The sequence below is a fragment of the Anthonomus grandis genome, chromosome 12 (genome assembly GCF_022605725.1).
Source record: "Anthonomus grandis grandis chromosome 12, icAntGran1.3, whole genome shotgun sequence".
In the NCBI taxonomy this organism is placed as follows: Eukaryota; Metazoa; Arthropoda; class Insecta; order Coleoptera; family Curculionidae; genus Anthonomus; species Anthonomus grandis.
Window position 1 is genome coordinate 1,452,950 of NC_065557.1, and position 121,896 is coordinate 1,574,845.

The following is a 121,896-nucleotide window of genomic DNA, read 5'->3' on the forward strand; positions in this document are numbered from 1 at the left end:
TGACCAATTAAAAAAGTCACTTAGGTGATTTTCAGCTGCCTATCTTTACAAAAAGGGTTCATTCAAAGTAGATTTTGTAAAAATTCTAATTTATTGGAATTTCACGTAGAATTTAAAAATTTAATAAAAAGTTCTAACCAACTACTACCGGCATAACCGGAAGTGCCACTAGCCTAAAAACACATTTGGTTTAAAATCATTTTAATATTAAAAAAGAAATTAAAAAACGTTTGATAGTCACTAGAATTCACCATGTTCTCTCTCTTTTTAGCTTACAACAAATTGTCCTCGTGTAAATCGTCAAAGTGCAAACCAGTGCACGTCAACATTTTTTTTATTTATAAAATATTAGTAATTGCTTTACAAGGGAATAAAAAAATAATAATTATAAAAATAATATAATAATTTTTAACGAAAAATTTATGGCTTTAAAAGAAAAAAAAATATAGGAGCGCCTGTACTAAAAAAAATAATTTTTCTCATATAAGAGTGACGATTTTTGAGTGTGATTCTTGAAACAATAACTGTAATAGACCCTTTAATTTTCAAGGATTTTTTTTTAGAAATTCACCTTCTACAGCATCCTATATATTATTACATATATGAATCCTAGGTTAAAGAAACTTGGTGGGTCACTTACTATATTTTGGCCAGTTGAAAATAGTGAAAAGATCAATTTTCAACTGTTGATATCTCAAAAACGACTTGACCAAAGTACGAGCCATTAAATTTAATAGAATTATACACGAAAAAATCTAAAAATGGCATAACATTTAGGTCTTCCAGGATTCACCGTTTTCAAGGATTTTGAAAAAAAAATACTCCCAATACTTCGAATTCGTTTAATCATTCATTAATTGACATAGTTCGAAATCATTTGCTTACTAGAACTATTACTACTAACGGATGATTCTTCCAAGATCGTACTGAAGGGAGGCGTGTAATCGTTCTCGATTTCCACATACTCTCCAGGAGAAAATGCGTATCCGTGACTCTGGAAATCCTTGTTGCTTCCGTCCACGTCCAAGTTGAACGCGATGGCCGATTCGATGCTCTTTCTGGATATCGCCAGCACCTTTTGAACCTTTTTATTAATTTCTTCACTTTCCAGGTTTTTCGGTTTGGCATCGGCTGAGTTCAGCACAAACACGTTCACCTACAAATATAAATCTAATTCAAATTCATTCCCTTTATTGATACTACCTGTAGGTTTGACAGTCGTCTCTGTTTACACCTGCAGATGTTCTTCAAAGCGTTACAAAATGCCGGGCAAAAGGTGTAATAAAAAATGAAATTCGTGTTCACATCTATGGCACTTAAAATCGTGCACACTTGCCGGATATTTTCCAGAGTTACGGCGTTATTGGCCGCGGTATGATTCCCATTGAAAAGTAAATTTATGGCAGTCGCCCTGGATACAAGACTCTCAGGCAAGTTGGTTATCAAGAACATTATTATGATCATCACAAGGGTTATGGTCAGATTGGTATGGTCCTAAAATAACACTCTCCTGATGGTTTTTTGCGAGGAATGTAAGTTGTTACTCACTCTTCTTTTGCACCTACTGGTGCGACATTTGTTAGACCTCTTATTGATGATTTTCGCCTTACGTAAGGACATTATTAGGAATCCGTTGCCTAGTAGTAAAATTATTGTGGGAATCACTGCGAAAGCGAACAGTGTAAACCAGTTAAAGGCCTTATAAAACCTGAAAATAAACGATCAAATAAATGGATTGAATTAGTTTTTTAATACCCACCTGGAATCAAAAAACGGGGTGGTTTCCAAACTTCCATTATCGCCCCATTTATAAACGAAACAATAAGGTAAGCTGGACAATAGGGCGACAAAAAGGCAAAAAATCATATTTCTCCTAGCCGCTCTCGGTTTGCAAAATTTCGGCTTGGTGCATTGCACCGGGTTCCATAAATAAATCACTCGATCTGAAAAAATCAAAAATTAATTCTCCATATTAAAGTTAATATTAAAGACTTACCGATGGTAAGTGTTACTATAGCGAGCTGCCCCAAGGTGCTTACCGCCGAGCCCAACGATATTCCCAATATGGCATCGTAATTGTTCCACCCGTATTTCCACATTACGCCCCTACTGATTCCACCGAATAGGAGAATTATTGACATTGTCAAGTCCACGCATGCCAAAACTATTTAAAAAAAAAAAAAGACTTTCCTTACCAAAAAGCATCAAAACGTTGAAAATTTGTATGCAAAACGCTTGGACTACAAAATAAAATACGTGGCGTATATTCCTCTCGCTCGCACTCATGGTTGGCTTTGTCTAGCGTTGCCTTAGTCTAGGCGTTTTTAACAAAAATGAATATGGTTTTAAATAAAAGAATGGTAGTGTAATTTTTTATTGTTTATTATTAAAAAAAAACATTAAACAAGAAATCTGATAAGAAGTTAAGAGAAAAACTAGATGCGATTAAAAAAAACTACATTAAACTCCTGGCCTATAAAACGAGAGAGATGGCACTGGTGCCTCGCTCTCTTTATGTCAGTGGCACCCATTGAAAGTTAATGGGTCAATCAAAAAGAAATATGAAATGAAAAAAGATAGCACTGGTGCATCGTTATTTCCTTTTCACTCACACTTACTGCAAGCTAATAGGTCGACGTCGGTGATGTTATCTTAGTCCAAGCATTTTTCTATATTTATTACGTTTTTTTTATAAATAATCTGATCAAGGTTGTTTTTTTTTATTAAAGGTTGCAAAAAAGCCGTAATTTAAACATTTAGACAAAAAAAAAATGAGATAAAAAATGTACATTAAACACCCGAACTATAAAATGAGAGAGATAGTATTAAGGCATCGCTATTTCTGTCTCAGTCGCATCTATAGCAAGTTAATGGGTCGACGTTAGTGATGTTACGTTAATTTTTTATTAAATTTTAAATAAATTACTTAAAAGAGAGAAAAACATGATTTAAATATGTGGACAAAAAAGAGAGAAAAATAATGAAATTAAAAAAATTTACAGTTTAGACGCTTGGACTATAAAATGAAAGAATTTCCATTGGTGCATCGCTATTTCTGTCTCACTCGCACTTATTTCAAGCTACGAGTCGAAGTTGGCTGTGTTACCTTAGTCCAGGCGTTTTTTATATATCATCTGATTTTTTATTAATTTTTAAGTAAATTGTAAGAAAAAATAAAAAACATAATTTAAATATGTTAAAATGTACATTAGACGCCTGGACTAGAAAATGAAAGAGTTTTCACTGGTGCATCGCTATTTCTGCCTCACTCGCACCCATTTGAAGCTGCGGGTCGAAGTTGGTTGTGTTATGTTATGTTGTCCAGGCGTTGTTCATAAATAATTTTTAAGTGAATTACAAAAAAGAAAGAAAAAATATGATTTAAACATGTGGACAAAAAAGAGAGAAAAATAATGAAATTAAAAAAATGTACATCAGACGCTTGGACTATAAAATGAGAGAGTTTTCATTGGTGCATTGCTATTTTTGTCTCACTCGCACCCATTTCAAGCTACGGGTCGAAGTTGGCTGTGTTATCTTAGTCCGGGCATTTTTCATAAATAATCTGATCAAAGTTAACTTTTTACCAATTAAAAAAAAAAAACAAAATTTAAATATGTGGGCAAAAAAGAGATAAAAATAATGAAATTTAAAAAATTTACATTAGACGCTTGGACTATGAGAGAGTTTTCATTGGTGCATTGCTATTTATGTCTCAGTCGCACCCATTTCAAGTTCAGGAGTCAGCGTTAACGATGTTACCTTAGTCCAAGCGTTTTTTATAAATAATCTGACTTTTTATTAATTTTTAGGTAATTTGCAAAGAAAAACATAATTGAAATATGGGGACAAAAAGAGAGAAAACTAATTAGATGAAAAAATTTACATTAAACGCCCGGACTATAAAATAAAAGTGTTTCCTTTAGTGCATTTCTTTTTCTGTCTCACTCGCACGCATTTTAAACTGCGGGTCGAAGTTGGCTTTGTTATCTTAGTCCGGGCGTTTTTCCAAAATAATCTGATTAATAATTGAAAAGTTTATTTTTTATTAATATTCAAATAAAATAATTGAACTACAAATAAATTGTACTAAAATATAGACTAAGGAAGTAGGATTAATTGTTGAAATGCAAGGAGAAAAAATATTTATATTAAACGCCTGGACTATAAGATAATAAAGACGGTAATGGTGTCTTAATATATCTGTTTCACTCGCACTTATTATAAGTTAAGGCTCAACGTTGACTTTGTTGTTTTAGTCCAGGCGCTTTTCATAAATAAATTAATTTTCTTACTAATTTTTAAATAAATTACGCAAAAAATTAAAAATCAGAGTATAAACATATGGACAAAAAAAAGTTTGCATTTAACTCTGAACAATAAAGTAAGAGAAATGGCATTGAAGTATCGCTATTTTTGTCTCACTCGAACACACTGCAAGCTAAATATCAATGTGGACTCGGTTTTCTTAGTCCAGGTGTTTTTTATAAGTTTTCAAAATGATTACATAAAAAGAGATGAAAAAAATGTACGTTAAAGGCCCGGACTAAAAAACGAGAGACACTGGTGCGTCGCTATCTCTGTCTCACTCGCACCCATTGCAAGCTAAATGCCGACGTTGGCTCTGTTTTTTAGTCCAGGCACTTTTCATAAATGATTTAATTAAAGTTAAATTCTTATAAGGTTTCAAATAAATTACAAAAAAAATGACAAAACGTAATTAAGGCATGTGGACAAAAAAGAGATGGCACTGCTGTCTCAGTCGCACTCATTGCAAGTTAAGGGTGGATGTTAGTGATCTTTTTTTAGTCCAGGCCTTTATCATAAATAATATAGTTATTAGATGCATATTTGTTTTTTTATTAATTTAATTAAAATATGTGGATAAAAAAAAGAAGAAACAAGACTAAATAATGCACTGAAGAAAATTGACAATTAACGCCCGGACTATAAAATGAGAGAGATGGCACTGGTGCGTCGCTATCTCTGTCTCACTCGCACCCATTGTGGCGACGTTAGCTCTATTTTTTAGTCCAGGCGTTTTTCATAAATAATTTAATCAAAGTTGAACTTTTATATAAAGTTTCAAATAAATTACAAGAAAATTGAAAAAACGTAATTTAAGCATGTGGACAAAAAAGAGAAAATAATGCGATGAAAAAATTTCTAGTAAACTTAAATAACATAGTGCATTACTATCTCTGTCTCAGTCACACTCATTGCAAGTTAAGGTTAGTGTTGATTTCTTAGTCCAAGCGTTTCTCATACTTAATCGGACTAAAATGGATTTTTATGATCAAATAAATTATAATAAAAAAAACATGATTTAAATACATGGACAATAAAATTAGTCACATGGAAAAAATGTACAATAAACAGATGAACTATGAAATCTCGTCTCACTCGCACCCATTGCAAGTTAATGGGTCGACTTGGCTCTGATTTCTTAGTCCAGGCGTTTGCCATAAATAATTTGGTTCTTCAGATTAAAAATTGTAATCGACTAGTTTTGAAATAAATTCTGAAAAAATTAGATTTAAATACGTGGTCAAGAATATTTCGATAAAAAAATGTACATTAAACGCCTGGACTATAAAACGAGAGTTGACACTGCGTGCGTCGCTAGTTCTCTTTCACTCGCACCCATTGCAAATTAATGAGTCACTATAATATATTAGTCCGGGCGTTTTTAATAAAAAAAATTGGTTATCTATAGAGAATAACTTCCACTTACTTGCCAAATATGTATAAACCGACCCAACCAGTTCCTTCCTCTTTAAAACCATCAAGGAAACGACGTTGCCGAATATACCGAAACAACACAAAATAGGTGTAACCACGGAGTACAAAATCTTCCCTGTAATATTTTGTTGAAAAATGTAATTTACAAAAAAAAAGCGGTTTTTTCTTACCTCTTGGTGTGGGACTGTCGGACCACACGTCAGCTTCGCCCCTAAACGTAGCCGCTGACGTGAAGAAGTAAAAACTCATATCGAAAAAACCCTAAATACTAAGAGAGATGATCCTGGAATGTCATCAAGTAATAACAACCGCACGTATCAAAAAATCAATGGCGCTTACCACACTCTTGTTATTTGTTTAATTTGAAAAAGCTCTCTGTTGGTTTTTGTATTAATAACGTTTCGTTGCATGTAAGTACTTCAGGTACTCGATACATTTATGGGTAATCCGTGTAGTTGTGATAAATCGGGGCTTGTTTGGTTAGAATTAGAGGAAACGAACGTCATTTAGAACGATTAATAGCTGGATCTACGTAATTTTCTCCCATATTCTATTTTATAAAATGTTAAAAAGTTGATTAGATAGGTATAGTTTTGAAAATTTGTACAAATATGCTGCTTTGGACAATTTGACTGGATACATATTCCAGTATTTCTTAAAATATGTCTGTGTTTAGGGAAATTTTTTTTTTGGGAAATAAATGTTTATTTTTAATTGTACAAAATGATCAAATCTCAAAAATGTGTACAATTTGACTAAACACCTATTTCAACGCTTCTTAAAAAACACATTGGATGCTGAAAAAACAATATTTTTACTTAATTTTTGAATTTAAAGCACAGACGAGAATTAAAGGTAAACACAATTTTTGACACCAGATAACTCAAAAACCTGATGCCTTAGCTAAAAAATACTTCGAATAAAACTTTTAGAAAACCTTACAAGGATTCATTTTTATTTAGGAATTTTTTCGCTGTGAAGCCTCGTTTTTGAGTTACAAGCAAAAAACTCCTAAAAATTGAGATCCACATGTTGGGCGCCAAAATTCAACATACTAATAGGCATTTAACAATAATTCTATGGTATGAATTTTTTGAAAACAATAAACGCTCTAAATTATGCAATAATTAGTCGTATAGTATAAGTGTAGGCCTCGAACTGGCACACCTGCCTGCTTATTAGGAAAAATTAATAAGGAAAACCCTATTTTTGATAGCGGATAACTCAAAAACCGTATGCCCTAGAATAAAACTTTTAGAAAATCTTATATAAGAATATTTATAACATTTTTTATTTACATTTTTATTCAAGAATTTGAGACAGTAACAAGCAAAAAATTCAAAAGTTGTTGGGCGCCAAAATTCCATGTTATAATAGAGATTTTACAATTCTAGTATTCTCATCAACAATTATTTAAACTGCCTGGAATAAAATATATAATTATACCAAATACCTGGAAATTGATGAACTGTTTCAGCGTTTCTTATATAATGATGTACACGAGTTTTTATTTTATTCATTGCTTTTATGCATTCGAAATATTATCTTAAGCCCTAAGGTAATTTGTTTATTTCCGGAATTTGAAATAATTATTCAGTTTTTTACACTCTCCAGGTATTAAAAATAATTTTCCAAACTTGCAACATTTAAAGAAAAATATTTTCCAGGATTATGGAGCTCTATATTACATATCTTCCAGGCTTTTGAGATAATTTCCTGTTTTCAAGGACATTGGAATTTTCTCCAGATATTTCCCTTAAATTAGAACTTTCTTTAAATTCCTGTAATATAATAATTATTAGACCAAATGCCTGAAAATTACTTTAAAAGGTCAGTTCTTCCAAGAGTGTGACCCCCTTTAAAAAATGATTTCAATACCTGGAAAATATGATCAATTAAATGTAAAACATTTAAAAAATTAGTGCATAAATCTGGAAAGCTTGGTAAATATAATAGATCCCTGAAAAACATTTTTTATTTATATCATTAGAGTAATTTTATATGCATTACATTTAGGTCTTCCAGGGTTATAAAATAAATATTACGGGTCCCTGGTACATTCAGTATTTTAATTTTTCTTTATGACAGATTTATGTAGTGGAAAATTATTAAACTTTTTATTTTATTATCAGAAAAAAAAGGCTTGGTGCTATATTTTATGACTTATCAAAGGCATTTGATAGTACTCAAAATGATTTTCTCTTTTATCCAATATTTATTCCAGAAATGTGAAAAATTATTTTTTTTTACAAAAATGTGGCTTTTAAAAAAAAATCTCAACTGGTAATTGTACAAAATGTTCATATCTCAAGAAATTGATCAAATACAGTTTTGAAAATTTGTACAAATATTTTTTGGACAATTTCACTGAATACCTATTTCAGCGTTTCTTAAAATATGTACAGCATTTTAAGAAAAACATTATTTTTGAAGAAAAAGTTTTTTTCTTAATTGTACTTAAATGTATTAAATGTATCTTAATTGTACTAAATTTTATTTCAAAAATTTGGATAATTTGACTAAACACCTATTTCAGCGTTTTTTAAAATACACATTGTATCTGGAAAAAAAAACGATCTTTTTGTTTCATTTTTGAATTAAAAGCAGAACACAAAAACAATTTTTGACTGCAGGTAACTGAAAAACCGTATGCATTAGCTAAGAAATACCTGGAATAAGACTTTTAGGAAATCTAATAAGGATTAATTTTTATTTAGGAATTTTTTCGCAAGTTTCGAGTTACAAGCAAAAAACTCAAAAAAATTAACCCTACGTGTTGGGCGCCAAAATTGCACATACCAATAGAGATTTAACATTTCATGTGATTCTATCGGTATCATTTTATTAAAATTAATTTTTAGTGCTTGGAATACAACTTTCCAGATTATTCCAGATGTCTTGAAATTTAAAAACTAATAGGAAAAAATATTCCAGGCAGTTGAAGTGTGTTTTAAGTGAAAAAATCTGAAAAATTTTCAGCAAATCTGTGTTCAAGAACTAAAAAGGCTCTCTTTAAACTTCTTGTACGATATAAAAAATTATTTCAACTGCCTGGAAGTGAATATAGAATTATTTGAAATACCTGGATATTTACGAATTGTTTGGATAATAATTGAAAAACATTCCAGGCAGTTGAGGTGTGTTTTAAGTAAGAGCAAATGAGTTTTTCAGGAAATTTAAAAACTTATTTAGTTACAATTTTGAAAATTCGTAAAAATATGCTTTGGACAATTCGATCGTTTTCGATTTACAAGCAAAAAACTTAAAATTTAAGCCCCACGTGTTGGGCGCCAAAATTGCACATACTAATAGAGACGTAACAATTCTATCATTTCATGTGATTCTATTAATATCATTTTATTAAAATTAATTTTTAGTGGCTGAAGTACAACTTAGAATTATTCCAGATGTCTAGAAATGTAGGAACTAATAGAAAAAAATATTCCAGGCAGTTAAAGTATGTTTAAGAATTAAAAAGGCTCTTTTTAAACTTCTTGTATGAAATAAAATATGATTTCAACTGCCTGGAAGTAAATAGTAGAATTATTAGAAATACCTGGATATTTACGAACTATTAAATATAATAATAATAATAATAATAAGAATAATAATAATAATAAATGTCTTTTATTATTCAAATTCATTACAAACTTTATACAAAAAAAAAAACAAAGTACCTGAACCTGGCGCAGTCTAGCTTTATATAGCTACTCCACTGAACCAGATCAAAGTGTATTCGAAGTATATATAACAACATCTTATATGTAAACAAATATTCCCAATTATAATGTAACACAAAAAAGTTTTCTTCTTCTATAAAAAATAGCAAATTTGATACATATTAAACAGTAAGAGAATTGTTTTGAATATTCATAAGAACAATTTTATATTTCCTCCTAAATTTATCTGCACGAAGGTCAACAAATTCTGCAGGTATTTTATTGTAGCACTGAACAGCATTGTAAGAAAACGATCGTTGAAACATAGCACTCCCATGGATTGGCATGGTTAACTTATTTCTAGCTCTAACATTTACCCCGTGTACATTTGCTCTAAACAACAACAATCGATTCCTTATAGTCGCAGGTGCCTTTGGGCTGCTAATGATTTTTATCAAAAAATATTGCGAAATATGATCATACTTACGTAAGCCATAAACCAATCTGATACAGGCATTTTGAATTTTTTTTATGCGCATTTTACAATCATTATCTAAGCAAAAACCATAAACATAATCACAGTAGTTAAAATAAGAGGGCACCATGGCCTCACATCTAGAATATCTCTATTACTATATAAGAGTTTTAAAGCTGCAAACGATTTTTGAACAATTTTTTTAACATGCTCCCTGAATCTCAACTTACTGTCCATCACAATGCCCAAATTTTTGGCAGTTTCAACAACCGAAAGCTTAGAGCCCTCCACATGAACATTTATTACACTTGTATTTCCAAAAACCATAAAACAAGACTTTGAGGAATTTAATTTTAAATTATGTTTTTTAGATAATGGGCTTGTTGCCGACTTTTTTTTTCGCAATTTTGTTCATAGAATTCAACAACACTTAACATCCTAAATAAACTGTAAAAATTTCAGCTTTCTATGTATATCCAATCTTTAGATATTCGACGTTAAATATTGAATATCCGTAAAAGCCGCTCCCTCCATTTTTGACGTCATGCCGCAGCAGCTCTCTGCGGGCGGCCGATTTTTGATGTTATTATTTGTTATTATCTAGTTCGCCGCTATAAAAAAGGGTCTATTATGTTTGATGCCTAAATGTAATAAAACATTATTATTATTAGTTAAACTATTGTTTTGATTAGTGGAGTTTTGTGCAATGTTTTCAGTCGCAAGAGGCTTCATAAAGGCAGATTCTGGGAATTTGCCAGAAGTAGATATGTTCATGGTGCTGGATTATTTTAATAAAAATAAATACTTTATAAGTTCAGAAATGCGTGGAATAAAATTGATAAGGTAAGTAGTCAAGTTATAGGTATAATATACCACTATAGTAATAGGTAAAAATAATAGAGTAAAGAGTGATAGGTACCGGGCGTCTCATTTTAAGTAAGATAACAAAATAACTTGGAAAGTTTGGCGCTGGCGACTATACTGCGCTTTTTTCACATAAATACTAGTATTAATGTGAAAAAAGAGTGGGTTGCTCGATATATGAAAAAAAAAATATGGCACAAAGCGCCCCACGCTTTTTTCACGCTTTTTTACTAGTATTTTCCGTTTATTATTGTTTTCAGCTTATATAAAAAATTATTTTTTACTTTTTAGTTTGATATGCTCTAAAAGCGTGTTTTTTTAAACTATATTTATTTATTGTTATTATTATAATTATTTCTTTTTGGATAATTTATTAAATTGCTATCTACGTATTTAAAATAATTTATTTTGTAATAAGTGTATTGGGTTAGGTAGATTAGCTTTGGCTAGACTTCGCCTATGTACATTTTTGGTACTAATAAAGACAATAATATTTATTTATTTATTTATTTAAAATAAATCTTCCGATTTGATAGGAAAACCATTAATTTCAGGTCTGGTAGAAAAGACTATGGTGATAATGCCATTGGATATGTACAAGTCAAACAGCAAGGAGTACTTTGTGAACTAAAAGCTAAAATTACGCCAGAACATAAAATAAAGTCAAAAAATTACGACGTGTTCTGTGTTATTAACACTAATGAAAAAGAAGTAATGGAAGCAAAATGTCAGGGCTGTGCAGCGTCAGAAGGAGGATGTAAACATGAAGTAGCATTTTTGATGTGGTTGCATCGACGTAGTGAAGAACCTTCTCCAACAGAAAAAGTATGTTATTGGAAAAAGTCAAAGTTATCATCTGCTCCGATAACAAAAAAATTTATTTCATCATCTGATTTTGGAAAAGAAATTAAAGCGGTGTATAATGATTCGGTACTACAAGAATATATATATACAGCTAAAAGGCAGAAAATTGAAAATACCTTAATGCGATATGAAAACATTGATAAATATTCGGATCGTTCAATCCATAGCTTAGCAATTTCATACAAAAATTCATTACAAGCAGAAATAAGCTCAACATGCTTTGTTGAATTTATTAAAACAAAAATGAAAAATCAGTTAATTTTAGATGTAGAAAAAGATACTAGAAAACAGAGTGAGAGCAATATTTGGCAAGAAATGAGATATGGGCGAATTACTGCATCAAAGGCTTATGCTGTGACCAGATGTCGAGTTTTAGATGGATGTTTAGTCGAAAGCATTTTAGGGGCAAAACTTTTTCAAACAAAAGCAATGAAGAGGGGATTAAATCTGGAAACTGACATTTTAAAAGTATTGGAAAACCAAATGGGGCAAAAATTCTCGAAAGCAGGTATATTTCTTTCTCAAGAAAATCCTCTAATAGGTGCCTCTCCTGATGCTATAAATAGTACATCTGTAGTTGAAATTAAAAGTCCAACAACCGAAAAATCATGTTTAAATTACATAGATTCCGACGGAAATATTAAGAAAAAATACTTGTATCAAATTCAGATACAAATGTATCTTAGTAATAGAGCGCATGGAATTTTTGTCATCTCACATCCCGATTTTGAAAAATCAAAAAAAATTACACTAAAACATTGTGATTTTGATGAAAAACTTGTGAAATCTGTAATAAAATTTTGGTTGGAAAACATTTTTAATAAAATAATGTAAAATATTACTCTGTGTACTTATTTCACTAAATAATCTTGTAAATTAATAATTCCACAAACTATTTGCACTATTAAATCAAAATATTTAACTAAACTTAAATGAACACTAGCATGAGGTTGAAGAATGGAAAATTCCCTTATTCGAGAAATCACTCGTTCAACATGTATTCTTAAGCTTGCAATTCTTTTTGATTCTGTAACTTCATTCTTCGAACTTTTTTGACTTGATGAAACAGATGGTGGTCTAACCAGTTGATTATTATTGGCTAAAAGTTGATTTTCGAGATGCTTAAACCCTCTGTCGGCCATTACTTGAGCCCCTGGATCTAATTTTGCCAAAAAAGTTGATTCTTCAACTATCATTTTATCAGTAGTTCTACCACCAAAGCCACTAGAAATGTAAGAAATAAAACCATTTGGTGTACATGCTATTAAATATTTCATAGTGTTACAACCTTTATATTCTGACCATGAAAGAGACTGTAGTATTGGGTTGCTTGGTTTTTGTATCGGTATTTCAAAACAGTCAATAATACATTGAACATTTTTATATCTATGCCTAAAGGGAATAGGAAGTTTTTCTTGGACATCATTGCACAAATGGATAAAGGTAACCTGCTAATAAAGGTATAGTTTTTTGAATAATATTACATACCCTAGCAACTTGTATGCCAAAATCGTCAGCTAATATTCTATAGGATAAATTTAGTTTTATCTTTTTGAAAGTTAAAAAAATATCTAATCTATCTAATTTACATTTTTGCGCTAGAATATTTACAATAAACAATGAATGGCTAGGAATACCTATATAAAGTTTTGGATTTCTTTCTATTAAAACCGTAGATCTTTTTCGTATTTCTTCTAAAAAGTCCATATTCTCCATATATTGCGTATTGTCAGAATCCGACATACTTAGCTGTGACAAGCTAAATGTGGACGTAGAGCCGCTAGTGGAAATAGAGATAGAATTATTTTTTTCAGCAAACCGCATTATCTTCGAATCATTTTGCTTAAATGCACATTTTCTTTTTTTCTTCTCTTTTTCCACTGGCACCAAATCATCTGGCATACATTGAATTCCCTTGCTGCGACTTTCTACCTTAAATAAAACTTGAATGCCTACATCTTTTTGAGTCGGTTCTGTTTCGCTTGTCACGTTATCTTCTTGCTCAACATCCTCGATTTCAGCAGAAGTCCCAGGAAGTAGTAAACTATGAATCAAAGACCGCTGTTCTTTATTTTGTAAAAACTTCGACTGTTTCGCTTTATGTGCTGTTACTCGACTTTTTTGGCAATCAAAAAATCTCGGTACTACATTTGGCTTAATAAGAATATTACCTTTTTTCATAGTTTTTAAATAAATATAATTTTCTATGTCTTCTTTTACCTAAAAGAGGTTGAAGATATAAAATATTTTTTATTCTGCGTTATCATCGCAAACTTTAACTTACATCAAAATGATCCTCACAACAATAAACGTGTGATTTACTAGAAACAAAAACTTCTCGACGCATAGCTTTTTGCCAAACCTTCCTAGCTGTAGGATCAGAAGGCACGTTTATAAATAGTTTCTCAGGGGCATTTTTTGAGGTATTAGGACACTCAGGTACAATACAATATTTCCTCGTAGTTTTTTTGTCACTCATGGTACACCAGAAATTAAATTAAAAAAAGTTACAGAACAGAAAACACCACACGAATACTCGCAACAGACTAAACAAACACGTTTTTTAATTCGATTTCCACTGTTTCTGGACATCACCCGAAGCTCCGCCCCGTTTTCGCGTGGACCAACTTTGTTAATTTTTTTAAGAGGTTAAAAGTAGGAATAAAAATCTAAAAATTTGGGAATTTACTTTATAGGTGTTTTTCTTTCGATTTGTAAAATAAAAAAAAATCGAGAACGATTTAATATATTTAAGTCATTGTTTATACCAGTCTCCGCTTCTTTAAAATTTTCAGGTTTGAAAGTTTTATATATCTGCGTATTATCAGCAAACGCTTGCACCTTACAAACTTTTAAGGACTTAAGAATGTCTGCTGTATATACAAGGAAAAGCAGTGGTCCCAGGACAGAACCCTGGGGCACTCCAGACAAAATGTGAGCCTGATTAGAATAAGAATTATTTGTAAATATTGTCTGAAATCTATTATTCAAATAAGACTCAATTAACTGTATAGGCTCCATTGAAAAGCCATAATATTTAAGCTTAGCTAGTAAAAGCAAAACAGCAACAAGTAGCAGAATAGAAATCTGTTGCTTATCAATAGCGTCCATTATATCATCCAGTACGTTTAGAGGTACCAAAGTTCTCCCTAAAGCCACATTGCGTAGCCGGAATAATGTCATTATCAATAAAATAACAAACCATCTGATGATAAAGTACCTTTTCAAATATTTTTGAAAGTACTGGAAGTATACTTATAACGCGCCTTAGTCGTTATAATTTTCTGGGCTATCAACTTTTGATAAGGGTTTACCAATCGAAATTTTCCATTGATCGGGGAAATAGTGAGCTTCTATACAACAATTTATTACTTATCAATAAAGGGGCTATAATACCTTAACATTTTTGGTGAAATCTGATCCACACCAGTCGCATTAGACTTAATACTATTTAAAATTCTACTTACATCTTCAACAGTTGCAAGATTAAGTGTGAAATGCAGGCTATTATCAAATACACCATTATTATAACACTGAATTTGTTCATCACAATCTGTAGAATTTTGAAGAAATTGAGAAAAAAAGATGTTAATTTGATTTGAATCAGACAGGTGTTCCGGAATATTGGTATTATTTTTATCTCTACAAATGTTAAATGACTAGCTTACTATCGATATTATTTTGATATAAAATGCTATCCCATGGTATTAAATATAAATCCTGCAAAGAAAGTTGGTTATTAAAATTTTTAAAGCACCTGTACTCAATTAGTTTAGGAACTATGGGTACCCTGTTTAAATTTAGTTCACAGAAAACCAAGTTGTGATCTGAGACGTTGTCTGCGCAAATGACCCCTTAATTATGTATCAGAGACACATTAGACACAAATATTGCATCAAGAAGAGTGCTGCAAGTAGCCGAGACTCTGGTTGAGTCTTCAAATATTTGAGTGAGATTATAATTTTCAAATAATGATGTAAGGGGATTACTTACATTTAAATGATTAATATTAAAATTCCCTAAACAGAAAACTTCGTCAACACACGGGTATATAAAAGAAAATATATTATCAAAATCAGATCTTAGGCTATTAAAGTTAAGAGTAGGGGGGCTTATATAAACCACCAAAAGCATAATTTTTATTTTTAAGGAAAAAAGTTCCAATTGAGCATTAATATTAAAGTCAAATGAAACAATATTAATCTCTCTTACATAAGCCGCCACGCCCCCGCCTCTACCCTGACCATTCTTCTTAAAAAATTGGTATCCCGGAATTTGGGACAACAATGAGTCATCGATATTGGAGAGCCATGTTTCAGATAAAAAGATAATGTCTAAATTTTGATATTCTACTAGGAATCTAAATTCATTGAACCTTATATGCAATGATCTTACGTTTAAATGTGCAATTCTCATTTACTTATAAAATAAATAACACCCCACTATAACAGACACTATAATATACCTTATTATACCAAAAAGAGAAAAAATAATAAAAAAATAATATACAAATAAAAATTATTTAACATAAAAAAAAGTAAATGGTTAGAGGTTAAGAACCACAGATGAATGATGAATGAGTCGCTCTTATTCCCATTTCTAATACCTAAGACAAGTTTTTACCAAAGAAACAATTATAAAAACTAAACGAAAAGAAGTACAAATTCTACCATTTTATCGTTATAAACAAAAAGCGTACACACGCATGAAATTATAAATAATATATGTAGCCATATACTTATATAAAAGTACAGTAAACCAAATGACCAATTTTAATTTTTAAATGTACGTGATTAACAACGTCAATTTTTAATTGAATGAATATCCATCTCTGAGTTAATGCGGTGCACTGTACCATTTTATTTGGATAATAATTGAAAAAACATTCCAGGCAGTTGAAGTCTGTTTTAAGTGAAAGAAAATGAGTTTTTCAGTAAATTTTGAATCAAGCATAAAAAAGATACTGTTCCAACTGTCATAACTTATAATTTTGACAATTCGTAAAAATATGCTTTGGACAATTCGACTTACTAGCATATAGCGTTTTTTAAGATACATAAAGAATGTTGTATTAAAAAATACCTAAAATCATAAATTTTTTTGTTATGATGCCTCGTTTTCGATTTACAAGCAAAAAACTCAAAAAATTGAGACTCACGTGTTGGGCGCCAAAATTCCGCATAGCAATAGACATTTAACAATTCTTTTTAAAAACAATAAACTCTTTAAATTGCGCAATAATTAGTCGTCTAGTATAAGTGTTGTAGGCCTCGAACTGGCACACCTGCCTGCTACAAAAGATGAATTACTTTAACCAGTTATAGAAGTTACACGCATAAATGTCAAATTTTATGGAAGACGGAAGGCGAGACACACGTTACCTAAATAAATACGCGAGATTTCGCAATAACCGACCCAGTTATTCACGAAGAGATCGAGGATTATAATAGAGAAACACGTTTGTTACAAAATCGGATCATTTTTTTATTAGTCCTTAAAGTAGATCAGAGACGACGTAAAATTAAACGACATTCAAAACGATTTTTCTTGAAAAATACTAAAGTGATTTTAGTGGAACTAATTGCAACGAAATCAGAATTGAATTTCCTAAAAATTATATGCAGTACTTTTCCACTTATCAAGGCTTAAACCAGATGCATCAAGAAGTCATAGCAATTAATTTGTAACTAAATTCTCTAAAATCATACTAAGAACGCAAAGTATTTTAATTCAAGTTATACTGAACTGAAGCGAAATAATTTCTAATTATTTAGATCCTACTATAGGACTTTTTTAGTTACCTAGGTATATAATCTGAAAAATGCAATAAAATCAACTTAAAAAGTGTTTGTAAATAAAGCATTTGAGCGTCATATAATTTGCGCTAAAACGTTACGAAATATATGAACGACCGTAGAGAGATACATCAAAGAACTCGTTGGGCGTAACCCAAATTCAATTCACAAACCGAGCGAACAAGATCGTATCGTGTAAATTAACGAAAGCGAACAAACGATTAAAAATTATCATTCTTAGTGCAAAGCGCACTTTTTCGCCAGAAAATTGTTCAAAAACTTGTTCGATCGCTTTTGCACGTGCTTCTTAGAGACAATGGAGGTCGTATGTACGTACCTTATGCAACCATTCGGGTTTTGTGTCGGATTTACGTAATGGCTCATATTTTTCTTGTGGCCAGATGTTAGACCTTCTTCCATTCAAAATCGTAACACACGAAAACTATTCAAGGTGTCATAATCTGACGCTTTGCAGATGTTTTTTTTTTGTGTTCGATAATTGGGTTAATGTTAAACGATATACGAGAGATTTGAGTGTAAATTTGAAGGAAAATGTATATTTTATGCTATTTTAATGTTAACCGGTTTAATGGAATTTATTTTATAGGCTTCTGAAGATTTTTTTTTTAAATCAGACAATTTATGCTCATTGACAACGAATTTTTTTAAAAAGTACTAAAGCGACCTCAATGAAAAGATGTTCAGTAGAGGTAGAATTTAATTCCCTAAAAATAATACTTAAGGTTCAAAAGTCTTCAATTAATACATCATGACTTATTTAGATTTAAACCGGATAATGAACCGGAAAGTTATGTACTTTTTTATCGGAGTTATCATCACTCATACTCGATTTTCTTAAGTGATACTAGAGCAATTTCAGTGAAATTAATTGCATTGAACATGAAATTGAATTCCCTAAAAGCGATGTTAACAGTTTAATAGGCTTAGACCAATACTTTTCTAATTATCCAGAACTAAACTAAATGATGACCCGTGAAGTCATATGTATTTTTATTGAAGTCACTGCTGTTCAAACCGGATTTTCTCAAAAACTGCTAAAGCGATCTTAATGAAACCAATTGCAATGAATTTGAAAATAAATTTTCTAAAAATGGTGTTCGTAGTCTAGAAGTCTTAGATCAATATTTTTCCAGTTATCCAGATTTAAACGAGTTAATGACCCATGACGTGACCAGCTTTTTACAAAAGTCACTCAAAATATATTAAAGCTATCGCAGTGAAATTAATTGCAATAAATTTAGAATTGAATTGTCTAAAATTAATGGTTATAGTCTAAAACTCTCAGACCAATACTTTTTAAGTCATTCAGGTCTGAACTAAATGATGACCTATGACGTCACTTGCGTTTTTACCAAAGTCACTGTCAATCAATGTCGATTTTCTCAAAAACTATTAAAGCGATCTTTATTAAATTAATTGCAATGTATTAAGAATTTAATTTTCTAAAACTGATCTTAAAGGTCCAAAAGTCTCAGACCAATACTTTTAGAGTTATCCAGACTTAAACGAGATGATGACCCATGACGTCACCTGCCCTTTTACCGAAGTCACTGTCATTCAAAGTAGATTTTCTCAAAAACTACTAAAACGATTTGAACGAAACCAAATGCAATGAATTTAGAATTAAATTGTCTAAAGTTAATGTTTATAGTCTAAAAGTCTCAGACCAATACTTTTAGAGTTATCCAGACTTAAACGAGATGATAACCCATGACGTCACCTGCCCTTTTACCGAAGTAACTGTCATTCAATGTAGATTTTCTCAAAAACCACTAAAACGATTTGAATGAAACTAATTGCAATGAATTTAGAATTAAATTGTCTAAAATTAATGTTCATAGTCTAAAAGTCTAAGACCAATACTTTTTCAGTCATCAAGACCTCAACTAAATGATGACTTATGACGTCACTTGCGTTTTTTCCGAAGTCACTGTCATTCAATGTCGATTTTCTCAAAAACTACTAAAGCGATCTTAATGAAACTTAATGCAATGAATTTGGAATTAAATTTTCTAAAAACAATGTATATAGTCTAAATGTCTCAGAATAATATTTTTCTAGTCATTAAGACTTAAACTAAATGATGACCTTTGTCTTTTTACCGAAGTTTCTGTTATTCAAAGTAGATTTTCTCAAAAACTATTGAAGCGATCTTAATTAAATTAATTGCAATATATTTAGAATTTAATTCTCTAAAACTGATCTTAAAGGTGCAAAAGTCTCAGACCAATACTTAAACAGTTATCCAAACTTAAACGAGGTAATGACCCATGACGTTACCTGCTTTTTTACCGAAGTCACTGCCATTAAAAGTAGATTTTCTGAAAAACCACTAAAACAATCTTAATGAAACCAAATGCAATGAATTAAGAATTTAATTATCTAAAAATGATATTAAAGGTCCAAAGGTCTCAGACCAATACTTTTACAGCTATCCAGACTTAAACGAGATGATGACCCGTGACGTCACTTGATCTTTTACCGAAGTCACTGTCATTCAAAGTAGATTTTCTCAAAAACCACTGAAACGATTTGAACGAAACTAGCTTCAATGAATTAATAATTCAATTTTCTAGAAATAATGTCTACGGTACAAAAGTCTTAGATCTATACTTTTCCAATCATCCATATTTAAATCAGATTAGAACCCTTGACGTCACTTGTTTTTTTACCGAAGTCACTATCAGTCAAAGTAGATTTTCGCAATAACTACTAAAGCAATCTTAATGAAACCAAATGCAATAAATTTAGAAATAAATTGTCTAAAATTAAAGTTTATAGTCTAAAAGCCTAAGACTAATACTTCTTGAGTCATCCAGACTTAACTAAATGATGACCTATGACGTCACTTGCGTTTTTACCGAAGTCACTATCATTCAATGTCGATTTTCTCAAAAACTGCTTAAGCGATTTTAATGAAATTAATTGCAATGAATTTAGAATTAAATTCCCTAAAAATGATATTAAAAGTCCAAAAGTGTCAGAACAATATTTTTACAGTTATTCAGACTTAAACCAAAGAACCCATGACGTCACTTCTCTTTTTACCGAAGTCACTATGATTCAAAGTGGATTTTCTGAAAAACTGCTAAAATAATCTTAATGAAATAAAATGCAGTGAATTTAGAATGAAATTTTCTAAAAATAATGTAAATAGTCTAAATGTCTCAGAATAATATTTTTCCAGATATTCAGACTTAAACTAAATGATGACCTATGAAGTCACTATGCGTTTTTTCTGAAGTCACTGTCATTTAATGTCGATTTTCTCAAAAACTATTAAGGCGAACTTAATGAAACTTTATGCAATGAATTTGGAATTAAATTTTCTAAAAATAATGTATATAGTCTAAATGTCTCAGAATAATATTTTTCTAGTCATTAAGACTTAAACTAAATGATGACCTTTATCTTTTTACCGAAGTTTCTGTTATTTAAAGTAGATTTTCTCAAAAACTATCGGAGCGATCTTAATTAAATTAATTGCAATAAATTTAGAATTTAATTCTCTAAAAATGATATTTAAGGTTCACAAGTCTCAGACCAATACTTTTACAGTTATCCAGACTTAAACGATATGATGATCCATGACGTCACCTGCCCTTTTACCGAAGTCACTGTCATTCTAAGTAGATTTTCTCAAAAACCACTAAAACGATTTGAACGAAACCACCTTCAATGAATTAATAATTAAATTTTCTAGAAATAATGTCCACGGTACAAAAGTCTTAAATCCATACTTTTCCAGTCATCCAGACTTAAATCAGATAAGAACCCTTGACTTCACTTGTCTTTTTACCGAAGTCACTATCAATCAAAGTAGATTTTCTCAATAACTACTAAAGCAATCTTAATGAAACCAAATGCAATAAATTTAGAATTAAATTGTCTAAAATTAATGTTTATAGTCTAAAAGTCTAAGGTCAATACTTTTTCAGTCATCCAGACTTAAACTAAATGATGACCTATGACGTCACTTGCGTTTTTACCAAAGTCACTATCATTCAATGTCGATTTTCTCAAAAACTGCTTAAGCGATATTAATGAAATTAATTGCAATGAATTTAGAATTAAATTCCCTAAGAATGATATTAAAAGTCCAAAAGTGTCAGAACAATATTTTTACAGTTATTCAGACTTAAACCAAAGAACCCATGACGTCACTTCTCTTTTTACCGAAGTCACTATGATTCAAAGTGGATTTTCTGAAAAACTGCTAAAACAATCTTAATGAAATAAAATGCAGTGAATTTAGAATGAAATTTTCTAAAAATAATGTATATAGTCTAAATATCTCAGAATAATATTTTTCCAGTCATTCAGACTTAAACTAAATGATGAACTTTATCTTTTCACCGACGTCTCTATTATTCAAAGTAGATTTTCTCAAAAACTGCTAAGGCGATCTTAATTAAAATAATTGCATTGAATTTAAAATTGAATTCCCTAAAAATTATGTTAAAAGTCCAAAAGTCTCAGACCAATACTTTTAGAGTTATCCAGACTTAAACGAGATGATGACCCATGACGTCACCTGCCCTTTTACCGAAGTAACTGTCATTCAATGTAGATTTTCTCAAAAACCACTAAAACGATTTGAATGAAACCAATTGCAATGAATTTAGAATTAAATTGTCTAAAATTAATGTTCATAGTCTAAAAGTCTAAGACCAATACTTTTTCAGTCATCAAGACCTCAACTAAATGATGCATAGGTCATCATCGTCACATCAACGTCACTTGCGTTTTTTCCGAAGTCACTATCATTCAATGTCGATTTTCTCAAAAACTATTAAAGCGATCTTAATTAAATTAATTGCAATGTATTAAGAATTCAATTTTCTAAAACTGATCTTAAAGGTCCAAAAGTCTCAGACTAATACTTTTAGAGTTATTCAGACTTAAACGAGATGATGACCCATGACGTCACCTGCCCTTTTCTCGAAGTCACTGTCATTCAATGTAAATTTTCTCAAAAACCACTTAAACGATTTGAATGAAACTAGTTGCAATGAATTTAGAATTAAATTGTCTAAAATTAATGGTTATAGTCTAAAACTCTCAGACCAATACTTTTTAAGTCATTCAGGCTTAAACTAAATGATGACCTATGACGTCACTTGCGTTTTTACCAAAGTCACTATCAATCAAAGTAAATTTTCTAAATAACTACTAAAGCAATCTTAATGAAACCAAATGCAATGAATTTAGAATTAAATTGTCTAAAATTAATGTTTATAGTCTAAAAGTCTAAGGCCAATACTTTTTCAGTCATCCAGACTTAAACTAAATGATGACCTATGACGTCACTTGCGTTTTTACCAAAGTCACTATCATTCAATGTCGATTTTCTCAAAAACTGCTTAAGCGATTTTAATGAAATTAATTGCAATGAATTTAGAATTAAATTCCCTAAGAATGATATTAAAAGTCCAAAAGTGTCAGAACAATATTCTTACAGTTATTCAGACTTAAACCAAAGAACCCATGACGTCACTTCTCTTTTTTACCGAAGTCACTATGATTCAAAGTGGATTTTCTGAAAAACTGCTAAAACAATCTTAATGAAATAAAATGCAGTGAATTTAGAATGAAATTTTCTAAAAATAATGTAAATAGTCTAAATGTCTCAGAATAATATTTTTCCAGATATTCAGACTTAAACTAAATGATGACCCATGACGTCACTTGCGTTTTTACCGAACTCACTGTCATTCAATGTCGTTTTTCTCAAAAACTACTTAAGTGATCTTAATAAAACTAATTTCATTGAATTTAAAATTAAATTTTCTAAAAACAATGTATATAGTCTAAATATCTCAGAATAATATGTTTTCAGTCATTCAGACTTAAACTAAATGATGAACTTTATCTTTTCACCGACGTCTCTGTTATTCAAAGTAGATTTTCTCAAAAACTGCTAAGGCGATCTTAATTAAAATAATTGCATTGAATTTAAAATTGAATTCCCTAAAAATTATGTTAAAAGTCCAAAAGTCTCAGACCAATACTTTTAGAGTTATCCAGACTTAAACGAGATGATGACCCATGACGTCACCTGCCCTTTTACCGAAGTCACTGTCATTCAAAGTAGATTTTCTCAAAAACTACTAAAACGATTTGAACGAAACCAAATGCAATGAATTTAGAATTAAATTGTCTAAAATTAATGTTTATAGTCTAAAAGTCTCAGACCAATACTTTTCCAGTCATCCAGACTTAAATCAGATAAGGACCCATGACGTAACTTGTCTTTTTACCGAAGTCACTATCATTCAAAGTAGATTTTCTCAAAAACTACTTAAGCGATCTTAATGAAATCAACTCCAATGAATTAACAATTAAATTTCCTGAAAACAGTATTCAAGAGGCAACTATCTCGGACCAATACTTTTCCAGTTATTCGAACCCAAACCATCGCCTTTTTACCCAACTCATCCTCATTAAAACTGGATTTACTCAAACACTACTGAAGCGATCTCAATGAAACAAACTCCATTAGATCGCAAATTAAATTCTTCAAATTTGTTGGCACGCTACTGGTTAGTGAAGGGAATCGAGTCGCACTGAATGAACGAACGACTTTACGCCTTATTATCATAGTGTTCGCGAGATTACCTCACATCCGATTCAACTGGATCGGATTCAAATTAAAACATATTATATACTTATAAAAGTTAATCGCTTTATGTTTATTCATAAGTGGGTTAGGCGATGAGACCGATTTTTTGCGGGTAACATCTTTGACATAATGGGGTTTATGTAATAATGATAAATTTGCAGTTTTTTTTTCTCGGCATTAATTTGGGACGGTAAGGGGTTTATAGTTTTTCCACTTTTTAGTGACTTATGAAAATTGTTCTGATCAACATCAGATTTAAACTCAAAGGTTTTAATTATCACCTTGGTGTTCATCCATTAAGAGTTTTAGACTTGTAATGGGTTGAAATATTAGAGCAGAAAAATTAAATGAATAAACTACAGGAAAAGAAAGAGAACAATGCTAAACAAGAAAATTGAGAAATGATGACAAATTCATATGAAATTGGTAATAAGTGCGTGAATAATGATCGTAAAAGGACGCTTTTTATGATTTCTGGTTTATTCGGAGATTTAGTTTTTTTTTTTCATTTCCATGGGTAATTTATATATTTTAATAAAATTTTGGAAAAAATGCTAAGGTACCTGTGCAGTAATTTTTTTAGAGGAACTTATATTCGAATTTTCAGACTTGTAGTTGCATTAAGTTCAGAGATATGAGCTCTTTGTCCCTATAAAGTTGAATTTTTAAAAACATTTTTTTCATAGTTTTATATTTAATTTCTCAATTTTAGTAATATATTGAGAAAAATGCTAAAATACGTATTCAATAATTTCATTAGAGGAACCTAAGTTCCAATTTTCAAACCTGTAGCTTTACTTAATCCAGAGATATGAGCATTTATTCCTGGAGAAAGAAAAGATGAATTTTTTGGATTTTTTAAAATATTTTCTGTATTTAATTTCTAAATTTTAATACCATTTCGAGAAAAATCCTAAAATACGTGTTCAATAATTTCATTAGAGGAACTTAAGTTCCAATTTTTAGACCTGCAGCTCTATTTAGTCCAAAGATATGAGCATTTTGTCCTCGAAAAGTTGATTTTTTTTTCCATAATTTCTATATTTAATTTCTCAATTTTAATTCTATATTAAGAAAAATGCTGAAATACGTGTCTAATAATTTCATTAGGAGAACCTAAGTTCCAATTTTTAGACCTGTAGCTCTATTAAATCCAGAGATATGAGCATTTTGTCCCTGGAAAGTTCAAATTTCTTTCATAGCTTCCACAGACATTCAATTTTACCAATATTTAGGCAAAAAGCTGAAATAGTTACATAATTATTTTATTATAGGAGCTTCTACATCAATATTCGAACCTGTAACTCCATTGAGTGCAAATATATGACCAGTTTGTCCCTCAAACAATCAATTAAAGACATACAGTTTCTAAAGCTTAATTTCACCATTAAAAAAAAAATCCAAATCACGGATTTCTATCTCCATTAGCTTCAGAGATATGAGCATTTTGTTTCTTGAACATGGAAGAATCCTTAAGTTAAAATGCCTTGCAGAAAATATCCTGAAATGCCTGGAATTAACTTTACTGTTAAAAAAGGCACAAGAAGTGTCCCAAGAATTCAAATCTTCATTTTGTCCTTGTCTGTCTTCCCAAGCAATTTAATTAAGTGCAATTAATCTAACAAAGTATTTCTCAACGTCCACATATCGAGAAAAATGAACATACCATGTAAAGGAAAACTAATAAACCAGATCAACCAAACAACGTTCGTCCGTTGGCTAATCAACGTTCACATAAAAATTCTTCTTTTTTTCTGGCGCATTTTCTTGACCCACTTATTCCATCCCCAGGATACATTTTACTGCTGCATTAGTCAGAGTCATTCTTAATTAATTATGACCCACATAGCCGCACCATAAATAAAAAAAATCGATATATACATTATATTTGGATAAAATAAATCCTTGGCCACGCCACTGACCATGGTACCGATACTCGAGCGAGTAATTTTTATTTTGAACGTCTTTTGCCGTAATATGTCATACATAGAAAAGTGGTGTAGTCGTACCACCACCATTTTTGACAATTTTAATTATAAATAGTCGATGGTGGTTCGTTTTTCGTATCAGTTGGTTCGTTTAACTATTTACTACAATATGAAGTTCTTGGTGAGTAGTACCTAGGGACAATTTTTCAAAGGTTTTTAATACTTAAATCATTATTTTAACCTTTTTTATCTTTAACTGTCTTCTTCATTTTGTATCGCTTTTTATGTTTTCAAGATTTATTGCTTCTTCTTTTTCCTATTTATCGTATTCTATATTCAATAAATTTTATTAGTTCAGATTTAAATTTCACATTGTCTTGCTTTAAAATTTTAATTCTGAGTTAGCACCATCTCTTTATATTCTTTTACATTATTATCTCTCTCTACGTTAATGATTTATATTGTTTGCTGATGATCTCTAGTTCTATTGCAAAATTTTAAATTCGAGTGACTACCTTAAAGTGCAGCATGATCTCGACTGGTTTGTTGCATGGTGTAAAATTAACAGTTAGTCAGGTCCATAATCCACATTAATTTTTCCTCTATTTTTATGTCAATTGTCTCCACAAGACTGTATGACTGATGCTGTTATAAATGTTCTTGCATACATTGAAGCTGTACTGTATTTAAGCATAAGAGAAATTATGCAATTTTCGATGCTTCAAAATTTTGAAAGGATTTACACTTGACGTAAAGTTATTATCTTAAAATAGGTGAAATAAAACACACATGTCGAGTATTCAGCACAGACTACTATTATATTTCTATATTGACATATGACGTACACACACTGACATTGACAGTATTGACACATGACATTATGAGTAATGAGTATAAAGGTGGTATACAGTGTTACGATATTTCAATACTCATAACATATTAGACATTCAACATTGCACCCGAGAGCCTGGAAGAATGGCAGAATTAATTTTTTTCCAATTTCTAAAAGACGTGAAAGTTACCTCGAAATCCTGGAAAACGAAAAACCGTATTTCCTATTCCTGGAAGACCAAGAGAAATTAGGTCACATGTAAAGCAAAAATTCCCTCAAAAGCCTGGAAGAGTTGATTTTTTTTGTTTCTAACTTATGTTTACATCGAAAGTGCGTCAAACGGGATTAAATGCTTTGCAATTTCTGGAATAAATAAAAAAGTTCTCCCTGGAATAATAGATTTTCCGTCTAATTTCTGACGTAAGAATTAGGTTAAGGGCCTGGAAGAATCCTTTTTTTCAATCCTGGAGAATATAAAAATTCCATAAATCGTGTGTCAAAATAGGAAAAATTTCCGATTTAAAAAAAATTATTGAATACGTGTTTTACCATGTTTTTCAATTTTTTTTTTAAATTCGGAAATTAATTATGTGAAAAAAAATTGAACTTCCCAGTGACTAAATGCTCATATCTCTGGATTAAATCGAGTTACAGGTCTAAAAATTGGAACTTAGGTCCCTCTAATGAAATTATTGGACACGTATTTTAGCATTTTTCTCGATATATTATTAAAATTGAAAAATTAAATATGGAAGCTATGAAAAAAAAATCAATTTCTCAAGGACAAAACGTTCATATCTCTGAATTAAATAGAGCTACAAGTTTAAAAATGGAAAGTTAGATTCCTCTAATAAATTCGAGTGACTGGTCTCGACTGGTTTGTCGCATGGTGTAAAATTAACTGTATGGACCTAAATGTCATTTATGACATTTAGGTCCATACAGTCAGTCAGGTCCATAATCCACATTAATTTTTCCTCTATTTTTATGTCAATTGTCTCCACAAGACTGTATGACTGTTGCTGTTATAAATGTTCTTGCATACATTGAAGCTGTACTGCATTTAAGCATAAGAGAAATGTCGCTTCATTTAAGAATTATGCAATTTTCGATGCTTCAAAATTTTGAAAGGATTTACACTTGACGTAAAGTTATTATGTTAAAATAGGTGAAATAAAACACACATGTCGAGTATTCAGCACAGACTACTATTATATTTCTATATTGACATATGACGTGTACACACTGACATTGACACATCTTGAGGCATGACACATGACATTATGAGTAATGAGCATAAAGGTGGTATACAGTGTTGCGATATTTCGATACTCATAACATATTAGACATTCAACATTGCACCCGAGAGCCTGGAAGAACGGCAGAATTAATTTTTTTCCAATTTCTGAAAGACGTGAAAGTTACCTCGAAATCCTGGAAAACGAAAAACCGTATTTCCTATTCCTGGAAGACCAAGAGAAATTAGGTCACATGTAAAGCAAAAATTCCCTCAAAAGCCTGGAAGAGTTTATTTTTTTTGTTTCTAATTTATGTTTACATCGAAAGTGCGTCAAACAGGATTAAATGCTTTGCAATTTCTGGAATAAATAAAAAAAGTTCTCCCTGGAATAATAGATTTTCCGTCTAATTTCTGACGTAAGAATTAGGTTAAGGGCCTGGAAGAATCCTTTTTTTCAATCCTGGAGAATATAAAAATTCCATAAATCGTGTGTCAAAATAGGAAAAATTTCCGATTTAAAAAAAATTATTGAATACGTGTTTTACCATGTTTTTCAATTTTTTTTTTAAATTCGGAAATTAATTATGTGAAAAAAAATTGAACTTCCCAGTGACTATATGCTCATATCTCTGGATTAAATCGAGTTACAGGTCTAAAGATTGGAACTTAGGTCCCTCTAATGAAATTATTGGACACGTATTTTAGCATTTTTCTCGATATATTATTAAAATTGAAAAATTAAATATGGAAGCTATGAAAAAAAAATCAATTTCTCAAGGACAAAACGTTCATATCTCTGAATTAAATAGAGCTACAAGTTTAAAAATTTAAAGTTAGATTCCTCTAATAAATTCGAATGACTGGTCTCGACTGGTTTGTCGCATGGTGTAAAATTAACTGTATGGACCTAAATGTCATTTATGACATTTAGGTCCATACAGTCAGTCAGGTCCATAATCCACATTAATTTTTCCTCTATTTTTATGTCAATTGTCTCCACAAGACTGTATGACTGTTGCTGTTATAAATGTTCTTGCATACATTGAAGCTGTACTGCATTTAAGCATAAGAGAAATGTCGCTTTATTTAAGAATTATGCAATTTTCGATGCTTCAAAATTTTGAAAGGATTTACACTTGACGCAAAGTTATTATGTTAAAATAAGTGAAATAAAACACACATGTCGAGTATTCAGCACAGACTACTATTATATTTCTATGTTGACATATGACGTGTACACACTGACATTGACACATCTTGAGGCATGACACATGACATTATGAGTAATGAGCATAAAGGTGGTATACAGTGTTGCGATATTTCGATACTCATAACATATTAGACATTCAACATTGCACCCGAGAGCCTGGAAGAATGGCAGAATTATTTTTTTTCCAATTTCTGACAGACCTGAATGTTATCTCGAAATCCTGGAAAACGAAAAACCGTATTTCCTATTCCTGGAAGACCAAGAGAAATTAGGTCACATGTAAAGCAAAAATTCCCTCAAAAGCCTGGAAGAGTTGATTTTTTTTTTGTTTCTAATTTATGTTTACATCGAAAGTGCGTCAAACGGACTTTGCAATTTCTGGAATAAATAAAAAAGTTCTCCCTGGAATAATAGATTTTCCGTCTAATTTCTGACGTAAGAATTAGGTTAAGGGCCTGGAACAATCCTTTTTTTCAATCCTGGAGAATATAAAAAATACCGTAAATCGTGTGTCAAAATAGGAAAAATTTTCAATTTAAAAAAAATTATTGAATACGTGTTTTACCATGTTTTTCAATTTTTTTTTTAAAATTCGGAAATTAATTATGTGCAAAAAAATTGAACTTTTCCAGTTACTAAATGCTCATATCTCTGGACTAAATAGAGTTACAGCTCTAAAAATTGGAACTTAGGTCCCTCTAATAAAATTATTGGACACGTATTTTCGCATTTTTCTCGATATATTATTAAAATTGAAAAATTAAATATGGAAGCTATGAAAAAAAATCAATTTCTCAAGGACAAAATGTTCATATCTCTGAATTAAATAGAGCTACAAGTTTAAAAATTGAAAGTTAGGTTCCTCTAATAAAATTAATATAGACGTATTTGAGCATTTTTCTCAATATATTATTAAAATTAATTATGGAAACCATGAAAAAAAAATCAACTTTTTAGGGACAAAATGCTCATATATCTGGAATCAATAGAGCTATGTGTCTAAAAATTGGAACTTAGGTTCCTGTAATAAAATTATTGGACACGTATTTTAGCATTAAAGTCGAAAAATTAAATATGGAAACTGTGAACAAAAAAATTTTCAAAAAATTTAACTTTTCAAGGAATTAATGCTCATATCTCTGGATTAAATAGAGCTACAGGTTTAAAAATTGAAAGTTAGGTTCCTCTAATAAAACTATTGCATACTTATTTGAGCATTTTCCTCGATAAATTATTAAAATTGAGAAATCAAATATAAAAATTATGAAAAAAAACCAAAATATTCAATTTTTCAAGGAAAAAATCTAAAAATTACGTCAAAAGTGAGGCAAACGGGAAAAATAATTTTCAATTTCTAGAACATACAAAAAAAAATTCTCCCTGGAATAATACATTGTCCTTCTAATTTCTGACGTAAGAATTAGGTTAAGGACCTGGAAGAATTCTTTTTTCCAATCCTGGATAACACAAAAAAAAAGTCGTCTGTCAAAATACGAAAAATTTCTATAAAAAACTTGGCAAAAAACGGGAAATAACGTCGTATATAAGAAATAGTTGCTCTAAGATCATGGAAGGAATAAAAAAGAGATTGATTTTTTAGAAGTACTGAAAAAGACTGTAAAACGAGAAAAACAAATTCAATTTTTGGAAACATACAAAATTACGTTAAAAATCGAGAAGAATCGGAAGAATTTCCCGAAAAAACTTGGAATAAAAGTAACATACTTTTCCTCACTTGGGTTTAATAAGATGATGTTTTTTGGGCATAATTATACACGTTATTGGAGAAAAACACTATTTCCAGGCTAAGGCTAAGGCTACTTAAACTTAACCCTATTAAATAATAAATAAATTTCTGGGGTAATCTAATAAAAATAATAGTTTTCTAAACAAATACAACCTAAATCCAGACTTAAACTTAGTTAAATTATGAAGTAGTAAATCATTGTTTGGCAAGGAGTTACATGTTTTTAATCTCATTATAAGTAAAAGACTTCTTGCATTATGTCGAGGAATAATATATTTAAATTTATTTTTTAGAGATTTAGATATGAATTTTGAATTAGTAATTAAACCATGCATAAAAACACCCAAATGTTGAGTTCTACGGTTTGACATATTTAAACAGTTCAACTCATTAATTTTATGTGACACGTGATGTGATTTTTTTAAATTAAAAATTAGACGAATACAAGTATTTTGCACCTTGTGAATACGATATTATTCCGCTTGACGAAGACAAGGGATATAAATAAAATCAGCATAGTTAAAGTGGGAAAGTACAAGGGTTTCACGTAACATTGCCATTAACTTGGTACTTTACTAGTTGTTTAAGCGATATATATGACCTTTGTAGAAGTTGCTTAACTTGATCGGAAAAATTAAGCTGACAATCAAGTATAACACCCAGATTACGAGCAGAATTATAAAATGGTAATATTTAATCATTTATTTTGATTTTAATATTCGTTTTGATTTCTTTTGCCAAACAGCATAAGTTTTGTTTTTGATTCATTAAGTTAAAAGCGGTGTTTTTTAGAGACTTTACTTCTCAAAGGTAAATGGAATTCCACTGAATTACCCAAAATTATTATCTATAGTAAGTCAACTCTTAAAGCCTAGACATTTCGACTTGTTTTGGTCCGATACTGAATATCCACTGAAGATTGTATGCTGCCTGGAAATTAATACTTTGAAATTTTCATCCTTTCAGATTGTCTTCGTTGCCGCCCTGGCCCTCACCGCCGCCAAAAACGACGAACCGAAATCCTCCGTCACCGAAGAGAAAAAACAAACCAAACGCGGCCTCTTGGGACTCGGCTACGGTGCTCACGACACCCTCCTCGCCGAACCCTCATTAGCACTCGACTCGCACCTCGAACTCGCTCCAGCTCCGGTTCTCAAATCCGTCTACGCCCCGGCACCGATCCTGAAAAGCTATGCCGCCCCAGCTCTATCGCTGGACCACGCCCCCCTCAGCTACGCTTACGCTGCTCCCGCTCCGATTTTAAAGAGCTACGCACCCGCCCCCATTATTAAGAGCTATGCCGCCCCCGCAATCAGTTACGCGGCTCCCTTGACCGTTTCCAAGTTAGCTTACGCCGCCCCCGCACCGATTATCAAGAGCTACGCCGCCCCGGCTATCAGTTATGCCGCCCCCGCACCGATTTTAAAGAGTTATGCCGCCCCGGCTATTAGCTATGCCGCCTCCGCACCGATTATCAAGAGTTATGCCGCCCCGGCTATCAGTTATGCCGCCCCCGCACCTATTTATAAAAGCTATGGTGCCCCCTTGAATTTGGGATGGAACGAACCCAAGTTGTGGTAAATCTGGAGTTTGGAGGCATTCGATGTTACTATATATTGTTTATTTATTTTTTTGTGATACTAAATAAATGTACATTTTTTTTTAAATAATAGTTTGTGGTATTACTTTTTCAGAGGGCCGATAAAACAGTACTTGGACACATTCAGCTAGTTTAGTGTATCTAAGTTTTCCTGCAAAAAGGTCCGATTCCCTCGACAGTAAATTATTTTCATAATTTAAAAATTAAAACAAAGCCGTTCTGAAAGGATCTAAATACAGGGTGTCATTGAAATGGTGTAAAAAAATTGGGGGGGTGATAGTACTCCTAAAAATTTTAAAAAAAGTTCCTATAACTATAGGGCGGAAAATGCATATTAAGGGAGTTAGGGGCACTGAAAGGGTAAATTTAAAAAACGGTTTTTTGAAATTGTAGGCTTAAAAAACGAGATAAAATTTCGAAAAAAAATCCTCTGCCATAAATTTTGACCCAAAATCAAATGGTGATACTGAAAAATAATTTGGAAAATCGGAAAGGGTAGTTTTTGCAAGGGTAGGGGGTTAATTCGTGAATAACTTTTTTTAGGTTATTTTTTTCGCAACGTGGGTTCATTTTTTAAAAACTACATACTTTTTCCTACAAAAAAGGTACTCTTGTTGCACATCGCCCAGAACGATGGTTTTCGAGAAAATTGAAGGCAAAAAGTTTGCTCTGATGGGTTGCTAACTGGTTAAACAACATAAACCTATGAAAGTTATGGGGTTTCAAAAGTAAACACGTAGTTATTAAATAATTAATTGAAAAATCTAAACTTTATGATTTTTAAAATATCTTATTGCTTTAAAAAACGAAATAAACCAATTACCAAAATTCCTTATTAAAATAATGCATTTCTTAATTCATTCATAGTAAATGTTCAAAGTGACCACCATTCATTTCAATGCAGACATCCGCTCTTCTTCTCCATGATCTGCGTACCCTGTGGAATATCCCTGGGGTTGTACGAATTTGATTGGAACAGTCGATAATGCGTTGACGTAGTTGCTCTTCAGTATTAATCGGCACTGAGTAAACCAAAGTTTCCAAGTGGCCCCAGAAGTAGAAATCTAATGGATTAAGATCTGGTGATCAAAGTCACAATTTGGAATAATTTACGTGTAAACTTGTCAACTCGCGCACGTTGAGTTTGAGAATAGGGGATTGGGTCCGCGTATTGAATATTTGGTACTCGCGGTGTAAACTAGGCTAATGAATCAAATAAGTAAATGCATACTTAAGTTAATTAATAAGGAATTTTGGTAATTGGTTTATTTCGTTTTTTTAAAGCAATACGATGTTTTAAAAATCATGAAATTTAGATTTTTCAATTAATTATTTAATAACTACTTGTTTACTTTTGAAACCCCATAACTTTCATAAGTTTATGTTGTTTAACCAGTTAGCAGCCCATCAGAGCAAACTTTTTGCCTTCAATTTTCTCGAAAACCATCGTTCTGGGCGATGTGCAACAAGAGTACCTTTTTTGTAGGAAAAAGTATGTAGTTTTTAAAAAATGAACCCACGTTGCGAAAAAAATAACCTAAAAAAAGTTATTCACGAATTAACCCCCTACCCTTGCAAAAACTACCCTTTCCGATTTTCCAAATTATTTTTCAGTATCACCATTTGATTTTGGGTCAAAATTTATGGCAGAGGATTTTTTTTCGAAATTTTATCTCGTTTTTTAAGCCTACAATTTCAAAAAACCGTTTTTTAAATTTACCCTTTCAGTGCCCCTAACTCCCTTAATATGCATTTTCCACCCTATAGTTATAGGAACTTTTTTTAAAATTTTTAGGAGTACTATCACCCCCCGAATTTTTTTACACCATTTCAATGACACCCTGTATAAAATAAGTAAATAAATTGATAGAAATTGGAATACAATTTTGCTTTTGAGGTCACATTTTTACCTTCCAAGAGTAGCCACCCTAGACAGCACAAAATGTGTCCTATAAACATCCAAAGTTTTTCTTTTTAGAAATATAAGGTCCAATGGATATCCAGTAAGTTCTTCAAAAAATCCAATGGATTTCCCTAGGATGATACAAATGTCCCAAAAGTAGACCCTCATCCATTGAATAAAATTGCCAACTGGACGAATTATTTTTAAATTAATAGCAAAGGCTTTCTTGATAAAGTCATTCAATAGATGAGTCAAACTTTGTCCCTTTGATAATAGATGTATTTTGTACATAATTATGAAGAAAATATATTTTTTGAGATAAGCAGAGAGATGCCTTTAAAAAGTCTTAAAAACACCTTATTTATGATATGAATATCTTAAGCAATAAAAAAATTCAGTATTGAGGTGACAGATTTTAATATTTTGCGATTTTTATTGTTTATACAAAAAAATTAGGAAACATGATTCTTGTAACTCCAACAAATACGTATAATTAGACAATATAAGACTGTTCCCAAGCAAGACACGATAATTAAATAAACATTAATTTTTGGTTTACACTAGGTGAACTTTTTGGTTCAACCTCAACTATAAATATCGAATAAAATGTTCACACACGCTTTACTATTTTTTTAAGACAAACTTTTTTACTTTTTCTCTAACAAAAAGTAAGAAAAGTTTTTTAAATGAATTTATATTCTAAACGTCTTACTTCTCCAATTTAATAAATATATCTTTAGCTGGTTTTATGAATATGGATTCATAAAAATATATATTAAATATTGAATTTAATACCATTGTTTATTTAAATGTAATATAATTTTATATATTTAGTTTAAAAAGAGCGTTATTAGGTTGGTTAATATGGACGAAATCCAATGATTTTTCGGAAGAATTGCATAAAATATTTGATCAAGTTTAAAAACTAGATAATATGTAAATCCCGCTTCAATATTTTTAAATGCTCTCCTTTTTGTAATCAGAATACTATATAATATATATATATTCTACAGTTTAATAAATATATATTTAACATGTGTTGCTTGGACAGTACTCACATTCGTGGGAATGTCAATGGTGAACTTTCGCACTGCATTATCAGGATTTGAAGCGGGTTCTCCGGGTCCCCAGTACTGGTTCTTATCAAATGTTGGCACAGGACCTGAACTAGTTAGCTTATACAATAAAGTTCCTATAATAACACTGACGATAGCAATTATATAAAGTTTCAGTAGAGCCATGACAAGGTGATGTAGCAAAATTCAAATTCATTCTGTTTAATAACTACTTATCGTGATTTATCTGAAAAATAGATAACTCAAGGCTTTTTATCAGTCATTAAGACCCGTATTATCTTCGGGTTCAAAACTTCAAACTCATTTTGTGGTCGACTTTTACTTTTATACACGAATCGGCCGCGATCCGATTGTTGTCGATAAATCTGTTGATTTTGCAACAATTACCCGCAGTTAGCAAGTGCGGCACTTCATCATTTATTTTTCCCTCGGCATTAACCATAATTGAGATCAACAATCGTTCAGGTACTAATTATGAGTTAGATTCGTTACTATTATCGCTTATTTTATATGGCGGCAAAAGCCTGTTTGAACAAGTGAAATTCCTTGAGAAATTCCCTTAATGCCGTTTGTTTATATATTTCTTTATATGTGTAGCATTCTTTGCTTTATGTGAATTACGAACCTTAAACGACTTTTCAAGAAGTACAGGTTAGACACTAAGAATCTATACAAAGTTGTACATCATAGTCTTAAAATTAAAGGTTTATATAAAAAAAATATGATGACTATACTAATTATCGGCACTTATATACAAAATGGAATTTGTTTACTCCATTTCTGGTTCTCAAAAAATGACTGTGAAATGACTTCTTCTTCTGAATAGCCACTAATATTACAATAATTGTTAAAATGATGGTGATCACTGCTATATTCAGATGGAGTTTCTTCAATTGGATGTAATCGGTTTGCTAGTCATCTTAATTGGTATAAGCCTTAAAGATTATTATGACTTATCCTAGGGATATTGTAAGGTCTTGACTTTTATAGGTCATAATCTTTGATAAAATTCTTGGATAATATCAAGGGTTATCCTTCTATTAGTTGGATATTGTTAGAATAGATTTTGTCGTTTACTTTAATTTCACAATTTATAGGTAAGTGAATTAGAGTTGGTTCTTGTAGAGTTTGAGTTTTCCTTTCGTGAATATTTAAGTACTTATTTTTTTATGAGTAGTATTAGAAGTTTTCCAATAATGAGTTGAACGTAGCATAAATAATAGTTTAAAGTATCCAATTTTATTACTTCAGGACATTTTCTTATTCTAGGCAGTTAAGCATGAATTTTTTTTTCTTTTCAGAATTTTATAGGCATATTTAGATTATACATAATTTCGATATTCTAGCCACAGAATCATGATTTTTTTAGCAATGAGCATGATGATGCAATGGCTTTTAAAAATCATTGTCTGAAATAAGAAAATTATACTTTCAGCTTTGGTGGAAAGCCTGGACTAGAGAAATCATGTAAATGAAATCCCTGCTTAATTGCTTCATCTATGCTCAATTTCCTTGTATAAAAATCATGATTTTATGCTTAACTACCTGGAAAAAGCCTAAAATTTATCATTTGTCGTCTAAAAATAATGATATGATTAAATGCTTGGAATAAAAAAATTATGAACCTATGCTCAACATCTGATGTTGATTACTATGTAGCTTATGGGTGAACGTTTATTCAATAATTCAATACTATAACTGCCTTGAGGGTGGTATCTGCACTAATTCTATGAAATAAACATTTATTTATTTGCATTACGTGTACTAAATAATTATTTATACACTTTCCTTGCTATATTAAATAGCCCTCTTCTAGCTCTATCATTAGGTTCAAGGTTTAATAAATTTATCTTATAGATTTTTTAACATTGCAGGTACTTTCATTAAAATTGCGCTTTAACTAGCTCCACTTATGCAGGCAATTGTACTAGGGATTTTTTAAAATTTAATTATATTAATTCAAACTGTACTCCAACTTCTGCACTATTAAATTTGTATTTGTATTTGTCAAGAATGAAGTTTAAATTAAATTATTTTATCATTCCAGGCAGTTGAGCCATAGTACAACCATAGTTTCAGGCATTTTAATTAAAATTGCATCTTAACTGCCTGGATTAATTAATTTAGTTAATATAACCTCAACTGCCTGGACTATTAAATCTATTAATTAATTATGTTCAAATTAAATTATTTTAAAATTCCAGGAAGTTGTGCCATAGATTTTTTAACATTTTAGGCACTTTACTTAAAATTCTACCTTAACTGCCTAGATTAATTAATAAACTTATTAATGACATATAAATTAGAATTATTTTAAAATTTCTTCCAAGTTAACCATAGTTTTTTAAAATTTAGAAATTTTAATTAAAATTGCACTTTAACTGCCTGGACTATTAAATTTATTTAATAATAAAGTTTAAATTAAATTATTTTATTATTCTAGGCAGTTGAGCCACAGTACAACAATAGTTTCAGTCATTTTAATTAAAATTGCATATTAACTGCCTGGGTTAATTAATTTAGTTAATATAACCTCAACTGCCTGGACTATTAAATTTATTAATTAATTAAGTTCAAATTAAATTATTTTAAAATTCCGGGCAGTTGTGCCATAGATCTTTTAACATTTTAGGCACTTTACTTAAAACTCTACCTTAACTGCCTAGACTAATTAATAAACTTATTAATGACATATAAATTAGAATTATTTTACAATTTCCTCCAAGTAAACCATGATTTTTCAAAATTTTAAATATTTTAATTAAAATTGCACTTCAACTGCCTGGACTATTAAATTTATTTATTAATTAAGTTCAAATTAAATAATTTTAAAATTCCAGGCAATTGTGCCGTAGATTTTTTAACATTTCAGGTACTTTCATTAAAATTGCGCTTCAACTAGCTCCACTAATGCAGGCAATTGTACTAGGGATTTTTTTTTAATGAAACATATTAATTCAAACTGTACTCCAACTTCTGCACTATTAAATTTGTATTTGTATTTGTCAAGAATGAAGTTTAAATTAAATTATTTTATTATTCCAGGCAGTTGAGCTACAGTACAACCATAGTTTCAGGCATTTTAATTAAAATTGCATTTTAACTGCCTGGATTATTAAATCTATTAATTAATTAAGTTCCAATTAAATTATTCTAAAATTCCAGGAAGTTGTGCCATAGATTTTTTAACATTTCAAGCACTTTACTCAAAATTTTACCTTAACTGCTCAGACTAATTAATAAATTTATTAATGACATATAAATTACAATTATTTTACAATTTCTTCCAAGTAAACCATAGTTTTTTAAAATTTTAAACATTTTAATTAAAATTGCACTTCAACAGCCTGGACTATTAAATTTATTTATTAATTAAGTTCAAGTTAAATTATTTTAAAATTCCAGGCAATTGTACTATGGATTATATAAAATTTAAACATATCAATTCAAACTGTACTCCAATTTCTGCACTATTATATTTATTCAATAATGAAGTTTTAATTAAATTATTTTATCATTCCAGGCAGTTGAGCCACAGTACAACCATAGTTTCAGGCATTTTAATTAAAATTGCAACTGCCTGGGTTAATTAATTCAGTTAATATAACCTTAACTTAAGAGTTTTAGATTAAATCTGCTCTTAGTGGATAATTATGGGTAAGACCTGATGAAATTTATAGGGTTTAAAGATTTTTCTTTATTAACATGTTTTGTAATAATTATGCATACGTAATGAAGAATAGTGTGCTTAGTATATATTGTTTAGAAAGGTGGCTTAGTCAAAATTGAAGCGTCGACATAACGAAAACACCGGATTAAAACAAAATCGATCAGAACTAAAGAATTGAGAGCACTTTGAAAAATCGGAAAAAAGTCATTCTTCAATTCGTTTTTGAGCCCAAAAATGGGCCCTAAAAATGCGATATCTCGGCTAATATAAGAGCTACGACCTTGCCGAAGGTCTCGTTGGATTCAGAAAGACAAAACTAAAACAAAACCGTTGGAATTTTCCCGATAGTGTCCATAGAAGCCTAAATATTGACCTCCAAAGTTTGGGATTTTTCATTTTTCGGGTATACCCCCCCGTATCGAATTTTTTCACCAAAAATTGATTTTTTTCGAAATCAAACTAATTATACCAGCGTCTTATTTGGGTCACCTAGATTACGAAAACACCGGGTCATAACAGGATCCGAGCAGAACTAAGGGAATGAGAGCACTTTGAAAATCCTGAAAAAGTCGTTTTCGACGTCCGTTTTTGAGGCCAAAAATGGGCATCAAAAATGCCATATCTCGGCTATCGTAAAAGCTACGACCTTGCGGATGGTCTTGTTGGATTCAAAAAGACAAAACTAAAACAAAACCGTTGGAATTTTCCCGATAGGACCCATAGAAGCTGAGATATCGACCTCCAAAGTTTGGGATTTTTCATTTTTCGGGACATAACTCGCCGTATCGAATTTTTCCCACAAAAAATTGATTTTTTTCGAAATTAAACTAAATATACCAGCGTCTTATTCTGATTATCTAGATTATAAAAACACTGGATTATAACAGGATTCGAGCAGAACTAAAGGAATGAGAGCACTTTAAAAATTCAGAAAAGGTCATTTTTCGATCTCGTGTTTGAGCCCTAAAATGGGCTCTAAAAATGCGATATCTCGGCTAATATAAGAGCTACGACCTTGCGGAAGGCCTCGTTAGATTCAAAAAGACAAAACTAAGACAAAACTAAGTTGGAATTTTCCCGATAGGACCCATAGAAGCTGAGATATCGACCTCCAAAGTTTGGGATTTTTCATTTTTCGGGTATACCTCCCCGTATCAAATTTTTTCACAAAAAACTATTTTTTTTCAAAATTGATCTAAGTATACCAGCGTCTTATTCTAATCACCTAGATTACGAAAACACCGGGTTATAACAGGATTCGATAGAAACTAAAGGAATGAGAGCACTTTAAAAATTCAGAAAAAGTCATTTTTCGATCTCGTGTTTGAGCCCTAAAATGGGCTCTAAAAATGCGATATCTCGGCTAATATAAGAGCTACGACCTTGCGGAAGGCCTCGTTGGATTTAGAAAGACAAAACTAAGACAAAACCGTTGGAATTTTCCTAATAGTGTTCATAGAAGCCTAGCTATTGACCTCCAAAGTTTGGGATTTTTCATTTTTCAGGTATACCTCCCCGTATCAAATTTTTTCACAAAAAACTATTTTTTTTCAAAATTGATCTAAGTATACCAGCGTCTTATTCTAATCACCTAGATTACGAAAACACCGGGTTATAACAGGATTCGATAGAAACTAAAGGAATGAGAGCACTTTAAAAATTCAGAAAAAGTCATTTTTCGATCTCGTGTTTGAGCCCTAAAATGGGCTCTAAAAATGCGATATCTCGGCTAATATAAGAGCTACGACCTTGCGGAAGGCCTCGTTGGATTCAAAAAGACAAAACTAAGACAAAACCGTTGGAACTTTCTAGACAGTGCCCATATAAGCCGAGATATCGACCTCCAAAGTTATCGACCTCCAGATCTCTATAATCCGAAAAGTATTAAAGCATCATTATTAGTTGAATTCATTATCATTCGCATTCTTATGTATAAAGTCTTCATAACGATTATTAAATTTATTTAATTTATTACAGTCACCATCATAACTCTTTATTATTAAATATACAATTTATACTAAGGGTTTAATGTAAATTATAAAAACTGTGCTAATTTTGCTATAAAGAGTTTCTCACGGATATAACTCACGTAAAGAGGTAAAAAAAGCACATATCTTGACACTGATTTTTATTGATTGTTGAACGCACCAAGAGCTCAAAAAATGACTCATTAGGTCCACAAATCGTTACTAATTGACGATTCTCGTCTGCTATTTGAAAACTTCCTTTAACCCATTTTGAGTCAATAAACCCCATCTTACGATATTTGTTTCTGTTCATTATAAATTGCATCACAAAGTAAACGTCCATAAGAATCTCAACGGGGCGCACCCAAGTAACAGCTTAAAAACCAACATAACGCAATAAATAAGATCTAAACGCGATTTTATGCCGTAAAAATATGATTTAATTTATTTCAAGTTAACGCACATTCCGCATAATAGCCGAGATGTTGGATGAAGATAACGACGTTGTTCCCTTTTTAGTTAAAGAATGTGACGTTCAATAGGGGCAAATAATTGAGATCTTGCTATGTGGTAATACGTGCGTTGCGTGCGTATCGTTTAAATGGGAAAAATATTATTAATACATACATATGTGTCGAATGATAGATGAGTAAAATAGCATGAGTTACCTTATCGATGGTACCTTTCTGTTAAAACTGCAAGTTGGTTCTTTTCTAAAATATAGTCTATATATATCTTCGCAGCAACCCTTATCCTCATTTATACAAATTCTTTTCTAAAATCATTTATACATGTTGTTAGTTCTTAGATACAGAAATGATTACAATTGGTTCAGGTACTTACCAATTTTCCTTTTTATTTGTTTGGTGCAAAATTAAACAAAATATAGTCTTATACCAATCACCTGAAGATGTTTATAAGTACAAAACTTTAAGCGTCTTAAGAAATCCAGCAGTGAAATAAAATTTATCAATTGAGTTCTACTGCTTCAAATCAAATTTTATTAAGCGATGTTTCACATTTTGGTGATTATCTGCTAAATTAGCTGAAAAATTAGTGCCACGTCGATGGATTTATCTTAATTTTTAAGAAAATTTTGTTGAGTTCTAGGAGAACCCTTGATGGTACCAAAAAAATGATTTTACCATAAAATTCGTCAAGAAAAGCTTAGCTAATAAAGAGTACCATTTCAATCTATTTATTTTGATTTATTTTATATTTCACAGTTTTTAAGGAACCATAGATCATACCACAAAACTCATTTTTTGATTGAATTTTTCCTACAAGGAAAACAGTGTCATGTTGACAGATTTCAGAAGAACGATTGATGGTACAAAAAAAATTATTTTAGAATTAAATTCGTCAAGAAAAATTACCTGAAACAGAGTACTTTTTCCATTGGTTAATTTTTATTTATTTTATATTTTACAGTTTTTAAAGAACCATAGACGGTAGCACAGAACTAATTTTTTATTGAATTTTTCATGATCATCTTGATAAATTTCTAAGATCTTGGAATTCCGGAAGAACCATTGATGGTACCGAAAACATGATTTCACCATTAAATTAATCAGGTAAAATAAGCTGAAAATGAGTATCACGTCGACGTGTTTATTTTGAGTTATTTTTAATTTTACGGTTATTACAGATTTATTTATAGTACCAAAAAATTGAATTTTTCATTAAATTTTACTTGAAAAATTAGCAAGCAAAGAGTATCATATTCATGCAATTATCTTGATTTTTAAGGTAATTTTCTGTCTATAGGGGAACCATTGAGGGTACTAAAAAAATTGACTAAAAACTGGATTTTTTTATCACCTATAATTTTCTTAGAAAGCATTTTTTTTCAGGTAATTATTTTATGCAAAAAAAAACGCTTTTCATTAATCCTACCCTTAGCCCCCCGCCCACCCCACACAGCTTACCAGTAAGAAATTGTTTTTAAAAATCATTGTTTTCCAAAATAATAAGCATGAATAACGGCTGGTTTCTTCGTTAATATTTAATCAAATGACACAATTTGTTTATTTAAATCTGATAATTATATATATGTATATTAATAAATATTTAATACAAAAACAGTGCTATTAGATTGGATATTATGGACGAAAAACGGTGATTTTTCAAAAGAATTTCTTACTGCGCAAACTTTTGGGGTTGGTGGGGGGGGTAAAGGTTCTGTTGATGAAAAACAATGTTTTTGCAGAAAATATATGTTCAATAATTAATTTAATAATTCGTTTTATTTAAACTTGATATAATTTTATATATAAATAGTTAGTATAAAAACAGTGTTATTAGATTGGATAATATGGACAAAAAACGGTGATTTTTCCAATATTTTTTATGTACATACTTTATTATTGGGAAAAAATATTTACATTACTTTAGACATATTAGAATAATTATTTATTTTGTTCGAGTTGTAATTTTTAATGCTTAATTGTATTTAACTTACCATTGAAAACTGGTGCCAAAAATCTGATTTGATCATTAAATTAATCAAGAAAAATCTGCTAATAAAGTGTCTCCTGTCTATAACATCGATATCCATTACATCTTTGATTAAACTTTTTTGTTTGAAGCCATTACATAATGTTACAAACAGTTGCATTTTATACAATTTTCCTCCTACAATCTAGAAAAAGGCAAATTATAAAACTCTTCTAAACGAATTTAAAGAGTTCATACGTAAAAGTATATTGTCATTAGTATCTTTAAATTTTGGAAGAAAATTATTCACCAACGAATTTGGGCATATTGGGCTGTATCTAGTAAAGTTCAATTTCTGATCTATTGCTTTTGTCTTTACATGTTACATGACATTTGTGTGTAAAACACTTAACATTAGGGCAATATGCGGTTAATTTCCAACTGTATCCTTCTTTTTCACCCGAAAATCTTTCTATAGGTTAATTTCGGTTTAATTAGGATTTAAAAAAAATTGATTACTTTTTACTGGATGACACAAATCTCAATCGGATTGTATTCGGAGCTCCTTTTCTCGTATATGTTCCCTATATTTTTTTTCCAGGTTTTCTTGATTCTAATAAAGGGGATCAAACTGATGCAATTAGTCCTAATCTTATTTAAGCGAGTTATCGTATTCAACTTCTTTCAATGATATTTTTATTTATTTTACAAAAATTACACTTTAATTACTATGAATAACGTTCCTAATAATAATATGTCATGTAAGTCAGCAATAGTCTTATATCAGGTTTCCTTTTTAACACAAAAGTAACCCTATCCCTATAATAATCTTAAGCAAAACCTCTAGCAAAAAGAATGACTTTAATTGTCAAGTTAGTATGTAAGGACATTATAATTTTAATGCAAAATCTAAAAATATAATTCAGCTGTTACCCGGAGCTAAGAGAACATAATATGGAGCAGTACTTTTTATTCAGTTTGTAAAATGTCAAAGTTGGTTTAAATACTAGGTTTTTGAATTTAGATTCTGTTTTTAAATTTAGAATAAACTGCATCTTTAAGTCAATATTCAGGTTCAAAATAAGAGTCGAATTTCAAATAAAAAATGTAGATACTCTATCTAATGAGTTGAGCTGATACTATGAACATAATTTTTGGAGAAATGCATTATCCACGCTGCACATTATATATTATAATCGTTAGATATATGTTTATTCAACGATTTTTTCGTTAACTTTTGGTATATTTGTTAATCATATATGGTCAAGGTATATTTAATAAACTGTAGAATATAATACTATCGGGTTTACAAAAGGAACAACATTTCGGCATTTAAAAAATGAACACGGATCTAGTTTTTAACCTCGATTACTATAAGTCAAATATTTGATGAAATTCTTTTGAAAAATCACTGTTTTTCGTCCATATTATCTAATCTTATAACGCTATTTTTATACTAAATATTTATATAAAGAATTATATCAAAATTAAATAAACAGTGTTATTAAATTAAATATTGAATATATATTTTTTGCAAAATATATTTTCTGTTTTTCATCAACATAACCCTTACCCCCCACCCACCCCATAACATTTGTCCAGTGAGATATTCTTTTAAAAAATCACTGTTTTTCGTCTATAATATCCAATTTAATAGCACGGTTTTTGTATTAAATGTTTATTAAAATACATATATGAAATTATATAAAATTTAAGTAAATAAACTGTGTTATTAGATTAGATATTAACCGCGAAACCAACTGTTATTCATGCGTATTATTTTGGAAAACAATAATTTTTGAAAATAATTTCTTACTGGTAAGTTGTGTAGGGTGGGTGGGGGGCTAAGTGTTGCCTTAGTGAAAAACGTTTTTTTTTGCAAAAAAAATTGTCTGAAAAAAAATGCTTTTTAAGAAAATTATAGGTGTAAAAAAATCTATAGTTTTTGTATCTATACGTTTCTCACATAGCCTTAAGGTTTTCGAGTAAAACGTGAAAAAACGTTGTTATATTTTTCGGACAGAAGGCGTATCGCTATGAAAATTGCACTCAATCCAATAATGATACTGGGTTGTGAGAAAAATAAACTGCTGAGGTTTCTGTAGTAGTAGACATTTACTAAAATGAGGTCAAAAATTTGGGCGTGTATTTTGACAGTGGTGTATACTATTTACCATTTAATATTAAATAATATTTAGGTATTTTTTACTGATTACTCTATCCAAAATTGCTTTACGCGTTTTGCATTAAAAATACCATTGAGAAATTCTTTTACTTTCTATTTAAATAGCAATTCTATTTTGAATTTAAAAAATCGTAGAATCTATACCTGTATTTACAATATTTGAAAAACTGGAGAGCCTTTATCTCTTTGAGACTTCAAATTTAAGAAAAATCTTATACATTTTCTATAGTCCATTTCTTAATCCGTAGGAGCACACGAAAGGGTCGATAGCCATAAAACGGTCGTAAACCATTGGCGTCCCACTTTTCAAGTACATTAAGACCTGAATGTTTTCATTTGTTGGGTTTACTTAATAGTGCAAGAAATAGGCCAATTTTAGCCATAAATTCTTTGAATTACTTAAGTACCTAATGAACAAGTTCTTTTTAACCCTTATAAGTAGATATTGTCTAGGTAGGTAAATATGGAGGTATAAGTATTATAGGTACCTAAATTGTGCAATCTTAAATGCAAACAGGTAGTTATATTTTATGGTATATAATGTAGATATATCCTAAAAACTTAATTTATTTTTCAGTATTGTTGCGCATTTGTTGTAAGAATGTTAAAGTTTAGCCCCGTAGTGTGTAAAGGTATTTTAGATTTTATAGTAAACGTACATGATGCACTTGTGCATCAAATGCCTCTAAGTACTGTTAGAAATCTAGTTTCTACATGTGCCAATATGACAGGCATAAGTAAAGCAACAATTTACAGACTTCTTAGTGACAGAAAAAGTGAAAACTGTGAGAACTTGCCTAAGAAGAGTGTAAAGAAAACTGCAAAGCAGATCATTAGGACAGTACATTCATTTTATTTAAAGAATGAAATCCCAACTATCGACAAAATTTTGACACTTATAAAAGAAGACGAAATGTACCAGAAATGGGAAGAAAAAAATTATGGAAAATTTTACACGAATTACAATTTTCTTGGCAAAAGCAAAATAGAAAATCTATTTTAATAGATAAAGAAGAAATAGTCTGTTGGAGAAGAAAGTATTTAAGGCAAATTAAGGAGTATCGAAAGGAAGGAAGAAACATTTATTATTTGGATGAAACCTGGCTTAACGAAGGCTACACAGTGAGCAAGTGCTGGCAGGATAAAAATGTTGGAAGCTCCCGCCAGGCTTTTTTAGAAGGTTTATCGACTGGCTTCAAGTCTCCTTCTGGTAAGAGCCACAGATTAATAATTACACATATTGGGAGCTATAAAGGATTTTTAAATGACGGTCTGTTTGAATTCAAATCGAAGTCAACTATGGATTACCACGAAGAAATGAACGCTGATGTTTTTGAAGATTATTTTTCCGAAATGATCAAGTCAATTCCCGAAAATTCAATTATTGTTATGGACAATGCCAGCTACCATTCAAGATTAATAGAAAAATTACCATCATCCTGCTGGCGAAAAGGGGAAATAACAAACTGGCTTACCGAAAAAGAAATACCTTTTGGAGATGACGCGGTAAAAGCAGAGCTTCTGATAATAGTTACAGAAAATAAATCAAAATATAAAAGACACGTTGTTGACGAAATGGCAAAACAACACAATATAACTGTACTTCGTTTGCCACCTTGAGTTAATTTGGGCTCAAGTAAAAGGATTTGTGGCTAGAAATAATAAAACCTTTAAATTGAAAGATGTGAGAGAACTTCTGAAAGCAGCAGTGGATAACGTTACCCAAGAAAACTGGAGCAATGCTGTGAATCATGCTATAAAAGAAGAAGAAAAGATGTCGACCCTCGATATTCCTCTAGAAGAAACTGTCGAACCCTTAGTTATAACAGTGAGAATGTTTGATTCGGATGAAAGCGATGAGAGTAATGAAATGTGTGATTCCTAAATATTTTTATTGTAATATATGTAAATATGGTTAATAAATTAAAAGATCCTTATATTTATGTACCTTTCTTATAAATGACAAGATATGTTTGGAGAATTGCATTTTTTATTGGTTGGTATTAAAAAATTGAAATTTTACAACAATTTTTTAAACATTTAAAAAACAATCAAATTGCGGTATTAATCAAATTTTTATATTTCATTTTATTTGCCATAGTTTTATAATGAGGCTTTTCCGCTTTTAAGAAATGTTTCTTGTTAATTTAATAAATATAGGTTATACCTACCAACCATACTTTTTCTAAAAGATAATAGATAAAATCCAACATTATTTATAAATTTTTCATAACAGATAATATTACATAATTTAACTTAAAAATTAAAATCAATATCCATAGTCGGGACGACACTGGCAACCCGTTTGTCATAAAAATGAACTCGAAACCATTGTTCCGAATTTTACGACCTATTGTATTTGAGACTATACAGGACTTGTCCACTTAAAATTGGTAAAAACAGCCTGGTTTATCATTTTGTTACATGTAGAAAAATGGAAGACTCACCCTATATTTATGCGACTTCTGCATAAATAATAAGGCATTGTGCCCTCACCAAAAAGGAAATAGAGTATAAGACATTTTTTATCCTTAAATCTACTCCTGTTAGTTAGCTTCTATTAATTAATGCATATTTAGGGACAAAAAGCAATGTTTTTTTTGTCATCAAATAACCTGAAACTATATATGGACCCTTGTACTATTAAAACTAATAATGCACTACATCAAAACCGTCATCTCATACCCGCGAAGCGGCTAATCCAGTTCCGAATGCAGCATACCGGCATTTTGCACTATGAAAAAAAATTCTTCTATATTACTATATAGTAGAACCGTTTAACAAAGAACTGGTCTCTCACCCTACCGCCACTTTAACTGTATATAAGTGAGCAAAAACCAATAGTAAAATCACATTAACTGAATTGTTATTGTACAATAGTTATTCCAGTTTCTTCGCGTGCCATTTTAATAATGAGGAGTTTTGTAAGTAATTGTTTTATTAAAAATTAAAGCCACTGGGCCAGTGGGGTTTTCATAAACTAACACTCTATTTTTTTCTCATTTAACTTTAATTAAAGGAGATACTGTTTGACCTATTTTAATGAAATAAACTGTATTGCATTCAAAATATGTTCCCTATAGTTCCTTAATAACCTTAACCAAAACTCTCTAAGTTACTCAGTCAAGTTGAAGTCAATAATTTTCTCAAAAACTATATCTATGATACTAACGGCATTAAATACTTTTAGAAAAAAACTATGACTCAATATAGAATACCAACTTGTGGATTTACGACCATTTACAAAATAACACCACAAAACACACTCGCATTTTCCAAATAAGGATTCTTGCGGTAACTAAAAGAAATTTCCCGTAGAGACTTGGTAATCAATTTTCATTAGCACGCGACTTTGTTTGACAACATCATATTTCATGCATATTTCGACAGATTTTAAAACTCGTTTTACGTGGATTTTAATTGACAAGTTTATCTGTACCAACAATTGCTTTAATAGTAGACAGATGAATTAACGTTAGCACGTAACCGTAGACGTAATAAACCCTGTAAATGCGTCGTGTTTTAAAAAAGAGTGGAGGTACTTTTTTTTACGTTAACGTTAAGTAATAGAGAGAAAAAATCTATTAGGCTGCATCTATAACTGTAACTCTTTTTTAGGAAAAATAGGCGAAATCTTAATACTTTGCTAAAAATTAATGATCCATATGAAAAGCCTAAAAAACAACATTTTGATGGATAACTTTTGATTAACTCAAAAAATTTTTTGGATTCTATTTCTTACGAAAACTACTCAATTTAAAGAAAAATTGCCAAAACGTTGTCTACAATTACTACCTGTGTTTGTCACTGTACATCAATAATTGCTCAAGATAGAGGACGCTAAAGACTCTAAAAGTTCATTTCAAATTTTAATAGTAGCACAATGATATTTTTCTTAAAAAACATTGTTTCTTAGATAATTATTGTCTGCAAAAAACTATTTTCCATTAACCTTACCCTTACCTTATTTTTGTAAACAATTGTTTACAATTGCTTGTGTGTTTTTAATGCAAATAATCCAAAACATTTGAAATGTTCTAAATTAACGTGGTCAGATAGATGTGATTTATTATACAGATTTCCTAAAAGCATTCGATTCATTTACAATGTGTGAAAAGTATGGACTGCATAATAACTTAATTTTTGAAAGTCATATCCCTGAGATCGTCAGCATAGCATGAAACCCCTTACAAGTAAATATTTTGCCTTTAAACCTACATCTGAAAAACCTCAAGGATCTTTTGTTCTTACCTATACTAGAAAGCCATCTTCAATAACTTATCCCTAGTCTATGCAAAATAGTAACTTCTGGCAGTAATATTTGATGCCCAATTGACATTTAAAGCTCATATAGAAGATGTACCAAGTAGAGGCTTTAAGTTTAAATTTTATTATGCAAAATACTAGGGACTTCACAATCCCTCATTGTTTAAGGCAACTTTATTTTTCATTTCTAAGAAACATCTTAGAATATGCAAATGTCATTTGGTATTCTTATTATGAGTGCTTTAAACATCAGATTGAAAGAAATATCTAAAATAAATAGGGCCTTTTTGACTTTGAGCATAACAGACATAATATGGAGACCTTGAAAAGTGCAAAATGATTTCTTCAATACCTCTACATGTTTATCTAAATTAGCTTTGAAATCCCTAGTTATATCTCCATAAATATAGTTACTTTCAATATTTTCAATTTGGCTAGCAACAACCGTCAACTAGAATCACCCCTTCATATATACTATTAATAGATTAGATAGTCAAATTCAAAATAATGTTGATATACGGTTCTAGTTCAATTATACTACACTCATAGTTGCCTATAACTGTTACGATAGAGCTTTTATATATATTGTACATTCTTGGCATCATAATATCTCTATTATAAAACTGAACTGCATATTTTAGATCGTTTTGAGTGCTTTAATAGCCCTCGCCACAGCCCAACCGGCAGAAAAACAAAAACGTGGACTCCTGGAACTGGAGCACGCGCCCGCCCTCGTCCATGCCGCCCCATTATACGACAAGAGCTACGCCACCCCCATAATCCATGGGGGTCCAGTGGTGACCAAAGTGTTCGAAGCACCCCCTGTGCCCCTGGTGAGGAGTTACGGCGCTCCCATTATCACCGGACCGTTAATAACTAAGGGAATCGGACCGCATATTATCGGAGCGAAACCGATCCTGCACGCTCCCATAATCAAAGCCGCCGCGCCCATTTATGCCGCTCACGCTCCCATTATCAGTTATGCTCCCAAGATTGCTCCCATCGCGTTGGGGCATCATTTGTGGTAGAGACGGATCGGCTTGTAAATAGTCTTTTTTTAGTTATAATAATGTGATGATCTTAGGGAAATAAATAGGAAAATGAAGAAATTGGTGTTTTTTTTTTCAAACTGTTAAACGAGGAAATGTCGATCGAATATTTATGTCGATTTAGTGGTCAAATGTCAATTTTTTCACATTCTACCGCATCTCACCTTCCAGGAACATTCTGGATCAACTGGAATTGTTACTTTTCCAACGTGTTTAATCCAAATACAGATGAGAGGCATAATTTCATAGCGATCGTAAATGATTTCTGGATGTCATATAAACATATATGTCGATTTAAGGGTTAAAAGTCCACTTTTTCAATTTCTACCGCATCTCACCTTCCAAGAACATTCTGGATTGCCTGGAAATGTTTATTTTCCAACGTATTTAATCCAAGTACAGACGAGAGGCGTAATTTCATAGCGATCGTAGATGATTTCTGGATGTCAGGTAGACATTTATACCGATTTAGAGGTTAAAGGCCACTTTTTCACTTTCTACCGCATCTCACCTTCCAGGAACATTCTGGATCAACTGGAATTGTTACTTTTCCAACGTGTTTAATCCAAATACAGACGAGAGGCATAATTTCATAGCGATCGTAAATGATTTCTGGATGTCATATAAACATATATGTCGATTTAAGGGTTAAAAGTCCACTTTTTCACTTTCTACCGCATCTCACTTTCCAAAAACATTCAGGATCGTCTGGAAATATTACGTTTTCAACGTATTTAATCCAAATTCAAACGAAAGGCATATTTTTATAGCGATCGTAACTGATTTCTGGATGTCAGATAAACATTTATGCCGATTTAGGGGTTAAAAGTCCACTTTTTCACTTTCTACCGCATCTCACCTTCCAGGAACATTCTGGATCATCTGGAATTGTTACTTTTCCAACGTGTTTAATCCAAATACAGACGAGAGGCATAATTTCATAGCGATCGTAGATGAATTCTGGATGTCAGATAGACATTTATACCGATTTAGAGGTTAAAAGTCCACTTTTTCACTTTCTACCGCATCTCACCGTCCAGGAACATTCTGGATCATCTGGAATTGTTACTTTTCCAACGTGTTTAATCCAAATACAGACGAGAGGCATAATTTTATAGCGATCGTAGATGAATTCTGGATGTCAGATAGACATTTATACCGATTTAGAGGTTAAAAGTCCACTTTTTCACTTTCTACCGCATCTCACCTTCCAGGAGCATTCTGGATCATCCGGAAATATAACTTTTCCAACGTGTTTAATCCAAATACAGACGAGAAGCATAATTTCATAGCGATCGTAGATGAATTCTGGATGTCAGATAGACATTTATACCGATTTAGAGGTTAAAAGTCCACTTTTTCACTTTCTACCGCATCTCACCTTCCAGGAGCATTCTGGATCATCCGGAAATGTTACTTTTCCACCGTGTTTAATCCAAATACAGACGAGAGGCATAATTTCATAGCGATCGTAGATGAATTCTGGATGTCAGATAAACATTTATGTCGATTTAAGGGTTAAAAGTCCACTTTTTCACATTCTACCGCATCTCACCTTCCAGGAACATTCTGGATTGCCTGGAAATGTTACTTTTCCAACGTATTTAATCCAAGTACAGACGAGAGGCATAATTTCAAAGCGATCGTAAATGATTTCTGGATGTCATATAAACATATATGTCGATTTAAGGGTTAAAAGTCCACTTTTTCAATTTCTACCGCATCTCACCTTCCAGGAGCATTCTGGATCATCTGGAATTGTTACTTTTCCATCGTGTTTAATCCAAATACAGACGAGAGGCATAATTTCATAGCGATCGTAGATGAATTCTGGATGTCAGATAGACATTTATACCGATTTAGAGGTTAAAAGTCCACTTTTTCACTTTCTACCGCATCTCACCTTCCAGGAGCATTCTGGATCATCCGGAAATATTACTTTTCCAACGTGTTTAATCCAAATACAGACGAGAAGCATAATTTCATAGCAATCGTAGATGAATTCTGGATGTCAGATAGACATTTATACCGATTTAGAGATTAAAAGTCCACTTTTTCACTTTCTACCGCATCTCACCTTCCAGGAGCATTCTGGATCATCCGGAAATATTACTTTTCCAACGTGTTTAATCCAAATACAGACGAGAAGCATAATTTCATAGCGATCGTAGATGAATTCTGGATGTCAGATAGACATTTATACCGATTTAGAGGTTAAAAGTCCACTTTTTCACTTTCTACCGCATCTCACCTTCCAGGAACATTCTGGATTATCTCGAATTGTTACTTTTCCAACGTCTTTAATCCAAATCCAGACAAGAGGCATAATTTCATAGCGATCGTAGATGATTTATGGATGATTTAGAGGTCAAAACTCTCCTCTATTATTTTTTATTTAGCTAGTATCCTTAAATCCACCTTAAACTTTTCAAAACTTGAAAGAACTCGTCCATTACCCTAAAGAGACCGGCGTAAGTAAAAAAAATAAAAATTCCAAGCCTCGGTCTCAAAACATCTCATATATATGTCACGAAGTTTACATGTTTCGCTAATAAAGCATCATCAGACCTTATAAACTAGAGACGACCTGCTTAGTGCTGACCAAAACTTGAAAAATAATAACACTTAAAAAAAACATTCAATACAGTGGCACAGTCTAAAAATATTCCTCATATATTCTATTCACAAATACACTAAATATAGCAACTGATCATCACGATTGTCGTAACAATTGACACGCGAACGCTAACTTATTTAAATAATTATTGATCATCCCACGTCACAATAAAACCCATTAAACTCTATCCTCTCAACAGCTCGTCACGAACACCCTTTATAGCAAAAAAAAAACAGAAAATAATTTAATCGCGCAATTTATTTAACGAATATCAAATATTTATTCTCTTCAAACTCGCAATCTAATCAGATCATAGAAATTCACACAAGCAAGTCGAAATATCGGATCATAGTTGGTGCGTGTGAGTGAAATGTGAAGAAGATCCCGTCATCACGATGGACAGAAGGGACGAGTTGGGATTCGTGATCTTGTTGATGGTGGTGATCACGTTGGCGGTACTGATCAGGCAGTACGTGAGGAGGAAGAGGGACCAAATGATGAGGTTGGCTCGGGTTAATGCACATAGTAAGTCACTCTCGATTCTTTCAATGTTAATAGTAGTAAAGGAGGAACAGAATTATTCTTTTTTTGCTTAAGTAGTAAATGGTTTAGTGTAATACCGACCTCTTTGTTGTAAGAGTTAAATTACGATCGCATTAGGTAGTGGCTTAAGGTACAAAATTGAAAAAGTACCTCATCTACTAATTCTAATAAAAAAATTATCATATTTGTCAAAGTTATATTTTTTTAAAGCAGACATCATGTAGATCGATCGCAATATGTCGATAGGAAAAATTGCGTAGTACAATTTTTTAAAAAGTACAAAATTTAATTAACTTATTTCACTCTTCAGGGGCTTTTTTTCGTAAAAAAATCAAGAGTAGCTAGATCCGATTCGTGGCAGGACCAATGTTTAATGGGAAAGAAGGTGGTAGTAGGTATATTTGACACGAAGCACCGATTACCTTTTTTTATTATGTATACGGATCTTCTTTAAAAAGCATATAGAGCACTAAGGCACTTAGTGCTGAAAATTCCAAGTGATTCGAGGGTTTTAGTGTTAAGAAGTGATCGTCAAGGTGAGTGTGCAGACTCACTTAATTTCTGGGAGAAATTTCTATAAAAATTCCAGGGTTTCCTGCCCAATTCTTTGCACAAATATGCCAGTCAAAGAGACAAAAATCCCATTTTTACATCCAACAGTTGTTCCAAATTTTTTTAAAATTAACGGAAATATTGAAAATTTTCTGTGAGCATTGTATTCATAATGAAAAATGAATACAAAGTCACAAAATAAAAGAGTTATGAAAGATTTTTGAAAAAAAATATTTTTCCTTGGAAATTAATAAGTTAGTCCAAAAGCTTTAAAAGAGTCTTATAATTTTTTTAAATTACCAAAAAAAAGTTATACTTAATTTTCCCAAAAATCCAAAGAGGTGCGAAGGATGAGACTACGAGATTGTGAAAAAAAAATGTTTCTACTTTTTTCGCGAAACAGCAGTTTGCGGAAAACTGACTGAGCCAAATTTTCTGAAACTCATTGACGTCAAAGGCCTCTATAGGAGGCTGCTCCTAAAGGGCGCTTTTTAAGATAAACCCTTGAGAAGTGGAATTTTTTCTGTGAATTAAATTTGAACTTTTTGCGCGGTACCTCGCGGACTTAAATTATAATGTTTTAGATAATGCGGACAAAACAGCGCTTTTCTACATAAACGTAGCTTTCTTCTTTATTTAAACTATTCTTTTCAGAAAGAGACTGCTTCTGAGATAAACGAGTTTCAATTTTTTTTCCGAAAAAAAAGTGAATTTTTAGAGAAATGTTTTTTTTCTACTACAATTTTTTTTTTTAATATTTTTTTTGTTTACACCGTTTGAAAGTTTAATCCTTTAGGATTAAATAGAGGTATTACTCTTGTCGCTAGGTAATATACAGGGTGAGCAGTGTTAACAAATATGAACGCATTTTTGAGCCGTTTTTTGACCGATTTTTTCTATTTTCCCTTCTACGTAGAATAGTTTTTTCTCTACACCTTTTTTTGTTTTTCACGCTTAATACCGGCATACTTATGACTTCTACGAAAACCATTTTTTTCCTGAGACAACCGGAAACTATCTGGCTACAATCCACTAAAAACCCTTTTTCTTCAAATATTACCATTTTTCCGCAACACGCTGTTATTTACGAAAAACCCCAAAAAATAAGCCGCTACAACGAAGCAATCTTACCGTCAACACCCCGGTAAGAGTCCTCATGGTCGAATAAGTAAGTGGTCCAGCATCCAATGTAAAAGTATAGGGAGTGCGCGTCTCCATAGCAACGAAAACGGCGATCTTCGCCGAAAAAAAGAACCTTTTAATAATCGAAATTTAACTACTAAAACCGATTGGAATCGGTCCAGAATTGATGTTAATCTGTTCCTAAGGCTTTATACTATTTTTCCATGTACAAATCATAAGGTAAAAACCTTTTTTTATACCCTAAAACATCGTTTGAAAATGGTCGATTTTGACGTCTACGCGCGATTTTAATGGCGACTTTTACGGCGGTTTTGACAACATGGCGTCAAAGTGGACGAATCGGCTCGGACTTGCTTCTTAATTTCATTGATTAAATGCTTAAAATAGCTCAGAACTTTCTGAAATTGGTATGAAATTATTTAAGAGACTCTGAAGAATCCGAATATATGCATATCGTTTACCAAATCGTCTTCTTTTAACCGTGATAATTCGTCAAAGTTTTGAAGTTTTAGAATTTACCGATTATCATATTCATGCGACACAGTGGTCTATACAAGGCATTTTGCTAGACAAAAATTACAATACAGTGGGTCCTAATGATAAAAAAAATCTAATGGGGATTTAATATGTATTATTATTTTATGTGGAATTTTTTTTTTAACTTTTTCGTTACTTGTGCTTCTTACACGTACCATCGAAAAATGTCCATAATCTTATTTTTTTTCTAGAAAACTACTGAATGGAGAAAAGAATTGATAAAACAAAAGTTGTTTGGAATATCAGTGGGCAATAGATGCAATAGAAATGTCTTTTTTAAATTTTACATTTTTTCAGCAAATTGGGAAAAGAGTTTTTTCTAGTTTTCTCTAAAACTATTGGAAATATGGAAAATTTGCTTCTTCTAGCAGTGGAATCCTAATCAAAAATAGAACAAATGATAAGCACTAATATTTATTTAGAAATCTCAAAATAAAGAAGTTATGAAGGGTTTTTGAAAAAATGGAAAATTTTTAGGAAAATTTTGTAAAAAAATATTGAGAATTTTTTTTTAATTAATCGCTCCAAAAACTTCAAAAGAGTCTCATCAAAGATTTTTGAAAAAGGTTCACTTAAAACCCAATTTTCCTAAAAAGTTTTACTCAAAAAACCCATGCTAAAATGTTCATAATATTAATTTTTATTTTTTTTCTGAAAAACTATTGGTTGGTGAAAAAAAAATTTAAAATAAATATTAATTGGAATGTTCATGCGCATCAGATGCAACAGATAAATAATTTTTAAGTCTAACTGTGTTCCAGAAAATTGAGAAAAACCTTTTATGGAAGTTGAAGGTTCAACCTGGTACAATCAACAATAATTTCCTAAACAATTAGCACACTTCTCTTGACTCCTTAGTGATAGAAATCTTGAACAGTTGACAGCAATGGTTCATTGTGCTGCCTACAAGGCTACGCCACATTCTTAATCCTCTTTACTTGTTTTACACTAATCTTATTACTTAGCCTGAATCCACATTGATTCGTAATTACGGATCCGTTGGGACCACGTGATTGCTATCAGCCAATAAGAAACCCAAAATCGAGTCTGTTATTGGCTGATATCAATCACGTATTAATGTGGATTCAGGCTTGGGAAGGCATCTGAACAGCACACTAAACCGCGCCGTTGCCATGACATATTTTTTATGGTCACTAAATTTTATTAAATCAAACTTACAAATAGGCGCATTTTTAATAATAATACAAAAACTTTGAAGTTGCTTAAGGTATTTTTTTTGCTTATGAAATTTTGATTGGCAACAACCGCGGTTCGATGTGCTGCCTGCATGTCAATTACTCTTCCCTTCTTGTCATCAATTTGCTAAGAACATGTTAATTTCCTTGTCTATTAAAGAATAGGCCATATCTCAAGTCCCGTTATTCCAAATGTTAAAATTTGTGATTTTTAGGACTGTTTGAAGATTTTCCCGCAGAAATTTTGAAAATCATTCCAACTAAGCCTGCTCTCTTAGACTAGGGAATAATTCAAGTCCCAGTAGTCCAAATTTTTGATAATTATTGAAGATATTTGGAAAATCCTTTCGGCAACAGTGAAAAAATTCCGTCAGGATTGCCTTTGTATTGTAGACAAAAAATAAAGAGAAACTTTGGTAAGATCAGAACTCAGAGAAACTGTCAAAAATACGAGTAGAATAAATCAAATCTGAATTCTGTATTAAAATGTTTGATCTATGTACCCTGGCCATTTTATTAGAGGCCTATACCTTTTTTCAATATTTTGAAATGCTGATAATTAAGACTTTTTAATAAAATTCCTACTCCGAGTTAAGAAGACTACCTCCTATTGATCGATAGGTATCTTAAAATTATACACAAATCTTCAATTCGCAATATTTCATTTTTTGTTAATAGATAAACCTGTATTTTGTATAGCATTTAAAAAAAAAACTTCATTCCTCGATTATATGTATATTTTACTGGAGTGATATAATTTTAACTCTCTAGATTACTATACGCTCTTTAAACAAATTTTGCATCTTATTTCTCTGAGAATTTTTTAACTATTCCAGGCACTTTGAACTTATTGAGGAGTGCATTAGATTACATGACAGAGAGAGAAGAGAGTAAAAAATTCTAACTCATTTGCCTAAGATTTTTTGTTACTATTTCAGGCAATTGAGTGTATTTAATTCTCTAAGAGAGAGAAAGAGTAAGAAACTCCAACTTATCTTTACAACTTATCTTTACAGGCCGTCAAAGATGATGGTAACAATTTCCCAGTTTTTTTGGACTTTCAGTACAAGAATATTTATAACGTCGTCAAAAATTGTTAGAATTTACGCAAAGTTTAATCAAACCATTGAGAAAACTTCACTCTTTATTAAAAAATATATTTCAAGTTAATGGTACAACTGGACAACTTTTTATAGGCCCTCAAAGATGATGGTAACAATTTCTCCGTTTTTTTGGACCTTCGGTACAAGAATATTTATAACTTCGTCAAAAATTGTTAGAATTTACGCAAAGTTTAATCAAACCGTTAAGAAAACTTCACTTTTTATTAAAAAATATATTTTAAGTTGATGGTACAACTGGAGAACTTTTTACAGGCCGTCAAAGATGATGGTAACAATTTCCCAGTTTTTTTGGACTTTCAGTACAAGAATATTTATAACTTCGTCAAAAATTGTTAGAATTTACGCAAAGTTTAATGAAACCATTAAGAAAACTTCACTTTTTATTAAAAAATATATTTTAAGTTAATGATACAACTGAAGAACTTTTTACAGGCTGTCAAAGATGATGGTAACAATTTCCCAGTTTTTTTAGACCTTTGGTACAAAAATATTTACAACTTCGTCAAAAATTGTTAGAATTTACGCAAAGTTTAATGAAACCATTGAGAAAACTTCACTTTTTAATAAAAAATATATTTTAAGTTAATGATACAACTGAAGAACTTTTTACAGGCTGTCAAAGATGATGGTAACAATTTCCCAGTTTTTTTGGACCTTCGGTACAAGATTATTTATAACTTCGTCAAAAATTGTTAGAATTTACTCAAAGTTTCACCGAACCGTTAAGAAAACTTCACTTTTTATTAAAAAATATATTTCAAGTTGATGGTATAATTGGAGAACTTTTTACAGGCCGTCAAAGACGATGGTAACAATTTCCCAGTTTTTTTGGACTTTCAGTACAAGAATATTTATAACTTCGTCAAAAATTGTTAGAATTTACGCAAAGTTTAATGAAACCATTAAGAAAACTTCACTTTTTATTAAAAAATATATTTTAAGTTAATGATACAACTGAAGAACTTTTTACAGGCTGTCAAAGATGATGGTAACAATTTCCCAGTTTTTTTAGACCTTTGGTACAAAAATATTTACAACTTCGTCAAAAATTGTTAGAATTTACGCAAAGTTTAATGAAACCATTGAGAAAACTTCACTTTTTAATAAAAAATATATTTTAAGTTAATGATACAACTGAAGAACTTTTTACAGGCTGTCAAAGATGATGGTAACAATTTCCCAGTTTTTTTGGACCTTCGGTACAAGATTATTTATAACTTCGTCAAAAATTGTTAGAATTTACTCAAAGTTTCACCGAACCGTTAAGAAAACTTCACTTTTTATTAAAAAATATATTTCAAGTTGATGGTATAATTGGAGAACTTTTTACAGGCCGTCAAAGACGATGGTAACAATTTCCCAGTTTTTTTGGACTTTCAGTACAAGAATATTTATAACTTCGTCAAAAATTGTTAGAATTTACGCAAAGTTTAATGAAACCATTAAGAAAACTTCACTTTTTATTAAAAAATATATTTTAAGTTAATGATACAACTGAAGAACTTTTTACAGGCTGTCAAAGATGATGGTAACAATTTCCCAGTTTTTTTAGACCTTTGGTACAAAAATATTTACAACTTCGTCAAAAATTGTTAGAATTTACGCAAAGTTTAATGAAACCATTGAGAAAACTTCACTTTTTAATAAAAAATATATTTTAAGTTAATGATACAACTGAAGAACTTTTTACAGGCTGTCAAAGATGATGGTAACAATTTCCCAGTTTTTTTGGACCTTCGGTACAAGATTATTTATAACTTCGTCAAAAATTGTTAGAATTTACTCAAAGTTTCACCGAACCGTTAAGAAAACTTCACTTTTTATTAAAAAATATATTTCAAGTTGATGGTATAATTGGAGAACTTTTTACAGGCCGTCAAAGACGATGATAACAATTTCCCAGTTTTTTTGGACTTTCAGTACAAGAATATTTAAAACTTCGTCAAAAATTGTTAGAGTTTACGCAATGTTTAATCAAACCATTAAGAAAACTTCACTTTTTGTTAAAAAATTAATTTTAAGTTAATGGTAAAACTGGAGAACTTTTTACAGGCCGTCAAAGATGATGGTAACAATTTCCCAGTTTTTTTGGACTTTCAGTACAAGAATATTTATAACTTCGTCAAAAATTGTTAGAATTTGCGCAAAGTTTAATAAAACCATTAAGAAAACTTCACTTTTTATTAAAAAATATATTTTAAATTAATGATACAACTAAAGAACCTTTTACAGGCCGTCAAAGATGATGGCAACAATTTCTCAGTTTTTTTGGACCTTCGGTACAAGAATATTTATAACTTCGTCAAAAATTGTTAGAATTTACTCAAAGTTTCACCAAACCGTTAAGAAAACTTCACTTTTTATTAAAAAATATATTTCAAGTTGATGGTATAATTGGAGAACTTTTTACAGGCCGTCAAAGATGATGGTAACAATTTCCCAGTTTTTTTGGACCTTCGGTACAAGAATATTTATAACTTCGTCAAAAATTGTTAAAATTTACGCAAAGTTTCAACAAATCGATAAGAAAACTTCACTTTTCATTAAAAAATATATTCAAGTTGACTGTTGAAATAAGTGCATTTAATTCTCTAAGAGAAAGCGAGACAGAAAGTAAGAAACTCCAAGTCAACTGCCTGGAAGAATTTTTAATTTTCTTCAGGGACCATCTCATAGAAAGAAAGAGGGTTCAACTTAATTCATTTGCCTGGAAGAAGCTTTTTTTTTAGTCTCGATAATTAATTAAGTGCATTTGATCACATAAGAGAGAGAGACAGAAAATGAGAAAAAAGTAAGTTAATTTCCTGAAACAATCTTTTTGTTTACCCCAGGCAGTTAAATGCATTTAATCATCTGAGAAATGGATAAACAAAGAATAAGAGAGTACAACTTAATTGCCTGGAAGAATCTATTAGTTAATTTCAGGCACTTGAGTACATTAGACTACTGTATCTCGGCTTACTATAGCTATTTCACAGAAGAGTATAAAAAATAATACAAAACCTTTTTCTTCTTATTTCTGTCTAAACTATACAAAACTCGGATAGGTAGTTCTTATGAAGTTACCTTTATTTCTCCCAAGGGACTTAAAATATTCACGGGATTTCCTATTTAAAATTTCGGTGTTCAAGTCGGTGTAGCATTCTTTGATAAAAACTCAAATAATTTAAAAATTCACTTAAAACGAAAGAAAATGTTTTTTTTTTATGAAAGTTACATAGTACATCAGAGCGACTGTTTACAAAACACTGAACCATCCTGTCTCATAATTGAGAAATTTCAAGCACAAATATTTTTAAAAAATTCCCATCCAAGTTCAGTAATTCGCACCGTCATAAATTCTTTTGCACACGAGATTAAAACGCTTAAAAACCGACTGAATTTATCTTATCGATTCGTATAAAATGTTAATAAACAAATCGAATTTTAATAGAAATAACCGAAATGTTTGCTCCGGGTGACAATTGGGTTTCTTTTACTCTCATTGTATCGGTATGTTACTTTGGAGTAGTGCTATTGTGCGTATTGACGTGTAGAAAGAAACAAAGTGACAACAATCGTAAGTAAGCCAAATGATTAATAGTAGATTTTTAGGAATAATTTTGAAATCCGGCAACACTGACAAGTAGAAACTCGCCCAATTACACGTACAATTTTGCCAGCAGCAAACAGTGTTGCCAGAGTAAAATTTTGTCTAGAAAATTCATGAATTTTATGCACGCATATTTTTTTCAGATTTTATTTATTTTTCCAAAAAACATAATATTAGCAACTGTTTAGTTAAGTTATAAGTTAAATTTCTTCTGAAAAATTGTAGTATATCTATGTAGCTATATTTTCCAGATTTTATGAACTACCCCAAAAAAATAACACATTACTAATTCATTCGAATTTGCAAGATGTACCAACGTTGCTTTTTTATGGGTTTATCTGAACCGTTTAACCAACCACCTCATACAGCGTTGCCAGTTTTAAATCCAAATATGTCCTTTTAATTGTAGGTCATAATATACAAATTTCATTAAAAATCAAATAAAAGCCACGAAGATTAACGCAATGTTAGTTATACCTAAATTATCATGTTTAATTAATTTAAAATTCTTATTTATAAAAGTATAAAGTCCACTATTGGGGGTTATTTAACTACAAACTGGAGCCCAAATAATTAATTCGTCATGAATTTTAACACTAAATAAACCAATAAAAATTATCTTATCGTAAAGCAAACGGATCCCAATAAATTTACCCTTTTTTCCTCGTGAATGTCGGTACGAATTCACTAGTTAAAATTCTCGGTGAAAATGTTCGACGACGACCTGTACATGTACTTCGTCTCTTTTATTTTTTACGTGATGACGTTTTGTGGGATACTGCTCATCGTCAGACTGATGATGTTGATTTATAGCGTGTTGAGCGCCAAGAGTCACCAACGTAGTAAGTGTTGAAGAATTATAATTAAGTAAATTATTTGTTTATTTATGTAAATTTATTGCACACTAATATCAATATATTAAATCATAAACTGCGAAAAGTTAGGTACTAAACGTATACCAAGCATTGATTAGTCTCGTGTTTAAAGGAAAGTTTTTATCTCAACATTCATATTTTAAAACAACAATGGTAGAATTAATGGTGGGTCCACTTTTTAACTTTCTACCGCATCTCACCTTCCAGGAACATTCTGGATCATCTGAAATTGACACTTTTCCAACGTATTTAATCCGAATACAGACGAAAGGCATAATTTCATAGTGATCGTAAATGATTTCTGAATGTCAGATAAACATATATGTCGATTTAAGGGTTAAAAGTCCACTTTTTCACTTTCTACCGCATCTCACCTTCCAGGAACATTCTGGATCATCTGGAATTGACACTTTTCCAACGTATTTAATCCAAATACAGACGAGAGGCATAATTTCATAGCGATCGTAAATGATTTCTGGATGTCAGATGAACATATATGTCGATTTAAGGGTTAAAAGTCCACTTTTTCACATTCTACCGCATCTCACCTTCCAGGAACATCCTGGATCGTCTGGAAATGTCACTTTTCCAACTTATTTAATCCAAATACACACGAGAGGCATAATTTTATAGCGATCGTAAATGATTTCTGGATGTCAGATGAACATATATGTCGATTTAAGGGTTAAAAGTCCACTTTTTCACTTTCTACCGCATCTCACCTTCCAGGAACATTCTGGATCATCTGAAATTGATACTTTTCCAACGTATTTAATCCAAATACAGACGAAAGGCATAATTTCATAGCGATCGTAAATGATTTCTGGATGTCAGATGAACATATATGTCGATTTAAGGGTTAAAAGTCCACTTTTTCACTTTCTACCGCATCTCACCTTACAGGAACATTCTGGATCATCTGGAATTGACACTTTTCCAACGTATTTAACCCGAATACAGACGAGAGGCATGATTTCATAGCGATCGTAAATGATTTCTGGATGTCAGATAAACATATATGTCGATTTAAGGGTTAAAAGTCCACTTTTTCACTTTCTACCGCATCTCACCTTCCAGGAACATTCTGGATCATCTGGAATTGACACTTTTCCAACGTATTTAATCCAAATACACACGAGAAGCATAATTTTATAGCGATCGTAAATGATTTTTGGATGTCAGATAAACATATATGTCGATTTAAGGGTTAAAAGTCCACTTTTTCACTTTCTACCGCATCTCACCTTCCAGGAACATCCTGGATCGTCTGGAAATGTCACTTTTCCAACTTATTTAATCCAAATACACACGAGAAGCATAATTTTATAGCGATCGTAAATGATTTTTGGATGTCAGATAAACATATATGTCGATTTAAGGGTTAAAAGTCCACTTTTTCACTTTCTACCGCATCTCACCTTCCAGGAACATCCTGGATCGTCTGGAAATGTCACTTTTCCAACTTATTTAATCCAAATACACACGAGAAGCATAATTTTATAGCGATCGTAAATGATTTTTGGATGTCAGATAAACATATATGTCGATTTAAGGGTTAAAAGTCCACTTTTTCACTTTCTACCGCATTTCACCTTCCAGGAACATTCTGGATCATCTGGAATTGACACTTTTCCAACGTATTTAATCTAAATACAGACGAGAGGCATAATTTCATAGCGATCGTAAATGATTTCTGGATGTCAGATGAACATATATGTCGATTTAAGGGTTAAAAGTCCACTTTTTCACTTTCTACCGCATCTCACCTTCCAGGAACATTCTGGATCGTCTGGAAATGTCACTTTTCCAACTTATTTAATCCAAATACACACGAAAGGCATAATTTTATAGCGATCGTAAATGATTTTTGGATGTCAGATAAACATATATGTCGATTTAAGGGTTAAAAGTCCACTTTTTCACTTTCTACCGCATCTCACCTTCCAGGAACATTCTGGATCATCTGAAATTGATACTTTTCCAACGTATTTAATCCAAATACAGACGAAAGGCATAATTTCATAGCGATCGTAAATGATTTCTGGATGTCAGATGAACATATATGTCGATTTAAGGGTTAAAAGTCCACTTTTTCACTTTCTACCGCATCTCACCTTCCAGGAACATTCTGGATCGTCTGGAAATGTCACTTTTCCAACTTATTTAATCCAAATACACACGAAAGGCATAATTTTATAGCGATCGTAAATGATTTTTGGATGTCAGATAAACATATATGTCGATTTAAGGGTTAAAAGTCCACTTTTTCACTTTCTACCGCATCTCACCTTCTAGGAACATCCTGGATCGTCTGAAAATGTCACTTTTCCAACGTATTTAATCCGAATACAGACGAGAGGCATAATTTCATAGCGATCGTAAATGATTTCTGGATGTCAGTTAAACATATATGTCGATTTAAGGGTTAAAAGTCCACTTTTTCACTTTCTACCGCATCTTACCTTCCAGGAACATCCTGTATCGTCTGGAAATGTCACTTTTCCAACGTATTTAACCCGAATACAGACGAGAGGCATGATTTCATAGCGATCGTAAATGATTTCTGGATGTCAGATAAACATATATGTCGATTTAAGGGTTAAAAGTCCACTTTTACACTTTCTACCGCATCTCACCTTACAGGAACATTCTGGATCATCTGGAATTGACACTTTTCCAACGTATTTAATCCAAATACAGACGAGAGGCATAATTTCATAGCGATCGTAAATGATTTCTGGATGTCAGATGAACATATATGTCGATTTAAGCGTTAAAAGTCCACTTTTACACTTTCTACCGCATCTCACCTTCCAGGAACATTCTGGATCATCTGGAATTGACACTTTTCCAACGTATTTAATCCAAATACAGACGAGAGGCATAATTTCATAGCGATCGTAAATGATTTCTGGATGTCAGATAAACATATATGTCGATTTAAGGGTTAAAAGTCCACTTTTACACTTTCTACCGCATCTCACCTTCCAGGAACATTCTGGATCATCTGGAATTGACACTTTTCCAACGTATTTAATCCAAATACAGACGAGAGGCATAATTTCATAGCGATCGTAAATGATTTCTGGATGTCAGATAAACATATATGTCGATTTAAGGGTTAAAAGTCCACTTTTTCACTTTCTACGGCATATCACCTTCTAGGAGCATCCTGGATCATCTGGAATTGTTACTTTTCCAACATATTTAATCCAAATACAGACGAGAGGCATAATTTCATAGCGATCGTAAATGATTTCTGGATGTCAGATAAACATATATGTCGATTTAAGGGTTAAAAGTCCACTTTTACACTTTCTACCGCATCTCACCTTCCAGGAACATTCTGGATCATCTGGAATTGACACTTTTCCAACGTATTTAATCCAAATACAGACGAGAGGCATAATTTCATAGCGATCGTAAATGATTTCTGGATGTCAGATAAACATATATGTCGATTTAAGGGTTAAAAGTCCACTTTTACACTTTCTACCGCATCTCACCTTCCAGGAACATTCTGGATCATCTGGAATTGACACTTTTCCAACGTATTTAATCCAAATACAGACGAGAGGCATAATTTCATAGCGATCGTAAATGATTTCTGGATGTCAGATAAACATATATGTCGATTTAAGGGTTAAAAGTCCACTTTTTCACTTTCTACCGCATCTTACCTTCCAGGAACATCCTGTATCGTCTGGAAATGTCACTTTTCCAACGTATTTAATCCAAATACAGACGAGAGGCATAATTCCATAGCGATCGTAAATGATTTCTGGATGTCAGATAAACATATATGTCGATTTAAGGGTTAAAAGTCCACTTTTTCACTTTCTACGGCATATCACCTTCTAGGAGCATCCTGGATCGTCTGGAAATGTCACTTTTCCAACGTATTTAATCCAAATACAGACGAGAGGCATAATTTCATAGCGATCGTAAATGATTTCTGGATGTCAGATAAACATATATGTCGATTTAAGGGTTAAAAGTCCACTTTTTCACTTTCTACCGCATCTTACCTTCCAGGAACATCCTGTATCGTCTGGAAATGTCACTTTTCCAACGTATTTAATCCAAATACAGACGAGAGGCATAATTCCATAGCGATCGTAAATGATTTCTGGATGTCAGATAAACATATATGTCGATTTAAGGGTTAAAAGTCCACTTTTTCACTTTCTACGGCATATCACCTTCTAGGAGCATCCTGGATCGTCTGGAAATGTCACTTTTCCAACGTATTTAATCCAAATACAGACGAGAGGCATAATTTCATAGCGATCGTAAATGATTTCTGGATGTCAGTTAAACATATATGTCGATTTAAGGGTTAAAAGTCCACTTTTTCACTTTCTACCGCATCTTACCTTCCAGGAACATCCTGTATCGTCTGGAAATGTCACTTTTCCAACGTATTTAACCCGAATACAGACGAGAGGCATGATTTCATAGCGATCGTAAATGATTTCTGGATGTCAGATAAACATATATGTCGATTTAAGGGTTAAAAGTCCACTTTTACACTTTCTACCGCATCTCACCTTACAGGAACATTCTGGATCATCTGGAATTGACACTTTTCCAACGTATTTAATCCAAATACAGACGAGAGGCATAATTTCATAGCGATCGTAAATGATTTCTGGATGTCAGATGAACATATATGTCGATTTAAGCGTTAAAAGTCCACTTTTACACTTTCTACCGCATCTCACCTTCCAGGAACATTCTGGATCATCTGGAATTGACACTTTTCCAACGTATTTAATCCAAATACAGACGAGAGGCATAATTTCATAGCGATCGTAAATGATTTCTGGATGTCAGATAAACATATATGTCGATTTAAGGGTTAAAAGTCCACTTTTACACTTTCTACCGCATCTCACCTTCCAGGAACATTCTGGATCATCTGGAATTGACACTTTTCCAACGTATTTAATCCAAATACAGACGAGAGGCATAATTTCATAGCGATCGTAAATGATTTCTGGATGTCAGATAAACATATATGTCGATTTAAGGGTTAAAAGTCCACTTTTTCACTTTCTACCGCATCTTACCTTCCAGGAACATCCTGTATCGTCTGGAAATGTCACTTTTCCAACGTATTTAACCCGAATACAGACGAGAGGCATGATTTCATAGCGATCGTAAATGATTTCTGGATGTCAGATAAACATATATGTCGATTTAAGGGTTAAAAGTCCACTTTTACACTTTCTACCGCATCTCACCTTACAGGAACATTCTGGATCATCTGGAATTGACACTTTTCCAACGTATTTAATCCAAATACAGACGAGAGGCATAATTTCATAGCGATCGTAAATGATTTCTGGATGTCAGATGAACATATATGTCGATTTAAGCGTTAAAAGTCCACTTTTACACTTTCTACCGCATCTCACCTTCCAGGAACATTCTGGATCATCTGGAATTGACACTTTTCCAACGTATTTAATCCAAATACAGACGAGAGGCATAATTTCATAGCGATCGTAAATGATTTCTGGATGTCAGATAAACATATATGTCGATTTAAGGGTTAAAAGTCCACTTTTACACTTTCTACCGCATCTCACCTTCCAGGAACATTCTGGATCATCTGGAATTGACACTTTTCCAACGTATTTAATCCAAATACAGACGAGAGGCATAATTTCATAGCGATCGTAAATGATTTCTGGATGTCAGATAAACATATATGTCGATTTAAGGGTTAAAAGTCCACTTTTTCACTTTCTACGGCATATCACCTTCTAGGAGCATCCTGGATCATCTGGAATTGTTACTTTTCCAACATATTTAATCCAAATACAGACGAGAGGCATAATTTCATAGCGATCGTAAATGATTTCTGGATGTCAGATAAACATATATGTCGATTTAAGGGTTAAAAGTCCACTTTTACACTTTCTACCGCATCTCACCTTCCAGGAACATTCTGGATCATCTGGAATTGACACTTTTCCAACGTATTTAATCCAAATACAGACGAGAGGCATAATTTCATAGCGATCGTAAATGATTTCTGGATGTCAGATGAACATATATGTCGATTTAAGCGTTAAAAGTCCACTTTTTCACTTTCTACCGCATCTCACCTTTCAGGAACATTCTGGATCATCTGGAATTGTTACTTTTCCAACGTATTTAATCCAAATACAGACGAGAGGCATAATTTCATAGCGATCGTAAATGATTTCTGGATGTCAGATAAACATATATGTCGATTTAAGGTTTAAAAGTCCACTTTTTCACTTTCTACCGCATCTTACCTTCCAGGAACATCCTGTATCGTCTGGAAATGTCACTTTTCCAACGTATTTAACCCGAATACAGACGAGAGGCATGATTTCATAGCGATCGTAAATGATTTCTGGATGTCAGATAAACATATATGTCGATTTAAGGGTTAAAAGTCCACTTTTTCACTTTCTACCGCATCTCACCTTTCAGGAACATTCTGGATCATCTGGAATTGTTACTTTTCCAACATATTTAATCCAAATACAGACGAGAGGCATAATTTCATAGCGATCGTAAATGATTTCTGGATGTCAGATAAACATATATGTCGATTTAAGGGTTAAAAGTCCACTTTTTCACTTTCTACCGCATCTCACCTTCCAGGAACATCCTGGATCGTCTGGAAATGTCACTTTTCCAACGTATTTAACCCGAATACAGACGAGAGGCATAATTTCATAGCGATCGTAAATGATTTCTGGATGTCAGATAAACATATATGTCGATTTAAGGGTTAAAAGTCCACTTTTACACTTTCTACCGCATCTCACCTTCCAGGAACATTCTGGATCATCTGGAATTGACACTTTTCCAACGTATTTAATCCAAATACAGACGAGAGGCATAATTTCATAGCGATCGTAAATGATTTCTGGATGTCAGATAAACATATATGTCGATTTAAGGGTTAAAAGTCCACTTTTTCACTTTCTACGGCATATCACCTTCTAGGAGCATCCTGGATCATCTGGAATTGTTACTTTTCCAACATATTTAATCCAAATACAGACGAGAGGCATAATTTCATAGCGATCGTAAATGATTTCTGGATGTCAGATAAACATATATGTCGATTTAAGGGTTAAAAGTCCACTTTTACACTTTCTACCGCATCTCACCTTCCAGGAACATTCTGGATCATCTGGAATTGACACTTTTCCAACGTATTTAATCCAAATACAGACGAGAGGCATAATTTCATAGCGATCGTAAATGATTTCTGGATGTCAGATGAACATATATGTCGATTTAAGCGTTAAAAGTCCACTTTTTCACTTTCTACCGCATCTCACCTTTCAGGAACATTCTGGATCATCTGGAATTGTTACTTTTCCAACGTATTTAATCCAAATACAGACGAGAGGCATAATTTCATAGCGATCGTAAATGATTTCTGGATGTCAGATAAACATATATGTCGATTTAAGCGTTAAAAGTCCACTTTTACACTTTCTACCGCATCTTACCTTCCAGGAACATCCTGTATCGTCTGGAAATGTCACTTTTCCAACGTATTTAACCCGAATACAGACGAGAGGCATAATTTCATAGCGATCGTAAATGATTTCTGGATGTCAGATAAACATATATGTCGATTTAAGGGTTAAAAGTCCACTTTTTCACTTTCTACCGCATCTCACCTTCCAGGAACATCCTGGATCGTCTGGAAATGTCACTTTTCCAACGTATTTAACCCGAATACAGACGAGAGGCATAATTTCATAGCGATCGTAAATGATTTCTGGATGTCAGATAAACATATATGTCGATTTAAGGGTTAAAAGTCCACTTTTTCACTTTCTACCGCATCTTACCTTCCAGGAACATCCTGTATCGTCTGGAAATGTCACTTTTCCAACGTATTTAACCCGAATACAGACGAGAGGCATGATTTCATAGCGATCGTAAATGATTTCTGGATGTCAGATAAACATATATGTCGATTTAAGGGTTAAAAGTCCACTTTTTCACTTTCTACCGCATCTCACCTTCCAGGAACATTCTGGATCATCTGGAATTGACACTTTTCCAACGTATTTAATCCAAATACAGACGAGAGGCATAATTTCATAGCGATCGTAAATGATTTCTGGATGTCAGATGAACATATATGTCGATTTAAGGGTTAAAAGTCCACTTTTTCACTTTCTACCGCATCTCACCTTCCAGGAACATTCTGGATCATCTGGAATTGACACTTTTCCAACGTATTTAATCCAAATACAGACGAGAGGCATAATTTCATAGCGATCGTAAATGATTTCTGGATGTCAGATAAACATATATGTCGATTTAAGCGTTAAAAGTCCACTTTTACACTTTCTACCGCATTTCACCTTCCAGGAACATTCTGGATCGTCTGGAATTGATACTTTTCCAACGTATTTAATCCAAATACAGACGAGAGGCATAATTTCATAGCGATCGTAAATGATTTCTGGATGTCAGATAAACATATATGTCGATTTAAGCGTTAAAAGTCCACTTTTACACTTTCTACCGCATCTTACCTTCCAGGAACATTCTGGATCATCTGGAATTGACACTTTTCCAACGTATTTAATCCAAATACAGACGAGAGGCATAATTTCATAGCGATCGTAAATGATTTCTGGATGTCAGATAAACATATATGTCGATTTAAGCGTTAAAAGTCCACTTTTACACTTTCTACCGCATCTTACCTTCCAGGAACATCCTGTATCGTCTGGAAATGTCACTTTTCCAACGTATTTAATCCAAATACAGACGAGAGGCATAATTTCATAGCGATCGTAAATGATTTCTGGATGTCAGATAAACATATATGTCGATTTAAGGGTTAAAAGTCCACTTTTTCACTTTCTACCGCATCTCACCTTCCAGGAACATTCTGGATCATCTGGAATTGACACTTTTCCAACGTATTTAATCCAAATACAGACGAGAGGCATAATTTCATAGCGATCGTAAATGATTTCTGGATGTCAGATAAACATATATGTCGATTTAAGCGTTAAAAGTCCACTTTTACACTTTCTACCGCATCTTACCTTCCAGGAACATTCTGGATCATCTGGAATTGACACTTTTCCAACGTATTTAATCCAAATACAGACGAGAGGCATAATTTCATAGCGATCGTAAATGATTTCTGGATGTCAGATAAACATATATGTCGATTTAAGCGTTAAAAGTCCACTTTTACACTTTCTACCGCATCTTACCTTCCAGGAACATCCTGTATCGTCTGGAAATGTCACTTTTCCAACGTATTTAATCCAAATACAGACGAGAGGCATAATTTCATAGCGATCGTAAATGATTTCTGGATGTCAGATAAACATATATGTCGATTTAAGGGTTAAAAGTCCACTTTTTCACTTTCTACCGCATCTCACCTTCCAGGAACATTCTGGATCATCTGGAATTGACACTTTTCCAACGTATTTAATCCAAATACAGACGAGAGGCATAATTTCATAGCGATCGTAAATGATTTCTGGATGTCAGATAAACATATATGTCGATTTAAGCGTTAAAAGTCCACTTTTACACTTTCTACCGCATTTCACCTTCCAGGAACATTCTGGATCGTCTGGAATTGATACTTTTCCAACGTATTTAATCCAAATACAGACGAGAGGCATGATTTCATAGCGATCGTAAATGATTTCTGGATGTCAGATAAACATATATGTCGATTTAAGCGTTAAAAGTCCACTTTTACACTTTCTACCGCATCTCACCTTCCAGAAACATTCTGGATCATCTGGAATTGACACTTTTCCAACGTATTTAATCCAAATACAGACGAGAGGCATAATTTCATAGCGATCGTAAATGATTTCTGGATGTCAGATAAACATATATGTCGATTTAAGCGTTAAAAGTCCACTTTTACACTTTCTACCGCATCTTACCTTCCAGGAACATCCTGTATCGTCTGGAAATGTCACTTTTCCAACGTATTTAACCCGAATACAGACGAGAGGCATGATTTCATAGCGATCGTAAATGATTTCTGGATGTCAGATAAACATATATGTCGATTTAAGGGTTAAAAGTCCACTTTTTCACTTTCTACCGCATCTCACCTTCCAGGAACATTCTGGATCATCTGGAATTGACACTTTTCCAACGTATTTAATCCAAATACAGACGAGAGGCATAATTTCATAGCGATCGTAAATGATTTCTGGATGTCAGATAAACATATATGTCGATTTAAGGGTTAAAAGTCCACTTTTTCACTTTCTACCACATCTCACCTTCCAGGAACATTCTGGATCATCTGGAATTGATACTTTTCCAACGTATTTAACCCGAATACAGACGAAAGGCATAATTTCATAGCGATCGTAAATGATTTCTGGATGTCAGATAAACATATATGTCGATTTAAGCGTTAAAAGTCCACTTTTACACTTTCTACCGCATTTCACCTTCCAGGAACATTCTGGATCGTCTGGAATTGATACTTTTCCAACGTATTTAATCCAAATACAGACGAGAGGCATAATTTCATAGCGATCGTAAATGATTTCTGGATGTCAGATAAACATATATGTCGATTTAAGCGTTAAAAGTCCACTTTTACACTTTCTACCGCATCTCACCTTCCAGAAACATTCTGGATCATCTGGAATTGACACTTTTCCAACGTATTTAATCCAAATACAGACGAGAGGCATAATTTCATAGCGATCGTAAATGATTTCTGGATGTCAGATAAACATATATGTCGATTTAAGCGTTAAAAGTCCACTTTTACACTTTCTACCGCATTTCACCTTCCAGGAACATTCTGGATCGTCTGGAATTGATACTTTTCCAACGTATTTAATCCAAATACAGACGAGAGGCATAATTTCATAGCGATCGTAAATGATTTCTGGATGTCAGATAAACATATATGTCGATTTAAGCGTTAAAAGTCCACTTTTACACTTTCTACCGCATCTTACCTTCCAGGAACATCCTGTATCGTCTGGAAATGTCACTTTTCCAACGTATTTAACCCGAATACAGACGAGAGGCATAATTTCATAGCGATCGTAAATGATTTCTGGATGTCAGATGAACATATATGTCGATTTAAGGGTTAAAAGTCCACTTTTTCACTTTCTACCGCATCTCACCTTCCAGGAACATTCTGGATCATCTGGAATTGATACTTTTCCAACGTATTTAACCCGAATACAGACGAGAGGCATAATTTCATAGCGATCGTAAATGATTTCTGGATGTCAGATGAACATATATGTCGATTTAAGGGTTAAAAGTCCACTTTTTCACTTTCTACCACATCTCACCTTCCAGGAACATTCTGGATCATCTGGAATTGATACTTTTCCAACGTATTTAACCCGAATACAGACGAGAGGCATAATTTCATAGCGATCGTAAATGATTTCTGGATGTCAGATGAACATATATGTCGATTTAAGGGTTAAAAGTCCACTTTTTCACTTTCTACCACATCTCACCTTCCAGGAACATTCTGGATCATCTGGAATTGATACTTTTCCAACGTATTTAACCCGAATACAGACGAGAGGCATAATTTCATAGCGATCGTAAATGATTTCTGGATGTCAGATGAACATATATGTCGATTTAAGGGTTAAAAGTCCACTTTTTCACTTTCTACCACATCTCACCTTCCAGGAACATTCTGGATCATCTGGAATTGATACTTTTCCAACGTATTTAACCCGAATACAGACGAGAGGCATAATTTCATAGCGATCGTAAATGATTTCTGGATGTCAGATGAACATATATGTCGATTTAAGGGTTAAAAGTCCACTTTTTCACTTTCTACCGCATCTCACCTTCCAGGAACATTCTGGATCATCTGGAATTGACACTTTTCCAACGTATTTAATCCAAATACAGACGAGAGGCATAATTTCATAGCGATCGTAAATGATTTCTGGATGTCAGATGAACATATATGTCGATTTAAGGGTTAAAAGTCCACTTTTTCACTTTCTACCGCATCTCACCTTCCAGGAACATTCTGGATCATCTGGAATTGACACTTTTCCAACGTATTTAATCCAAATACAGACGAGAGGCATAATTTCATAGCGATCGTAAATGATTTCTGGATGTCAGATGAACATATATGTCGATTTAAGGGTTAAAAGTCCACTTTTTCACTTTCTACCACATCTCACCTTCCAGGAACATTCTGGATCATCTGGAATTGATACTTTTCCAACGTATTTAACCCGAATACAGACGAGAGGCATAATTTCATAGCGATCGTAAATGATTTCTGGATGTCAGATGAACATATATGTCGATTTAAGGGTTAAAAGTCCACTTTTTCACTTTCTACCACATCTCACCTTCCAGGAACATTCTGGATCATCTGGAATTGATACTTTTCCAACGTATTTAACCCGAATACAGACGAGAGGCATAATTTCATAGCGATCGTAAATGATTTCTGGATGTCAGATGAACATATATGTCGATTTAAGGGTTAAAAGTCCACTTTTTCACTTTCTACCACATCTCACCTTCCAGGAACATTCTGGATCATCTGGAATTGACACTTTTCCAACGTATTTAATCCAAATACAGACGAGAGGCATAATTTCATAGCGATCGTAAATGATTTCTGGATGTCAGATGAACATATATGTCGATTTAAGGGTTAAAAGTCCACTTTTACACTTTCTACCACATCTCACCTTCCAGGAACATTCTGGATCATCTGGAATTGATACTTTTCCAACGTATTTAACCCGAATACAGACGAGAGGCATAATTTCATAGCGATCGTAAATGATTTCTGGATGTCAGATGAACATATATGTCGATTTAAGGGTTAAAAGTCCACTTTTACACTTTCTACCACATCTCACCTTCCAGGAACATTCTGGATCATCTGGAATTGATACTTTTCCAACGTATTTAACCCGAATACAGACGAGAGGCATAATTTCATAGCGATCGTAAATGATTTCTGGATGTCAGATGAACATATATGTCGATTTAAGGGTTAAAAGTCCACTTTTACACTTTCTACCGCATCTCACCTTCCAGGAACATTCTGGATCATCTGGAATTGACACTTTTCCAACGTATTTAATCCAAATACAGACGAGAGGCATAATTTCATAGCGATCGTAAATGATTTCTGGATGTCAGATAAACATATATGTCGATTTAAGCGTTAAAAGTCCACTTTTACACTTTCTACCGCATCTCACCTTCCAGGAACATTCTGGATCGTCTGGAATTGATACTTTTCCAACGTATTTAATCCAAATACAGACGAAAGGCATAATTTCATAGCGATCGTAAATGATTTCTGGATGTCAGATGAACATATATGTCGATTTAAGGGTTAAAAGTCCACTTTTTCACTTTCTACCGCATCTCACCTTCCAGGAACATTCTGGATCATCTGGAATTGTTACTTTTCGAACGTATTTAATCCAAATACAGACGAAAGGCATAATTTCATAGCGATCGTAAATGATTTCTGGATGTCAGATGAACATATATGTCGATTTAAGGGTTAAAAGTCCACTTTTTCACTTTCTACCGCATCTCACCTTCCAGGAACATTCTGGATCATCTGGAATTGTTACTTTTCGAACGTATTTAATCCAAATACAGACGAGAGGCATGATTTCATAGCGATCGTAAATGATTTCTGGATGTCAGATGAACATATATGTCGATTTAAGGGTTAAAAGTCCACTTTTACACTTTCTACCGCATCTCACCTTCCAGGAACATTCTGGATCATCTGAAATTGACACTTTTCCAACGTATTTAATCCGAATACAGACGAAAGGCATAATTTCATAGTGATCGTAAATGATTTCTGAATGTCAGATAAACATATATGTCGATTTAAGGGTTAAAAGTCCACTTTTTCACTTTCTACCGCATCTCACCTTCCAGGAACATTCTGGATCGTCTGGAATTGATACTTTTCCAACGTATTTAATCCAAATACAGACGAGAGGCATGATTTCATAGCGATCGTAAATGATTTCTGGATGTCAGATGAACATATATGTCGATTTAAGGGTTAAAAGTCCACTTTCTCACTTTCTACCGCATCTCACCTTCCAGGAACATTCTGGATCATCTGGAATTGACACTTTTTCAACGTATTTAATCCAAATACAGACGAGAGGCATAATTTCATAGTGATCGTAAATGATTTCTGGATGCCAGTTAAACATATATGTCGATTTAAGGGTTAAAAGTCCACTTTCTCACTTTCTACCGCATCTCACTTTCCAGGAACATTCTGGATCATCTGGAATTGTTACTTTTCCAACGTATTTAATCCAAATACAGACGAGATGCATAATTTCATAGCGATCGTAAATGATTTCTGGATGTCAGATAAACATATATGTCGATTTAAGGGTTAAAAGTCCACTTTCTCACTTTCTACCGCATCTCACCTTCCAGGAACATTCTGGATCATCTGAAATTGTTACTTTTCCAACGTATGTAATCCAAATACAGACGAGATGCATAATTTCATAGCGATCGTAAATGATTACTGGATGTCAGATAGACATATATGTCGATTTAAGGGTTAAAAGTCCACTTTCTCACTTTCTACCGCATCTCACCTTCCAGGAACATTCTGGATCATCTGAAATTGTTACTTTTCCAACGTATGTAATCCAAATACAGACGAGATGCATAATTTCATAGCGATCGTAAATGATTACTGGATGTCAGATAGACATATATGTCGATTTAAGGGTTAAAAGTCCACTTTCTCACTTTCTACCGCATCTCACCTTCCAGGAACATTCTGGATCATCTGAAATTGTTACTTTTCCAACGTATGTAATCCAAATACAGACGAGATGCATAATTTCATAGCGATCGTAAATGATTACTGGATGTCAGATAGACATATATGTCGATTTAAGGGTTAAAAGTCCACTTTTTCACTTTCTACCGCATCTCACCTTCCAGGAACATCCTGGATCGTCTGGAAATGTCACTTTTCCAACGTATTTAATCCGAATACAGACGAGAGGCATAATTTTGTAGCGATCGAAAATGATTTCTGGATGCCAGTTAAACATATATGTCGATTTAAGGGTTAAAAGTCCACTTTCTCACTTTCTACCGCATCTCACCTTCCAGGAACATTCTGGATCATCTGAAATTGTTACTTTTCCAACGTATGTAATCCAAATACAGACGAGATGCATAATTTCATAGCGATCGTAAATGATTACTGGATGTCAGATAGACATATATGTCGATTTAAGGGTTAAAAGTCCACTTTCTCACTTTCTACCGCATCTCACCTTCCAGGAACATTCTGGATCATCTGAAATTGTTACTTTTCCAACGTATGTAATCCAAATACAGACGAGATGCATAATTTCATAGCGATCGTAAATGATTTCTGGATGCCAGTTAAACATATATGTCGATTTAAGGGTTAAAAGTCCACTTTTTCACTTTCTACCGCATCTCACCTTCCAGGAACATCCTGGATCGTCTGGAATTGTTACTTTTCCAACATCTTTAATATAACTACAGACGAGAGACATAATTTTATAGTGATCGTAAATGATTTCTGGATGTCAGATAAACACATATGTCGATTTAAGGGTTAAAAGTCCACTTTTTCACTTTCTACCGCATCTCACCTTCCAGGAACATCCTGGATCGTCTGGAATTGTTACTTTTCCACCGTCTTTAATATAACTACAGACGAGAGACATAATTTTATAGCGATCGAAAATGATTTCTGGATGTCAGATAAACACATATGTCGATTTAAGGGTTAAAAGTCCACTTTTTCACTTTCTACCGCATCTCACCTTCCAGGAACATCCTGGATCGTCTGGAATTGTTACTTTTCCACCGTCTTTAATATAACTACAGACGAGAGACATAATTTTATAGCGATCGAAAATGATTTCTGGATGTCAGATAAACATATATGTCGATTTAAGGGTTAAAAGTCCACTTTTTCACATTCTACCGCATCTCACCTTCCAGGAACATTCTGGATTGTCTGGAATTGATACTTTTCCAACGTATTTAATCCAAATACAGACGAGAGGCATAATTTCACAGCGATCGTAAATGATTTCTGGATGTCAGATAAACATTTATGCCAATTTAGGGGTTTAAAGTACATACTCTTTCTAATATCAAATTTTCAAATCAAATTTATTTACAATAATTTACAATAATTTTACAAAACTCACAAAAGTATAAATAGATGTACACCTAGATTAGAATCTGTGTGTGTACAAAACAAAAGTAATTAAGAAGATAATATATATAATTCACAATTCACTTGAAGTTATATACTATATACCAAATATACCAATATACTATATACTATATTATACTATATACTAACTATATTAAAACCAAAGAATAAACCAAAATAATGATTAAATGAACTAATGATTTAAATCGCCCTAGTCAGAATAACAGACCTTAACCACAAATATACTGATAAAGCTGCATATACCCTATATTTAATTTGCAAACAAATAATTATCTACGCAACACCGTAGCAAAAACTTCAAAGTTTTCATGAAGCAACCTATTTATTTCTCTACTAAACATATGAATATTTCGAACTTCTCTAATACTACTTGGAAGAAGGTTAAAAAATTTTGGGCCAAGGTATGTTAAAAACCTTTGAGTAGTCGCTCTTGTCAGAAAAGGCACACTAACAGAATGCACTGCTTGGCTTCTAGTATAGCAACCCAAGTTCTCTATCGGTCGCCGCAAATCAGGATATTTATAGACAAACATTAGCACTGACTTAGCATACATTTGCTGTATTGTAAAAACGCGCGCTTCTTGGTATAAACGGTTTGAGGAGTATCTGGGATGTTTTCTTAAAATTACTCGTAAAAGGTATTTTTGAGTAATGTTTAAAATATTTATGGTACTGGCAAATGATCCTCCCCATATTGATATTCCATATCTAATGACTGATTCAGCCAAGGATGTATATAACATTTTTAAAATGTGGAGAGGCATACAATTTCTAAGATGATAAAATTTAAAAATTAGTTTACGAATTTTTATATTAATACTTTCTATATGTTTTTCCCATTTAATATTTTGATCGATAAAAATACCCAAATACTTTATACATGGAGTCCTACTTAAGGTTTCCATGCAAGCACATGGCTTCTCCTTTAATATGCACTGATATGTGTGTATTTTTAGTACATCTGTATTAATTTGATGGTTATCGAGAATGCTAAAACTCATAAATTTTGTTTTTTCAATATTTACTGCTAAACGATTTTCTTCCAGCCACCGACGAACCATTGCAAAATCTGAAGTTGCTCTCTCCACAGCATTCGCCCAGTTATCACCCTTTACCAACAAAACAGTGTCGTCCGCGTATGATACAAGTTTTCCAGATGTACTAAGAAAAAGAAGTTCATTGATGTAGAGGGTGAATAGAAGAGGCCCCAGTACAGTACCTTGTGGAACACCACAATTTATTGTTTCAAAAACACTATACTCATCCTCCACCCTAACACATTGCTTTCTTTCAGTAAGATAATTTTTTATAAGAGTCCAGCTTAATCCCCTTATCCCGTAGTCGTCTAATTTATCAAGTAGAATATCGTGTGATACCGAGTCGAAGGCTTTAGCCAAATCTAAAAATATAGCTAACGGTTTTTGATTTTTTTCAATAGTTTTACAAATATGATTTGTTACCTCAAATAGTGCCTCTTCAGTTGACTTACCCTCTCTAAAACCATATTGGTTGGGAGATAAAATGTTGTTTTTCTGTAAGTGTTTTGAAAACCTAATGCGTATACAAGCTTCAAGTATTTTTGCTATATTACTAATAAGTGATATTGGGCGATAGTTGCCTGGAGAACACACGTCATTTCCCTTATATATCGGAACAACCACTGACTTCTTCAATTCATTCGGAATTATTCCTGTTAAAATAATACAATTAAAAACATGGGTCAAGGGTTTTGCAATATTATTCCGTATTTGCTTAAGTAAGGTACTCTTTAATCCATCTAACCCCGGTGCAGAATAGTTTTTTAGAGCATTTATATTTTTTAGAACTTCATCCTCAGTAATAGGCGTTAAAAACATAGTGGTACAATTTAAGCGGGAAAACTTATTTTTTTTATTACAATTTAATTTACTTGACATTGTTTTTCCTACGTTTATAAAAAATGTATTAAAAATATTTGCTACATCTTTTTTATCAGATTGAATCGTGTTATTTTCACATCTAAGTGATATTTTGTTTTTATTCATATTTTGATTAGTATTCAGTTCCTCATTTATAATTTTCCACATTTTTTTAGGATTTTGTTTAGTTTCATTAAACTTTTTTTGAAAGTACGAGTTTTTTGTTTGTTTTATTAGCATATTTAAAATATTACGGTAACTCTTATACTCATTCAACAGAGTTATATTATTTTTATTTTTTAGATAAGATATTTTTAATTTGTCTCGGTGTCGGATGGAATTAATTAAACCAGATGTGATCCAGGGTTTTAGTTTTTTATTTTTTGATGTAAAATTTACCTTTGTACTTGCCAATTGTATAGCATTTTTTATTATATTTTGAAAAAGTTCATATGTCTCCTCGCTTTGGTCTTTATCGTAAACAACTTCCCAGTTTGCCTCTTCCAGAGTTTTATTTAATTTATTATAGTCTATAGATATAACAAAAGTTTTATCGCATGATTTTTTTGAATTGTTATCAATTTTTTGTAGTTTCAGTGCAATAGGAAAATGATCCGTTACATCACTCTTTAGTATAAATGGTAAAAAGGTCAATTTATTTTTTATTTTGTTGGGACAGTAGATAAAAAAGTGGTCAATACAGGATTCACAATCTGATGTTACTCTAGTAGGTCTATTTATATAACTAAGAAAACCATTTTCAGTTAAAATATTTTTATAGTTATTTATTGTTACATTTTCGCTAAGCAAATTTAAGTTTATATCTCCCCCAAAAATACAAATGGCTTCATTATTTTTGTATTGCAATAATAAATGGTTTAGGTCATTTAAAAAAGCAGTGGTATCCGATGCAGGTGATTTATATAGAGCAAATATTTGATATTTGTTTTCCTTAAATTTAAAATTAAGATGTGTAAAGGTTACTTCATTATATTTGATATTAACAACATTTTCCACCAATATACCCTTTCTGACATAGACAAGCACTCCATCGTTTTGATTAAACCTTCCTTCAGAATAAAATACCTCATAATTTAAAATTTTAAAAATATCCAAGCAGGTAATTTTCCAAGTTTCGGTTAATAAAATGATATCAAAGGTGCAACCCAGGCTTTCAACAAATACCAAAAACTCTTCAAAGTTTCTACCAGCGCTGCGAATGTTTATATGAATGAAGTTCAGTAGATCATTTTCATCAGAATAATACTCAATCGGACTAATATCTGAGGTTATAACATTGGCATAATTGCTCAGTTCGTTATGATAGTATATAGATATGATAGTAATATAGACAGCATACCAATTTTTTGAGTTTATTTATCGTTTTATCAAGGGGTCACCTCTACTAACCTCACTGCCACGCGCAATATTTTCATAAAAACCATTTTGCAACGAAAATATTTAACAAGAGCAAACATGACAGTCATTTTATGATTTTAATCAACGATATCAGACTTTCGTCATTGTCGTCGTGGCGAGACGTGTGACTTGCGGTGGCGTGATTATATTTTATCCAAATTTTTTTTCTTGGAAATTCCAAGCAATGGATCCGGATTATTGGAAATTTTTAAGTTTTAATTTGTCGGTAATTGTTTTGTTTTTTTCCATTTTCGTTGCTTTAGCCTTGTTCGGTAGCATTCGTGGTTGCAGTGTTCTTACTAATAGACAACACAAAGGTAGGAGTATATTTTTTTTTATGTATACATATATAAGCTTATGTTATTACACTTCAAGAGTTCTTGGTACGCCTATGGTGACTCCGCCTCCACTTGTTTCTAATTGGTCCGCTTAGGAACTTTATCATAGCAATGGGTGTGTTCGAGGCATCCAGTGGCGTATTTGGAAAAAAAATAATTGTAGGTTTATTTCCTTAGTTTACATTACACCACAAACGGTTATAAAAATACAATTTTTTTAACCAATTATCTTGATTTCTTATCATTTTTTTATATAAGGCAAATCCTTCATACTTCAAGTGCCTAAATCTCAACAAACAATGACAACCGGAAAACGACGTTTTGTGTTTTTTTTTTCCCACTGCTTTTTTTGGCTAATTTTTAACATACTCATCGCTCCATTTAAAACAACTTTTTAATCCTCAAAACGCTCCCATATCATAATGTTTAAATCCGCCATAAACAATAACGTTAAGCCCCCCTGGCACATCGGGTTTATCTGATCTTTATTGCAAATCGATCGATCCTCGGTTATTATCTTATCGAGTTTAGTCATTGGCGGTTTTCGGGTGAGTCTCTCTTGGTGGTTGGATAAAATGGAGGTGGCCGCCTACGTGTATTTGTCCACAGTGTTTATGATCTTGCTGGGGTTGGCAGTTATTATAAGGATGACCTGTAAGGAAGAAAAGATGGGGAGGAGGAGGAGGAGCTCCAGAAGACAAAGAACTAGCAATACCGGCAATCAGAGGAGGGAAGTCGAGTTTGTTGATTATTGTAAGTTTTTCATATTTCTGGACATTTTAGCTTGATTTTAGTCGATCAATTGCAAGTTGTGGATTAATTCTATGTGAAATTTAATGGGTCGCATGCTACGGTTCAAGAGTTGAAATCGACATATTTAACTGCTGTATATCTTGAAGGAAAGTATATCTTATGATCAATCAGGTAACTTAAAATTCCAGGTTCTCTTTCCCTCTTTAATTATTCCAATGACGTTGCAGCTGACTCTTTCTTTCTTCCAGGAAGTTAAAAAGTATTTCTCTGTTTATTCTACGCAGTCGAAGTCTGCTTCTCTGTCTTTCTCTCAAGCACTAAAACAGTAATTTTCTCCTTGTTCTAGGCAGTTGAAAAGTCATTGTCTTTCGCTTAGAGTATATATTATTACACTTTTAGATTCTTGATAAAATTCCAAGAATTATGAAGGGTCACATGTTATACTTTCAAAAAACAACTTTCGAGATATCAACAGTTGAAAATCTCCGCCTATTGAATCAAAACTACTGAACGCAGAGGAAAACGGTTTTCACTTTCCTATACTAGTTTTTTAAGGCCTATTTGATGATAAAAATTTAAATAAAAAAATCTTGATATTTTTTTTGAAAATAGTCAAAACTTCGTTATCTTAAATGGGACACCCTATATATTATTACACATTTGAATTCTACATAAAATTCCAAGAAATATGATAGGTCACATGACATACTTTGCTTCAACTGTTTTCAAGATATGAACAGTTGAATATCAGCCCTTTTCTTAATTTAACGGATCATAGCATCTAAGCTATTAGACGTAGAGGAAAATGGTTTTCAGTTTCCTATACTAGTTTTTTAAGGTCTATTTGATGACAAAAATTTAAATAAAAAATCTTGATATTTTTTTTGAAAATAATCAAAACTCCGGTATCTTAAATGGGACACCCTATATATTATTACATATTTGAAGTCTACATAAAATTCCAAGAAATATGATAGGTCACATGACCTACTTTACTTCAACTGTTCTGAAGATATGAACAGTTGAATATCACCCCTTTTCTTACTTTAAGGGATCATAGCATCAAAACTATTGGACGTAGAGGAAAACGGTTTTCACTTTCCTATACTAGTTTCTTAAGGCCTATTTGATGACAAAAATTTAAATAAAAAAATCTTGATATTTTTTTTGAAAATAATCAAAACTCCGGTATCTTAAATGGGACACCCTATATATTATTACATATTTGAATTCTACATAAAATTCCAAGAAATATGATAGGTCACATGACCTACTTTGCTTCAACTGTTCTGAAGATATGAACAGTTGAATATCAGCCCTTTTCTTACTTTAAGGGATCATAGCATCAAAACTATTGGACATAGAGAAAAACGATTTTCAGTTTCCTATACTAGTTTTTTAAGACCTATTTGATGACAAAAATTTAATTGTAAAAATCTTGATATTTTTTTTGAAAATAATCAAAACTCCGGTATCTTAAATGTGACACCCTATATATTATTACATATTTGAATTCTACATAAAATTCCAAGAAATATGATAGGTCACATGACCTACTTTGCTTCAACTGTTCTGAAGATATGAACAGTTGAATATCAGCCCTTTTCTTACTTTAAGGGATCATAGCATCAAAACTATTGGACATAGAGAAAAACGATTTTCAGTTTCCTATACTAGTTTTTTAAGACCTATTTGATGACAAAAATTTAATTGTAAAAATCTTGATATTTTTTTTGAAAATAATCAAAACTCCGGTATCTTAAATGTGACACCCTATATATTATTACATATTTGAATTCTACATAAAATTCCAAGAAATATGATAGGTCACATGACCTACTTTGCTTCAACTGTTCTGAAGATATGAACAGTTGAATATCAGCCCTTTTCTTACTTTAAGGGATCATAGCATCAAAACTATTGGACATAGAGAAAAACGGTTTTCAGTTTCCTATACTAGTTTCTTAAGGCCTATTTGATGACAAAAATTTAAATAAAAAAATCTTGATATTTTTTTTGAAAATAATCAAAACTCCGGTATCTTAAATGGGACACCCTATATATTATTACATATTTGAATTCTACATAAAATTCCAAGAAATATGATAGGTCACATGACCTACTTTGCTTCAACTGTTTTCAAGATATGAACAGTTGAATATCTCCCCTTTTCTAAATTTAAAGGATCATAGCATCCAAAATTATTGGACGTAAAAGAAAACTTTGCAAGATATAAACAGTTGAACATTCATTATCTTCTAACATATACCCACCTCTGTTGCACCAAACAAACAATTAAAAAAAAAAACAACAATAATTTATGAGCGGGATAAAAATATTGTGACTTTTATTGTCGTTTGTGTAAATGATCTTTTTATTGTTTAATTAATTTGTTATTATCGATATAAATGATCAGTTTATTGCATCGATGGATCTACCTAATAAAACACACACTTTTATTGTGTGTATTTAAATGTCGTGGTCAAAAATGGACGCCATCTTGGATAACAATTAAAATGTGACGTCACAAAATCAAAATGGCGGCCATTTAATTGCGTTGAAGAGTCATTTGTTTGGCACGTTATCAAACAGTCTAGACTGAACAATGAGTTCAATAAAATAACATCCAAAGGAAATTTTCACCATTGAAGGTGACATTTTTCAACTTTTATCGCTGCTAGACCATAAAACCGCACTAAGAATTATCACAAAAATTGCTATTTTATCTTATCGTGGTTACTATTATATAGGACCGCTTTAGTATAATGCTTTCGCGAAAATTCAAGTATGTAGAACATCGTCCAACATGGAGGTGTTCGTGTTCCTGCCCGGCCTAATAATTTTCATTTTCCTGTTTTGTTATTTTATTAAAAAGTGCCACGAGACCCGGAAATATTGTTACAAGAAGGTCGGGATCAGTTTCGAGTTACAGTCAAGGTGTAAGTTTTGATTATGGTATACTCACTATCAAATAAATTAAATCAAGTGCAATTTATGACGAAATGCACATAAACTACTTGTGAATTATTAAAGAAAATCACTAGTTAATTCGATGCATAATCAAACATTAGGGAATCACCTTGATGGGTATTTAACCTATGACGGTGTTGTCAAGTTTCTATAAGATTTCCTCGGAGAACTAATATTGACAACACGGTATTTTGTTTAATGAAATAGATGTCTAATTAATTAGTGATTTTTTTTTCAAATTTTATAATTTTTGGTTATACCCTGTATATTAATTAAAATACGTTGAAACAGCGGTCGAATGAAATTAGTCAAGGAATTTGTTTCTTGGGACTGGGTGATGATTTTTCATTTTTTCTCAATATTTTGTACATTAACAGAAAAACCCTGAAATAGGTGTCTAATGAAATTAATTGGAGAATTTATATGTTAATTTTCAAATTTGTATCTTTTTTGGCTTTTGAGTTATGGGCACTTGGTGATGATTTTGGAAAAAAAAAATATTTTTTTTCCAATTTTTTATTTTTTCTCAATATCTTGTACATTAACAGAAAAACCCTGAAATAGGTGTCTAATAAAATTGATTGGAGAATTTATATTCCAATTTTCAAATTTGTAACTTTTTTGGTTTTTGAGTTATGGGCACTTGGTGATGATTTTGGAAAAAAAATATTTTTTTTCCAATTTTTTATTTTTTCTCAATATTTTGTACACTAACAGAAAAACCCTGAAATAGGTGTCTAATAAAATTGATTGGAGAATTTACGTGTTAATTTTCAAATTTGTATCTTTTTTGATTTTTGAGTTATGAACATTTGGTGATGATGTTGGAAAAAAAAAATTTTTTTGTCCAATTTTTTATTTTTTCTCAATATTTTGTACATTAACAGAAAAACCCTGAAATAGGTGTCTAATGAAATTAATTGGAGAATTTATATGCCAATTTTCAAATTTGTATTTTTTTTGGTTTTTGAGTTATGGGCACTTGGTGATGATTTTGGAAAAAAATTTTTTTTTTTGCAATTTTTTATTTTTTCTCAATATTTTGTACACTAACAGAAAAACCCTGAAATAGGTGTCTAATAAAATTAATTGGAGAATTTATGTGTTAATTTTCAAATTTGTATCTTTTTTGGTTTTTGAGTTATGGGCATTTGGTCATGATTTTGAAAAAAAACAATTTTTTTTCAAATTTTTAATTTTTTCTCAATATTCTGTACATTAACAGAAAAACCCTGAAATAGGTGTCTAATAAAATTAATTGGAGAATTTGTGTGTTAATTTTCAAATTTGTATCTTTTTTGGTTTTTGAGTTATGGGCATTTGGTGATGGTTTTGGAAAAAAAAATATTTTTTATTCAATTTTTTATTTTTTCTCAATATTTTGTACATTAACAGAAAAAACCTGAAATAGGTGTCTAATAAAATTAATTGGAGAATTTATGTGTTAATTTTCAAATTTGTATCTTTTTTGGTTTTTGAGTTATGGGCATTTGGTCATGATTTTGAAAAAAAAAATATTTTTTTTCAATTTTTTATTTTTTCTCAATATTTTGTACACTAACAGAAAAACCCTGAAATAGGTGTCTAATAAAATTAATTGGAGAATTTGTGTGTTAATTTTCAAATTTGTATCTTTTTTGGTTTTTGAGTTATGGGCATTTGGTGATGGTTTTGGAAAAAAAAATATTTTTTATTCAATTTTTTATTTTTTCTCAATATTTTGTACATTAACAGAAAAAACCTGAAATAGGTGTCTAATAAAATTAATTGGAGAATTTATGTGTTAATTTTCAAATTTGTATCTTTTTTGGTTTTTGAGTTATGGGCATTTGGTCATGATTTTGAAAAAAAAAATTTTTTTTTTCAATTTTTTATTTTTTCTCAATATTTTGTACACTAACAGAAAAACCCTGAAATAGGTGTCTAATAAAATTAATTGGAGAATTTATGTGTTAATTTTCAAATTTGTATCTTTTTTGGTTTTTGAGTTATGGGCATTTGGTGATGATTTTGGAAAAAAAAAAATTTTTTATTCAATTTTTTATTTTTTCTCAATATTTTGTACATTAAGAGAAAAACCCTGAAATAGGTGTCTAATGAAATTAGTTGGAGAATTTATGTGTTAATTTTCAAATTTGTATCTTTTTTGGTTTTTGAGTTATGGGCATTTGGTGATGATTTTGGAAAAAAAAAATATTTTTTTTCCAATTTTTTATTTTTTCTCAATATTTTGTACACTAACAGAAAAACCCTGAAATAGGTGTCTAATAAAATTAGTTGGAGAATTTATGTGTTAATTTTCAAATTTGTATCTTTTTTGGTTTTTGAGTTATGGGCATTTGGTGATGATTTTGGAAAAAAAAAATTTTTTTTTCAATTTTTTATTTTTTCTCAATATTTTGTACATTAACAGAAAAACCCTGAAATAGGTGTCTAATAGAATTAATTGGAGAATTTACGTGTTAATTTTCAAATTTGTATCTTTTTTGGTTTTTGAGTTATGGGCACTTGGTGATGATTTTGGAAAAAAATTTTTTTTTTTTTCCAATTTTTTATTTTTTCTTAATATTTTGTACACTAACAGAAAAACCCTGAAATAGGTGTCTACTAAAATTGATTGGAGAATTTATGTGTTAATTTTCAAATTTGTATCTTTTTTGGTTTTTGAGTTATGGGCTCTTGGTGATGATTTTGGAAAAAAAAACTTTTTTTTTTCAATTTTTTATTTTTTCTCAATATCTTGTACATTAACAGAAAAACCCTGAAATAGGTATCTAATGAAATTAATTGGAAAATTTATATGCCAATTTTCAAATTTGTATCTTTTTTGGTTTTTGAGTTATGGGCACTTGGTGATGATTTTGGAAAAAAAAAATATTTTTTTTCCAATTTTTTATTTTTTCTCAATATCTTGTACATTAACAGAAAAACCCTGAAATAGGTATCTAATGAAATTAATTGGAAAATTTATATGCCAATTTTCAAATTTGTATCTTTTTTGGTTTTTGAGTTATGGGCACTTTGTGATGATTTTGGAAAAAAAAATATTTTTTTTCCAATTTTTTATTTTTTCTCAATATTTTGTACATTAACAGAAAAACCCTGAAATAGGAGTCTAATAAAATTGATTGGAGAATTTATGTGTTAATTTTCAAATTTGTATCTTTTTTGGTTTTTGAGTTATGGGCACTTGGTGATGATTTTAGAAAAAAAAATATTTTTTTTCCAATTTTTTATTTTTTCTCAATATTTTGTACATTAACAGAAAAACCCTGAAATAGGTGTCTAATAAAATTAATTGGAGAATTTACGTGTTAATTTTCAAATTTGTATCTTTTTTGGTTTTTGAGTTATGGGCATTTGGTGATGATTTTGGAAAAAAAAATATTTTTTTTCCAATTTTTTATTTTTTCTCAATATCTTGTACATTAACAGAAAAACCCTGAAATAGGTATCTAATGAAATTAATTGGAAAATTTATATGCCAATTTTCAAATTTGTATCTTTTTTGGTTTTTGAGTTATGGGCACTTGGCGATGATTTTGGAAAAAAAATATTTTTTTTTCAATTTTTTATTTTTTCTCAATATTTTGTACACTAACAGAAAAACCCTGAAATAGGTGTCTAATAAAATTAGTTGGAGAATTTATGTGTTAATTTTCAAATTTGTATCTTTTTTGGTTTTTGAGTTATGGGCATTTGGTGATGATTTTGGAAAAAAAAAAATTTTTTATTCAATTTTTTATTTTTTCTCAATATTTTGTACATTAAGAGAAAAACCCTGAAATAGGTGTCTAATGAAATTAGTTGGAGAATTTATGTGTTAATTTTCAAATTTGTATCTTTTTTGGTTTTTGAGTTATGGGCATTTGGTGATGATTTTGGAAAAAAAAAATTTTTTTTTCAATTTTTTATTTTTTCTCAATATTTTGTACATTAACAGAAAAACCCTGAAATAGGTGTCTAATAGAATTAATTGGAGAATTTACGTGTTAATTTTCAAATTTGTATCTTTTTTGGTTTTTGAGTTATGGGCACTTGGTGATGATTTTGGAAAAAAATTTTTTTTTTTTTCCAATTTTTTATTTTTTCTTAATATTTTGTACACTAACAGAAAAACCCTGAAATAGGTGTCTACTAAAATTGATTGGAGAATTTATGTGTTAATTTTCAAATTTGTATCTTTTTTGGTTTTTGAGTTATGGGCACTTGGTGATGATTTTGGAAAAAAAAAATATTTTTTTTCCAATTTTTTATTTTTTCTCAATATCTTGTACATTAACAGAAAAACCCTGAAATAGGTATCTAATGAAATTAATTGGAAAATTTATATGCCAATTTTCAAATTTGTATCTTTTTTGGTTTTTGAGTTATGGGCACTTGGTGATGATTTTGGAAAAAAAAAATATTTTTTTTCCAATTTTTTATTTTTTCTCAATATCTTGTACATTGACAGAAAAACCCTGAAATTGGTGTCTAATAAAATTAATTGGAGAATTTATGTGTTAATTTTCAAATTTGTATCTTTTTTGGTTTCTGAGTTATGGGCACTTGGTGATGATTTTAGAAAAAAAAATATTTTTTTTCCAATTTTTTATTTTTTCTCAATATTTTTTACATTAACAGAAAAACCCTGAAATAGGTGTCTAATGAAATTAATTGGAGAATTTATGTGTTAATTTTCAAATTTGTATCTTTTTTGGTTTTTGAGTTATGGGCACTTGGTGATGATTTTTGAAAAAAAAATATTTTTTTTTCAATTTTTTATTTTTTCTCAATATTTTGTACACTAACAGAAAAACCCTGAAATAGGTGTCTAATAAAATTGATTGGAGAATTTATGTGTTAATTTTCAAATTTGTATCTTTTTTGGTTTTTGAGTTATGGGCATTTGGTGATGATTTTGGAAAAAAAAATATTTTTTTTCCAATTTTTTATTTTTTCTCAATATTTTGTACATTAACATAAAAACCCTGATATAGGTGTCTAATGAAATTAACCAGAGAATATTTATACAAATTTTCAAATTTGTAACTCTTTTGGTTTATGAGTTATAGATACTTTGTCAATTTTTCAATTTTCTAAATTTCTTATCAGGTCTATTCTAACAGGTCTCCAATAAAATTAATTAAAAAAACTACTATAAAAAGCAAAAATGCCAAACTACACCTTGTATATATATAAACCAGACAACATTTGTCCCAAACAAACTCGTACTGCACAACGTTATCACTATCGCCGCTTGACAATAACAAACATTAATTAGCAATACAAAAATAACTACTTTAATATACTATATAACAAAAATAAAAAAAATGAGTTTATTTATTGTTTACGATAAGGGCAACACTGTATGTAAGTAAACACATAAAATTATTATTAAAACGTTTTAAAGCTGCTTTAGTCGTCGGTCACCCACCATTCATTCAATTAAAGTGAATTAAGTGAAAATAGTGATGTCGACCGCAGCAGAAATGTTCCTGATCTTCTGGTTCTTTATCATCATCATGCTGGTGCTTTATGGATATTTCCAGAAAAGGGTGCGACTGCAAGAAGACATGCTCAGCAATCACCATTTGACTGGGATAAGTGTTTTGGTGCAAAATCGGATGTTTAGGGGGTACAGTTTCGGTAAGTTCCTTGGATACTATATAGAGTCTATAGTGATGATGGAATTTCTTTCAAGAACTACTTGAGCTCCTCTTATGAAATTATTATTAAAATGTAAAGGAAGGTTTTCACTATACAGTTTCTATAAGGTTGAAAATGATCAAGGGGATATTGGAGATTGTGGTGAAGTGGTCCCATTCAGTCTCGAAGCTCGTTGCTGGTTAGGTTTATAGTAAAATATCTCATAAATGGTTTGTGCCTCCTAAGTGAAATAGATGCCAGAAAACAGGTTGTTAATCAAGGAATCTGTGGTGAAATTTTTGAATTTGTCTCTATTTTAGTTTATGAGTTATGAGGGTGTTTGGGTGATGAAATAGAAATCAAATATTTTGGTTCTTCTCCGGTTAGTGTATATTAATGGATAATCGCTGAAATGGGTGTCAAATGAAATTATTTGGAGAATATTTGTACAAATTTTCAAGTTTGTATCTTTTTTGGTTTTTGAGTTATGAGTATTTAGTGGTGATTTTTCAAAAAAAAAATTTTTTTTCAAATATTTTAATTTTTTTCGACACACTGTATATTAATTAAAAATCGCTGAAACAGATGTCTAAAGAATTTAATTGAAGAACTCGCATACAAATTTTCAAGTCTGTAGGGTCCCTGGTTTTTGAGTCATGGTGATTTACTCAATTTAAAAAAAAAAAAATTAATACATTTTTAAAAAAATATTTTTTTCTCTCCACCCGGTATATTTTTCAAAAAACGCTGAAATAGGTGTCTAATGAATTTAATTAGAGAATTTGCATACAAATTTTCAAGTCTGTAGGTTCTCTGGTTTTTGAGTTATGGTGATTTTCTCAATTTTTTTTCTTAAAAATTATACATTTTTCAAAAAATATTTTTTTCTCTCCACCCGGTATATTTTTTAAAAAACGCTGAAATAGGTGTCTAATGAATTTAATTGAAGAACTCGCATACAAATTTTCAAGTCTGTAGGTTCCCTGGTTTTTGAGTTATGGTGATTTTCTCAATTTTTTTTTTTTTAAATTAATAAATTTTTCAAAAAATTTTTTTTTCTCTCCACCCGGTATATTTTTTAAAAAACGCTGAAATAGGTGTCTAATGAATTTAATTGAGGAACTCGCATACAAATTCTCAAGTCTGTAGGTTCCCTGGTCTTTGAGTTATGGTGATTTTCTCAATTTTTTTTTGAAAAAAATTAATACATTTTTCAAAAAATATTTTTTTCTTTCCAGCCGGTATATTTTTTAAAAAACGCTGAAATAGGTGTCTAATGAATTTAATTGAAGAACTCGCATACAAATTTTCAAGTCTGTAGGTTCCCTGGTTTTTGAGTTATGAGTAAATTGAAAATTTTTTTTTCAATTATAGTCATTTTTTTCAACACACTGTATATTAATTGAAAATCGCTAAAATAGGTATCCAATAAAATTATTTGAAGAACATCTGTACCAATTTCTAAATATATATCTTCATTGGAATTTGAGTTATGAGCATTTGGTCATGACTGTAGAGCAATGTTCAAATATGTACCTTTTATGGTTTTTGACTCACTTTAAAGCGAAATATCTCAAAAACTACTTAACCCACCAACATTAAATAAACATCAGAATATTAAGAAAACATCCCCGTATAAAACATATACAAAAATCAAAACGATCCAAAAGTAACTTTTTGAGATATCAAATATTATATAGCACCTGGCGTTTTACAATGAAATACCAACCATACTCACGAGGGAAAAGCCCCACTTAAAAACGATCAAAAAAAATCTATTTTCATCCTTCTAATCAGATTAAACCCTTCCCCCACCCACATACGAGTTGACACGGAAATTAATGCATATAAAAAAATTCACACGGTTCCCATTTAACGTTAATTAACACCCTTAAAACGTCACCGCATGTCAATTTAAACGACGTCAGTTTAAAGTCGCTATTCGACCAAAAAAGACCGATTAAATGCCATTGAAAAACGAGGTGTATTCGTTCAAAATTTTATTGGAATTGCTACTGCGGAATTACTTCAAGTGGACCTGGATCCGGAAAATACCAACCCCCATAATAATTGTTCACTTGAGATACATACTTTGTAACTATTGATTAGATTAGAACATCGATAATTTATTAGAATCAATCATCAAAGTTGTTTAGTATACGCGACAGATTTTATATCGATTTATACAATATTTGAGAAAAAAACGGAAATGTCTTCGGTACCGGAAACTGTGATTATTTGGGGCGTTGGCAGTGTGCTCACTTGTGCCGTCATTTCTACGTGTATCATTTGTTTGGCATTGAAGAACAGCGGGAGGAGGAGGGTGAGGAGGACCAATGAGAGACAGAGAAGGATCACCAGGGAACATCAGAGTAATATGTTTCGCTTAGGTGTGTTTGATTTGATTCGTTACATGCATATTTAAATAGGGTTTCTTTTTCTGATCACAACAAGCCCAAACACTATATAGTTATCTCTTTTAGTTCCTGAGATATTTCGTTTTTAATATTAATAATATATAGGGTGTGTTCAAGAAGTCTATGAACTTTACATATGAATATCTTTGGAACGGATTGAGATAAAATTATGGCAATTGCACTGTTGGAAAGGGAAAACGATTTTTTACAAGAATATTTGAAAAAAAAAACAAAAACGATTTAATTATTCATATTTGCGCCACCCTGTATAGCTGATAGGATCATATTACTTGGCTATAACAATAGAGATTTTATTGCTGATTAAAATGAACCCAAACACTTTATAGTTATCTCTTTTAGTTCCTGAGATATTTAATTTTTCTTTTAATAATATACAGGGATGTCCACAAATTTTTAAATCTTCAAACGTGAATAATTTTAAAACGGATTAAGATAAAATTATGGAAATTGCACTGTTGAAAAGAGAAAACAATTTTCTATTAAAATTTTTAAAAAATACACCAATAATTTTTTAAAAAAATTGGGACCACCCTGTATAACCGATAGCCTTGGATCAAACAATAGAGATTTTATTGCTGACTAAAATGAGCCCAAACACTTCATATTTATCTCTTTTAGTTTCTGAGATATTTAATTTTTATTTTAATAATATACAGGGATGCTCAAAAAGTTTGAAATCTTCAAACGTGAATAACTTTAGAACGGATTAAGATAAAATTATGAAAATTGCACTGTTGAAAAGAGAAAACAATTTTCTATTAAAATTTTTTAAAAATACACCAATAATATTTTAAAAAAATTAGGACCACCCTGTATAACCGATAGCCTTGGATAAAACAATAGAGATTTGATTGCTGATTAAAATAAGCACAAACACTTCATAGTTATCTCTTTTAGTTCCTGAGATATTTAATTTTTATTTTAATAATATACAGGGATGCTCAAAAAGTTTTCAATCTTCAAACGTGAATAACTTTAGAACGGATTAAGATAAAATTATGAAAATTGCACTGTTGAAAAGAGAAAACAATTTTCTATTAAAATTTTTAAAAAATACACCAATAATATTTTTTAAAAATTGGGACCACCCTGTATAACCGATAGCCTTGGATAAAACAATAGAGATTTTATTGCTGATTAAAATAAGCACAAACACTTCATAGTTATCTCTTTTAGTTTCTCATATATTTGATTTTTCATTTCAATATTATACAGAGTGGCCCAAACAAATTGAAACCTTTAAACACAAATATCTTGAGAACGGCTTATGATAAAACGATGGGATTTTCAATGTAAATGAAATTATATATGTAACAAAAGACAACATAAATATAGGAAGATCTCAAATTGTGCCTATTTTACATTTGAATATTTTCTAAAAATCTGTTGTCATGCCAATAAGTTAATAACGAAGCGCCCCAATTATTTTTAAATGACCTCAAAACATTGTATAATGATTTCAAGTCCACTTAAAATAATCAAAAACTTTATATATAAATTTAAAAAAAAAGTACTTGTGACGTAATGTTTTTTTTATTTTCTTAAATGACTCGTGACGAGTAAAAGTAACACATATAATTTAATATGTAAATATGATCGCTTGTAGTATTTACCGGTTCAATATCGAGAACAATTATCAGTTTAAGTTGTAAAAAATGCCCGAGGATTTGATTATTTTGACCGGCGTTGGTTCAATGCTCATTTGCGTAATATTGTCGTTTTGTGTGCTCCTAATGGGCCTATACAATTGTAAGAAAACACCTATTTTAAAAAATCGGAACACAAGAGGTTAGTAAATTTCATATGTCATCACGTCGTTATCACAAAAGTGAATTTATTGTTAGGATTTCGAACAATTGAATTGTTCATTTATGCAGCAACTAATCATCATCATCATCATCATTTTTTTCCAATTACGTGGTTTGAATTTCTGTGATTTCTATAACATTTGACAGTTTTATTAAGGCGCGAAATTCAAATTTCAACACTATATGTGAACCTCTGTGTCTGTCCTTTTTTGACACACATTAATGATAAGATGGCGATTGCGCTTGCTTTTTATTTTTTTAATAGTAGAATCCGGTTTTATTACTTGGAAAAATAATGATCAATCATTTGAAAAAACAAAAATAAATCCCTGCTTCTCTGATTAGATTAGAGACGCTGGCATTTGTAGCTAAAAATCGGTTTCTTTATTAATAACGTTGAAAATGATAGGGGATGAGTTTAGATCGTTCTTTCCGCCTGTAATCACTTGCTTAATAGTGTTTATCTGTTTTGTTTATGTGCTGATGAAATGTATAAAGAAGAAGAAGACTCATATAGGTAATGAATATTTTTTATAAAGACCCTATGGCAGCAAAACCAACATTTCTCAATTAATCATCATAATCTACCCTTACCCCCCCCACCCACCCCACACAACTTACCAGTAAGACATTGTTTTCAAAAATCGTTGTTTTTCAAAATAATACGCATGTATAACCCTGGTTTCGCCATTAGAATCTAATAACACAGTTCCTTTATTTAAATTTGATATAATTATATATATTTATATTAATAAATATTTAATACAAAATCAGTGCTATTAGATTGGATATTATGGACAAAAAACGGTGATTTTTCACAAGAATTTCTTACTGGTAAGTTGTGTAGGGTGGGTGGGGGGCTAAGGGTTGCCTTAATGAAAAACAGTTTTTTTGCACAAAATAATTATCGGAGAAAAAATTGCTTTTTAAGAAAATTATAGGTGATAAAAAAATCTATAGTTTTTGGATCTATACTGCACTTTTCATAGTCTTGCTTTCGAGAAATAAAATAGGGGCTTTTTACGTTTAACTCGAATACCAAAGGTAAGGTTATGTGACAAAAGCAAAGATACAAAAACTGTAGATTTTTTAATACCTCTGATTTTCTTAAAAAGTAGTTTTTTTGCGAGCAATAATTTTCTGCAAAAAAATCGTTTTTCATTAAGGCAACCCTTAACCCCCCACCCACCCCACACTACTCACCATAAGAAATTATTTTCAAAAATCATTATTTTCCAAAAATAATACGCATGTATAACCCTGGTTTCGCCATTAAAATCTAATAACACAGTTCTTTTATTTAAATTTGATATAATTATATATGTGTATATTATTAATTATTTAATACAAAGACAGTGCTATTAGATTGGATATTATGGACTAAAAATCGGTGATTTTTCACAAGAATTTCTTACTGGTAAGTTGTGTAGGGTGGGTGGGGGGCTAAGGAATGCCTTAATGAATAACGGTTTTTTTTGCAGAAAATAATTGTCAGAGAAAAAAATGATTTTTAAGAAAATTATAAAAAAATCTATAATTTTTGTATATATACTTTCTTATCTATACTGCAATTTTCGTAGTCTTGCTTTCGAGAAATAAAATTGGGGTTTTTCACTTTTTTCTCGAAAACCAAAGGTTATAAGGTTATGTGAGAAAAGCATAGATATAAAAACTGTAGATTTTTTAATACCTTTGATTTTCTTAAAAAGTATTTTTTTCTCAAGAAATCATTTTTTGCAAAAAAAACGTTTTTCATTAAGGCATTCCTTAGCCCCCCACCCACCCTACACAACTTACCAGTAAGAAATTGTTTTAAGAAGTCACTGTTTTTCCAAAATAATATACATGAATAACAGCTGGTTATCTAATAACTAACCTAATAACATAATTTGTTTATTTAAATTTTATATAATTTTATATATGTATATTAAAAAATATTTAATACAAAAACAGTGCTATTAAATTAGATATTGTGGACGAAAATCAGTGATTTTTAAAAAAAAATTTTTACTGAAAAATTTTTTATATTTAGGACACAGAAAACTTTATCATCAACAGAACACAAAACCAATTTATATAAGAGACAGTACAGAGAAACAGCTATATCATTAATTAAAGCAACTTTTCACATTTAAATTTTTCTTACAAGGGCCATTTTTTAAATTGGGACGTTGCAACTTTCGTTCAACAATAACTATAACATACTATATACAACAACTATACATACTACGATTGACATTCTACAGTTTAATAAATATACCTTGACCATATGCAGTTAATAAATATACCGATAGTTTTAAAAACTGTATTTTTGAACCTAGATAATGAACAGTTAAAAAAAACTATACATTTTTTTATCAGCTATAATTTTCTGCAAAAAACCGTTTTTCATAAGGTCTACCCTTACCCCCCCACCCACCCCACGCAACTTACCAGTAAGGAATTATTTTCAAAAATCATTGTTTCCCAAAAATAATATGCATGTATAACACTGGTTTCGCCATTAAAATCTAATAACACAGTTCCTTTATTTAAATTTGAGATAATCATATCTGTGTATATTAATAAATATTTAATACAAAAACAGTGATATTAGATTGGATAATATGGACAAAAAACGGTGACTTTTTAAAAGAATTTCTTACTGGTAAGTTGTGTAGGGTGGGCGGGGGGCTAAGGGTTGCCTTAATGAAAACCGGTTGTTTTTGCAGAAAATAATTATCGGAGAAAAAATTGCTTTTTAAGAAAATTATAGGTGATAAAAATATCTATAGTTTTTGTATCTATACTGCCATTTTCATAGTCTTGCTTACGAGAAATAAAATAGGGGTTTTTCACGTTTTACTCGAAAACCAAAGGTTATAAGGTTATGTGAGAAAAGCATAGATATAAAATCTGTAGATTTTTTAATACCTCTGATTTTCTTAAAAAGTATTTTTTTCTCAGGAAATCATTTTCTGCAAAAAAAAAACGTTTTTTATTAAGGCAACCGTTAGCCCCCCACCCACCCCACACAACTTACCAGTAAGAAATTGTTTTGAAAAATCATTGTTTCCCAAAATAATACGCATGAATAAAAGCTGGTTTTGTCGTTAATATCTAATCTAATAACACAGTTTTTTTATTTAAATTTGATGTTATTATATATATGTATATTGATAAATGTTTAATACAAAAACAGTGCTATTTGATTGGATGTTATCAACGAAAAACGGTGATTTTTCAAAAGAATTTCTTACTGGGCAAATGTTTGGGGTGGGTGGGGGAGCAAGGGTTGTGTTGATGAAAAACAATGTTTTTGCAAAAAATTTTTTGAATAAATAGATATTTTAGCGATAATAATATATGAGTATATCTGGGAACTTACTGTAACATCCAACAAATACTTGTAGAATAAATAATTCTACTTTCTAATTTATAATAAAGAGCCTTTAGTAAGTACCGCAAAATAACATCATATTTCACCACACGTTCCCTCCTTAAATCGAACATTTTTCATTAAAAACTTGACGTTGTCTTACTTTGTCATAGGCAAGACAAAAAACCATCTCACGTCCTTATTCCTCAATCAAAAATCCCCACTAGAACCGGTTGAGCAATAAGGAGATTAGATATTGCGCCAAGTGTCCCTTGTTCGAAAAACAATCGTGATACTTTCGCAGTGTTTTGGGTGATTTTATGAGTTTTGTGAGGGTGGCGTGTAAAACTGAGTCAAAAATATGAACGAACCAACGATGAACGTCCCTATGGACAACGAGGGTAGCGTCATTCTAATGTTTTCCCTAATCGTTACCGGGGCGTTTTTTTCCCTCGTATGTCTGTGCTGGTGTAAATGTAGACGAAACCGGAACCAACCAGGTAAAAATAATCATTATAAGTAGGAATCATTCGTTTGTGTGGTCTTGGTTTTTAGCCCTCGTTGGTCTGTGTAAGCCAGCGAGGACCAATCAGGACTTTTTTTTTTATTATTGAAGGTCTTATTATGGTTTTCACGATATGGATATGATGAATAATGGTTTCTCATAGATGATCTGCACCAATAACGTAGAAATCCGAAGATATTTTTAGGTTCAACGGAATGCTATTATTAGGAAGTAGGTCCTTGAAATGTTCTTAAAATAACGTTGATAACATACCTTTTAAGATAAGCATACGCTTAAAAACAATCACCTGTTAGCGCGTTCACCATTATAGCAGGAAAGGGGAGAGACCGAGAAAATGGTGAAGGTGCCGGGATAACATTTATTCTTTAAATATATTTAATATAGTCAATGATTTTTTTCCTCTTTTATATTATGTACATAGATAAATATTATACAGGCAAAAAAAATCACATTACGAACTAATCACTAAAGAAATATTGGATTAATCTGCTTATATGTAGCGCAACTTTTAAAAAACCAAATTTTTTAATATGTAATAGTAAAATAACCGCACAGGCAAAAAAATCACTTTATCTGTTATTAAATTAATTGGAATTAAATAATTGTATTTAAAAGGTCTTTATTTTTTGATTCCTCGTTGGTCTCAACTTTTACATCACGTAAATCTTGCCAGAATAGTGACCAACGAGGATGCAAAGATATGACTCTTACGACATCATTTTTTTTTAAATTACTCTATTGCATTTAATCCTAAAAAATAATAATTGTTACAATTCAACAGGAATTAAATTTTGTTTGTTTAATAAAATATATACTGGCGTAAACAATCCAAGAAGGGTCATAATTTTTCATATATACGTATAGTATAATAGTGTCCGAGAATGCAAAAAAGTCTTTGGTTTTAGCCCTCGTTGATTCAACTTTGACCCAACTTAATTAAGCGAGACAAACGAGGTTGCAAAATAAAAGACTTGTCGAATTCAGACAAAATCACCCTAAAAGTAAACTTTTATATTTTCTCCTCAAAATTCAAGTATCTTGTTATGAATGTAATGTATTTATTTTTCTTACCAAAAGTTCCATAAACAATATTATAAGTATATATGTATAGTTGGTCCCAATATTCACGTTATAGGTCGTATGAAGCATAGGCAACTCGCCATACGCGTACAAAAAGTTAATTTAACCCTAAATTAATAATAACTGTTAGTAAATCAATTGGAATTGACTTTTATTTGTTCAATTTTGCCTTAGTATTCTTAAAAAAAGGTCTTTATTTCTTGACCCCTCATTGGTCGCCACTTTTATATCCCAACAATAGTGGCCAACGAGGATGCAAACAAATGACCTGGATTTAAATAACTATGGTTAATTAAAATAATTTTTCGCGGATTTCCGTGGAAACCGATTGTAGTTTAATTATTACGTTCAATTTTTTTAAATTACCATTCAATTGACATTTTAAGTTGTTAAACATGCCAAAATTGGTATTATGGCCATATTTACATTAGGTTTGATAAAGCATAGGGAACCCGCCATACGCGTACACAAAGCGACCAAATTTGCCTAGAAAACGTTCAAAAACAATTTTAGCAATCTGGAAAAACTGAATATTAATTATTAATTAACGATTAGTTAATATAAGCCTTTGAAAGACTTAAAAGTTGCTTTAACCTCAAGCAAAAAACCAATTATTCTAGGTCGTAATTAGAATAAGAAAAATTTTGTATTTTCCAGAAAAAATTACGTCTGTTACCTGGAAAATTTAAAAAAAAATGATTTTGACTGCCTGGAAAAATTGAATATTAAGATCAAATGCCTGGAAGTCATAGAAAACTATCATTTATGTTTGCCTAAAGATTAACGAGGGTTTGGGTCATTTTTATTATTGCACAGGCAAAAAAAAATTATTTTAAATGTCTTGGAATTTTGACAATCTGGAAAAACTGAATATTAACGTCAAATGCCTGGAAGTAATGAAAAATTATCATCTCTATGTCTTTGAAAGACTTAATTCAACTGCCTGCAAAAAAAAATTCTGGGCTTCGAGGCAATTGGTGTCGTAATTAAAATAAGCAAAATTTGGAATTTTTGAGAAAAAACTATTTTCAATGCAAAAAATTACGGCAGTTACATGAAGAATCTAAAAAAAATTATCTTGAATGCCTGGAAAAATTCACTATTACGATCAAATGCCTGGAATTAAAGAAAAAATTATTATTTATGGACTTAGATGCCTCAAAAAAAATTTCTCAAGTACTTTGGGTCTTATGTGAAATAACAAAAATCTCGTGTTTTTACACACAACAAAAAAATCACTTTTAATTGCTTGGATTTAGTATAATTTTATCTTTTTCTATTATAATGTCTCATTTATGATAAAAAAACGAAAATCAATTTAATTTATATTTATGTATTTACTTCATAATCTTCATACACTTCATTTCATAACATGGTCCAAAAACGGACTTAACTAAACTAAAAACTTAAAATACATAATAAAGTAAAAATTGTGGCTAAAAATGCCCATACAGGGTGTTGAAGTTTTTCCCTCTATATTTAAAACAATGATTTCTAAATAGTAGTGAATTATATTGTACAGTATTGCAGGTGATCGACTTCTCTCTGAAAAAAAATAAGGTACGCCACTATTTTTTTTGACAAAAGTATTTTTTTTTTCGAAAATCCATACAAAACTTTTTAAAAAAAACTCAAAATATATGGAACATTTTGAAAAGAGTCCAATTATTTTCCAACAACTTCATCTAAAAACCTCAAAAACTTTTTGAGTTTAAGGCGATTTTTGTCATCTAAGGTCCAAGTGCCACTAAATTTGAAACGATTTTTATTTTTTACCGGACGTTTCTCGTCATAACTTGGCAATTACTAGAAATATTTTTATAATTATTTCACGATAAAATAGCATGACTCCTGAGAATGATCTTAAGGGTAGAAACGGCACTTCGAATTAAATATTCGGATAGTAAAGGAATTTTTTGTTGGGGTATTTTTTGTTGCTAAATGTTTTACCAATTGCCATTGCTATGGAATACTTGGAATATTTTAAAAGGATTACGTACAAGAACAAAATATTTTCGAATAATTTAATACACAAACGTTCATTATGTCTCAAGATACCTTACTACGCTGATTACTAATATGGGTTTCAAACTTCAATTTGTCGTCAATAAAGAGTCCCAAGAACCTTTAAATCTGCTACACAGTAATTCTGCCTTATTGATATATTTTTGACACTACATTTAAAGTTTAAAAGATTAGTTTTGGATAGATTAAAGGTTAAGATGTCTGCATTAAACCATATCGTGTACCAAGGTGGACCAAGGCCACAAAATGGTAGTGTCATCGGCAAAAACCGCATACCAGTCACTGGGCAAGAAATATGAATGGCTGCCGGTTTTTTTTTTGAAAATTGTAGTGACTCAACTCCATATAAATAATCTTGCTATCATCTGCAAATAGCCCATTTTAAAATAATAAAAATTCCTCGTATTTTCGCTAGCACCTCGGCTAATTTTAGGGTGATAACCTAAAATTAAAAAAAAACACTTGAGATAACAACGAATCGACTAGAATCTCGTGAACACTCGAATCTTATTGGAATTTCACTTTATTCATTATAGTAACAAAACCAATTTATGATTTAAAATTTATTTGGCCCATTATTAGATCATCGGATAGATAAGAGTTGCCATTTTTTTTAAGCTAATCAAGAGAATGGCCTACTAATACTTGAATAATTTAAAATCAGGTCAAGGCCTTGCGCTAAGGGTTTCAAATATTCTCGAAGAAATTGCAATAAACAGGTTTGTCCTAAAAACAAGTCAAGTGTTTATTAGGCGAATAATTTTGTTTTTTTTTGATGATAATTTAAAAGGAATTTTTTGGTTAAGCGCGTTTGCCAAGTTTCCGACGCTAAGGGTGCTCACCCTAATAGTGATTATAGTTAATACTTGGGAAATCAAAAAAGTGACGGCAACGTTGCATTTTGTCGTGATGGGAACTAGTTGGTTGTTAGCTGGAAAATGGTGTTTAGTGCAAATTTGTGTACTGCGGTGTTGTCAGTGGACCAGAACAGAATCCAGGCAGTTATTTATATAAATTAAATGAATTTTATTAAAATGATAATGAAGCAGTTAAAATTAACGTAATTTTTCAATTTTTCGAAGTCCATAGATTTTTAAATACTATCAAGCATTTTATCTTAATATTCGAATGCCTGGTAATAATTGATCTTAATATTGAATCAATAGCTTGGAAATAGATTATTCTCAAAATAAAATTGGCAATTTTTAACTGTTTCTATTAAGTCAAACTTTAAACAGGGACCAACGAGTCTTAAAAACAGTGCAAAAAGTTGAGAAAAAGTGTTTTTTGTATGTAAATCACTCCTTAAATACCATTGGTTCAAAGAAGGTCAAACTTTGCTTAGGAATATGGTTCGTGTTGACCATGGAAAAAAGTCCATAGTTTGAAACCTCATTAGTCCTTAAGGTCAAAATTAAAAATTTTATGCCGAGGGATCAATGAGGGTTGGAAAAATGAACTGTTTTTCTCTTGTAGTTATTTTTTTGTTAAAAAATTTGTTGGTCCACTTTTTGAACCCTCGTTAAGCCTAGAAGAAAAACGAGACCAACGAGGACTTAACATATTGACCTTTATTTAAAAAACGAAAATTATTATTGGAATTATTAACGTTATTTCTTGAGAGAATTTAAAAAAATTTCAGGTTCAGAAGCAAGTTGTATATTTTTTTTAATTTAATTTTTTAATAGATTAATACAATGGATTATTATGAAAGATTTATTACACCCAATATAATCGCAAGTGAATGTGCAATTTCGTGTTGACCATGAATGGAAAAAAGTCCGTGTTTTGAAACCTCATTAGTCCTTCAGGTCAAAATTAAGAATTAATTTGCCGAGGGATCAATGAGGGTTGAAAAAATGGACTATTTTTCTTTTGTAGTTATTTTTTTGTAAAAAAATTTGTTGGTCCACTTTTTGAACCCTCGTTAAACCTAGAAGAAAAACGAGACCAACGAGGACTTAACATATTGACCTTTATTTAAGAAACGAAAATTATTATTGGTATTTTTAACGTTGTTCAAAAGCAAGTTGTATATATTTTTTAATTTAATTTTTTGATAGATTAATAGAATGGATTAATATGAAAGATTTATTACACCCAATATAATCGCAAGTCAAAGTGCAATTTCGTGTTGACCATGGAAAAAAGTCCTTGTTTTGAAACCTCATTAGTCAAAATTAAAAATTAATTTGCCGAGGGATCAATGAGGGTTGGAAAAATGGACTATTTCTCTCTTGTAGTTATTTTTTTGTTAAAAAATTTGTTGGTCCACTTTTTGAACCCTCGTTAAGCCTAGAAGAAAAACGAGACCAACGAGGACTTAACATATAGACCTTTATTTAAAAAACGAAAATTATTAGTGGCATTTTTAACGTTATTTCTTGAGAGTTTAAAAAAATTACAATTTATTTTACGCATTTTTTGAAATCAGATTGTGTATTTTTTTAAAATTGTTTAGTGGATTAATATGAACGATTTATTACACCCAATATGATCGCAAGTAAATGTGCAATTTCGTGTTGTCCATGGATGGAAAAAAGTCCTTGTTTTGAAACCTCATTAGTCCTTAAGGTCAAAATTAAAAATTTTATGCCGAGGGATCAATGAGGGTTGAAAAAATGGACTATTTTGCTCTTGTAGTAATTTTTTTGTATTTGTTATGAAACTTTCCTTAAACTAAAAAAAAATTGTTGGTGCACTTTTTGAACCCCTCAGTAAGCCTAGAAGAAAAACGAGACCAACGAGGACTTAACGTATAGACCTTTATTTAAAAAACGAAAATTATTATTGGCATTTTTAACGTTATTTCTTGCGAGTTTTAAAAAATTACAGGTTTAAAAGCAAGTTGTATATTTTTTTTATTTAATTTTTTGATGGATTAATATGAACGATTTATTACACCCAATATAATCGCAAGTAAATGTGCAATTTCGTTATTTCTTATATATAGAGCCTCATTTATTATTCGATACTTGGATCCTACGTAAAATTTCAATAAATTTGATATATCACATGATCAAGCAGCTTACGAGTTATAACAGTTGAAAATTACTTTTTTTTAATTGTCCTGGTCTCAAGTTAAACAATTAGTACAATCTGAACTAAAAAAATAATTGGATGTTTCTTGAATTCGCTGAAATATCGAAAAAAACAAGTTTGTTGGTTTATCTGTCAATTCCGTTAATACTAAAGTCGCAAGAAGAAATAAAAGTCGCAAAAAATATTAAATATCTAGGAACTACCATAGACAAACACTTAAAATGGGAAGAAAAACATATCGTTTATAACGAAACAAGTTAGAGCTCTTATACATAAATTTTATCAACTACAAGAATTTCTAAATAGAAAATTACTGTTAATAATTCACTGGTTTTTGTTGGTATCTTGACCTGAGGTCACCTTTATATTCTTCACTTAATAATTCTAAAAATATTAATTACGAGAAATAGACTATACATTAACGATCTATTATTCTGTAAGAAAATACTTATAATATTCGAACGCTGTATATAGGAATTTTGGGTTCTTTTACTGCAAAGAGCAGTGAATTAAGGCATTATTATATAACTAGATTTAAAAGTTAAGATTGGACGAATTGCATCATTGTTTTAATTTATATTTGTGGTTAGGGTATAAATTTAGTAATAAAAGTAAATAGATCTTTAAAAAAAATATATATACACGTATTATTGCATTGATATTTTTAATATTTCTTTATGTATTGGCATATGTTCACATCTAAGTGTAACTAGTAAAGTAAATAAATCTGTTAAAATGTATAATATTTGTAATTATGTATTGATTGATAATAAAACAAAATACCTTTTTCAATTGTTCATATCTTAAAAACCATGGCATGTGCCCTATCAAATTTCTTATCATTTTACGAAGAATTCAAATATGTAATAATAAATATAAAATCACCATCAAAAACTTGTGATTTCATTGATTCAATTTATAATAAATAACAAAAATACTAATATATATGAATACAAAAAGGAGTTACTAAAGCGAGCCAAAAATCCAGTACAAAAAAAATTACAGATCCTTCATTTGTATAAAATGGGTTTCTTATAAAAAAATGTTTTCTTCATTTCCTTAAAATCTGTAAAAAATGTGCACCAATCGAACGTTATCCCTATGCAAACGAAACAACTTAAAACAGCCACTTAATAAATTTTCAACTACATTTGATACAAAGCCCACTTGAAGATGTATCACCAACCAACGAGACGTGTATTTTTATAGACATTGGCCCATGAGGCGGAATATCGAAAAAAACAACTTCAACATTGAAGTATTTACCACACGATAAGATAATTTAGGAAAAATGTATAAAACCGTATTTGAGGGTTAATTTATCGCACAGTACAGGTCTGAGTGATACTCGAATCGACGACATGCTGGGACCATTGGTGGCCGGTATCGTCTTCGGCTTGGCGTATATTTTATTATATTTAGTTTATTTTTATTTTATTCACTATAAGAAGGAGAAGTGTCATCATAATATGTTTGCGGGTAAGTTTAAGAGCAATTTTCTGTCTTTCTAACACATTGGTTCTCTCATAAGTTCCTTTCTGTTACATTCATTGTAATTAATAAAACTTAAAACGTCCTCAGTATGATATGGAGAGAAAGGGTCGCTGGTTTAGGTAAGGCAACGCTATAATATTCCTAAAAAACTTTGTGACTGTACCTCGTATAATTAGGAACAATTTTGTAGTGTCAGTACATACCTTTGTTAATCGTATTTAAACATTCTTTGCCTCTTGTGATGAATAGCAAGAGATTAGTTAATTGTTGTATGTTTTTATGCATTTTTCATGGACAAAAATAAAGCGACTTGATCGATATTGTTCATACCATTAGTAGATAAACATCTGTTTTGGTCGGTATCAAATCTATATTTTGTTTAAAAATGCCTCGTGGTAAAAGTTTTTCTATTGATCTTAAAGAAACAATTATTGCATCGTATAAGATAGGAACACCACAATACGTAATAAAACAGGAACGGAATAAGGGTTTCAACATCTGTTGTGTCGAGGACCATTCAGAACTATCGAATTAGAGGAAAAGTAGTTAATCGAAAACAGACGGGTAGACCGAGAAAAACTTCAAAGAAACTGGATAGAAAAATTAAAAGGATCTCTCAGGCAAATCCTTTTCTGTCAGCAAAGCAAATTCTGGCTGAAGCTGGGGGCTCTAATGTTTCCTCTTGAACGAACAGCGTAGACTAGTTGAAGCAGACTTAAAAGCATGCAAACTTGCCAAAAAACCGCTTCTTAGTAAGAAGAATATTAAAGCACGTCTTCTGTTTGCAGAACAACATGCTCACTGGACACCAGAGCAATGGATAAAAGTACTTTTTAGTGAAGAGTCATTGTGTTCAATATGTTCGTCGTATTGCAGGTAAAAGACTTGACCGAAAGTATGTCCAAGGTACTGTAAAACATGGAGGTGGCAACGTGTTAGTGTGGGGTTGTTTCTCCGGCTATAAAATGGGACCAATTTACTAAATTGTGGGCATTATGGATAGGTTTAAGTATAAATATGTCCTTGAAAATGTCATGCTACCTTATGCGGAATGGAATATGCCACTACGTTTTGTTTTCCAACACGACAATGATCCAAAACATACAGCAAAATGTATAAAAGAATGGTTTAATGAAAATAAAATAGCCGTTCTTAAATGGCCAGCCCAATCGCCCGATCTTAACCTGATCGAGAACCTGTGGGAAATTGTGGATAGGCAAAACCTATAAAAATAAAGAGTACATTTTTGAAGAAATTAAAAATATATAGAAAAATATTGATCAAGATATAATATTGATAATTTAATTTCTTCCATGCCTCAAAGGTACCGCCAGGTAATCGCAAATAAAGGCTCGTGGACTAAATATTAAGGGCGCAATCTGAGCGTCGCTTAATTTTTGTCGTATAGAAATATTTAAATTTTCTTTTTTTTTATGATCTTGTTTATATGGAAGAATTTTGGTATGTTATTTAATACATATATGTTTTATTAATGAATGTATTTGTTTTATTGAGTTTTAATTCTTCTAACGTTTTTGCTTTTTTAATAAAAGAAAAAAACTGTATCGTCGCTCTATTTTTGTCCGATACTGTATATACTACCTAATAGAAAAGAATAGGATATCTTTTAAACATTGTACTGTTAAAAATTGCACTTTTTCGTCTTTCAGCAGCAAATTCTCAATTATCTTATTATTTGTTTAAATTTCCTAATAAAAAAAAATCAGATAGAGAGGTCAAAGAATTATCAACGAAACACGCCGAGACAGTGTACGTTTAAGCGGGTTTAAACTTTCCAATATCAAGGCAGCACCTTAACCGTGAAAAACCTCAATTATTTATTATGAGCCGAAAAAAATCAACAAATAAAGCAACAATAATCCTTATATAATGCGGCGTTACGGTTTGAAAAACAAATCGCGTTTCTTTTGTTATTACGGCTGCCAATAGCTAAAAATAAAAATTTCAATTTATCAACAGCGTATTATAAAAGTGTAAATTAATCCGGAATAGTTTTTGTGCGATTAGTGCGGGACGAGTCGAACGACCACCGGTTTTTATTTTTTTTTTTTAATTTTCTCATTCTTTCTGATTATCAGTCGCTTTTTAGCTCGATGGTGGTGTGCTATACCATGGAAGTGTTGTGGTGTATTTTTTGGATATTGCTCGCCTTTTTTTTTTATATTTTTTTACAGTGGCGTATCAAACAACGGGAATTGATCGGGGATTATTTTAGGGTGCCCAGTTATATGCCCAGGGTTCTAATTTGTAATCGTGAGTACCATCAAGGATTTTATTAAATTATATGATGCATAGCTGAGGCATATCTGTCATATAATGTTTTTAGCTAGATGAAAATACATGTCAAATATTTTATGAAATTCTTCTGAAAAATCACTATTATCTAATCTAATAATGCTGTTTTTATGCTAAATATTTATATATAAAATTATATCAAATTTAAATAAACAATATTACTAAAATAAATATTCCATATATATTGTCTGCAAAAACACTGTTTTTTAACAACACAACCCTTACCCCCCACCCACCCCAAACATTTGATCAGTAAAAAATTCATTTGAAAAATCACCGTTTTTCGTCCATAATATCCAATCTAATAGCACTATTTTTGTATTAAATATTTATTAATATATATATATATATTATTATATTAAATTTAAATAAACAAATTGTGTTATTAGGTTAGATCTTGGAAAACAATGATTTTTGAAAACAATTTCTTACTGGTAAGTTGTGTGGGGTGGGTGGGGGGGCAAAGGTAGGATTAATGAAAAACGATCTTTTTTGCAGAAAATAATTGCCTGAGAAAAAATACTTCTTAATAAAATTAAAGGTGATAAAAAAATCTATAGTTTTTGTACTTATACTTTTCTCACATAACATTAAGGTTTTCGAGTAAAACGTGAAAAAAACAAAAAAGGCGTACCGCTATGAAAATTGCAGTAGCTGTGCCATTTTTTATCGCAAATAATTCGAAATTGACTTTTTTAAGATAAATCAATAATTGCTTAAGAAATTTCAGTTTTTCATATACGATTCTGTTTACAAAATGAAGAAAATTTCGGCATTTAAACAAGGGTTTTCGTTACCTTAATTTATAAGTAAATGTCATACAGTAGTGAAAAAAAGTAAAGCAACATTTTTTAATATTCGTTTTTATTTCATTTCTAATAAATAAAAAAAAACGTAAGTTAATATTTGGAATCTAAAATGTTCCACAGATTCTCAATTGGATTGAGATCAGGGGATTGTGAAGGCCATTCCATTACACTAATGTTTTCCTTTCTGAACCAAGGTTTTACGAACCCAGAAGAATGATTGGGATCCTTGTCCTGTTGAAATAAATGTCGTAGGCATAGTATCATCAGCGTATGGAATCATTTGGCTCTCTAATATGTCCTTATATTGAAACCGGTCCATTATACCTTCTATTTTATACAGGGGGCCCATACCATAGCCCGAAAAGCATCCCTAAACCGTTACTGCTCCACCACTATGTTTCACTGTTGGACAGGTATACTTGGGGTTGAGTCCTTCATTGACAGGGCGTCTAACATACACAATTCCATCACTTTTGAACAAACAAAACTTGGATTTATCGCTCCAGATTACCTTTTTCCAATCATGCTCTGTATAATGTAGATGCGTTTTGGCAAAACGGGAACGTCTATTTTTTTTTGACAGCAGCGGTTTTTTGGCAGGTCTTCTGGCAAATAACTTGGCCTCTAATAGTCTATTTCTCACCTGCCTCGAAATCACGTTTACTCCAAGCTCTTCGGATATGCGGTGCTTTATCTTATTGGATCCCAGAAAAGGCTCATTTTTAGCAATTTTGATAATTTGTTTATCGGTATATGGAGTGGTTTTTCTACGTCTCCCTGACTTTTTCTTAACAGATAAATCGCTATTTATATGAAACTGCGACACGATAGATCTATGTAACCTAAATCTCTTTGTAATGGCAATCTGCTTTTGACCACTTTTGTATAAGTAAATCAACAATTCTATTTTTAATATCGACAGATAAATGTTTACCGCGAGGCATCTTAAGCAGCCAAATACCGTCAACTTATCAGTTTAAACTAACACTAAGTAAAATATTTTGCATGATATGAGAAATATTTCAAAAATGTTGCTTTAATTTTTTTCACTCTGAAGTATTCTTTTGTGTGTCCCTTGGTAACACGAGATAAGAATTAACAGTTTTTATTGGCAAACCATTTATAAGTACCTTTAATTTATAAGTACATTTAAAGTATAATATTTTATTTTAGCCACTTATTAAATGTTGCTCTACATTTTTCCACTACTGTATGTGTTATTTATATATTAAAATTCTATGTAAAATTTTAAGAAATTTGATGGGTCACTTGTCATACATTGGGTCAACAGTGTTCATAATTATTTATTTATTTTATTGGGTATTACGTCACTAGTTCAGTAAAATAACTTAAAAATTATAATCTCATACGTTCGATTATTAAAAAGAAGAAGAAAGTAGACTTGTTCATGTATTTACAAGAAATATGAACTTAAATCTAAAACGACACCTTTCGTTTCTTTAATCCAATCTAGGTTCAATAAATCTTAAATACGATAATTTACTTGAAAGAAAATGATAATTTTAACCAACGTTTCGATAGTTACATCTACTACCTAATAGTTCATTTACCATCAAGGTAAATAAAATAAATTTAAATTAAATATATGAAACTACAATTTTTTGTTCTCTATCCAAGCCACACATCATATTATATTATCATCGTTAGGTGTATATTTATTCAACGATTTCTTAGTACATTTTTGGTTTTCAACTGTATATGGTCTAGGTATATTTATTAATCAATCAATCAATCGCTTTATTGTCAAAAAATTTTACAATTTGTAGACAAAGCTGATAACTAAAGTAAACATAAAAACAAACAAATCACACAAAAATAAAATAAAACTAGTAAAACAAATATACAAATCAATAATTGTATGTGGTCAAAAGTATGAATAAATAAACAAAATACTACATAGCTACTAGCTACATAAAAAAGTACAATATAAAAACAATAAATCAGTCTGTGTGTGTGAAGTTAAAATAAGTATTAAAAAAATCGTTTACCGAGTAAAAGGCTCTCTCCAGTAGGAATGATTTTAATGCCTTACGGAAAGTAGGAAAAGATGTGACGGACTTGATGTTCAATGGCAAATGATTGTGGATTTTTTTTGCTTTGTACAATACAGAGTTTTTTACCAATTCTGAATGTGGAGTAGGCAGATATAAATCATACTCCGCGTTTCTGAGATGATAATTATGGGATGGCCTATCTGAATTTGATGAAACGTGCTTGCGAATTAGACAAACGGACTCATATATAAGTTAGTAAGTTAGGATATTAAATTTTTTAAAGAAATCCTGGCAATGAGCTCTATAATTAAGTCTAAGTGTATAACGCAAAGCTCTCTTTTGAAGTCTGAAAATTTTGTCAAATTGAGTGACACTACACACACCCCAAAAAGGAGGGGCGTAACGAAGGTGTAATTCAAAGAGGGAAAAATACACTTTTATAGAAATTGAGAGGCTAAGCTCCTTGGATATTGATCTAAGCGCTTGATATGATTTTATGAAGTTCGGCAATATTCGGATTGCTCCGCTTCCTTTGCAGAAACTAGTATCATCCGCGAATAGGCAGGTTCTTCCTATAATATTCAGACTAGCGATATCATTAATACATATGAGAAACAAAATAGGGCAAAGCACTGAACCTGATTAAATTGTAGAATATACGTATATCATATACTGTTCTGTTTAAGAAAGGGAGAAAATTTCGGAATTTAAAAAATTTGACACGGGATTTACATATTTAATTTTTAAACTCGATTACAAAACCTCAAAAAATTTGATGAAATCCTTCTGAAAAATCACTGTTTTTCGTATATATTATCCAATTTAATAATGCTGTTTTATACAAAATATTTATATATTAATCAACAGTGCTATTAAAATAAATATTGCATATATTTTTCTGCAAAAACATTGTTTTTCATTAACACAAACCGTACCCCCCCCACCCACCCCAAACTTTTGTCCTATAAGAAATTCTTTTGAAAAATCACCGTTTTTCGTCCATAATATCCAATTTAATAGCACTGTTTTTCTATTAAATATTTATTAACATACATATGTATAATTGTATCAAATTTAAATAAACAAACTGTGTTATTAGATTGGATATTAACGACGAATCCAGCTGTTATTCATGCGTATTATTTTGGAAAACAATGATTTTTGAAACCAATTTCTTACTGATAAGTTGTGTGGGGGGCAAGGGTAAGGTTAATGAAAAACGGTTTTTTTGCAGAAAATAATTGCCTTAGAAAAAAAAGGTTTTTAATATAATTATAAGTGATAAAAAATCTATACGTGAAACGTGAAAAACCCATATTTATTTCTTTCTGGAAAGCAAAGCGTTTCACTATAAAAGTTGCAGCAATTGTGCCATTTTTCATCGCAAATAATTGGAAATTTAGTTTTTTAAGATACCTCAATAAGTGTTGAAGAAATTTCAGTTTCTTATATACCATTCTGAAAATTTCGGCTCTGTTAAATGAATAATAGTTTGTTAAAAACAATTCATGCAAACGAATCTGTTTAGAGCACTTTTTCCCGGTTTAAGTTCGTCATAGTTTCCACGGTTTTTTTTCACAATAAAGCTTATACGTCATCACACAAGATTAACTTAATAAACTATTTATTGTATTAAAAAAAATTACATGAATAAATGTAAATTAACTTGTTGGTTCCTTCTTAGTGACTAACGTCACAGATAACCTCTACACCGATGGCAATTTAATTATCATTATAATGAACTTCCTTGAACCACACTTGCATTGGTTATTAGTGTATTTATTGTAACAAAGAAATTACATAGGACGTCTTCATATTATGTTTCAATCCGGAAATCGCATTTTATTGTTACGTACCATTTTATTATTGGGTAAAAAGCGGAAAATACATTTTTACATAATGATGACTATATACAATAACACATTTTGTCGATACGCCAAACTATTGCCGTTCACGAGATTTTAAAGACTACAAAAGATTAAATCCTTTATATAATATAAATTTTTTTATGGAAAAAATGCAAGTCTCGGACCATAATTTAGTTACATTTATAAATAAAGCAAAAAAACTAATTCTTATTTTTGAATGTAAAATTATTATTATTTTTTATGCAAAAACTCACATGCAAAACCGATCAATGCATTTCCTATAATTTCGAGAAAAAAAACAAAAGTTTTTAGATCCAACTTTTAAGTGTTTCTATTGGTGCCATTTGAATAAATGAGTTGAGAATATTTAAAAATTATTGTTTTTTAATAGAAACAAAAATAATATTCATCGGTTTTTTATTGAAAGTTGGATTTTTCTGCTTCTTACGTTAAAAATACTTATTAATATTTATGCTAAAGGCATTTTCCATAAGAACTACCCAAACAGCATACATCCCCCAATAGATGTTCTACATTAACCAACATTAGGTCGAAATTTCCATGGATTAATTATGGACAACCTCTGGATGTACGTACATAATTTAGTACGGTAAAATAAGATTTATGAATTTTCTACCATTGAAGTGTCATTAGAGCTTTACAAAAGATATTTTAAAAAGTATAGTTAGTTAAAAAGTATAGAGTACCCCATTACTAGTTCACAATATTTGCTCGTCTTTACCAATTCGTTTGCGTGAAAATGGTACGTTTAAGTTAATCTTGTGTGATGACGTATGAGCTTTATTATGAAAAAAAGTATGACCAATTGTTTTTAACACACTATTATTAATTTAACAAACTTTTTTTTTTTGTAATTTTTTTTTTAAATGTCGAAATTTTCTTCCTTCTGTTAACAGAATCGTATATGAAAAACTGAATTATTGAGTAAAAAAAAAACTAAATTTCGACTTATTTGTGATAAAAAATGGCACAGCTACTGCAATTTTCATAGCGATACGCCTTGTTTTCGAGTAATAAAATAGGGGTTTTTTCACGTTTTATTCAAAAATCTTAAGGTTATGTGAGAAAAGTATAGATACAAAAACTATAGATTTTTTAATCACCTATAATTTTCTTCAAAAGCATTTTTTTCTCCGACAGTTTTTTCTGCAAAAAAACCGTTTTTCATTAAACCTACCCTTGCCCTCCCACCCACCCCACACAACTTACCAGTAAGAAATTGTTTAAAAAAATTATTGTTTTCCATAATAATACGTGTAATACAGGGTGTTCGAAAAATAGACCGAGATATTTCAATGGGTGATTCCTTGTAAAAGAATATGAGAAAAAGCTTCTACAAGTATGGGTCTGAAAATGTACAGTTTTCTAGATATTTTTTTTTTAAATTTTAATTTTTTATTAATATTAATTATTTGTCTAGGAGATCTGACACTTGTCAATGTCAAACCTCCATGTAGAAATGATTTTTTTTATTTTCCAAGGCACCTGTGATTTTTTTACCAAAAATTAATAAACCAATTTTGTCCAGTGGCATGCAATAAAATGGTTTTTTTTTTGTCGAAAAAGAAGTGAGATTCAAAAAAAATACAAGGGGCAAAAAAGTTGTATTTTTAAATGCTTAATCAAACAACAAATAATAAAGTTGAACAAAAGGCAGTGGCGTACATTTTTTTGCCAATACCTCTATCTTAAAAACTGTGCATTTCCGGACCCATGTTTACAAACTTTTTCTCATATTTTTTTACAAGGAGCATTGAAATATCTTCGTCTATTTTTCGAACACCCTGTACATATACGTTCCAAATAATATGTATAGATACAAACATTTATATTTATTAATATTCATACTAATGGCATTTTCCATAAGAATTCCCCAAACAGCATACATCCTCCAATAGATGTTCTACATTACTTAAAATTAGGTTGAAATTTCCATGGATTAATTATAAATATTTTTTGGATGTAATTTTGCATAATCAATGAATGTTGTATTATTTTTATCCATTTTAGATATTTTAAAAAGTATAGTTAGTTTGCCTGACTCCAATGGATAGGTACACCAGACATCCATTACTGGTCGAAAGATGCTTCTTCGTTTTTATGGATATGCATAACATACCATGGATTTGACAAGTATTAATGAACTAATAAAAAACCGCTGAACTTAAATTATTATTATAGATTCTTTAGATGTTAATTTTTCCTTTAAATTAGGACATACTATAGGTTTATAGAAATTTTAAACCTATATGGATTGATGAAATATGAAAAGTCACTGTTTTTCTAGATTCATCAGAGGTCCATTTCTCATCTTCATTATAATGTATATATTGGATGATATTCTTAATCTCATGGCTTATAATAAAATAGTCATTGATCGGACAATAATAAAAAGCTACTTGACATCGGGCAATTCCAATGGATGTGCTTAAAATTAGAACTAAGGTAGTACCGTTTAATGGACTTATTTCGCCGAAATTTATATTATCATTGGACCTACATCCATTTTTTTCGTACTTATTTTGATATTATGGATAAAGATGGTCACTATTTATTGGACTTTTTATTTTCCATATACCTTTGCAGCTACAAATTATATGAATTTTATTTATTGGTCCTATGACAGCCAAAGTTTGTGATATTTATCCAATTTTTTTTTAAATTAAACGGATCTCTACTGGACATTTATATTACAAAAAAGAGAAAACCTTTAGACGTCCATTGGATAGATTTGTGCTGGCTAGGTCGTGTGCGAGAGAGGGACGGAAGACAGATTTTTTTACCAGAGAATCAATGAAATGACTTTTTTGAGTAAATGACTCTTACTCGAATAAGTCATTTTATTCAAATCATTGGTTTTGAGACCCTAGAAACTTTTAAAAAGTCTAATAAAGAATTACACCTTTTAAAAGCTTCTAGGGGGCGTTATCTGAAAATAAAAATTGATGATGGTTACTCGCAAACGAAACGTTGGATCGCGAATATGATGAGTGTGAGGTTCATTTTAAAATATCTTTTCAAATTCAAAAGGCCTGGAAAAGGTTTAAATTATTTTGTAAAATTTAAATTTTTTCTTAACTTCTTAGCTACTTTCACCCTAAATACTTTTTCCCTATTTAACCTAATTTCTATCTCTGACAGATGCTAAGATCTTCATATTATTATCGTTAAATATATATTTATTCAACGATTTTTTAGTAAAGTATCAACCGTATAAGGTCAAGGTATACAGGGTGTTTCAGAACTATGGGATCAAACATCTAGAGGTTATTCAGTGCAACATTAGAAAACATGTGAGTATAGAAACCCATGTCCGGAAAAGTGTTACTACGGCACTACGGCCCTAAGACGCGTTAAAATTGAGAACGATGATGAATTTTCGCCTTTTGTACATTATATCATCATAATAATTTTTCAAAATGTCTTCCTTGACATCTCCCTTGAACTTGACTAAAAATTTAATACCCGTTTTGTATGATTTCAAATGTTGCTATAGTTGGTCCGGTTAAATCTTGTGCTGTTTCTACTGGAGTTTCGTAGACCAAAGACTTTATATGTCCCCACAGGAAAAAATCCAACAATCTTAAATCGGGTGTCCTAGGAGGCCAAGAAACTGCTCCACTGTTATCGTTTTTAAAGATAACAATACACAAAAGCCGATAAATTATTTAAAATCATCAGCTATAAAATTTTTAAAAATTGACATTGACATTTTGAACAATTGTTAGGATGATATCATGTATAAAAGGCAAAAATTTAATTCATTTAGGCGTCGTAGGGCCGTAGTGATACTTTTCCAGACATGAATCCCTATACTGTTGCATTATATAACCTCTAGAAGTTTGATCTCATAGTTCTGAAACACCTTGTATTTATTATACTGTAGAATGTACGTATATCATATACTGTTCTGCTTACAAAAGGGAGAAAATTTCGGTATTTAAAAACATCAACAAGGAATTTACATATGTACTTTTTAAACTCGACTACACCTCAAATATTTAATGAAATTCTTCTGAAAATTCACCGTTTTTCGTTCATATTATACAATCTAATAACGCTGTTTTTATACTAAATATTTATACACGAAATTATATCAAATTTAAATAAATAATGTTATTGAATTAAATATTGAATATATATTTTCTGCAAAAACATTGTTTTTTATCAACACAACCCTTACCCCCCCACCCACCCCAAGCTGTTGCCCATTAAGAAATTCTTTTGAAAAAATCACTGTTTTTCGTCCATAATATCCAATTTAATAGCACTGTTTTGTATTAAATATTTATCAATATACATATAAATAATTATATCAAATTTAAATAAACAAACGGTGTTATTAGCTGGGATATTAACGAGGAAACCAACTGTTATTCATGTGTATTATTTTGAAACACAAAGATTTTTTTAAACAATTTCTTCCTGGTAAGTTATGTGGGGTGGGTGGGGGGGTAAGGATTGCCTTAATGAAAAATGGTTTTTTTGCAAAAAATAACTGCCTTAGAGAAAAATATTTTAAAAAAATTATAGGTGATAAAAAATCCATAGTTTTTGTATCTATACTTTTCTCACTCTCTTTCAACTTAAGGTTTTCGAGTAAAACGTGAAAAAGCCCTCCTTTAATTTTTTTAAATCAAGGTGTATAAAAATTTTAGTAATTGTATCATTTTTTATCGCAAATAAGTAGAAACTGACTTTTTTTAGGGTAAGCCATTAAGTTCTGAAAAAAATTATTTTTTTTTGGTTCCAGACAACTTTTAATTATCTAGGTTCAAAAATATAGTTTTTCAATTAAAACTATTGGTATATTTGTCAACCGTATATGGTCAAGGTATATTTATTAAACTATAGAATATACGTATATCATGTACGATTCTATTTACACAAAGAAGAAAATTGACAAGAGATTTATATAGTTAGTCTTTACTTTCGCTCACTACACCTCAAATAGGTCATAAGATGACTCCGATATCACCTATATGTCACTGTATATAATACTTTTCATACACGTATACACCTAATAGTTAATAAAGAAATATTACACACGAAAAAATCTAGAATTACATTAACGTGAATTTGTTATTCGATAGAGCATGTAGTAGGTACAAAAATGAAAAAAAAATTGATTTATCGGTTTTTTCCATGTAATCTCCTCAATAACTTTTATTGACGCATTCCATACATGTAAATTATGTCTATTGAAACTAAACCAAATTCTAAAGCAAAATAGTAATTTTTATTGTTTGTTACAGCACAATCCGACCAAAACAACATATACAACATAAGCGGGTCCGTTCAAGGGCAAAACCAACACGCTTACCCCGACGCTTACCTTTCGATCGATCACATCGCCATCACTAACGAGTTAAACAAGCCGCCGCCGAAATATGACGATGGTAAGTCGGATTTTTTGACAAGTGTAAGCAAGAAGTGCCGATTAACACATTCATTTTTCTCAGCTCCTCCGTCTTACGAGGAAGCCCTGAAACTAGCGATGGCTCACAGCAACTCGTTACAAACGTACCAAAGTGAGCAAGGACACAGCGCTGACTTACCGAGGACCCACTTACCGGCCGGTTCATCGATTGACTGAATAGCTTAGCGACGCTCCAATTAAACATTCCGGAAAAGTCCCGCGGGCGGGATTTTCAACATTTCAAAACAATTAATGATTAATTAAAAGTATTATTTTAAGTGATTGTGATAAGTCTCACTAGGTTGTACGTATATGTATATAGTTAAGTTAATATGTATATATAAAAAAAAAGTAGGTTTTAAGTTTGTAACTGATATTTTATATATTAAATTACTTTAGGTACCTAAAGAAATGTTAATATGCTTGCTATAGCGTAACTGAAAATCTCAGCAAATATGTTTTAATAAAATTACGTAAACGTTAGCGTATTTTTTTTTTAATTCAAAGTTAAAAATTGAAAAAGTGGCCCAGTTACTAGGCCTTAATAACTTATTATCTTCGATATAAGTTAAAATTCTATCAGACCAGCGATAAGGCAATGATTTCCATGCATTGCTACTCAAATAACATCACTGAGAGAAGTTAATTCACTGACAATTTTGTCTGATGTGTTTCTTTTATAATTTGTATCAGTGTAACACAAACAAAGCCTTAACAAATTCGATTTTCAATTTGATAGTGTTTAATAAGTATAGATGTTCCTCCAGAGAGCTAATCTCTGTGCCCTGATGCAAAAAATATCAGCAAGACTAACTAAGTTTTTTTTTTCAAATTTCTGCAACCTATTAAATTTATGATCGTACCTACGGCAATTTATATTCTGTATTAATTGAAACTAATGCAAATCAGAATAATATAAAACAGACCAACGGTTTAAATTTAATTTTTTTTCAAATTTATTTTCATGTATTTATTTCTGGTAAGGTGCCACAGTCTTGCACTACACCTGACAAGCAAACAATCAACAACCATAGTAACATCTATGATTTGTTTACT

General features: G+C 31.2%; 4 protein-coding genes and 2 long non-coding RNA genes across 20 annotated transcripts; 3 read left to right on the forward strand and 3 right to left on the reverse strand.

Moving 5' to 3' along the window:
• Positions 1 to 828: 828 nt before the first annotated feature.
• On the reverse strand, positions 829 to 35,861 carry LOC126742998 (probable G-protein coupled receptor frpr-1). Of its 3 annotated transcripts, none has more exons than XM_050449900.1 (8): positions 35,561 to 35,861; positions 5,913 to 5,953; positions 5,735 to 5,857; positions 1,997 to 2,164; positions 1,760 to 1,943; positions 1,549 to 1,708; positions 1,204 to 1,494; positions 829 to 1,156 (listed from the first exon to the last, which is right to left on the reverse strand). In XM_050449900.1, exons 1-8 carry the CDS (start codon positions 35,596 to 35,598, stop codon positions 854 to 856), a joined length of 1,308 nt encoding a protein of 435 aa, XP_050305857.1. In that variant the 5' UTR covers positions 35,599 to 35,861; the 3' UTR covers positions 829 to 853. The 3 variants fall into 3 exon arrangements, with proteins under 3 accessions (XP_050305857.1, XP_050305856.1, XP_050305858.1); XM_050449899.1 differs by lacking the exon at positions 35,561 to 35,861 and adding an exon at positions 16,763 to 17,101 and having other exon boundaries at positions 5,913 to 6,292; XM_050449901.1 differs by lacking the exons at positions 5,735 to 5,857; positions 5,913 to 5,953 and having other exon boundaries at positions 35,561 to 35,859.
• On the forward strand, positions 26,024 to 32,671 carry LOC126742999 (cuticle protein 16.5-like). Its single transcript, XM_050449902.1, has 2 exons — positions 26,024 to 26,151; positions 31,966 to 32,671. The coding sequence occupies exons 1-2, from the start codon at positions 26,089 to 26,091 to the stop codon at positions 32,578 to 32,580; spliced, it is 678 nt and encodes a 225-aa protein (XP_050305859.1). The 5' UTR covers positions 26,024 to 26,088; the 3' UTR covers positions 32,581 to 32,671.
• A 12,731-nt stretch (positions 35,862 to 48,592) lies between the features above and the next one.
• Positions 48,593 to 51,211, forward strand: LOC126743258 (uncharacterized). Its single transcript, XM_050450260.1, has 2 exons — positions 48,593 to 48,760; positions 50,744 to 51,211. The coding sequence occupies exons 1-2, from the start codon at positions 48,749 to 48,751 to the stop codon at positions 51,128 to 51,130; spliced, it is 399 nt and encodes a 132-aa protein (XP_050306217.1). The 5' UTR covers positions 48,593 to 48,748; the 3' UTR covers positions 51,131 to 51,211.
• LOC126743259 (uncharacterized) lies at positions 50,744 to 52,339 on the reverse strand. Its single transcript, XR_007662825.1, has 2 exons — positions 52,011 to 52,339; positions 50,744 to 51,315 (listed from the first exon to the last, which is right to left on the reverse strand). It is a non-coding gene; the product is annotated as an uncharacterized LOC126743259 (long non-coding RNA).
• A 1,760-nt stretch (positions 52,340 to 54,099) lies between these two features.
• On the forward strand, positions 54,100 to 121,323 carry LOC126742867 (uncharacterized). 13 transcript variants are annotated; one of them, XM_050449706.1, is made up of 3 exons: positions 54,100 to 54,293; positions 120,677 to 120,820; positions 120,884 to 121,323. In XM_050449706.1, the coding sequence occupies exons 1-3, from the start codon at positions 54,164 to 54,166 to the stop codon at positions 121,015 to 121,017; spliced, it is 408 nt and encodes a 135-aa protein (XP_050305663.1). In that variant the 5' UTR covers positions 54,100 to 54,163; the 3' UTR covers positions 121,018 to 121,323. The 13 variants fall into 13 exon arrangements, with proteins under 13 accessions (XP_050305663.1, XP_050305665.1, XP_050305658.1 ...); XM_050449708.1 differs by lacking the exon at positions 54,100 to 54,293 and adding an exon at positions 62,262 to 62,422; XM_050449701.1 differs by lacking the exon at positions 54,100 to 54,293 and adding an exon at positions 63,130 to 63,297.
• Positions 63,323 to 77,057, reverse strand: LOC126742868 (uncharacterized). The gene is made up of 2 exons (XR_007662730.1): positions 76,929 to 77,057; positions 63,323 to 63,530 (listed from the first exon to the last, which is right to left on the reverse strand). It is a non-coding gene; the product is annotated as an uncharacterized LOC126742868 (long non-coding RNA).
• Positions 121,324 to 121,896: the final 573 nt, after the last annotated feature.

Excerpts from the sequence above, each read along its gene's own strand:
- LOC126742999 (XM_050449902.1), top strand. The coding sequence starts at position 26,089 with ATGGTGGTTCGTTTTTCGTATCAGTTGGTTCGTTTAACTATTTACTAC. Across the intron at positions 26,152-31,965 it reads ACTACAATATGAAGTTCTTG|ATTGTCTTCGTTGCCGCCCT; the intron begins GTGAGTAGTACC and ends TCATCCTTTCAG.
- LOC126742998 (XM_050449900.1), bottom strand. The coding sequence starts at position 35,598 with ATGCAGTGCGAAAGTTCACCATTGACATTCCCACGAAT. Across the intron at positions 5,954-35,560 it reads CCATTGACATTCCCACGAAT|GGGCGAAGCTGACGTGTGGT; the intron begins GTGAGTACTGTC and ends GGCTACGTTTAG. Across the intron at positions 1,157-1,203 it reads GACGACTGTCAAACCTACAG|GTGAACGTGTTTGTGCTGAA; the intron begins GTAGTATCAATA and ends TTATATTTGTAG.
- LOC126742867 (XM_050449696.1), top strand. The coding sequence starts at position 94,831 with ATGTCTTCGGTACCGGAAACTGTGATTATTTGGGGCGTTGGCAGTGTG. Across the intron at positions 95,012-120,676 it reads GAGTAATATGTTTCGCTTAG|CACAATCCGACCAAAACAAC; the intron begins GTGTGTTTGATT and ends TGTTTGTTACAG. Across the intron at positions 120,821-120,883 it reads GCCGCCGAAATATGACGATG|CTCCTCCGTCTTACGAGGAA; the intron begins GTAAGTCGGATT and ends CATTTTTCTCAG.